At 44.4% G+C, this 144179-nt stretch overlaps 1 protein-coding gene across 1 annotated transcript; it reads right to left on the reverse strand.

Moving 5' to 3' along the window:
* Positions 1-7657: 7657 nt before the first annotated feature.
* On the reverse strand, positions 7658-106864 carry PXYLP1 (2-phosphoxylose phosphatase 1). Its single transcript, XM_068279227.1, is given in 9 exon segments — positions 7658-11696; positions 16032-16171; positions 23261-23307; positions 23309-23388; positions 39479-39649; positions 43041-43097; positions 58500-58632; positions 72234-72381; positions 106631-106864. Coding segments are annotated over 7 exon segments (1506 nt in total). The 5' UTR covers positions 58579-58632; positions 72234-72381; positions 106631-106864; the 3' UTR covers positions 7658-10764.
* Between the last annotated feature and the right edge of the window lie 37315 nt (positions 106865-144179).

Raw genomic sequence — 144179 nt, forward strand, 5'->3', positions numbered from 1 at the left:
ACACCCTCAACAACAGTCTTCTACTAAAAAAAAAAAAAAAAAAAAAACTTTTCAAATTACTATGATTAAAAAAGTTGGAAAGATACATCTTGGTGTGCAAACGACTATTATACACACAGAATGACTTGACGGACGACTTGACGAACAACTACAAATGTACATATTGTTACTCAAATGGTGAACGACTAATATGTTGTAGTTAGTAATGAAAGTCGTTGAAAAGTCGTAGCAGACTTCTGTACACATTGCCATGTTGGACACAACTTCTCTCAGTTGTTCGTCAAGTCACTCCAACAATTGGATTGACTTGAGCAGCGTATTATCAGTCGTTGGACGCCTCTTATCAGTGATAACGCCTTGTCATTTGCATGTCTTTTGCTTGACAAGAATCGTCCAACTTCAAGTTGTTTGATAATCGTGCATTTAAAAAAGACTTGTTGAGCGTGTGTATAAGTCTTTACACACTCCTAGGAGGAGTTCTGGTTCACCATGAGCTTGCTGGGCAATCTGTAACAGCCATTCTCAGAAAGGTGTGGGCTGAGCCGAACAAACGCCGCTATTAAATACCCAAGTGAACTGTCCCTGATGGTTTCATTATAGTATTGGGGATTAGTCCTATGGCACTTGTTTTCTCAGTGGTAAAGTGTTGATTTCCCAATGGGGAAGACTGCCAGGAAAATAAGTCCTGGAACATGCTAGTGAATGTACTAAGTAGTCACCGCTGTAAGAAATCCGACTGATGTCTGTATATATATTCCATTTGGGAGCGATTAGTAGAAAAAAAAAAGGTAATGGAACTTTGTTTTAATTATAAAAGGATCTTTACTCACAGTTGTACTTAATGATTGCTGCTACCTACAGCAGTGCTTGCAGAAATTTGCTGCTGCATGCAAAATCCTTTGACTAAAGATACCACAGATTCCATCACAGCCCCATTTTCAAAAAAGCTTTCTTTATTGGTAGAAAATACAATGTATTTGCCATGGTGTCAGGTCACAATGTTTTTCATTGTCAATTTTATAAAATGGAAAAATGCAAAATGGAGGAACATTTTTAAGAAGACAAAAATACAACACAAAACAGAAATGAACAGTTAGTGACCCTGAGACGAGGGTTGCTAAAAGTTTTATACATATCTGGGGCTTCCTCCAGCCCCTCCACGCAGATTGCTCCCTCGCCGTGGTCTAAAGTTTTTTGGATCATCCAATATCAGTCCCATTCTTCCCGGCCAGTCGGGCGCCCACCTGCTACCGTCGGCATGAGCGTTCTGCATAGTACTACTGCGCAGGTGCAGAACGCTCCCAGCCACGGGAGCGAGATGAAGGAGCGTGCTTGGCCGCACTGCGCCTGTGCTGACTGCCCCGGAAGAATGGAACTGAAACCGGACAATCTAGGGAGCGATCTGCACGGAGGGGACTAGAGGAAGCTCCAGGTATGAATGAATTGTTTAGCAACCCTTGTCTCAAGTCACTTTAAGGTCATAATGGCATGAATTAAAACTCTACATCTGACACTCGAGTAGCAGGAATGACCCTTTTAGCACAAAAACAATTACTAACTGTGGAGCATATATTTAAATACCACAACAATGACCATACATGTACAAGGTATACACATAACACACAGGAAATTTAAAAGGGCTTTTCAGACTAAAAAGCAGAATTTGGTGGAAAACAGAGTTAACCTATATTCCCCTCTACCTTGTAATGTACATGTTAAAATAAACATTTAAAAAAAATAAACATACATCTGCCATCAGAAACCTATGGAGGTTGCCATGCTGATCTACTTAAATTTTTTTTATTTTCCTTGCTTTGATGCTGATCATCTGGCTATAATGCTTTATGTACAGAGATCAGATACCCATCAATAACATATTGATTGTAAAAACCTACCTAAAATATGTCGTAGAAGGGTAACCTGAGTCAATATTTCTTGAGCACATACTTTAAAGAGGAACTGTAGTGAAAATGACAATGAATAAAATGGTTTATTTTTTACAATATTCATTTATAGAATATTTAGTATGTGTTTGCCCATTGTAACATTTTTCCTCTCCCTGATCTACATTCTTAAAATGTATCACTGGTGGTGGGTGACATCTTCAGTTTTGCCAAGTGGTCTGGATGGAATGTTGTTTTACTGAGAGTTCTATGCACAGAGGATAGTGATAGATAGAGATACTGCTTGCTTGGCAGTTGGAAAAAGCCGTTATTTCCCATAATGCAACGAGGTTCACAGACAGCAAACTGTCAGGACCATGGTCATGACATTACACTGTGGGAGCAGTTTTACAACCGTATCAGCATACAGACCGCCCTGATGATCTATTTGAGAAAAGGTAAAGATTTCTCATGGGGAAGGGGGTATCAGCTACTGATTGGGATGACGTTCAAACCTTGGTTAAACTTCCTCTTTAAGTAGTCCCCTATATTACACTGATGTGGTAAAAATCAAGATTTTATTGTCGATGGGTATCGATCTATATGCAGATTAAAAAAAGTCACATGATCTATATGCTTGCTTCAAGTTATTTGTTCAGAAAGTATATATAGCCTGAAGGTCAGCATTAGGGCTGGTTCACACTATGAAGGAAGTCTGTCTATATCTCGTGGAACAGACATTCCGGATCTTTAGAGATTGTCATGTGGCCACTGTACCGACGCTGGTCTGACTGCCTAATTTCTTGACTATGGCATTGCTTGCCATGGTCGAGTTCAGACCAGCGTGGGTATAAGCCTTCAAGTGAACCAGAGACGAAGCACCCTCTTGTATTTTACCATATATATCAGTGGGAACATTAGAGAAAACACCTACCCTGCTCTCTCTTTCATTCTTCAGTGCTCAGGCTGTTTGTTATCAGGCCTGATAAAATCCCAGACTGAGCATTCAGTCTGGCTTTGCTCAGGAATCATTATAACTGAGTCATTATAGCAGAGCCAGAAGGGGCAGGCTTGGGCTTGAAAAGACATCAGAGAAGACAGACTCAGCTATAATGATTCATGAGCAAGGCCAGACTAAATGCTCAGTCAGGGATTTTATCAGGGCTGAGAACAAGCAAGCTGAGCAGTGAAGAATGAAACAGAGCAGGGTAGGTGTTTTCTCTAATGTTCCCACTGATGTATATGGTAAATTACATGAGGGGGTTTCGTCTCTGGTTCACTTTAAGAGCTGTTCAGACAAGTGCCGACATGTCCATTCTGTGGTGTCTATTCCGTGCTTTGCAGTGATGGAACACGAATGCATTGCATGCAGAATAATTGGAGGTGTCAGACAGAAGTCAAGCATAGGAACATATAACGGCAATACTATAAAAGCAATGGCGTGTCCAATGCAACGGATATGTCTTAACAGTTGTTCTGTTGCTGTTCTGGTCCGTGGACAGCATATACGCCATCACCGGCTACAACACTAACCACCATAGTGTGAACCAAGTTTTACAGGCATGGAACCTTTTTTTTTTTTTTAATCTTTATCAAGGCAGTTAATATGGCAGCCTCTGTGTAAGGTGTAGTTTAAATGCCATATTCAGCCATCTCAAGCAGCAGAATATAAAGTCACATAAATAAAAGCGCCTAGACACAGCTCTCCCCACAGCTCTGCAGAGGCTAATGGGCACGGTATCACCCAGTGCCTCTCCTCTTAAGCCAGAAGAGAACAGGACAAACATTGCAGTGGCCATATGATTGCTACTCGAAATCATTCAATATTTTGAACTAACTTGATATTTTCAGAAAAAACAAGCACTAGTAAAGACAACCTATTTTTTTCCATTTCACCCTGTGAGTTCTACTTGAAAGCTTATTGGCTCAGCCAATCAACCATCTAAGTCCAATAGCTGATGAAATGCTTCACAGATACCTTCCAGCATAAATAAAGTACCCAACTTACGCCTCTGTATAGGCTTTCTCTCCACAGATGTACTTGCTCTCACCAACACCCATAGAATTTCAGGAGGTCACATTTTTCCCCTCCTTCTTCCTTGGGTTCTTATTAACTGTACCATAATCTACCTACTACTATTATTTCTAGAAATGAAACAGATTATGGAAATTATTTTAAGGACTGTACATTATAAAAATGGTTGAATCAAGTATGTGGAGCAATAACAGTTTAACAACATTTATACAAGTGAAATCTACGATGTTCTATCAAAAAGTGCACTTACTGTTTAGAATGAAGGTGGTATAGTGGGGAGATGGATTTCCAATCCACTGATGAATCTCCATCCCACATTCTTATAGAAGACCCCCCCCCCCCCCCCCAGTAGAGGGAAGCCTCTGGATAATCTTCCCTTGTCCCCCTCGCTTACACCAATCCAGTGCTGGGACTCCCAAAACCTACTCGACAAGGGCTTTGTCAGGAGGTGCGTGCTCCTGTCCCTATCGAGCACGGCTGCACTGTGGACGCATTGCACCTGCTCAGTGCAGCCATGTTCATTTACAGACAGCAGCACAGCAGTGAACTTCTAGGGGTCCCAGCATCCAGCGGTGGTTGGGAGAAGAATGAGGGAAACCTCTGGAGACTTCCCTCTGCGAAGGTAAGCACCCGTTTTTCTCTCCGCTGGATCTCACAGGATTGTTTTAAGTGCAGATATTTTCTAGTTGTGAATGTTATAAATTGCCCTTTCATACAATGTAACGTCTCATCTTTCTCCATACAATGTAACTTCTCTTCCTGGGTTCAATTTTCCATTTTGTCACATTTTTTTCCTCTAATTTCCTAATAGTTTTGACTTTGGAGAACACAAAGTAACACAAGCCAACTACCCAGTTACTGTATATAAAGATATACGGTAAGCTGCGTTTCTGAAGATGTGCTTTGGAGCTACATCTGCGCTACGGCAAGTTCACCTTGAAAAATGCAGTGAATCTGCTACAAAACAGAACAAAGGATTGTACCAAACACAAAATTCAAAGTACCCTCTTCATATAAAGCTTTGACACTGCAATTAATCATACCTACGCCAACCTCATCACTGTCCATGTGAGCCACTCAGTTCTGTTCCATGATGATACAAGAGAGGTGTGCTCCAGTGTTAGTATCTAGAAGATTTAAAAACACACTTCCTGACAAAATAAAAAACACAACATAGAACTTAATGTATGTTCTGACCCAGTTCAGCTCCATGCCTGAAGAAGAAACTTAGGTACTCAAAACTAACAACAAAAAAGAATCCCCAGTTAGTCAGTACAGGTAAGTCCTATAATAGTATTTCCATACCTGGCTCCATAGCCCACCAACCGTGCTGCATATTTTGTAAGTATCCTCACAAATGTACGGGCGGAAGGGGGGGGGGGGGGGAGATTAATTAATTAGCTATGACACAAACCCAAAACAACCTCTTTTAGGGCTAGTGCACACCATAATCGCTATTGCAATCGCTAGCGCTTAGTGATAGCAATTTTGTGAAGAGATTTTCAGAGCGATTTTTGAATGTATGAGCTTTTTTGCTCATTCAATCATACTGAATCGCTCCAAAAAATGCTACCTGCAGCGTGTTTGCGATTTTAGAAAAATCCCAACACTGTTGTGGGAACATCCTCATAGGGTTCCAGTAGCCAAGCGCTTTTCAAAGCACTGGCGATCTGAAAAGAGCCCAGAAGCGCTCTTGGTGTGCTCCAGCCCTTATTCTGATAAAATATGTTTGTATCGGCTCTGACTTTGCCAGAAAGCATTTATGCAGAAACTGTGCTGGAGAATTTGGGCGCAGTGTAAAGCCGAAAAATGGCTCAACCTACCCTTGCAAATGTCCTGGTGGAGTTATTTATTATTCCCTCTGCAGACCACCATAGGCTCAGGGGTAAGATGTGATTTGGCTGCCAGCTATTGCTGGTGACCGAATTATGCTGTTTTTCAAGTACTTTTGACAGCGCCAAAATGACTGTCTGAGAGACCCTGTAGCCATAATTCACATTACAGCCTGTGGCAGCGCATGGTCTCTGGGTTACTGAAAATTAGTACCACAGCAAACAATAATGGACTATAAGGAGGCAACCACAGGGGAGAGTTACCTTTTCCTTCTGTAGGCTTAATGCTTAAAAGGTATTCAACAATGGCATGAATGTGATCATGAACTTAAGAGTATGCATACCAAAGCTGATAGAAAGTACAATTATACAATAAAAGTCAGGTTCTCCCAGTTATTTTATGTTTTGGATATGCATAACTGTTGTACCATACTAGCTGACAGAAAACTCATAAAATGTGGAGTTAATCATTCCATTTATTTAGCTACCACGTTAAAATACAAGTTTTATATCTTATTTTATATTATATCTCCTTTAGTAACTGGTGATAAAAAAAAACAAAACAAAAAAAACCCCTAATATTTAACCTATTAAGTTGGTATCATTTCAACTCCATTACTGTGAAACAGTACCTAATAGCAGACTTGTACCACTTAGCTAGTACAGTGTGCCTCTGCAGTGCTCTCTAGTGGCAGCATATGGTAATTGCTATTCCCTAAAATAGGCAAAACTTGCATGGAAAATTTAATGCAATAAAATATTTTCAAACAGTACCAACTACTCTGATACTGAGGAGTGTGTTACTTTGCTATCCAACAGGACTTGGGCTTTACAAAAACCACAATACCACCATTTGTACTGGTCCAGCAGCACCATTTTGCTGAAGTATGTACAATTCATTTTAACTTTGCCTTAAAATTAAACAGAAGAGAAATCTAAAAAAAAAAATTAGTGCACACAAATAAAACCCACAAAGATTAAAAAAAAGTGCAGTTAATAAAATGCACCATGAAATGTTACGGAGTACCTGAAAACTTCACTTCAAGCAATGTCCAGAGTACTGTTAGCTACATACATGACTGTGCAGTATTTAGAAACAAAACTATACAAAGGACATAGGGATAGGAATGAGGTTACGTTCGTACCTACAGTATGATAACAATACATATTGCATGAAACCAACACAGCAAACTTCACACTGAAATTATGATAAACTATAAGCTTTAGCTCGCTGCCCCGCCCCCTTGCTTATATAAACTGGACAAAGACCTTTTTGCATATCTTACCAGCTGAACAAAAAATGAACTACAGACCCACCTATATTGCCCAGTAAACACTGATCACCAGGTAAAGAACTGTGCAGTCAGGGCTGATAAAATAACAACAGGACAAGGAATCCAGAGGTATCCATACCCACTCATTATGTGATGTAATTGATTTCCCGCCCCCATCATTAAACATATCAGCCCTACTTAAAGAGTTCAATGTCCAGTGGTGGGACAGAACCTGGGAATAGACAGAGTATGTGTAAATTAGAGACTTAACGTACTCAAGCATCTTTTAATGGAGGAGGGGGATTAGTTTGCCAGATAGTTGGATTAAGGATCCATTGTGAACATCAGCCCAATTTACCATTTTTCCTTTCACATGAAAGGCTGAATTGCATGGTTGCCAGGCAGCTCAGCCTCTAGTCTGCTGGTCAGTATGCACCTTCCGTCTACAATTTAATGCAGTGTTTATAACCCCACACATGTCAATGTTTGACACGCTGTGTGGTCACAAGGCAGTAAAAAACTGCATTGTGTTGCATCCGAGTGTGGCTGTGGCCAAGGCCTGTTCAAGCTCTGATGAGGCTCTGGGGCAAAGGTAACCCTGTCCCCCCCCCCCCCCCCCCGTGTCAAAGGTAGCCCCAGTGTGGTAATGGCGGCCTAGTGTGGTGGTGATGCAGTGGTAGCTTAGCGTGGTGGCCCAGCGTGGTGGTGGTGGGGTGGCCTAGTATTATGGCCCAGTGTGGTTGTAGTGGTGGGGTAGCCTAGTGTTGTGGTCCAGTGCAGTGGTGGTGATGGGGTGACCTAGTATTGTGGTCCAGTGTGGTTGTGGGGTGGCTTAGTGTGGTGGCCCAGTGTGGTTGTGGGGTGATCTAGTGTGGTGGCCCAGTGTGGTTGTGGTGGTGGTGTGATCAATGCTGTGGCTCAGTGTGGTTGTGGTGGTGGGGTGGCCTAGTGTTGTGGTCCAGTGTGACTGTGGTGTTGTTGCCGCTGCAGCCGGCTATGATGCTCAAGGAGGGGAAACATGGCAATGCGTCTGGACCGATTGGCGAATCAGGTAATGTATTGTATGAATGTTCCCCTGCCTTTCTTGCCTGCTGCTGCCTCACTGTCTCACGCATGTGGCGCCTGGCCACACTGAATTTTAAAAAGGGCTGTGGGGATGCCTGGGCGGATCGTATGGACCTTGGGGACATTACCCATTTGCCTTTATTGTAGCGATGGCTCTGGCTGTGGCCACGCTCAGATGTAACTTCATAGGACGGACACCTCCCCATTGCATGTGCAACCCTTTAAGTCTTGAGTTTATGTTCCAGTTATTGCAGGTAATATTTTTAGTTTTTCTAAAAATTCTTCCATTCGTACCAGCAGTGAATAGATCATTTTGATAGTTTATTCTCTCTTAGGATCAACTGATTACGGTAAACCAGCAGAGTATACATACATGGAGGCATGTCTGCCCAACATTTGGTACCGGAACATGCACTGTATGCTTGCCTTAAAGTGTACCCGAGGCAGACCTCAGGTAAAAAAAGAAAAACGATACTTGCGTAAGAAGAGAAAAGCCTCTGGATCCTGTAAAAGCTTTTCATTTTACGCCATCCCTTGGATCACTGTTGCTGCTCATGAACCCCACAAAGAAATCAGACAAGAGCTGGTTGGATTTCAGATCCGGGCCATGCTCCTTTTCATGCACCAGCACCTCTAGGCCAGCACAAGCAGGTCTGCATTTGCAGAGTAGCACGGAGCTCCTTGTACATGAGTGGCTTCGGCTTACTGTGCAGGAACAGGTGTTCTGAAGATGGTTCAGACCTTCCAGAGGGTCCCAGTGAGTCGGGGCAGAGTGAGGATGACACAGGAAGCCTCTACAGAATCCAGAGGATTCCCTCTTCTTAGGTATGCGTTTTTTGACCTGCGGCTTGCCTTGGGTTTACTTCAATTCATAGAAACTGACAGTCTATATGGTCATCTAACTGCTGCCATTATATGGGAGATCACTTGATCCAATAGCCTGGTTAGGCTTCTCATCCCATTTTATAGAGTGAAATTCTTTGGAAATTTTGTCTAAACTGACACGAACTTTATTCTGTACTGAATTCTGTACACTGAAATTCCCTTTCTTATTTTTATAGTTCGTACTCTTTCTTGTGAATCGTGTTGAGGCCAGTGAACTTATCTTTTCAGATACCTTGCTGCAGAGCAGTCTATGTAGAATTCTCAGCAAGACCTAAAGTTATCTTCTAAGGCATTATCAGCACAACAAGCAATGGAATAATTTAGATTACAAGAAAAAAAAAAATAACCATGGCTTTAAACAGCTGATATTATAGGGTGCTGGTTGCTACATACAATCATCACCCCTACTCTTGCTGGACATTGCTGTAACCAACAGACTTTGCATGCCACCCTGGACACATCCTGTGGGTTGGCTTCTTCACCCTACTTTGATGCTCAACCAACGGCTAGACTTCAACGAGCTCCCATGGGTAACCATGAGGTTTTTGAAATTTGCATCCGACAGTCAGCTGATGCAGTGGTGGCCAGTAGGAGTAAAGTATAAAAAAATTATACTATTAAAACACGACTTTTGGTCAACTACAATTCCAATGATGGTTAATCGAGTGGAATTATCCTAGCCGATTTCTTTAGGTAAGTAACTTGGGCTTTGCATTACCTGGATATTTGTGAAATGTTACAAATATGGACCAAGGAAGCACACAACAAAGAACACAATTCAGGCACAGATGTGCTAATTACATTCTTCCGCCAAAAATGGCCTCGGATAATTTTACATTGCAACTCACCTCATTCAGCATGAGGTTGACACTGCATGCATTCTGATCGGCATTTTAGACCACATGCCATTGGGGAGTCCCAAAGACAAGGGCTCTCAAAGAAAGTTCATACTGCTCTTCCCACTAATGCTATGAGTTGCGATCGTCAAATTAATTAAATGCTGCATTTTTTTGTGCGACTGCCTTTCCATACCATTCAGCATGAGGCTGCTTTTACACTTGGTGCAGTGTGATTTTGAATGACTGCACCTAGCGATGCCACAATATACGTGAGGCATACTTTCCATTGAAAGTAAGCCTCAATTCCAGAATAAATGTGTATGTCATCTGGTAACGCCACTGTGTGTTACCGCGCTGGGACCTAGCCCCATAGGGCTAGCACTACTTCTGCAATGGACCACCCCAAGTGTAATGGGCCTAACTGAATGGGATATTGAAAGTGCATTGAAAAACTCACAGTGCGTAAGAAAAAAAGAAAACATTTTTCTTGTGCACTTTGCGATTTGCAGAATGAATCAGGTCTAAAACCATTGTCTTTGGAGTACTATACACGGCTCATGCTCTCTCAGCATTTCATTAACTACTTTAACAGACTTCTATCTGTTGGAAAGAAATCACTCTACAAATACAAAATACGGACTCCCACTTAGCATCCAGCCAGGTCACATGTCGACTGCGCAATAATCCATTGTTTGTGGCCTTCTACTTAAGGCTGATGTTGTTCATTTATCACTGAAGCAGCAATGTGTTTGTGTACTGGAATGAAACTGCACAGCAGTTGAATTGGTCGTTTGGCAGCTCCGATGCTCTTTGTACTGTCAACATAGACCAGTTAAACACAATGCAGAGACACAAAATTAACTTTAGCTATCCGGTTAATAAACCATGAAGAACGTTCATGTACTCTGTTATTAGACTCAAATGGTTTGACATGTATCCATTATTTCCAGCCTAGAAAAGCCTTTGATGGCAAGCATCATAGTAGCTGGTGCTGTTGAGAGCAGAAAACATTTCTTTGTTTATAAAATTGATAAACTTTCCAAGAGGACACATTGGAGGACTTGAGCGCCTGTCTTGGGTTCTGCAAAAGGACGTTTGAGATGTGACATCCTCCCCATTGTAGAGAACCCTGACAAAATGTTCTTTTGCTTTCTCTGAGTTTTGCCAAAGCTCAAAGACCAAGCGAGCTGCAAAACGCGGGAACCTGGCTTCTGTGAGCCCAAGGGCACTGAGGACCGGGGAAAGAGTCACATCATGGGCGGAATACAAAGCAAACACTTCCTCCTTTTTGCCTTCGGCTATGCGCTGCATGCGCTTTACAGTTTGGTTTAGGAGAGGGTAGGTGGCCAGTAGTGCATACTTGTAATAAAGTTGCTTTTCATGCCTCTCCTTCTCGTCGTCTATCTGATGGGCCTTAATGACCTTAAAGTGCTCAATGTCAATGCATCCATTTTTGGTGCAAGGGAAAGTTACATTGTGACAGAAATGACATAGTAATGAGTCAATGGGATTTGAGGCTCTTAATTGACGAGTGGGGACCCCGACGACTTTGGCCATGTTAATATAAGTCTTCTCCAGCTGGATATTCTTCACTCGGTAGCTGTACTGACGGCGTTGTTCTTCCTCTAGATAGTGGTTCCTCATAGGGCAGTCACAGTGACTGGAGCAGAATATACTGCTCCATTGGTGTCTAACGCTTATCTTCTTCCAGTCGAAGTCTGGCAGGAAGCTGTAGAGCAAAGCCAGACCACTCTGAAGTGTCCGACTCTTTCCAGTGGATTCAAGATAAAGGTGCTTTGTGGTCCAGTCATTTGGTAGCAGCTTATGCTTTTCCAAGTAGTTTTCTTTTAGAATCTGTCCATTCTGTAGATGCTGCACCACACCTGCATAGTGTATACAATACAGTTTGAATACATTTGTTACTAAATATTACATTATTATAATTTTTTTTTCAATCTGGAATACTTGTAAACATTTCGTTTCAACTTGTAAACATGTAATTTCCTTCATTTTGCTGCTTTCATCTAAAGAATATGACTTCCACTTTCAGAGGTGACAGTTATTTTTCTATGTGGCAAATGCCTCACATTATTATAATAACATAAGTAAAACTCAAACAAATACAATATCGTGCAAAAGTCCATTTATTTCAGTAATTTAACTTTAAAAAAAAATAAATCACCTTTTAGGTTGAATTACTAAAATAAATGGACTTTTGCATGATATTCTAATTTTTCGAGTTTCACCTGTATGTCAGTATTCCAGCGCCTACCCCAGTGCTTGTGGAAAAACCTGATGCCTTTAAGAGTACCAAGTTTATAATTGTAATAAACTTTAAAACTCTTTGTTAGAGCTACAAGGATCAGCGGGTTTCAGTGGCAATAACTCAGCCTCTTGTCTGTAAATCATAAGCGGTCTGAAACTCTGCCCTCTCAACCGCCTAAACTACCATGGATTTTTTTTCCTAAAGTGTTCTGATGTGGCAGACAAACCCCCTCCCCCCCCCCCCCCCCCCCTACCTTGTCACCTTGATCAATTTCCAGCTCGGCAGCTGCAGGCTAAAGGTGGCCACTAATCCACTAATAGTCCAATTTCTAGCGAAAAATCGTTCGAGCAATCAGAAATTCTGTTCAGAAGAAAAATCGTTCACTACACCATCAACTAACCAATCTTTGCTTTCTATCTATCACAACCAACAAGAAAATCCAAATTTTGGTTTGACAAAAATCCAAATCGTCCGACTATATTGATATTATTATTTTTTTATTGTTTAGTATTTATATAGCGCCGACATATTACGCAGCGCTGTACAGTGTGTATATATATATATATTGTCTTGTCACTAACTGTCCCTCAAAGGAGCTCACAATCTAATCCCTACCATTGCCATAGGTCTATATTATGTAGTGTAAGTACTGTAGTCTAGGGCCAATTTTTAGGGGGAGCCAATTAACTTATCTGTATGTTTTTGGAATGTGGGAGGAAACCGGAGTGCCCGGAGGAAACCCACGCAGACACGGAGAGAACATACAAACTCTTTGCAGATAGTGCCCTGGCTGGGATTCGAACCAGGGACCCAGCGCTGCAAGGCGAGAGAGCTAACCACTACGCCACCGTGCTGCCCTAATCGTTAATAATCGTTCATAATCGATTGTGCCCATCAACTGAGATTATTTTCAACCAATTCGATCAGAATTTCTGATTGCTTGAACGATTTTTCGCTAGAAATTGGACCGTTAGTGGCCACCTTAATAAACCACTGCCATGCTGGGGACAGGCCACAGCAATACAGGAGGGGTGGCTACAGACATTCAAGATACTTCAGTTAAAAATGGCTGTGGCAGCCTTGCTGATGGAAGGGGGTGGAGTTTCAGGCACCTAATGACTTATGGGCAAGTAGGTGAGTTATTGCCAGAGTTTTACATAAAGGGCTCTTTCGCCCTTATTAATGTAAAGGTTTCTTCCTCTTTATTTGTATGACTGCCAGTGATCTTCACGCACTATTGCCCTTTTCTTCCCTTTCTCATTTCAGCAACAGTCTATACAAATCCACTGAAATTTTAGATGGACATAATTTGAAGTCCAACTACATTCACAATTGATTGAGGTAAATACTAAATGCAATCAGGGTAAAGAAATACAAACAGTGTAAAGTAGTGGACAGCATGCCTTTCTTTCTCATATGTCAGGTGTGCTTGAAATGGAACACAGCCTGTTTATTTTCTCCTTCCCATGCTACAGCCACTGGGCAGGTCAGTCAGGTGTGACCAGGTGACACACAAAGCAGGAAGATCGATAGATTCCAGACTACCTTTTCCATAATTTAGCATTACAGCAGAAAATGTGTCTGCAATAGAATGTGGGTCCAGCAGTCACAGCAAGTAGATCCCAACTGGTACACGCACACGCACACACAACTTATGCTGGGTACACACTATGAGATTTTCTGGGTGATTTACTGTCTGATCGATTATTTCCAACACGTCCGATTTGCTTTCCGATCGATTTCCGAGCATGTTCGATCGATTTCCTATTAAAATTAACGGAAAACGATCATAAAATGCTCGGGAATCGATCAGAAAGCAAATCGGATATGTTAGAAATCATCGGCCAGTAAATTGGCCAGAAAATCTCATAGTGTGTACCCAGCATTACAGGCACTAGGTAGTCTTGAGCCTGCAATGGATAGCTGCTCAGCTGCAAGATGCACAACTACGCAAAGTATTTTTTTCAATCTGAAATGTATATTTCCAAAGGTAATGCTACAATTATCAACATGATTGCTTTAAAGGGAACCCGATGTGAGAAAGATATGTAGACTGCGATATTTATGTCCTTTTAAACAATGCCAGTTAGTTGGCTTTCCTGCAGATCCTCTGCCTCTAATGTTGGGCATACACAACAAGTTTTTTGGGCAGATTCAGCAAAATGAAAAAATACACGATTTCTCCAATTTCATCCCCTATAGTTTTATTATAAACACTGCTACTGTACATAAAACCCACACATTTTATATGCCCTGGTTATTACAATATTTGAATTATGTCCCTAGTACAAAGTATGGTGACAATATATTATTTGGAAATAAAGGTGTATTTTGTCTGTGTTGTGTTTTTTGTCTTACTGTTCTCACGCGCACAGCTTAACTTATAAAAATGTCCTGGAGCCGTTAAGAGGCTCCAGCAGGACGTTTTAATACGCCTGCTTGTCTTTAACTGGTTAAAAGACAACCGAGGTGACGTGACATGATGAGATAGACATATGAATGTACAGTGTCAAGTATACACATAACTAGGCTGTGTTCCTTTTTTTCTTTCCCTGCCTTAAAAGAGTTAAACATCAGGTATGCAAGTATACGTTTCTATCTGGATCGGAATCGAATCGGACTGTGTCAGATTATAGCATAACCCTTTCCTGTCAGTAAATGGCTTCCTGGAGCAGGAAAGAGAGAAAAAAGGTTAATAATTCATAGATTTGAGCTCTAGCATACTTCAATGAAGGTGTCATTAAAGTGAACCAGAGACAAAGCACCCTCATGTATTTTACCATATATATCAGTGGGAACATTAGAGAAAACACCTACCCTGCTCTCTCTTTCATTCTTCAGTGCTCAGGCTGTTTGTTATCAGGCCTGATAAAATCCCAGACTGAGCATTCAGTCTGGCTTTGCTCAGGAATCATTATAGCTGAGTCATTATAGCAGAGCCAGAAGGGGCAGGCTTGGGCTTGAAAAGACATCAGAGAAGACAGACTCAGCTATAATGATTCATGAGCAAGGCCAGACTGAATGCTCAGTCAGGGATTTTATCAGGGCTGAGAACAAGCAAGCTGAGCAGTGAAGAATGAAACAGAGCAGGGTAGGTGTTTTCTCTAATGTTCCCACTGATATATATGGTAAAATACATGAGGGAGCATTGTCTCTGGTTCACTTTAAGCAGAGACAATGAAACAGTAAAAACTTAAAAACTAGATTTAAATCTCAAATAAAACTGTGGGATATCTTTTTTAAAAAAAAGTCATTTTTAGGAGAAGGAGGATAGATATAATTGTTTTTCTAATTAGTCTATTTTCACCTCGGGTGTCCTTTAAGCCATAGACTGAACCAGCATGCAGATCAAGTACTCTGGCTCAGCTGACTCAGGTTTTACTGTATTAGCCATATGCTTGTTCCAGGATTTTGACTCCGGCACTACATATGCCAGAAGATCAACAGGACTGGCAGGCAACTGCATTGCTTGCACAGAAATAAGTATGGCAGCCTGTCACATCGGGTTCTTTTTAAGAACCTGCCCTATTCAGTTTTGGGCTTAGGTGGACTCTATGTTGCAATAAGTCATAGAAATGGTCAATGAGACGCAAAAAAAAATTCTGACTTTTATTCAAATTCCATGTAAATTGTATGCAGCTTGATATTTGCTCAATCTAAGTTACTTCCTGTCGATTTTGAATGGTCTAATTTACATCAAATTTGAATGCAATTCAAATTATTTGCATCTAATTGACATCTCTAAGAAAAAGGCATCACAACAACTTACAGTAACATCACAAATCTGATTTAACAATTTTGGGTAAGCTCAGCAATGACCAGGAAGTTTGAGGACCAAGCAGACTGATCTGCAGTGGTGCCAGCATTGTTATAGGGCTGATATTGGCATGATCCAGAGAGTGTTATTTTTAGTACACCCTTTTAACCCCTTAATAAAAAGAAGCAAGTGTACCTGTCTGAGTCAGCTCTCCTAACTCACAAAGTGAATGGCTAGGAAATCGAGGCAGGCTATTCAATGTTCCATCCATTTGTGCTTCTGATCCTTTCTTCATATGACTGATAAAATCTGCCATGGTGGAATGAGATGGACCTCTAAGGAAATCAAGAGACACAACAAGTAACCAACACAGCCGAAGCCAGAAATCTGGAGTTTAGGAAAAGTTACAGTCTATGGTATAGGGTAGTGAAAAGCAACTTGGGGCATAGATAGACATTTTCAGCTTCAATAGTAACGTTGCTTATTTTACTGATTTATTTATGAATTATTTACTCAGTGGTTGCACATTGTAAAATCTTTCCTCACCCTTATTTACATTCTGAAATTTTTCACAGGTATTGACATCTATCGTCTTATCGGGTGATCTCTTTGGAAAGTTTAGTTACTGAAAGTTCCGCAACCAGTACAAAATATACCTCGTCTCCCAGAATTCTCTGAGAAGGGAAGAATTCCACAGTGCTAATCAGCCTAGCCTAAACATTACTGGGAAGGCAGGGCAACATTCAATATACAGGAGTATATAAATATAGGAAGTGTTTGGGCCCATTCACACTAGAAATCGATAAACGCTAACGCAAAACGCTGAGCGTTTTCTGGTGTTTCTTCCTAGCAATTTTTCACTGTATAGAGAGCGTTTTTCCAGCAATTAGCGTTTTGCGATTTCTAGTTCAATTAAAATAGTTTTTGAATCGCCAATCGCTCCAGAATCGCTGAGAAAACGCTGCATGCAACGCGTTTGTGTTTCAGCAAATCGCTAAACGCTTAGATGAGAACACTTCCATACACTTTCATTGTGCACACGTTTTTCAAATCGCTAGCGATTTTCAGCAAAGCTGAAATCGCTCTGAAAACGCACAAGTGTGAATGGGCCCTTTCTGATGCTGAAACCAGGTTAATTACTGTAAAAGTGTATATCCTGAATAATGTACTGTATTCTTCTATATGACACTACAGTGCCTCTTCAACATTCACCATGTGACAGATTCCTAAATCATTGAAACTCTTATAGGCCAGGCTTTAGGAATTAGAAATACATTGGATAAAACTCGTCTGGGGCACCCGTTAAAGTCCGCCTAAGGTAAGAAACTAGCGTGTGTGTGGGAGCCTTCCGACAATGCCTAAAGATCCAGCCTGCCAGATGTTTAGCACATTGTTCTTCAGGTTACCCTGCCTGCGTTGCTAGCCTCTAGGGTAGTGCTGTGTCCGACGTGTCTGTACAGAGCTCCTACCCCAACTGTAGCCCAAGGGGATCTAGTCCCAATCTCTGTGGGCGACAGTCCTCATATTTTTATAAAGCTTTATACCCAGACAGCAAGTAAACAGGCAGTGCATATTTAGTATCCGTGTAAGGTTTGAATTGCTGTCAGCATATCCTTTATTGGCACTCCTGCCCACTAGCTTAGCTAGCCAGAATATAAACCTGAAAGATTCACAGAGAGTATTCTAGATGCAATATTAGGTTATTCATGTTTACATTGGGATGTACTGTATTTGTATGACAAAGTTGGGCAAAGATCTCCTGGATATCCGAGATAAAATTTTACTCATTGCATAATTGTGTTCCTTTCATATAGTTTATAGGGCATTCCTCAAGCCAAATGCTTTTTTGTTTTTGTTTTAATACTCGAATTTCCTATAACCTAAACAAGCCCCCCCCCCCCAGCTTTCCAGAGTGCCTTGGCATTTTCAGACAGTAGCAAGAGCCCATGGGAGTTCAGTCAGGGCAGGAGGAGGGGGAGGTGTTACTAGCCAGAGATTTCAGAGGCAGAGGGGAGGATGGAGGAGGAGAGGGGAATTAGGTTTTCACAGGCTGGGGGCTGGAGATGCAGATCAGCTTGCCTCTGTGTAATGTTTACAAACAGAACATGGCTGCTGTCATTGTATCACAGGAAGAAATAATCATATTCTGTTGAAGCGGTTTGCAGCTAGATTTGCTGTGTAAACTATCTGAACTTTAGATAAGATATATAGACAAGTTACTTGTTATAGTTCGTTTTTCATCTCAGATCCGCTGACGAGATACTCCTAATCTGAGTAATTGTTTTCTTTTTCAAAATGGGAAACATTTAAAGGCCCTTCCACACCGAGTCCATTGCGTGGCAACGGACAATATCACTGCATTGCAAAGCAATTATATTCCAATGGAATATTTCAAATCAAATGCAGTGCAGTGTGCTCAGACACAGTAATGCAAGGAAACTGCGTAGCGTACATATAATTAAAGCGTTAATTACTTTTCCCCCTCCGGGTTGCCGTGGACAGTGGGGGAAGTAGTAATTTGGCCGTCAGCAGTAGCAGTTTTTATAGTAATTTGGGCTCCGTCTTTTGACGGCATCCGAATTAATGTGTGAGCACCACTTTAGCCGTAATTTTTATTAAGGCCTATGGCGGCACTGGCTGCGTCGAAATCTCCAGCACTGTTTTTAGTTGCTTAAACTGTGTACCGCCTATGTTTACAGTGGCAGTGAGGTATACTGACAATGTACTTTATACCTCACTGTATGGCCCCACCCCAGTGGTAAATGGCAGTGTGTGTTTTCAGCTACGTGCAACTGACTCAGTGTTAACAATGAAGATAAAATTGCACAGTATTGCAGCCAGGGCCGGATTTACCATAAGGCACTGTAGGCACGTGCCTACAGGCGCCTTATAGGGCAGGGGCAGGCTTTCAGAAGGTCCTCTTCGCAATTGTAAAGCCGGGAGTATGATGCCATTATCACTCCCGCTCGCCCCGCCCACTTACGTGCGATCGCGCCTTGTAGTCTGCAGCCGCACAAGTGAGGCTAGTGTGTGTCCTGTTTCTAGCAGCTGCCCGATGCCGCTGTGTTCAGATTGACGCAGCTCTGCAACTTCAGCTGCGTGCAAAGGCACCCGGAGGGCGGCACACTGGCTCAGTCTCTGGCTGCTTCTGTGAACCGTATGCCATTCTCCTGCAAAAAAAGGTGTCGGGAAGAGAAAGAGCAGAGGTAGGATGATGTGAAAAGCTGCGCGCACTACTTTTCACATGGTCCGGGGACACTGCAGTCAGCGTGACAGGCAGGAGGGAAGAGGAGGAGGGAAACGTGGGGCAGCTCATTGACCACCAGTATCCCTGCACAGGTTACAGCTCTTCACATGGTGCAGGGATATAGCAGCCTATTGTGTAGTGACAGGCAGGGAGCAGGGAGGAGGGGGGCAGCGTGGAGCAGGCTATAGCTCCGTTTTTAACATGGTGCAGGGATATAGCAGCCTAGTGCAAAGTGACAGGCAGGAGGGGGCTTCGTGGGGAAGTTTATTGACAGCTGACCAGTATCCCTGTACAGACTATAGCTTCGTTTTTAACATGGTACAGGCAGGATACGGCAGACTGGTCTGGTGTATAAGTGACAGGCAGGAGGGGAGGGGGTCGGCGTGGAGCAGCTCAGAAACAATTATCTCTGTACAGGCTATAGCTCTGCCCTGCCCCCATCTCCCTCCATAAAGGCTACAGCTCTTACCCTTTCCCCCCTTCCCCAGCACAGGCTACAGCTCTGACCCTTTCTCCCCTTCCCATGTACAGGCTACAGCTCTGCCTCTGACCCTTTCTCCCCTTCCCATGTACAGGCTACAGCTCTGCCTCTGACCCTTTCTCCCCTTCCCATGTACAGGCTACAGCTCTGCCTCTGACCCTTTCTCCCCTTCCCATGTACAGGCTAAAGCTCTGCCTCTGACCCTTTCTCCCCTTCCCATGTACAGGCTACAGCTCTGCCTCTGACCCTTTCTCCCCTTCCCATGTACAGGCTACAGCTCTGCCTCTGACCCTTTCTCCCCTTCCCATGTACAGGCTACAGATCTGACCCTTTCTCCCCTTCCCCTGTACAGGCTACAGCTCTGACCCTTTTTCCCCTTCCCATGTACAGGCTACAGCTCTGACCCTTTCCCCCCTTTCCCTGTACAGGCTACAGCTCTGACCCTTTCTCCCCTTTCCCTGTACAGGCTACAGCTCTGACCCTTTCTCCCCTTCCCATGTACAGGCTACAGCTCTGACCCTTTCTCCCCTTCCCATGTACAGGCTACAGCTCTGACCCTTTCTCCCCTTCCCATGTACAGGCTACAGCTCTGACCCTTTCTCCCCTTCCCCTGTACAGGCTACAGCTCTGCCTCTGACCCTTTCTCCCCTTCCCATGTACAGGCTACAGATCTGACCCTTTCTCCCCTTCCCCTGTACAGGCTACAGCTCTGACCCTTTTTCCCCTTCCCATGTACAGGCTACAGCTCTGACCCTTTCCCCCCTTTCCCTGTACAGGCTACAGCTCTGCCCCTTCCCCTGTACAGGCTACAGCTCTGACCCTTTCTCCCCTTCCCCTGTGCAGGCTACAGCTCTGCCCCTTTCTCCCCTTCCCCTGTACAGGCTACAGCTCTGCCTCTGACCCTTTCTCCCCTTCCCATGTACAGGCTACAGCTCTGACCCTTTCTCCCCTTCCCATGTACAGGCTGCAGCTCTGACCCTTCCTCCCCTTCCCCTGTACAGGCTACAGCTCTGACCCTTCCTCCCCTTCCCCTGTACAGGCTGCAGCTCTGACCCTTCCTCCCCTTCCCCTGTACAGGCTGCAGCTCTGACCCTTTCCCCCCTTCCCCTGTACAGGCTACAGCTCTGACCCTTTCTCCCCTTCCCCTGTACAGGCTACAGCTCTGACCCTTTCTCCCCTTCCCCTGTACAGGCTACAGCTCTGACCCTTTCTCCCCTTTCCCTGTACAGGCTACAGCTCTGACCCTTTCTCCCCTTCCCTGTACAGGCTACAGCTCTGACCCTTTCCCCCCTTCCCCTGTACAGGCTACAGCTCTGACCCTTTCCCCCCTTCCCCTGTACAGGCTACAGCTCTGACCCTTTCTCCCCTTCCCCTGTGCAGGCTACAGCTCTGACCCTCTCCCCCCTTCCCCTGTACAGGCTACAGCTCTGACCCTTTCTCCCCTTCCCCTGTGCAGGCTACAGCTCTGACCCTCTCCCCCCTTCCCCTGTACAGGCTACAGCTCTGACCCTTCCCCTGTACAGGCTACAGCTCTGACCCTCTCCCCCTTCCCCTGTACAGGCTACAGCTCTGACCCTTTCTCCCCTTCCCCTGTACAGGCTACAGCTCTGACCCTTTCACCCCTTCCCCTATGCAGGCTACAGCTCTGACCCTTTCTCCCCTTCCCCTATGCAGGCTACAGCTCTGCCCCTTTCTCCCCTTCCCCTGTACAGGCTACAGCTCTGACCCTTTCCCCCCTTCCCCTGTACAGGCTACAGCTCCTCAACCCCCCTCTGTGAATGCTATTGATGCTGCCTGCACATGGGACACACTGTTGTGGAGATAGAGCCAGCAATCTGCAAGTGACACCTAGATAGAATGTTGTAGGGTTTTAGTGACCCTAGGTACATAGTTCATCATGACTGTACACTGTAGCATACCATTTGATGGCCTGCCGCCTGCATCATGCAGGCCCGAATTGTGGGACATAATTCTGGCCTGTATGCAGGCCATTAAATGCATGCTGTTGCCCACAGACAGTACAGCCATGATGAGCCATCAAATCTAGGGGCACTACCAGTACAAGATGGTCAGCAAGATGCCTGACACAATTCTGGCCTGCATGCAGGTCATCATCAAATTGTATGCTACAGACAGTGTACAGCCAGAGGAGCCATCAAATCTGGGGACACTACCAGATATTTAGCAAAAATGTTGCTGACCATCTGGTAGTGTCCCCAGATGTGATTGTTAATGGTTGCTGCTGTACTGTCTGTAGGCATGCAATTTGATGGCTTGCATGCAGGCCAGAATTGTGGGTATCTCGCTGTCTATCCTACAGAGACTGAGTGGGGTGGACAAGGGAGTGTGGGGGCACATCGGAAGGCCATAAGTGTGTCAAAAAGGATGCCCAGATATTTGGGAGACCAGTAATCCCAGTAGTAGAATATCAGTAAATTTACAGATATTTTACTTTTAAAATGTAAAAATGATAGTAAGATATTGGTATTAAATAATGATATTTTACTATAGCTAAACCTTTTTTTTGGCTTGATTGTGACGGTTAGTGACATTTTGATTCCAAAACCAGGTTGAGTGCTTTGTGTCATAAGGTTAGAAGGGGGTGTGGCCTCCGAGGGGGTGGAGCTTAGGGTGCCAGAACCCGTGCCTACAGGCTCCTGAATTGTAAATCCGGGCCTGATTGCAGCGCTAAAATAGATCCAATGAGAGGTGGTGTGCTCTATTTATAGTTACCAGCCACAGTCCAAGAGATGCACAGATAGAAGCGCTTAGTTCATGCAAATGCTGGTTCGCTGTATTCCATAGAATTCTCTTAGCATGGTTGTACCTCGAATGAAACACAAATGGAGACTGATAATGGTGCAGACTGTTTCATATAGGTTAATCCACCGCAAGTGTAAACACAACCACAAGCTTACTGACAGTGTTTAGGTGTAAGGGGGCGGGGACCACCACCACAACTTCTCAAACACTCCCCTCCGTTTTTTGTACTCCACCCCGTTTACCGTCGTTTAACAGATGTGCGAGAGTGGCAGGGCTCTGCTTCCCCACGTTGTCTGCTATCTGCCAGACTCTGCAGGTATCAGCACAGGTCACTTGTCCTAAGTTTGTTTGCGGTGTATACCTCGAAACCAAGCACAAATGCCTCCAATGTGTAAAACTACAAATTTAAGTAAACATATTTTAAATATTGTGCGTAAATGTTAAAAATCATTAAGAGCATGTCACAAGTAAACTACCAATCCCCCGGTCTAACAATGACAATAAAGATGTTGTCTGTGAACATGATTACTGATCACAATGTCAGCTGCACAGAATGAGCCCAGAAAAATGAATTAATAATCAGCCAATATAAACATTTTTCTTAAGAAAGATTCAGTTTGAAGCTGTAGAATCACACTTCTAAAAACTGTTCCACTTGAGTTAATGTGCCTTTAGAAAAGGATAAATGATGTTCGACTTAAACCAGTAAAATGAGAAACGACATTCAGTGTGTAATTGGTTTACTTAGATATGGCAGGATATAATTACAGGATTTGTGCAGCAAATAATATGTCACATGGATATGTCACAAGGGAGGATCAGGTTCCTTTTCAAAGTCACTTTACAATTCACAGAGACGTGAAAGAAAAAAACATAAGTAAATATGAGTATAACATTTCTTTTCAAATAGGAGTATAACATTAGTGAACGTACCTGCCGGGCTCCAATAAACAGTCAATGTTCGGTCTCTGAGTTTTAGGGAATGGCATACAATGGATATCTGTCTCCATGGCGAATCATCACTTGGACGGACACTAGTTTCAGGTTGTGCAGTGCGTGGCCTGGATAAAGAAAGAACATATGAACTGCTTGATAGAATAGCTTGGAAATAAAAAAACAAGTAAAGCATTATACCATAAATTTATGATCCATTTTTCCAACATATTCGATCAGATCAGCAAGCTCCTGTCTCCTCCTCACACAGCCAGTCTGTGATGGTCTGGAAGGGAGAGGGGGGCAGCACACTGCTCCAAGTGCTGTGAGTAAGCCCCAGACATGAGGAGAACCGCTGGAAGTGAGGACAGCGCCATGCGTCCTTCGGGGGTGGTGGTGTTTGGAGGAGGGGTTGTTGGGGGGGCGTTTTAATTTATGCTTATTATTAAAGATAGTCCGGTAAAGATCAGAAAAAGCCATTCTTCTATCCACTCTAAAAAAAAAATCATCAGTATCATAAGTTTAAAGAAATGCTTCAGTTTCTGACATGTCCTGCGCAGCAGAGCAGGCCTAATTGGGCTCAGCTATTGCCGCCAGAGCCCGAGCAGGAAGCCGCTAGTGCATCTGTGTGCAGCAGCGACAAGTGGACTTTCGAGAGTGCTAGCACTGGATCCCCATCTGCTCAGGACGATTGGGGGAAGCCACTTAAAGAGAATCTGTATTGTTAAAATCACACAAAAGTAAACATACCAGTGCGTTAAGGGACATCTCCTATTACCCTCTGTCACAATTTCCGCCGCTCCCCGCCGCATTAAAAGTGGTTAAAAACAGTTTTAAAAAGTTTGTTTATAAACAAACAAAATGGCCACCAAAACAGCAAGTAGGTTGATGTACAGTATGTCCACACATAGAAAATACATCCATACACAAGCAGGCTGTATACAGCCTTCCCTTTTGAATCTCAAGAGATCATTTGTGTGTTTCTTTCCCCCCTGCATCTCTCATGCACTGAAGTTTCAGGCTGCTCTTTTCTTCCTGCAAACAGCTTTGCCCTTGTCTGTATTTCCTCACTATGTGAAAGCCCAGCCAGCTCAGAGGACGATTTATCCAGCTTGTAAAAGATAAGAGAGAAGAGAGAAGCTGCTCTAATCTAAATAACACACAGGCAGTGTGCATAGAGGGGCCTATAAGGGGGAAGTTCATAGGCAGAACCACAACACTGAAGAACTTGGCAGCCTTCCAGACACAGGCTGACAAGTCTGACAAGAGAGAGATAAGTTGATTTTATTACAGAGACTGTGATAGTACAAAGTGCTGCAGTAAGCCAGAACACATTAGAATAGCTTTTGGAACTTGTAGGATGATAAAAAACAGGATGCAATTTTTGTTACGGAGTCTCTTTAAGGTAAGTACCCACCAGGGACCCTTTTTTCGCCTTCAGGATCACTTTTTAAAGAATAACTGTTAGCCATACAATGCATTAATCAAAATACACATAAGCAAGTAGATAATTACTTGCTCTACTTACTTAACAGATGTATTGTGCTGTCCACTGTTTAATTCAGATTTTACAACGTTTGTAAAATCCAGTGACTTCTGGTTCTGGTGGTGGCCATCTTGGATCCCATATGCTTAAGTATTCCTCCTGGCATCCCCTCTCCTCTCCGCACTATTACAGAGCAGAGCAGGGAGGGGTAAAGGCAGCGCAGACCGACTCACCTATAGTTCCAAGCACTGAAGTTCCTGTGCATAATCTCTGCACTACCACCGGAAGCAGTGCAGAGAGTATAAACGGGAACTCCAGCGCGTGGAACCATAAGGAGGCGAGTCTGTGTGTGCTGGCTTTATCCCTCCCCAAGGGGGCATGCAGGGGGAGAAAGATGCGGCAGGAGTGCGGAAATGGCACACTGCAGGAGGGGGGCCTGGGACAGTGTCATGGGACAGCTTCTGGCCCCCCTTCCTGCATCCTAGCAGCTGGCAGTGACGAGAGTGACAGAGACTTCAGCCAATCCAGGCTGAATTTGCATGTGACGTCACTTCTCTTTTGTGGCTGCTACTCTGCGTACCACATTAGAGCCAGGGGGCATGAGGAATAATAAAAATCAATCAGCAAAAAGGTGAGATTGATTTTAGACTTTTATATTGTCTCTTTGGCATCCATTTTACTTATAGAACAGCTACTTATTGAGAATTGATTTTAGATTTTATGCCTAACAGTTACTCTTTAAGTGATTTCATTCATGTACTTTTTTTTGGGAGCACATTTTTATTTCTTAATTTTTTTTTTCACAGCTAGAAACATGTCTCTATCCCTACTTACATTAAACCTGAAAAGAGTCTAAATTTAAAGAGAACATAAACCAAAAGAGTCTAAATTTAAAGAGAACATAAGCCAAAGCTAGAGTTTAGAAAAAGATACTTACCTAAAGAGAGGGAACTCTCTGGATCCTAATGAGGACTCCTTTAGGCTTAGTTCACAGTAGGATGTTGCGTTGTGATGAGACATTAAGGTCGCAACGCAGATTGTAAAGTAACGCAAAGGCGCACATAGCAGATTACGCTCATCCACGTTCAGTCACATTGCGTTATGCAGACTTTAAAGGTGCATGTGCAATGACTATGTAAACGACAGCAATGTGATTTTGGGCTGTGCTTACGACACATGCGTCGGTTTAAAAACAAAAGTGAGGTCATGTTACTCAGCACCTGTGAAAGTAATTACTGAGCATGTGCAAACAAACTAACACAGATAATACCATGTTTAACTCACTGCATGCTCTACTTTCACTTAATGTAGCGCGTTATACACCAACGCAACATGTGCACTGTGAACGGCGCATTGATTTTTTATTGCAGTGCGCTATTCTGCGTTATTTTTGTTTTTAACGTGCTACTATAACGTCCCACTGTGAACCTAGCCTCACTGTCTTCCGCCACTTGCTGGGACCCTCCTGGCTGACCGGGGCCACGCTCCTATGTTAGGCCCTGCTGCTGCCGTGCAAACATGGCTGCTCCTGTGCAGTAGCTTGAAGCCGGCCACATGCATACTTAAAGAGGAGCGCAGCCCCGATCAGATTACTGACAACCCCTTGTCGATTATTTTTGGAAGGCCCGACGGGCGACCAGAGGACGCCAAGGGAAGCCTCATTAGGACCAGAGGCTTCCCTCTTTTTAGGTAAGTATGTGCTTTATCTCAGGTACACTAAGGTCAGTCTAAGGTCTTGTACTTATATACGAGGACTGTCACTTGTAGGGGGTCAGGCGTCAATCCCATGGGGACTGAGTTCTGTACAGATGTGTCACTAATCTGCAGGCTAACAACGCATTTGGTTTCTGAGGAAGGGTTGGAGGGGTGACCATGTACACTCTAGATCACATAGAGAGAGCATGCAATGCAGGACTTACAATTATAAAAAAAAATACTTTTTCAATTTCTTGATTTCAGATATTGTTCCCCATTGTTCCTTCTAAGGGATTTCTGATCTGTCAAGCATTAGTGTACTTAAAGAGACACTGAAGTGAAAAAAAAATTATGATATAAAGATTTGTATGTGTAGTACAGCTAAGAAATAAAACAGAGACATAAAGTCTAATGTTGTTTCCAGTACAGGAAGAGTTGAGAAACTCCAGTTATCTATGCAAAAAAAAAAAAACATTGAGCTCCACGACTTTCAAAGTAGCAGAGAGTTCTGTCTTCTGAAGCTTGTTATCTCAAGTGTTTGATACTGTATTGTTTTTTTTTCCTGCAGAGAACAGTTCAAAACTTCACTGGCCTGCTCTGTAAAAACACTTAGAATGCTGAGTAGTGTGTAAACTGCAAATATTAGAGAATGATGCAATGTTATAAAAAAAAAAAAATATAACTGAAAATAAAAATATGATAATATTTTTCTTTGCTGCTAATGTTCTAGTAATTATCCGTACTACGCAACCAATTCATTATATCATCATTTTTTTCACTTCAGTGTCTCTTTAAACTTAAGGGGCCTTAGAAACAAACTACATTTCTGATCACAAATGCAATTTACACGCAGAGATATAATAATGACTGTAGTTGTGTCTCCTATAGGAGAACTAGGCCAACATTCTAGTTATTGTGCCATTAGAAACTTACTTAGAAATTATTGCTTTATTCATACATAGAGAATGATAAGCAGAGCAATATCCAGGAAAGGCTGGCATTCCAGGATGCTTGGGTCACAGCTGCTACCAGGTCCATTTGCCAAGGGGTCTGAAAAGTCAATCACTATTTACTGTAATTCCTCTATTTCCTCACTTGCATTTAACTACCTTTCATTCTCATTTTATGAGGATTCTTTACATTTCTGTCTTTTCGTCTTTTTAAAACTCTTCTGGGTGCTGTTTGTGTGAAAGCTGTAGAGACAGATGCAAAGTACAGTACTGTACAGATAAAGGATCCTTAAAACATGCAGCCTGTAAAGGAATGTACAGATCTGAGATGATCCAGTGTACAGCTATCCCATGACATTGTTAATGTCATCATAGGTGGTTTGTGCATTGGATGCCTCTGCCCAGCTGCTATTATCTTTCCTTAGTAATCCCTGAAGCAGGGCGACTCCCGCTTGTCTTATCTCCTCCCCCTCCATAGAATAAGCAGCATGTCTATACAGTGATCATTCCTAAACCGTTACCTGAAACGATCACTAACACACACCAATTGTAGATTTCCCATTGGGCACAGTAAGTTTTTGTATAGAGGTGCCACTATTGGAGGAGTGTCTATTGGGTTGGGATATTTTATCATTTAGTGATGTGAATCATTCACAGTTGTCCATATACATGCAGATAAAACACAGTCATTTTACTAAGTCAAAATGTATTTAAATATAGAAATTCACACTACTATGGACAAGTGAGTCCATTTTGCAAGCTGGTTAACAGTGGTGTGGTTTGAAGTGTGACCAGTACTGTACTGATGAATTGTGTTTAAGGTGCTGCTGAACAGTTTTGTACCCATAGGCTCCTAAAATGTAAATGGGAGTCTGCTCCAGTCAATAGTAACTGAGCATCTGTGCAAGGCTTAAAGCAAAATGGAACTTTAAAGAAAATCTGTAATGAAAAAAACTCCCCTGGGGGGTACTCACCTCAGGTCGGGGAAGCCTCCGGATCCTATTGAGGCTTCCCCCATCCTCCTCGGTCCCACGGCGGCAGAGATAATCCTCCCGGAGCGGCGGCGATGTAAATATTTACCTTTTGGCTCCAGCGCAGGTGCAGTATCCGCTCTTCCCGCGGAGATAGGCGCAAATAGCCGATCTCCGTCGGGCCGCTCTACTGCACAGGAGCAAGTCTCTTGCGCCTGCACAGTAGAGCGGACCCGACGGAGATCGGCTATTTTTGCCTGTCTCCGTCAGAAGAGCCGCAACAGCACCCCCGCTGGAGCCAGAAGAGGTAAATATTGCACAGGCTGTCGGATTTGTCGCCTGTGCATTCCAGGAGCTGCAGCGAGACCGCCGTGGGACACAGGAGGACACGGGAAGCCTCGATAGGGTCCAGAGGCTTCCCCCTAGTGAGGTGAGTACCCCCCAGGGGAACTTTTTTTCAGTACAGGGTTTCTTTAAAATACAAAAATGCTGTGTGCTCCTATTACTTAATGTTTACGTAGCTTCCTTTGCTGCCCCCAGTCTCATTCCCGTCTTACCTCCATCCCCCCGTCCATCCAATAGTTATTATCCGGTAACATGACTTTTCATCAATTCTACTACCTGCAAAAAAGCAGACCTCTAAGCCTCTAAAAGTCAAGGAGGGGGCGGATCAGGTCAAATTGATTGGACTGTCCATTGATCAGGAGTTAATTCTTATTCCAAGCGATCAGGAACGACCGATAAATTATTATTTTATTTTGGAAATAACTGAACATGTCAGTAACACATTGCATGGTTGACCAATAGATAATATGACAGAGACAGAAAATCTGGTGAACAACAAAAAATAAGACAGAAGAGCCATTGTACACATGTACCTTTCAACACACGCCAAATAAAAATTAAAGAAAAATCATATGCTGGTGCTATGTATCAGAATCAGAATCAATTTTATTTCGCCAAGCATGACTGGGTCAGGCCCGGAATTGGGTTTGGCACAATGGAGCAGTACATAGAAAGAAAGGCAGGAAAAACATTAGATAGAATGACGGTAATATCTCATACTCAAATATAGGCATAGACGTATATACAATCAGCAATTAGATATGCACACTGCTGAAGACTGCTGCTCCTATGCAGGAGGTATGGCGCCGATAGGGGGTGGTAGAGTGCTAAGGGAGTTCAGGAGGCTAACGGCCATCGGGAAGAAAGAGTTCTTGTGTCTGGTGGTCTTGGTGGGGATGGCCCGAAGTCTCCGACCCAGTGGAAGTGGGATGAAAAAACAGTGGCCTGGGTGAGAGAGGTCACTTGCAATCCTCAGTGCCCTGGTTCGCAGTCTTGTGTTATACAGATGGTCAAGTGGGGGCAGAGGTCTCCCAATGATCCTCTCTGCCGACCTAATGATCCTCTGTAATTTGTGCCTGTCACTGGCGGTGGCTCCCACATACCACACCAAGATGGCGGAGCACAGGATCGATTCAATGGTGGCAGTGTAAAAGCATGTTAGAATCTCCTAAACCATGCCGAACTTCCGCAGTTGGCGGAGGAAGAAGAGTCTCTGCTGGGTTGGGTTGACACGATATTGACTCTCCAACTGAGATCGCTGGGGATGGTGGTGCCCAGCAGGTGAGCGCAGGGCACTCTGGCCACCTCAGTGCCATCTATGTAGATGGGAGGTGAGGTAGGTGCCGACTTCCTAAAGTCAATTATAAGTTCGACGGTTTTGGCCGTGTTGAGCACCAGGCTGTTCATCTATACACCAGTGGCATAGTCTTTCCACCTGCTGCTGGTAATCCCGGATGTTGTCCTTGGTGACGAGGCCAACAATGGTGGTGTCATCCGCAAATTTTATGACTTTGACAGAGTCTGCCGTGGATCTGCAATCATTTGTGTAAAGGGAGAAGAGCAGTGGGGACAGGACGCAGCCCTGGGGTGCCCCTGTGTTTGTTATCTCTACTCGTGAGTAGATGTCCCCCAGCCTGACAACTTGGGATCTGTTAGAAAGAAAGTCAGTGATCCATAGCCGCAGGGTGAAGTGGACTCCCAGTGTGGCCAGGACATTCTGGAGGGTGCATGGGCATATAGTGTTAAATGCCGAGCTGAAGTCTAGTAGCAGTACTATGTATGAACAGATACTGGTGCTGTACTGTATGTGGTACCCAGTGTATAACAGTATACAGGCGATTGACAGGTTGGATTAGTCAGCTCTACCTGTCTCCAAGCAGATTGGTCAGCTCTCCCTGTTTATCAGAGCGGTATGGAAGAATAGATTGTGCTGTGCCCATAAAACACGCCTGTTTTACCCTTCTGGCCCACCCTTGTATCCTATTTACCTCCTTCTCTGCCTCTCAGATCTCAACACATGTGCGTCTGTCGGTAACAGGATAGGGAGTATCACCTGGCATCAATGACACCCGGCGTAAAAGACGACCCTTGACTTTTCACATGATTTTCAAGGGTTAAAAAGTAGTCTTATACGCCAGAATATACTGTACATTGTATTGCAACTCCAGTCTGATCAAAAGCCAGTCAGGTAATAAGAATAAGCAACTGAACAGGCTAGCCCCATACATGAGCCAACTCATACACTGGGACTAAGTGGGCTTTATACCTGAAAGAGAAGCCAGGGACAACACCATCAGAATGCTAAATATTATCCAGTCCACTCGGTCAAACAGCACTCCATGTATGCTCCTTTCTACCGATGCAGAGAAGGCTTTTGATGGAGTGGACAGGACATGGATGAGAGAGGTGTTGTCCTATATTGGATTGGGTAGTCGAATGAGATCGTCCGTGAATACCTTATACTCTTGCCCCTCGGCCCACATTAGAGTCAATGGGACTCTCTTGGAGCCTCTTCATATCACAAACGGAACACGCCAGGGGTGTCCATTCTCCCCTCTCATCTTCGCACTGGCCCTGGAGCCTTTCCTCTGCCATGACAGAACCCTGACATTTCTACATTTCTGGTCCACGAATAGGTAATGACCAACAAAAAGTAGCCGCTTATGCGGATGACCTTCTGTTCTTTCTCATTAATCCGGTTATAACCTTCCCCAACTTAATCCAGGAATTCGCCAGATTTGGCGATCTTTATCTCTTCAAAATTAATTATGATAAATGTGACGCCCTCAATATCAACCTACCACTGGCAACACAAGAAATCATAGCCACACGATTTCCCTTTACATGGAAACCGACGCATATTACCTACCTAGGCACAAAGATTACCCCCGACCTTAAAGACATATTCAAATCCAACTTCCCACCTCTTCTTGAAACTCTTTCTTCAGACCTCAAAAGATGGGACTTACCTCAACTATCCTGGTTGGGACGCATCTCGGTACTCAAAACAAACACCATGCCAAGATTACTTTATCTCTTTCAAACTTTACCAATACATGTTCCAAATGCCTTTCTAAAACAGACTCAAAGGGTCTTTAACAGATACATCTGAAGAGGCAAGCAACCCAGGATAAGAAATCAAATCCTTTTTAGAGCCAGACATGACGGTGGTCTCGCAGCCCCAGATGTACGAAAGTACTATCAAGCAGCGGTCCTAACCAGGATGGTCGATTGGAGCAGAAACATTCTCACAAAACAGTGGACATCCATCGAGCAAGCCATGACACCCTATCCATTACATATCCTCCGATGGCTATCCCGGAATCCCAAACCAATTTGGTCGCAATCATCCTTAGTCTTCAACACGTTACGGGTCTTTACTCCAGTAAATTCTTCGGAATGCATGGCACCCTGGGCTTCTCCTTTGTTCTGAATGATCAATAACCCAGACTTTCCCCCAGGCTATTCCACAGGCTACCTTCAGGAATGGAAATCGATAGGAAACCTCACCCTACCAACATTTGCGAACAATGACAGATGGCTTTTCCTAGCTGAACCGCAAGGTAAATTCTCAAACCCTACATTAGATTGGTGGGGATACTGACAAATAAAACATTTCATACATTCTCAAAAGATAGAATTACCAGTTTGGGCACGTCTATCGGGCCTTTGAAAAGCTCTGCACAACCTCTGGCAAACCTGAAAAAACACGCAAATATATGCACTCATAGCGGAACAGTCACTTACTGATATCCGCTATTTCAGAGCTTGGGAGGAAGAATTCGGCACGTCTTTTTCACACAAAGAGAGGAGAAACATATGCATTGCCGTGCATAAATCTAGCGTAGCCGTACGCATACAAGAAATCAACTGCAAAATCTTAGGCAGGTGGTATTACACCCCTCAACGCTTACAACGAATCTACACTGACAGAAGTGCCAACACTTGGAGGTGCAATCTAGAAGTAGGTTCTTTAACTCATATACTCTGGTCATGCAGCCACCTAAAAACCTTTTGGAAACAAATTGACAAAATTTTACATGAAATGTCAAACAGAGACATCCCTTTTAATGCCCATTCTTTCTTCTACAACTCCATAATTGGAAGCTGAAAGCCTACAAGAATTGGTGATTAGACACCTTCTCAATGCTGCCAGGGTGGTAATTGTGAGAAAATGGGGATCTACCATTGTTCCCTCCCTTCAAGATTTCATCAAGGAGATTTACCTAATACACAGACATGAAAATGATCGATATACGATCTTAGGAAAGACAGACCAATATAAGAAAACATGGGCTCTGTGGGATACATATAGGGAATCTGAAGATCTTAAAGCTAAGCTCTTACAGGTTTAGAAGGAAGTGTTCCCCCTGAGATTGGCATTTCCTGCTATACCACAAACTTCAAGGAAAATTCTGATGCTCTTGCTCCCTCACTCTTTATACTGGTGGTGTCTGGGAATTGCCTATTCTTTTTCTTTTCGTTCTTCTTTTCTTTTTGTTATTTCTGATTAGGTTTGGTTTGTGCTGTCTGTGCATAAGGCCTAGCTCTGACCTTCGGTTGGCAGGCCCTTAGGGGTCACATTCAAAGCAATCTCATCGGCTGTCATTTTATAAGTTAGTCATTCCTATATATATTCAGCACAAAGAAAACCTGATTGCTAAGGTGGTCCATTAGCTTGGTTATTCACTAGTCTGCTTTATATGATTATTGTAAACTGACGATTATGAATGTCTGTAAATCTTGTGGGTAACTAGTTATACGCTTTCATAGATACTTTCTTTTTCTGTATGATGTATTATAAAAAAAATCTTTCAATAAAGAATTTGAAGAAAGAAAAAAAAAATGAATGAGCAACTGCCTGATACTATGCAATTCATGAGCTTGCTATTGAGGAGCTCTAAAATTAGGTGATGGGACCGTAGTCTAATTCAATGTTACATTTAGCACCCGGCAGGGTGGAAAAGAACTCTCTTGCATGTTGTAATTGCCCAGCGGAGGATTCTCATTGGGTGATACTTTGCGCCAATGGGGAGCCCCAGCGGGAGGCTCAATGATTCCTTGCCGGGGCTCCCTGCACTGCATGGGACTAGAGAGCCAGCAGGAAGGGGCGGTGTGGCATGTGCTTCCATCAGGTAGCGTTGGTGCGATAGCTGGCCCCAGTAGTGGGCGGTCGCCAAGGTTGCGGGGCTGGGGGTGCCAAGCAACAAGCAGCAGTAGCAACCAACAGTAGTTTTTATTCGTCGAGTGAGGCTCTTCTCACTTGGACATCACTCAAGTCAAGCTGGCAATTGAATTTGCCGCTAAATCCTGCACGCTGCAAGCTTTTTATCACCTTGAATTGCATGTGGCCCAAACATCTTATCTAATTGAAAAAAAATAATGTTGTGTTTTTAGAGCTTTAGAGACCCCAGTAGAGGTCCCACACTTTCACAGGGATGATCATGGAATACTGTGGTGGATGATCAGACTTCCCATACCAATGCATAGCTAAAAGCAAAAAAAATAAAAAAATATGTTAAATGAAACAACAAAAGCACACTTCTTGCTGCAAAACTGAATTTTATATGAAAATCCAGTTCATTTCATCCATGCAAATTCTTCAGCCCGCTTTTCCATTAAGAACAGTTTCTCAGTATTTGCATGGTTTCAAAAAAGAGCATGTTCTTTCAGGTGCCAGGTATGTGAGGTCATGTAACATGTAAATCTCCAGCCAGTAATGATGCAAGCTCAGCATTCTGGAAGCTGTCCTCCTTCCTCTCCTCAGGTGTCCTTTTACCTCAGGTGAGAAGGGTGGGGATATTTCCTATATGCTCCTGTTATTTCATCACACCCTATTACTACAAATGTCATTACTTACCCATTTTGTGGAAGTTCACACAATCCAAACCAGGGAAACAACACAGATACCATGAAAACACTGCTGGGGACATTTAGTACAGTACAAGTGGTAATTATAATCGCTGTTAACTTACATCACAAAATAGGAAGCAATTTTTCCAAATCTCAAAATGTTAAAAGAACACAGCTAAAAGCAATGGATTCATTCTAAATAAATCCAGTATTTGTGCTTTACATCCGTGAATGCTGGAGCACAGCTGGCTAACACAGCCAGAGAAGAATGGTGTGTTATAACTGAGAAAGGTATAAACTCTATGGTATTCCAATTCAGGAAAGAATATGTGAATAATTTCTGTGCTATAAAGGTTCCACCCAAAACCACTTTCCCAGCTGTGGAGCGAGGCAGCTGTATTAAAAAACACCCACTGCATTTACTGATCCTTGGAGGAAAAAAGTGATAAAATGATAAGTGATAAAACCCCTCAACCTGCACCTCACCATAATTGGCAGAACATATACAGACTACAAAATTAGGATCTGGCATCCCCCTAAACTATTCTAAACTAATGTACTGTATGCATTATTTTTCATACAGCTGTGTGCAGACTCGCATATAAACACAGCACTTACATTTAAGTGGATCTGAAAACCATCAGGGGGAAAAATTATTTGTCTCAATGCACAGAAATTCCCCCCAAAAGCCCTGAACATTTACTGGATGAACTTTCAGGGAGCAAAAGAAGGGTTAAAGCATCTGTCTTTTCTCCTGTAGAGCCATAACTGCAGCACTGTGAGTCATGCCTACTGATTACACAGCTGTTACACTCAACTTAGATAAACAAACAAACACAGCCCAGTGCAGATGATTTCTACAGCATTTTTATGTGCAATGAACACTTTTCAGTCTATTCTTTGCAAGAGCTTGGGTCCGCTTTAAACACACCACTTTCATTCATACAAACATACAAGGAGACGATAATTTGCAACCAATACCTACCCACATCCCGATTTTTCGAAAGATTTTTCTCGCAATGAGCGATTGTTTCTGCGATATCGCAACATTGGGGGTGCGTGTGCGCTTAGGTGAATGACTCTTTGCGACGAGAAGGAATAACTACTGTCTCAGCAGATTGGATCTTTAAGATCCTTGATAAATTCTGCACAAACTGCCGCGATCATCTGAACTCCCGTTTGCGCCCGTTGTGTGACGTTGCGTGTTCCTGCAGGTAGGAAGATGGATCGGGGGAATGCTTGTTCGTCTGGTTGGCACGCTGAGCGTTCCCAGATCCATCTTCGGACCTTTAGACTTGCAACACATTTTATACCAGTCAACATCTAAATCTGAAACTACAGCTGCCGTATGACAGAACGCAGTGCAATTACAGTCCTGCCACAGGAACTACAATGACCACAGCAGTGTCACAGGAGTGACACAGCCATGCCACAGGCTTTTGTGGCTAGAGCTGTAGTCAGTCTGGCTCCTGTGACAATGCTGCAGCCACAAGAGCCGTAGTGACCACAGGTGTGTCACAGGAGCCATAGTGACCACAGGTGTGTCACAGGAGCCATAGTGACCAGAGGTGTGTCACAGGAGCCATAGTGACCACAGGTGTGTCACAGGAGCCAGAGTGACCACAGGTGTGTCACAGGAGCCATAGTGACCACAGGTGTGTCACAGGAGCCATAGTGACCACAGGTGTGTCACAGGAGCCATAGTGACCACAGGTGTGTCACAGGAGCCATAGTGACCACAGGTGTGTCACAAGAGCCATAGTGACCACAGGTGCATGACAGGAGCCAGAGTGACCACAGGTGCGTCACAGGAGCCAGAGTGACCACAGGTGTGTCACAGGAGCCATAGTGACCACAGGTGTGTCACAGGAGCCATAGTGACCAGAGGTGTGTCACAAGAGCCAGAGTGACCACAGGTGCGTCACAGGAGCCAGAGTGACCACAGGTGCGTCACAGGAGCTAGAGTGACCACAGGTGTGTCACAGGAGCCAGAGTGACCACAGGTGTGTCACAGGAGCCAGAGTGACCACAGGTGCGTCACAGGAGCCAGAGTGACCACAGGTGCGTCACAGGAGCCAGAGTGACCACAGGTGTTTCACAGGAGCCAGAGTGACCACAGGTGTGTCACAGGAGCCATAGTGACCACAGGTGTGTCACAGGAGCCATAGTGACCACAGGTGTGTCACAGAAGCCAGATTGACCACAGGTGCTGTGGTCACAGGAGCCAGAATGACCACAGGTGTGTCACAGGAGCCAGAGTGATCACAGGTGCTGTTGTCACAGGAGCCAGAGTGATCACAGGTGTGTCACAGGAGCCAGTGACCACACGTGTGTCACAGGAGCCAGTGACCACACGTGTGTCACAGGAGCCAGTGACCACACGTGTGTCACAGGAGCCAGAGTGACCACAGGTGTGTCACAGGAGCCAGAGTGACCACAGGTGTGTCACAGGAGCCATAGTGACCAGAGGTGTGTCACAGGAGCCATAGTGACCAGAGGTGTGTCACAGGAGCCATAGTGACCAGAGGTGTGTCACAGGAGCCATAGTGACCAGAGGTGTGTCACAGGAGCCATAGTGACCAGAGGTGTGTCACAGGGGCCATAGTGACCAGAGGTGTGTCACAGGGGCCATAGTGACCACAGGTGCATGACAGGAGCCAGAGTGACCACAGGTGCGTCACAGGAGCCAGAGTGACCACAGGTGTGTCACAGGAGCCAGAGTGACCACAGGTGTGTCACAAGAGCCAGAGTGACCACAGGTGCGTCACAGGAGCCAGAGTGACCACAGGTGTGTCACAGGAGCCATAGTGACCACAGGTGTGTCACAGGAGCCATAGTGACCACAGGTGTGTCACAGGAGCCATAGTGACCACAGGTGCATCACAGGAGCCAGAGTGACCACAGGTGTGTCCCAGGAGCCAGAGTGACCACAGGTGCTGTGGTTACAGGAGCCAGAGTGACAACAGGTGTGTCACAGGAGCCAGAGTGACCACAGGTGCGTCACAGGAGCCAGAGTGACCACAGGTGCGTCACAGGAGCTAGAGTGACCACAGGTGTGTCACAGGAGCCAGAGTGACCACAGGTGTGTCACAGGAGCCAGAGTGACCACAGGTGCGTCACAGGAGCCAGAGTGACCACAGGTGCGTCACAGGAGCCAGAGTGACCACAGGTGTTTCACAGGAGCCAGAGTGACCACAGGTGTGTCACAGGAGCCATAGTGACCACAGGTGTGTCACAGGAGCCATAGTGACCACAGGTGTGTCACAGAAGCCAGATTGACCACAGGTGCTGTGGTCACAGGAGCCAGAATGACCACAGGTGTGTCACAGGAGCCAGAGTGATCACAGGTGCTGTTGTCACAGGAGCCAGAGTGATCACAGGTGTGTCACAGGAGCCAGTGACCACACGTGTGTCACAGGAGCCAGTGACCACACGTGTGTCACAGGAGCCAGTGACCACACGTGTGTCACAGGAGCCAGAGTGACCACAGGTGTGTCACAGGAGCCAGAGTGACCACAGGTGTGTCACAGGAGCCATAGTGACCAGAGGTGTGTCACAGGAGCCATAGTGACCAGAGGTGTGTCACAGGAGCCATAGTGACCAGAGGTGTGTCACAGGAGCCATAGTGACCAGAGGTGTGTCACAGGAGCCATAGTGACCAGAGGTGTGTCACAGGGGCCATAGTGACCAGAGGTGTGTCACAGGGGCCATAGTGACCACAGGTGCATGACAGGAGCCAGAGTGACCACAGGTGCGTCACAGGAGCCAGAGTGACCACAGGTGTGTCACAGGAGCCAGAGTGACCACAGGTGTGTCACAAGAGCCAGAGTGACCACAGGTGCGTCACAGGAGCCAGAGTGACCACAGGTGTGTCACAGGAGCCATAGTGACCACAGGTGTGTCACAGGAGCCATAGTGACCACAGGTGTGTCACAGGAGCCATAGTGACCACAGGTGCATCACAGGAGCCAGAGTGACCACAGGTGTGTCCCAGGAGCCAGAGTGACCACAGGTGCTGTGGTTACAGGAGCCAGAGTGACAACAGGTGTGTCACAGGAGCCAGAGTGACCACAGGTGCTGTGGTCACAGGAGCCATAGTGACCACAGGTGTGTCACAGGAGCCAGAGTGACCACAGGTGTGTCACAGGAGCCAGAGTGACCACAGGTGTGTCACAGGAGCCAGAGTGACCACAGGTGTGTCACAGGAGCCAGAGTGACCACAGGTGTGTCACAGGAGCCAGAGTGACCACAGGTGTGTCACAGGAGCCAGAGTGACCACAGGTGTGTCACAGGAGCCAGAGTGACCACAGGTGTGTCACAGGAGCCAGAGTGACCACAGGTGCGTCACAGGAGCCAGAGTGACCACAGGTGCATCGCAGGAGCCAGAGTGACCACAGGCGTGTCACAGGAGCCATAGTGACCACAGGTGCATCACAGGAGCCAGAGTGACCACAGGTGCATGACAGGAGCCATAGTGATCACAGGTGCATGACAGGAGCCAGAGTGACCACAGGTGCATGACAGGAGCCAGAGTGACCACAGGTGCATCACAGGAGCCAGAGTGACCACAGGTGCATGACAGGAGCCAGAGTGACCACAGGTGCATCACAGGAGCCAGAGTGACCACAGGTGCATCACAGGAGCCAGAGAAACCACAACCATGTTACAGGAGCCAGAGGAGAATGGGAAGGCTCGCTGACAGTAAAATATAGGCCAGGTTGTGAACTACTGGTCATTTAATGGTCAAGCCAGCTACAGACAACATCACCTCATACTGTATAATACATAATGTATACTGATCATATCACCATGTAATAATATAGCTGTATCAGGCCTTTGACATCTAGCCCCCTTATCCACCATTTTATATCACACAGCATCAGGTACAAGTGAGATATTTTTCTGGACATAGTAATACCTTCCATACTGCGTTCTGCTATTCCAGGAGTGTTGCAGTACAGGTTGGCTTCATACAGTGGATCAGGTGCAGAAGGCTCTGTCAGAGGATCAGGCATGATTCTTTTCCTATTCTTAGCTCCAAGGCCATCCTCTCTGCCTGGACCAAATGGTATCACCCGTATAGGAAACCCTAAGAAGACAAATCAGACATTTAATCTTTGGAACAGTGGCACTAAGGAGAAACATTTTAACATTTAAAATACATGGTCTCACTCATGTCCCATATTAAACACACTGTATTTTTAATTACTTCCTGTGTAGTTGTCACTTACAGTAGCTATTGTAATCTGACAGCCCATCTCCTCATGAGGGATTCTCAAAGTTTCTTAATAGTGTTTCAAAAGCATGTCTTGGAAAGGATCTAAGCAAATAAGCCAGCCAGCCTGTCTATTCAAGTGCACACTTTACTGGTAGCTGGACTGTGCCACTACCATTCAAGGAGTGCGTTTGAAAATAAAAGAAATGCTAAGAATCCCTCAGGAAGAGATAGACTAGTCCTAAACCTGTTGGTAAGAGTTTCAGAGTTTTTAGATTACAATACCTACTTTAAAGAGCCCGTTGTCACTGGGATGATTACTAACAATATGGCAGTGATCTCACTACCGCAACTGCCGCCAATCCCCAGCGATTAACGGCAATCACAAAACGCGCTACATGCAGCATTGTTGAACCATCGCTAAAAAAGCACTAATCGCGACCACTCAAAGGTTGAGAGAGTGTACAGTGATTTTACTGCGTTCATCGTGGTAAAATCTCCAGCGCTAATGACTAGCATTTGCGATTACAGCACAAGCCCTAAGTGACAGCTACATAGAAAGTAAAGATTTATAGTGCATTTACTATGGGACAAATGCAGCCATATGCACACCATAGTGCCTCATATAAAGCCATCAGGCATTAAAGGGAACCTAAACTGAGAAGGAGATGGATTTTTCCTTTTAAAATAATACAAGTTGCTGGAATCTCCTGCTGATCCTGTGCTTCTAATACTTTCAGCCACAACCCTTGAACTGGCATGCAGATCAGGTTCTCTGACTGAAGTCAACTGGATTAGCTGCATGCTTGTTTCAGGTGTGTGATTCAGCCACTACTGCAGCCAAAGAGATCAGCAGGACTGCCAGGCAACTGGTATTGTTTAAAAGGAAATATCCATATCCCTCTCAGTTTAGGTTCCCTTTAAGAAGAAAATTGCCCAGTCTAAAAATATCATCTGTAAACGTTATTTTTCTTCTGTATCTGAACAACAAAAGAATGTATTGACAGGAGATCAGCAGACACACTAATTAAAATATCGTGTTCTACAAATCCATTCATTCTATTAAGTGTGGGAAAAAGTGTTATCAAATGTAGAGACAATGCAGTGAAATATCAGGACAAAGACAAACATCTACTTCAGGCAGGTGCAATTTTACTTTTAGGTCAGTTTTAAGCCTCATCCACACATATTAGGCATGGCGCCCGGCGGGGATCAGGACCCGAACTCCCAGACAACTTGGCAGGGCAGAAGTTCTACAGACTCGTTGCTAGCCTGTTGGCTAGCGATGTGTTCTGGTGCTATGGTGGGGCAGAAGGCCAACGGAGCGGCCCGATGGGATGCGAGTAGGGAGAACAATGCTTTCGTTAGGGATTCCTATACACACACACTAGATTCTCGGCACAGGAAGTCGTTTGTGTTACAATTGCTAACAAAAACATACACACGTGTGTACTTTTGTAGAGGTTGAGAGGAGACAGAACAATTAAATATGATTTCTGACTGACTGACAAGGATTAATGATTTTTGGTTGCCTGTAAGAACAATATTTAATGCAAGACGATACATTCTACATTTTCCACCATATAAGAAGCTCCAGAATATAAGACGCACCTAGGTTTAGAGGGCAAAACCAGGGAACAAAATATTCAAAAATTCTAAATCTGATGCGGCCATTTTCCAGGAGCGTCTGGTACATGTTCTCCTCCTGGATCCCTCATGTGTCCCCCATGTCTCCTCCTAGATTCCCATATGCCCTCCTGTATCTCCCCCATATTTCCCCATGTGTCCATCTGTGCCGCTTCTATCTCAGATTGTGCCCAGCTACCCCCGCTTACCTATCTGACATAGATTTTTCTTTTTCTCCCCATTTTTTGGGAGAAAAAAAAATATATCTCTTACGGTGGAAAATACAGTATATGTTCTAGATAGGAAATATTTTTCCAGCATGTTGTCCTGTATGTCTGCTTTGTAAAAAGTTAGGGTGTGTAAGGTATGAAATTATTTTACCCTGCACTGCAATTTCTGTGTCCTCAGAGAGCTAGTTTCGGTTCAGTCCTTGCTGAATAAGGGTTGTGGTGTGGAAGAGCTTGGAACCAAAATATATTTAATTACTATCATTACATTATGCATATCATGTACTAAAACACAGCAATGGGATGTCTAGGGTTTTCTGTTTAGGGCTGTCTTGTGAGAATGTACAGAGATCTCAGTTTACCTCATGATTGCCGCAGAGCAATGTTACCCAAACTCTGGGATGTATACCATGAGAGGGAATCTATCAGCGGACGTGGCACACAGCATGGCACAGGACATCTTCCAAGAACTGCATTGTGGGGAATTCTGCTCATTCTAGCATCTGCTATACTAGATATAGAGGCACAGAGATAATAATAATAATTCCTTTTTGGTATAGCGCTTTTCTCCGGTCGGACTCAAAGCGCTTACGAGGCAGCCACTACAGCGCACTCAGTAGGCAGTAGCAGTATTAGGGAGTCTCGCCCAAAGAACTCCTTACTGAATAGGTGCTGGCTTACTGAACAGGCAGAGCTGAGATTCGAACCCAGGTCTCCTGTGTCAGAGGCAGAGCCCTTAACAATTACACTATCCAGAGATCATGGACAGAGTGCATCTGTAGGAGTGTAGGGGTTCCAGCAAACATTTTGGAGTAGATAGCATAGTGCCCTTACAGAATGTTAACAGTGCAGCTGAGTGGGACATAAAATAAAAAAAGCAGTATATAAAAGCTGAGTATAGATTCACCAACAAGGAGGTATATTCACAGAACAGCAGTAAAATTGCCCCTTGCAAGTATCGTACAATTTTACTGGAATTTATACATTTCATTTACGAAGTTTGTCCAGAAACTAAGAACCTTTTACTTTTATTTGCCACACAAGGTATTGCAGCTATCAGGTTAATCTCTTCCCTCCCTGCACTGCTTGTCATGTGACTGCAGTATGCCAGTAACTGTTTGTTCAGCAGCATTAACATGAAACTCCCCCCCCTCCAAAAAAAAAAAAAAACTACAACCCATAGGGGTGGAATGTGATGCTACTGCAGCAAAGGGACATTAAAAATCCTGCAAAAATATACGATACATGCTTATATAGAGGAGGTGTTTGCATTGAGAAATAATCAGAGGATATAGTGTGTCTGAAAATAAGATAAGTAAAATGTTTCCTTAATGGTTTTAAACACAGCTTTATATCTCTCACACAAGAGGTTATAATAAGCAACCATGATTCAGTGATATGCTGTACATTACCTGGGAGCATGTGTGGCTGTGACTTAAGCTGCATACTGACAGGCAACCATCTGGTGACTGCAAAGATAGAAATATACACAATGAATCAGGATTACAGCATGCTTAGTACAGCACTAAGCTAAACAGACTGCTAAATAACAAAAAGCAAACACATTGAATACTTTCTGTAGGTTCGGAGCCTAGGTGGAATCACATTTGTGGTTTCCCAGGTTATTGGTTACAAGCATCACTTTGCCATGGGTGTTTTAGGGTTGCCAAACTCAAATACAACGTGGGCTGAAATTGAGCTCTGGGACCAAGTTGAAGGCCAACCCCAATGTCTAGTGGTCACCTCTCTGCCTTATAAAGTTAAGTGGTGTCTAATGTCTCCTCCCTCCCCTATACAGTTTTCTGATGTTTAGATGTCCTCCCTCACTCATCTATACAATTCCCTGATGTTTAGTGGTCCTCCCTCCACTATACAGTTTCCTGGTGTCTAGTGGCCCCCTTCCCTACCCTATATAGTTCCCTAGTATCCCCATATGGCGTCCCTGGTGATCTAGAGCTTACTCTCCAATATAGCTTCTCTGGTAGTCTAGAGTGGGCCAAACATAATACAAAGTGGGGAAACCACCTGAGGGCGAAATCTGATGGCTTTGGGGGCCAGATTTGGCCCACAGGCTGGAGTTTGACATGTATGATCTAACTTAAAACATATATTTTTGAGGACCAATAAAAGACATGTAGGGTAGGGGATAAAGGACTGCTGTAGGGGGGTAGGGGTAAAAAGAGTTGAACTTTCCTGGGGCTTCTAATGTTCTCCCGCAGACGTCCAGTGCCCACGCAGCCACTCACCGATGCTCCTGTCCCCAAGTCCGGTTCACTTCTGGAATTTCCGACTTTACAGTGGGAAAACCACTGCTCCTGCGCAGCCGCGCCCTCGCTCCTGCTGCCGTCCCCATGAGTGTATTGCGCAAGCACAGTACAGTCTATGCCTGCACAGTCCGATCCTGGTAACGTCAACAGGAGCGAGGGCACGGCCGCGCAGGCGCAGTGGTTTTCCGACTTTAAAGTCAGAAATTCCAGACGTGAACCGGAGGCGGGGCCGGAACATCGGTGAGTGGGTGCGTGGGCACAGGATGTCTGCGGGGGGCCGTTAAAAGCCCCAGGTAAGTTCAACTCTTTTTCCCCCGACCCCCCTACAGTAGTCCTTTAACAGAGTGTCGACACTCCGGCCCTGCTGTCCACCCATGTGGAGGCATTGGATATTTTAGACATGAGGGGACAGTCATTTGTCCCAATATCGCAAACCATTACTGCCATACACCCAGTTGACTATGTCTACTGAGAATTTCCAGCATGTTCTATCGATGCAATTATCAATCAGGCTAACATGTTGCCGCACCGATTTTCATCCGATTGAATAAAATTATCAGATCACTGGTCGATCAGGACGCAAAATCGCTAGATGTATGGGCACATTTAGTGTTTGCTGCAGTGCAGATAAGAACTCCACAGAGGTGTTGAGGAGTGTAGAGACAAAAAGAAACATGTAAGAAGTCATGGTGTTATTTTAGAAAAAAATTTTAGAACACGTATTGTGGCTAGTTTACTATTGGTATAAGCACATATTGTGCATACTGGATGTCCTTTATCAGTATCTTAGTATGGGGGTAAAAAAAAAAAAAAATTAATAATACAGGTATATAGAATTATTGATGCAGGCCCCATATTAAAACACTTGAGTAAAAAAAAAAAAAAAAAAAAGAAAAAACACTAACGCTTCTTTAAACATAAAAGTGTCAGAAAAATAGTTATCCTCCAAGAAACGAGCGCAGCGTTCTCCCTGTGCAGACATTATACTGTAAAAAAATATCTCTATAATATTACTCAAGCTGTCAGGGAAAAATGAAAAGCCACTGGAAATGCTCAGCGATCATTAGAGAATGGGCAATTACCTGATTTTATATCAACTATTAACCACACACTGCCTGCGGAGACATTAGTGGTTTTGTACGGCTGTTTCACTGTGAAAGTCACCTACAGGCACGGACATAACACAGCGAAACAAAGCAGGATTATTTCTTACGGAGATCTCAGCGGCGACGCTGACCCATCTCGCTGCAAGTAGGAACGCCGTCTACCACAATACCAACAAATTACAGCAAAGCATTAACCAGCAGCAATCACTGGTTAAATAATACAGATGTGCTTATAGCAAGATCATACTACAATATGAAAGGATGATAATAACATAGTTTACCTAGTAAGAGAAGAAGGGGAAGCATGTTGCCCTGGTGCTGTAGCCGTCCAGATGCCGTTCAGTATGGAAATGGGATGGTTTGTTTAAACACACTGTATATTTTTACTCTTTGGCAGAGCACCTCCTAAAGAGGGACAGGCCTGCCTTTCACAGCGCTGCATACCTTACAGCTGATTCAGTTCCTTGTACATGGAAACAGACCGCGCTGGACCACAGGAAGAAAGCCCGTCTTGTTCTCTGTGGGGCTAACATTAACTTACATATTTAAGCAGGATTCTAGTGGTGTGTCTGCTGAGACTCCCATTAACACGTTGAACCCTCTGATCCCGACATTATACGACGCAGACTTCTATCCGATGTGACATAAAGCCTATTCGTGTTTCTAGATGCTGGCCTATAGCATCCAATTCTTTTTTCCATTCTCTAGTTACCAAATTCCATATTTTGGCCAATCACAGACTAGTGCCCTTTTATTTTATTTCTATAGTCGTGGAGTTTGATATACATGCCAAGCAGAACATAAGTTTGCCTTCTTAAAACAGAAGGTATTTGCTATTATGCAGACTGGGGTGAGTATAGGATGTCTCCCACAATGCATCACTGCTAAATATGCAAATTATCCATGTTTGTCACTGAAAGTTAAAACATATCCCCAAAACCACTGGAGTGCAATGGTGTGAAGGCCTTCACACCTGTTGATTGTACAGAGCCACACTAAACCAACATGCATACAGGCTGTTTCAGACTGGTTGATCCTCATCAGTGTATTGCATGTATTAAAGGGAACCTTAAAGAGACACTGAAGCGAAAAAAAAATTATGATATTATGATTTGTATGTGTAGTACAGCTAAGAAATAAAACATTAAGATCAGATACATCAGTCTAATTGTTTCCAGTACAGGAAGAGTTGAGAAACTCCAGTTGTTATCTCTATGCAAACAAGCCATTAAGCTCTCTGACTAAGTTAGTCGTGGAGAGGGCTGTTATCTGACTTTTATTATCTCAACTGTTCCTGGACTATTTACTTTTCCTCTGCCAGAGGAGAGGTCATTACTTCACAGACTGCTCTGAAAGACTCATTTTGAATGCTGAGTGTTGTGTAATCTGCACATATTATAGAATGATGCAATGTTAGAAAAAAACACTATATACCTGAAAATAAAAGTATGAGAATATTTTCTTTGCTGCTAATCTTCTAGTAATTATTCATAGTACACAACCAATTCACTATATCATTTTTTTTTTCGCTTCAGTGTCTCTAAGGATATAGATTTTTCCTTTTAAAATAATACCAGTTACCTGACTCTCCTGCTGATCCTGTGTCTCTAATACTTTCAGCCACAGCCCCTGAACAAGCATACATATCAGGTGCTCTGACTGACGTCAGACTGGATTAGCTGCATGCTTGTTTCAGATCTGTGATTCAGCCACTACTACGGTACAGCCAAAGATCAGCAGGACTGCCAGGCAGCTTGTATTGTTTAAAAGGAAACATCTATATCCCTCTCAGTTTAGGTTACCTTTAAAGCGGTATCGTCACCATAAAAATCAAATTTCAACAGCAACTGGTCTGAGTGTATTAAGTGATAAAGGTGCTAATCCTGCATTCAAAACTTTTTTCTGCTGTTATGATTTGGAGTTATCACATACTTATTGAGCACTGGCCCTTTAGTAGTAGTTGCCAAAGAATTGCATGCTGGGGGTTCTTATCTATAATCTATTCCTCCTCTTCACTTTATTTCCCTGCCAGCTGCTAATCTGAAACCTAATCCCCTACTCACTTGTGTTTACAAGCAAGGCTAAGGTGACTCAGCGATTGGAGGAGACAAGAAAAAAAGTAAAGGGCAGAAATGACATCATGAGTCAGTCTTAACTGTGGGCAAAAGACATGGCCCCCACCAGGAACAGAATTCTCGTCATTTACTTACTAACATATACTGAAATCAAAACGTGGACAGTAGAATACATGTGTTATGTAAGTAGATCAAGTATATATATGTTTTTTTCCCTGGCATAGTATGGCTGATCCTACTGCTTTAATGTGGCTCAATGGGGTAGGGCTTGAACCACTCAGACTGACAGATTGCCCAGCAAGCTAGTGGTGAACCAGAACTCCTAGAAGTGTGTAAGTGGCTAAGAGCACTAGCAGGTAACCTATACCAATACAACCCAGGAGGCTGTGTAAGCACTGTACAATCATAATTTAATGACAGGGTGCCTAAAAGAAAACCAATCCCCCATGTCAATTATGTCAACTTACTCTAGAACATGTATTTTGCCCTCATTATAATCTGCTTAAAAGCCTAACTGTGGAACATAAGTATATAATGGCCTGATTATAATAATGGTTTACACCTGCTGTTGTCTTAACAATTCTATTATTCTTTACAGCGCCACAGAAGACATGGATGCTTTATAACTGTAATAAATAAATAATGATTTTTTTTTATTTTATTTTTTTTTTTGAGGGAGAACACTGCCATTGTATTAACAGAAAATCCTAGCTCAGGTACATGTTTTATGAATGCAGGAAATGTACTTGGTATGTTTTACTTCTTGCAATAAAAAAATGTGAGACACCTGCTACAGCAGTTTATTGGGTGTACCCAATGCCAACATTCAGGTATGGAGCCATCTTTGGTCAACTGGCCATTGTACTGGGTCACATGAAGCCCAGTGAAGTGTAAATGAGTGAACTCCCTCTGACCCTGTCCACTAATCTGAGAGCTGAAGTGTAGCAATGGGTGAATGATAGGCTACTGGGCCATATTAGAAGGTATGAAATGCTGGCAGGCTATATACTGTGGTGTTTGAAAGTTTGTGGACTCTTTAGCGTTTGTTTGAATGTGTCCTAAAACACAATCTGATTTCCAGTCCTTGTGCAGCCATAACGGCACTGTTATCCAGTCCTGCACACTGACTCAGATAGGAATTTATTATTATATAACTTGTTTTTTTGGGATCTTTTTGTTTTGCAATAAATATATGGTCCAGTATCATTTCATTTGTTTAAAAGGGAACCCGAGATGAGAGGGATATGGGAGCTGCCATATTTATTTCCTTTTAAACAATACCAGTTGCCTGGCAGTCCTCCTGATCCTCTGTCTCTAATACTTTTAGCCACAGATCCTGAACAAGTATGCAGCAGATCAGGAACTCAGCTGACTCAGGTTTTACTGGATTAGCCATATGCTTATTCCAGGGTTTTGACTCAGACACTACTTATGACAGAAGATCAATAGGGCTGCCAGGCACCTGGCATTGTTTACAAGGTAATAAATATGGCAGCCTCCATATCCCTCTAGCCTCAGGTTCCCTTTAACTAGGTTTCCTTTAACTACAAATGATATGTAGACCTTGTTTAAAAATCAGACTTATTGAAGTCACATTCATATAAAATATAGACAATTGTAATGGGTTCACAAACTTTAAGCGAATCAGTTCATTTGAGCACCATAGGCCCCCGGTAATACAGGCACTGTCATAGGCACTTATGTTAATAGCTGTGATCAGCGGCTACAACAGGATATTTGGGGGCTGGAGCTGCCCGCTATAAACACTAAGGCCTCAAACAGCCGGCATGGCATAAACATAGGCGCCTATGTGGGGTGGTCTTTAGGGTTTAGACATCAGCAGGGGGTCTTAAAGTGAACCCAAAAATCGGATACTTGCCATGAAGAGAGGAAAGCCTCAGGTTCCTATTGAGGCTTCCCTCGGTGGCCGGAAGCCCCCCGTTGCCGAGTGTGCCCCCCCCCTTCCACATCGGGGCCGCGCAGCTTCTCTACCACTGTTAGGGCCACACAGTAGCACGGAGCCCGCAGCTCCGGCCTATTGTGTATGAGCGGGCGGGCTCGGTCAGCTATACCGCTCCCCTGTCAATTCGATGCCTACACTTAGCTGAAGCTCGGGTACAAAATCAGAAAATCAGATACTTACCTAAAGAGAGAGAAGCCTCAAGATTCTATTGAGTCTTCCCTCTCTATTCAGTTGTCCCCTGTTGCTGAGCGTGCTCCCATCCCCTCCCCCCTCCCCCCCCCGCTCCCGGGACGATTAGCGACACAGCATTGTCGCTTGTTGCTAATCGCATCAGCTTCTCTTCCTACAGAGTGGCTCGCTCAGCAACAGGGGACAACTGAATAGAGAGGGAAGACTCAATAGGATCTTGAGGCTTCTCTCGCTTTAGGTAAGTGTCTGATTTTGTACCCGAGCTTCAGCTCGGATACACTTTAAGTGTAGGCATCGAATTGACAGGGGAGTTGGTTATGGTTGGGCATTGAGAGGGAGGGCTCTGTTCAGTTATTACAAGACGTTGACACGACCTGTACGTCCACACGTCCAAACCTACTAAACGACTAACTCATTTAGCATGCAAGCGGAATGATGGACTGCATTATTCAAAATTATTCAAAATAAGCACAAGTCGCTCAACTTGTAGCTGACTGTTCCACACCAATTGGCGTAAGCAGTGCAGCAGCCCCAGGACCGCTCCACGGCCGTCTATGGGGCTAGCAGGAGATCGCACACACGCCTCGGGAGACTGTTATACTTTGTACAGCGCTGCAATCTGCAGCAGCGCTGTACTGAGACAGTCGTGTGACACAGCTGTCCCCCTGGCAGACTAAACAGTGATTGGCTGTCATAGGCTGAAGCCTATGACAGCTGATCACACTGATTGGCTGGCGGGGGGAGGGAGGTATATAGAATAAATAAAAAATAGTGTATTTTATTGAAAATTTAATAAAATAAATATTTACTCCCCCCCCAAAAAAAACAACCATCTGGGGGGCGATCAGACCCCACCAACAGAGACCTCTGTTGGTGGGGAGAAAAGGGGGGGGGGGGGAAATCACTCGTGTACTGAGTTGTTCGGCCCTGCAGCTTGGCCTTAAAGCTGCAGTGGCCATTTAAGCAATAAATGTCCTGGCCACTAGAGGGGGGGGGGGGGGGGTAACATGGCTGTCCTCAAGTGGTTAACATACACACCCAGCCAACTGCAGGGTATCAGCCCAACCGTCATATGAGTATATCCGACTGTTATAAGTTTGTCGTTTGTACTTGTACACATGTCTGATTGTCTTTCAACAGACTAAAGTCAGACGATAATCAGGCAGTTTGGTTGAGCGTGTGTATGGCGTACGAGAGAAATCGCAGCAGGAAGACTTGGGCACAGGATATGGACGATATACGGCTTGCCCTGCTCCTGCACAAGTCCCGGCAGAGTTAATTACTATTCCCCCTCCTGGTCCACGTGGATGGTGGGGAATGATGTAATTCGGCTTCCAGCTATTACAGGCGGACAAATTACAGTGTTTTAAAAGTGACTTCAGCTCCGTCTTCTGACGGCGCTGAAGTTACTCATTGTGCGCCGCTATAGCCGTAATTCCTATTACGGTCTATGGTGGCGCCGGCTGCTCCCAAATCTCCTGCACTGGATTCCTTGTGTTCGTGTGTATGAGCCTTTACATGCACCACTATAGTAAAAATTCTACACAAGTTCAATGTCAGTCGCCTGACCATCTGTTAAAGCTGCATTATTCTTCACACCACAATACCATCACATGTGCCAGCCAGTGAAGTGTATACTGTTGGCAGCTGTCCAGTGTACAGCTGTGATAATTGGTCACGTGCTCTCAGTCTGCACTCAGCATCATAAGCCTTGAGTCAGGGTTGCTGTACTCATAGTGGAGATCTGAGAGATAAACAATGGATCTGGCCATTTCATTTTCCCAGGCTCCCCCCCCCAACACAGTAACATCACAAACGTTTAGCAAATCCTATGAGATAATCCAACATGTGGCTTCAGTGCAAAAAGTCCTTCAGCCAGCAATCTGTGCCAGAACTGCTGTGTTTTGACTTGGCTGCCTAACAGTACAACTCTTTGTGCTTTTGCTTATTAATGATTAACTAGCTTTCCTACTGCATATTATAGGATATGTTCAGAGCTGTCCCCACAGTGAAGCAGGGTGATTATTGTGCTGATAAATCGCTCCCCTGCTGCTTCCTCCTTTTACTCAAGGATCTCCTCTGAGTGTGTTGAGCAGTAAATACTGGTATGTGCAGCTCCAGCCACAGGACATTACAGGGTTACCGCACCTGCTCCTGAAACCAGTAAAGATAGCCACACATGCACCAGTAACAGCCCAACTATCCATATTCACATACAAAATGACTGGGAAGAATCAGTCTGTGCTCCATCCAAACCCTCCCATTTATAATTAAATTTAATTAAATTTAAGCCCAAAATCAATCTAAAGTGAAATGAACCGCCGCTTCCTCTATCCCCGTCATGCTCCGGTAACTAATTCACAGCAGCGCGCCCCTCGGCGGCTGCTGTGATGACGGAGGAAACCATAGAGAGCGGCTTCCTGTAGCGGCGATATGTATCGCTGTTACTATGGGAACCGCTCTCTATGGTTTCCACCATCATCACAGCAGCCGCCGAGGGGCGCGCTGCTGTGAATAAGTTACCGGAGCAGGACGGGGATAGAGGAAGCGGTGCCGCCTAAGGTAATAGCAGCGGCGGCCGCGGGGGGAGCGGGGAGGGGCACTACCTATACCCATACTGGCACATGACTCGCAAGCAAGCCGACCCCCCAACTTTTGGGCCACTTTTGGGGGGTGAAAAATTTGGCTTGCTTGCGAGTATGTACGGTATACTGAAAAGAAACAGGTTGTACTGTATATTGCCTTATGTTTGCATTACAAGTTTTTATTATTACACAGTGAACGCAGCCTTCAGATGTTATGTGCAAGTTTAGAAAAAAAGTTTTACCTTCTGTCTCTGCGGCTCTGTGCCACTAAAGCGCAACAAGAATCCTCAGACTCCTTTATAAACCGCTGTTTCTTCTGAGCCAGGAGTCTGGGCTCTGCACTTGTGTCTGGGTAACAAATTGTCAGCATGTGACAGGCAGCTCCCTTCTCCCACAGCCTCACAGACACAGCTAAGACTGAGAGCAGGGACCTGTCTGTGAGTGAGAAATAAACAAAGCACACAGGAGTGAGCCTGGAGGGGGCGTGCATAATTTGTCCCTATCACAGCAGAGGCAGCACGTTCCTCTCTGGGTTGACAAAGCTTGACAAAGAAAGGAAGATAAGATATATTTCAGAGACAGTGCAACTAGAAAGTGCTGCAGTAAGCCAGAGCACATTAGAACAGGTATAAGAACTTGTAGGATAGGAGAAATAAGGCTGAAAATTTTGTTACAGTCTATTTAATGTATTCACCACTAACTTTCTTGTGTTCCTCCACCCCCTGACTTTGTTTCAGTGACCATGAACTATGTGCAGTGTTGATTGCATGAGAATGTAAATTGCCCAATTAAGTAATTTCCATAGGGTAGGAGCAGGTAGCATTGCTTAAGAGTGCCTACATCTGAGAGGCCCATGAAAGTTTTGCTATGGGGCCCCATGATCTCGCTCTACACCATTGGTCAGGCGACTTGGCGGCCGAGCGACCATCCGATGTGATTATTATAATCATAATTGGATGAAAATCGGTGCAACCAAGTGCATGGTCAATTGACAGTGCGATCAAATTGGTTGGACATGCTGCAAGAGGTCGGGTCGACTCGCTCGCTTGAGTGTGCGGCGGTAACAGTGAGCAATATCGGGATGAGTGACGATCGTGACAAAATCCCTGATGCTGTCCTTCCTAATGTGCCCCCCTCCCAGTGCACTATACATTACCTGTTAGTGGCCGCCGCTTGCCCTACGTCCTTCCATGTGCCCCATGTGGTTGCTGGAGTAACGGGGCATGTGTGTGGTTGAAGTACCCAGCCCGAAGGCATCGTAGAACAAGTGGCAGCCAAGGACAGGTGATGTATAGTTCTCTGGGGGGGCACATTAGGGGGACAGTGTCGGGCAGGCGAGGAGGTGGATGTGGCATCACAAGGCCAATTCCGGATTGACTTCAGCATGAAACTGATCAGGAATCGGCCTGCAGTGAGCAGCCGACAGATCTCTCTCTAATCAAATCCGATTAGAGAGAGATTTGTCTCTTGGTCGAATCTTCCCATCATCGCTAGATGTATGACTTTACAGTGATAAAAGCAACCAGAGTGTCAGAATAGTTTTCAAGATGGACTGCACCATATTGTGATGAGGTTCCCTAAGGGAAATTCATTGTGGTGAATTGGTCAAGTACAAAATATACTGCAGTCTGTTTTGGGAATGAAGCTACTTCATTTTGTCAACCTGATTGCTTTTATTACTGTCAGTGTTCAACCCTGTTGTAAACATGTGTTTTGAGTTCAGAAGCAGTGCTGGGCCGAAATTACGCATGAGCGTAATTACGCATCGTAATGCAATGTAAATTTACGCGTAAGCGCTACGCGTAAATTACGGTCTTACGCGTAATTATTTACGCGTAAGCAGTAGAGTGGTATCGTAATTACACTGTCTACCGTAATTGCTAGGTATGCGTAATTTTACGAACACTTACGCGTAATTTTACGCGTAATTACTAACGTAAAAACTCCCCTTTTCTAAGAGTAGCCAATCAGTCAACATCCTAAGCAACCAATAGTATCTTCTCCCGCCCTTCAGTATAAGCGTACGTTTTGACGCATACGAATGATATGTACGCAATAACTGTCACATTGACGGCTATTGCGTACATATCGTCCGTATGCGTAAAAAAATACGCATTAATGGGTATTACAGCACTACGCGTAACATCGTAGTGTAAGCGCCTACATTACAGTATCCTTACGCGTAACTGCGTAAGTTTACGCGTAATTACAGTGATGTACCGTAGATAATTTCCTACGCCGTAACCGTAATTGTGTAATGCGTAATAGCGTAAAATTACGCGTAATGATCCGTAAGTGTAGATTTTTCCATTACGAACAGCACTGTTCAGAAGGTTAATGATTGTTTGGACAATCCTTGCTTGTCTGCTTGATTTGATATATTACAGCTCAGTAATCTATAAAACCACTGGTCCTAAAGGTTTGTACACGTTAAATGTCTGTCAACCGCAGGGATCGGGACTTGATCACTTGGGCGACAGTTCAGGCCCTATGCTGTATAGACACGTCGCTAGCCTGTAGACTAGTGACACGTTTTGTTATAATTAATCAGCAACCAGCTAACTGGCAGTGGCTTCCATTGGCTAGCATGGATTCTACTTACTGGATTAGTGGAATCTTCTATGCTAGGTGAACTTTCTACTTATTACTCATATGAAGCAGCAAAGCTATTTATTTATCTGCACTTGCTTTGCTATAAAGGAAAAGTAATGGACTTTGCCAGGTTCAGTTCAGGATCATTAGTCACATGTCAGGGCCATTTTATTTGTGTCAGAGCAGCTGTGCAGTGGAAGAGGTGACAAAGACAAATGGTGACAACAGCACTGAAGACTACAGGATTGGGGACAACACACAGGGGGCATTATAAATTAGTTCTAACTTTGTAGTTGTCTGTAAGTGAAAGCAGGCAGAGTGACATTTTCTCACAATACTCAGTAGTAATGAGGACTGGTGAGAGAGAGGATGGGGACATGATGGCAGCTCAGCAACGGCACCATCATCCCTCTTCCTACCAACAGAACACATTTATTTTGCTTGTAAAAGTGCTGACATGTTATTTTTACCAATTAGTTGATAAATAAGTCATTTAATAGAAGTTTTGAGAATAGAGGTGTGTGTGTGTGTGTGTGTGTGTGTGTGTGTGTGTGTGTGTGTGTGTGTGTGTGTGTGTGTGTGTGTGTGTGTGTGTGTGTGTGTGTGTGTGTGTGTGTGTGTGTGTGTGTGTGTGTGTGTGTGTGTGTGTGTGTGTGTGAGAGTGTGTGAGAGTGTGTGAGAGAGTGTGTGAGAGAGTGTGTGAGAGAGTGTGTGAGAGAGTGTGTGAGAGAGAGAGAGAGTGAGAGTGAGAGTGAGAGAGAGAGAGAGACACAGGTCATGTGTCATCATCGTGTCGCATTGTGTTAAGTGTACTAGTCTCCATAGACTTGCATTGCCCTTGCGGCGGGGAAGCGTAACGTGGATGGATGCAGAAGGTAAGAATGCAAGGAGTTTAAAAGGATTTTCGGTTGACCTCTGTTCCCTTTGTGTTTCTTGGTCTGCATTGGGGTTGGCGGTGACCTTGTATCTGATAGCATCTGCCTAAGTTGTTTTGGTGGCCTGCAGTACCTGTCTTTATTGAATGCTATATAATCGGGACAGTCACAAGAATGGTAAGAGCCAATAGTTGACAGGCAATGAACACTTATGTGGATGAAAGCCATTGCATGTAATGTCTGGTGGGCAGTTACCACCTGCTCAGAAGTTACTGAACTGGGCACAGAGCTGAGGCGACCCTAAACCACCTGAAAATGCTGCACACACATTTAAAGGGTCTGACTGAGGCAAGGAAACCGGTCTGTCATTCAGAACTGTGCATCACAATGTCTGGTAATACTAATAATCAGTGTCCAATAATAGCCTACTGACTTTCAGCCTGGCCATACAGAAAGCAATATTGCCCTCTTTCTGTTTGTGGAGATACACTTTAACTAGGATTGCTTCACGGCACCGTGGTGAAAGGGCCAGACTTCACCTTCCAGAAGTGTTTTCAGGTTGGATCAGTAATGTTGCCTCTTAATATGTGGTTGCTGCAGTGAAAACGTTTGCCAAGTCTCTAATTATTCAGATTCCTAAGTGCTGTGTGATGTGTGATTTTATGGTGCAGGCCTCTGAGGCCAAATGAGACTTTTGCTGCATGCATTTAGTATCATATTTTTCTCAGCAACACTTACAACCCTACAGGGTACTACTAACAGGGTCAGGCAGTACTTTGTCTTGTTTTATTAGTTATAAGAGAACGCATTAAGTTTTAGTATATGATATATTGTATATGTCAAATCTGAATAAGTGCAGTTACTTTACACAGGCTTTAAAAAAATATTTATGCACACAGAGGGTGGTGGAGAAAGTGCACACACTTTTAGGATGTAGATGGCACACAGGCACATGCCAGGATACAGGTGGTCAACCAATTTTTGGAAGGGTATATCTGAGCAGTATATATACACACCCAAACACTACCCACCACTGTTCCCTTATATTTCATCCTCAATTGCAGGCAGAGATCTAAAATTACCAACTAATAGCTTAGTAATCAAAGAGCTGATTATGGAGTAACTGACTGGTTCACTATTGGTCAAGGAGTGCGAAAAGGTTGCATATGGTCTCCCTATTTATTTAACTTCTATGCTGGATATCTAATGCGGAAAGCTAGTTTGGATGAGTCACATGCTGGAATTAAAATAACTGGCAGGAATACTAACAATGTGAGATATGCTGATGATTCCACACTGATGGCTGAAACTGAGGAAGTACTGAAGAGTCTAGTCATGAATGTTGAGCAAGAAAGTGCCAAAGCTGGAACTTAAAGGGAAGGTCCAAGCAAAATAAAAAAATGAGTTTCACTTACCTGGGGCTTCTACCAGCCCCATGCAGCCATCCTGTGCCCTCGTAGTCACTCACTGCTGCTCCAGTCCCCCGCTGGCAGCTTTCCGACCTCGGAGGTTGGCGGGCCGCATTGCGTACGTTTTTACGCATTCCCACTAGTGCAGGAACATTAACACATACGTTTTTACGCATTACTGGTTCAATGCGTAAAAATTTACGCATTGAACCAGTAACGCGTAAAAACGTATGTGTTAATGTTCTTAACTAGCGGGAATGCGTAAAAACGTACGCAATGCGACCCGCCGACCTCCGAGGTCGGAAAGCTGCCAGCGGGGGACTGGAGCAGCAGTGAGTGACTACGAGGGCACAGGATGGCTGCATGGGGCTGGTAGAAGCCCCAGGTAAGTGAAACTCATTTTTTATTTTGCTTGAACCTTCCCTTTAAAGAAATGATGCCAGAGTGTTCACTAGAATGATGAGAAGAATGGAAATCATTCATGCTTGGCAAAAGAAAAAGAAGATGCCAGAAGATGCTCAGAGATATAGACAGCATGCCTATGCAACAGCTGAAAGAAGCAGTAAAAGCAGGTAAATGATCAATATCAGATAGATATCAGTTATTCACCATACCTAATCTAGTAATGTATGCCCAGCTTTAGCGCCCCCCCATTATAAATGGTACAGAGTGGCTGTTGCTTACAAAATTATTATGGTACATTAAACTTAGCTAACATTAAAGATATATTAGCATGAATGTGGTTTTATGCTATCAAATAAAGTAAAGCAGTAAACCTTTTATGCAGGCGTCAGAGCTGCTCCTGCGCTTTTTTGTGTGTTTTCAGAGTTTCCAGCACTCTGCGATCACGCCTGCGATCGCGTTTCTGTCCATGATTTTCCAGGTTCGATTGCAGTTTTCCGTATTATTGCAAAATACATTGTAATTTGGGACCTGCACATTGTGCAGAAGAACGCGGAAAGCTGTCCAATTTTACACTGCAGAAAAAACATGCAAACGGAACACATTTCTTGAGCAGGCCATTGGCTTCAATGATGATCGGATTGGTGCGCATTTTGCTGCATGCTGCAACACACCTGCAAATATAGCAAGTGTGACAACCACCTTAGTGCAAGCCAGTTTATAACGAATTTCTCTGAACTATTCATATTCAGCAAAATCCTGTGAAACGTTCTCCCTACAGGAGACAGTGGCAAGATGGTTACCTGAAAGAACATTCCTGTCAGCTTAGACCTGCGTGACCAATGGGACGCCACTGAACATTTTCAATCAGTCTGGCTTTCTTCAAAGCAAGAGAACGCTGACACAGCATATTACAGCAAGAAGAATATGTCAAATGTCGTAACAGTCTGCCTCACACATAATGGGATTGGTTTACTCAGGTTACCAAACACAAGTCATCCAGAACACCAGCACACCTGCACTAGTACTGTATTTCCTTGCTTGCTGATGGCTTAAAGGGCTTTTTTTTAATTTGTGAAATTATCTGAGGAGAAAAATTAGGAGAAAATGTGAATTGAATAAGGGCCATAATGAGAAGGCAGGAATGATTGGAGAAGACCCTGCTGCTGGGAAAGATCGAGGGCAAGAGAAGGAGGAGGGGAGGGCAGAGAATGAGATGTCTAGATAGTATCATGGAAGCAGCAAACATGAGCTTGGACAAGCTTTGAGAGGCAGTAGAGTATAGAGGGTCCATGAGCAAAGACTCAGACTTGACTCACTAGTGACTGAACAACAGCATTACTGGGATATAATAAGACCATTGGCTAGGCAACTGTGACCTTTATCAATAAAGTGGTAACATACTTACAGAATTGGAGACTTAGGCTTAGAAAGGCCAGAAGAGCAGCCAGAGCCAGCAGTAAAAGAAATCGGTTTCGGAGAAGCATTCTTCAGTATCTTCTACTTTGTCTTCATGGTGTCATGTCTGCCGCTAAACATCCCTGACAAATAAAGACATCGATGTAAACTGAGCTTCAGCCATTAGCAAAAAGCAATAGGAGGCCTCTTTTACAACATGCAATGTGCTGGGTATAAATGCTTTACAATTAAATGGGAATGCATTCTATTAAATAATATATCATGTATCTCTTCTGTTTTCATGAAACAGAATAGAAGAAAATCATACATACACTCCCAATCAAATACACTGTATACCAGAGACAACATACACATGTAGATACACAATATTATATAACCTGTACGTTACACATGAAGAAGTAGATATTTCCCATGTGCAGCCAGCAGGCAGTGTTCTAGACTAGAGCAAAGAGAATGAGGGCAGATTACTGACGACCGAGCGACACACATAAGACCATCATAAAATAAATACACTGTGCTGGCATGCAAAAGAGTACAGAATACCAGGTATGTGCACAGGTGGTGTGATTTCTAAAAAATCTAAAGTTCCAATACAATACAATACCGTCCGCACTACACCTCTAGAATAGACCTAGCAGCAGATAAAGATGACCAAATGTCCTGAGATCAACATTCATATGAACAGTTCTTATTTCAGTCTTCAGGCTTCAGAGTGGACAACATTAGCTGTATCAGCTTCAGTGCATAAACACCTTCACCACACCCGCAAGACTGGGCACTCATACTTTCCAAATGACCTCCTGTAAGATTGGTCAAATGTGCTTCTGGGATACTCTCAGGCGATCCCCAGTCTCTACCAATCCACTGCCTGCTTTTGGCTGAAAAGTCTTCATAGAGGATTCACCTCAAAATAAAAGCACATAGCTCTCCTTAGGGTAAAACGGTTTAACAGTATATTAAAAAGTAAAAAATGCACAATCATATGCTCCCAGATACATTATCAGGCACAGAGTTTTATTGCGCTCGCCCCCATGCAGTGGACACCCAGCTGGGCTACTCAGCGACCTGTTGTCTCAGGTCCCCAATTGCCTCAGCGTCAGACCGCTCCATGCTGGATCATCACTTCCTCGTTTGCAACTCTGTCCACTGTTAGACAGTTTTACCCTAAGGAGAGCTATGTGCTTTTATTTCGAGGTGAATCCTCTATGAAGATCAGTCAGAAAAATTCATTGCTATTCTTGAATTGAACAGATATTTAAAAAATGGTATGGAGTGTAGCCACCTTAAGAAGTCGCTCTCCATAGATAGGAAGAAAAAAGGGCAGAAACACCCAACCACCGGGTGGATAGTCAATGATTTGTGTATACAGAGGCACCATAAAGTATAATATACTTATACTTTCTGTCACCTCTGTATATACAAATCTGATCGAACGATCGCATTTGATGAACACATTGTACTGTTAGGCACCTTAACATTATCCCTAATTTTAATTGAAAAAGAAACCCTGCCTACTTTAATAGTTGTTTTTGTGAGCATGTGTATATTAACTGTATGACTATTTGTTCTTTATAAAGATGGTGGGGTCTTATTAGACCTTTGATGTCTCCAATGCATGCAGCAAAAGCCAGAGCACAAGATAATGCCCAGTGTCTGCTGCCTAGCAACCATGGACACTGCTGAAACCTTGAGCCTGAATTGACAAGGAATGGCCACTTCTTGTTCAGTGGTAATGAATGAGTGCATTGCACTATGAGGGGGGCTTCAGTGTGAAGGAGATCAGCACCACAGGATGGACGATGGATTTTAGCAGATGATGATGGGACTTGCAGAAGTGATCAGACTGCTATTCAGCTTCACTAACCACTTCTACAGTCAGTAACGTTCCAGTATAATCAAGTCATTGAACCCGTGATGAAGGGGAAATCTAGGCTGACATGTTTTTTATTTTTAAATAATGCACATTGCCTGGTTGTCCTGCTGATCCTCTGCTTTGAACCACAGACCCTGAACAAGCATGCAGATCAGAGGTCTATGTCAAATATGACACGATTAGCTGCATGCTTGATTCAGGTGTGCGATTTAGACCCTACTGACTAGAAAGATCAGCAAAACTGCCAGGCAACTGGTAATTTTTAAAAGAAAATAAATACGGCAACTTCCATAGGTCTCACAACTTGCATTCCTTTTAAACTACCTTGACCATAGTAATTGTCATGAACAGCAAAGGGTTAAACCAATTGCAATATTAGACAAAGAAAGAAAACCTGAGTAGACAAGTTTTGAGGAGATGTCTGCCAGGGAACAGTGGGCCTAATTCACAAAGCTTTTCTGTGAAATTATTTCACCTTATTTATTAACTCACAATTTATCTCTCCTTACCTAACATAACTTATGGTTCAGTTCTCCTTATTTGACATAACTAATGATTTAGCTCTCCTTATTTGACATAACTCATGGTTTAGCGCTCCTTATTTGACATAACTCATGATTTTGCTCTCCTTTGTAATGGATTGCGGAGACACCACCGCGCGGTCTGGCAGCGGGGCGGCTGTCTTCGCGTTCAGACCGGCGGTTTCCGCACAGCAGCATGCGCCTGGTGTGTCTGAGCCTAGTAGTGCACACAGATGGAGAGCTGCGCGCGCGCGCTAGAAGGCAGGACCTTTATGCCAATAGGAGAGGGATCAGCTGATCAGGACGATCAGCTGATCCCAGCGTAGTAGGTGATTGGCTAAGTGGGGCTGGGTGGCGCTGAGGAGCGCTGCTCTATATATACTTCTTGCCTGTCAGTTGCTGGTTGTCTGCCGTTGCGAATACTTATGTGTGAGCACTCAGACCAGTCAGATCCCACAGTGTGTTAGAACCAGGAGGACCTGGAAATTCACACTTAGCCAGAATACGTTTGTGTTATATGTTAGACCAGTTCCAGGGTGTTGAGACCACGGACCTCACACCCAAGCTTAGGGATACTGTGTCATTGCTGTTATACTTTAGACCAGTTCCAGGGTGTTGTAACCAAGGACCTCACACCCAAGCTTAGGGACTGTGTCATTACTGTGTTATACTCTAGACTAGTTCCCGGGTGTCGAGATCAAGGAGCTCACACCTCAGTCTAGGACTCGGTTATATTTATATGTTATGACTATTTGCTCTGTCGACCTTTCTCTTGCTTTCTGATTCGGTACCTCTGCATACCTGTCTACCTGTTGCCAGACCCTGCCTGTACCGGTTACCGAATCAGTCTTCCGTCTCTGTACCTCATCTGCTCGTGTGTTGCCGACCTGGCCTGCCCGACTATCCTAGCTGTCACTCTCCCTGAGTTCCCAGTCTATCAGTATTAGCAGTGACACCATTCCATCAGGTGTCAGCTGCAACCAGGACTCCCGCTCCTCAGAGAGTCCGGCCTGTTAGCAGCCAGTGGTCCCTTCCTCTGGCTGCAGTACAGTTCACCATCTAATACTGTTATCCCTGGTTACCAGGTCCTCACTATCAAGAGATAGTTTCTGCACTGCCCAGGGTCACCTGCCCCTCAGGTGGCTCTTGGCCGAGTCTCTTATATCTCCCGCTCCTCGGGTTCATCAAATACATTCACTCATTAGGTGTCCAGAGGTTAGTCATACTTGTATTATTGATGATTCTGCAGATCATCCATAATCGAGTATACATCTGTATTGTTGATGATTCTGCAGATCATCAACAATCAGATTCTCTCTGTGTGCTGACACCGATCGTTACATCCTTATTTGACATAACTCATGGTTTAGCTCTCCTTATTTGACATAACTCATGATTTAGCTCTCCTTATTTGACATAACTCATGGTTTAGGTCTCCTTATCTCATGTATTATCTCTCCTTATTTGTTTATCTCATGCATTAGCACTCCTTACAGTTAAGGTGGAAAATAAGTAACCTTTGTGAATCAACCTCAACGGTATTTAACATTTTAAATATGCAGGGCCGTTTGTGACCTATTTGGTGCCCCAGGCAAGAAACACTGTGCATTTATGAGCACGCATCAGTTGGACTCGAAAGGAACCACTACTGCAGGTGATCTTACTGATCATCAGCAGTGAAGTGCACTAATGCTGTGGCCACCCTGAGAACAAAAGGTGCTTTAGTCCAGTCCTGTAATGTCTTTGGCAAAAATGGACCTGCAAATATAGCTATAAATCGGTGTTCTAAAAATAAGAATTTTAATTAACCCTGAGATTACTGCAGTTTTGTAAAACAAAAAAGTCATGTTGGGACTGTACGTTTTATTTGGGTTTTTAAGTGATTCAAGTCAAGTCTCATTCTGCCCCTTATAAGGTTATGGAGCTACGTTGAGCACAGTACTACATATTCAGGTGACTAAACCCCCCTCTTACTCACCTTCTGAAAAGGTGCTCTGGTTCTGATGCATGACCTCATGAGAGGAACATTTCACAGCACTACTGAAGCAATGGATGTGATTAGAATGTTATCAGGATACGGAACAGCACTCGGCTAGAATGATGAGAAACAGGGAAAGGAAAGACTTTACAATGGGAGAACACTGACTTAATCATTTATAGATAATTATTGTAAACATGAAACACTTTTTTATTACATTATTTTCACTGAAGTTCCTCTCTAACCGGGACAGACAAGGATGGCTGTACAGACGTTGGTTATTATGGTCACAAATGATTGTTGATGCAGTTAAAAGTCAAGAGGGGGAGGGGGGGGGTGTCTTGAAAGTGTACCTGTAGGGGGAAAATGCCTCTACAGGTTAATCACCTTGGGAGGGGGAAGCCTCTGAATCCTCAAGAGGCTTCCCCCTCCTCCCCCACCAGCCTGTTACAGCACTGAGAGCCTTGAAAAATCACTATATGACAGAAAACGCCGAGCCTAGGCCCATGCCAATGCGCAAGCTGTCTGTAAGGATAGGGCGCAGTGTGGCTGCACTTCCAGAGTCTAAGCACTGGATTGGCCTGGCTGTGGAGGACATCGCTGGATCCTAAAGAGCAGGGGCGCTTTTAAGCATAGGCAGTACAAGCCATGTTGCTGGATTAAGCCCCGCCCTCAAATGAAGACCCATCCCCAGACTAAGCCCCGCCCCTGCTGCATCTGCTCAGTGTAAGTTGCAGGCAGCTGCCGCTGTGTTCCTCTGTGCCTTCTCTGCCCACATTACGTGTATTTTCTGGTGAAACGCTGCCGCATAGCATATTTTCTAGCGATACGCTGCCACAATAAGTGTAATTTCTGGTGAAACGCTGCTGCATTATGATTATTTTCTGGTGAAACACTGCTGCATTACAGTTATCTTCATGGGGGTGGGGGCACTACGTGTTTTCTTGCCTGGAGTGACAAAGTGGATAGAGGCACCCCTGCTAAAGAGGCTTCCTCCTCTCGGGGGTAGGTATTCCAAATTGGCAGTAGGTTTGCTTTAAAAATAATAGACCTGTAGATAGAACTGACTGCTGAGATAAACATCAGGCATCTGAGGTCCAGTGCCACATCAAACATGCGTTATTCTGCTATTTTCATATTTATTGTTCATTTAGATTCAGGCATCTCCACGCTACATAGAGTTTGCACTAGATTTGTATGCCAGCCACAATGATTAGAGTCCCATTGGCCATGGCCCATTTCCAGGGTGTCCTAGGCAGCCCTCTTGGTGTCTGTAAGTACTCTTGTGGCTTTAACTTTGTATCAGTATGTTTCACTTTGGAATGTCAGCCAGAATGTTTTCTCATCTATTCCGTCCTGACAGCACCTTCAGTTACATTTGTCTCTTTTCTTAAAAGTATTCTCTATAAAAGAAAAAGGATTAGGGCATAGAAAACAACTGGCTCCAACAATAATCAATAGCAGCCCTCTGTGTCTGTCTCCAGGAGAGAAGAGTTCTAATTCTATCAGATGGCTCCAGACATTCACCATTAAATCAGAGGCAGCATTTGCTGAACACTCATGTGTGTTATTAGGAAGGTTTTCAGTCAAGGATGGAGGCATCCATTATGAAACTCTCTAATACAGTACGGCACAACACTGACGAGATGAATTAGGTGGAAAAAGCTTATGTACTCATACCTCCTGCCTAATGGATGTATTTAACGTAGCCAGGAAAAATATACACTAGGTTTGTGGCAAGCCCTGTTTAGTTCACATATATGCACTTTGTGAACATACGTATGTGTTCAATGCAATGCATACATGCTTCTGGTGCAGGCTCCATTGTGGTCTGTTGCAGAAGTATGCTGTTCATTCAGCCAATGGTCACATATTTGGCTGTGTGGAAGAATGTGTCCATCTTTAGATTATAAGCCTGACAACGCATGGTCCACTTCTCCTGTGTCATGTTTTGTGACGGTTTATCTCAAGTTTCTAATATACACTGCTTACTAATTTACTGTATAGAGCAGTGCAGTATGCTGTGTTTTCTAAATAAAGGCTAATAATCCATTAATCTGTGTGTGAGTGTGTATTTCTGTGTGTGTGTCCATCACTCAAAATGCCTTGACCAATTTCAACGAAACTTGGTATACACATCCCTTACTACCTGAGATGATATGTTCTGGGGTCTCGCGACCCCACTGCACATCTGGGTGGAACCACAACCAGCCCATCAGATTTTACTCATTCACATAAAATTTAGAAGGCTGCCATTCTCAAAGTAATAAAGCCAGAGTCCTCAATCATGGCACAGTTGGTCACTTAGTGTCTGAGGTTAAAAATTCAGGGAAAGTTGGCGGAGCATGAAACAGCCAATAAAATTTCAGCCATTCATTTTAAATGGGAAAATGTAAACTGCAGCCATTCTTTGACTGTTAATGGCAGGGTTCTCAAACTTGGCACAGTTGGTTCACTGGGTGACTGGAATTAACATTCAGAAAAGTGGGTGGAACATACAAAAGCCAATCAAAATTCACCAACTGATTTTCAAGGGAAATATTTAACTGATGCTAAGGACCCCAACGCTCACAAACTTCATCATTGAGTGACTGTGTCAAGATTAGAAAAAATGGGCAGCGTCAACAAAAACAAATTCTTAAATGGGAAAACTTAAACTTGAGGGATTCTTACACGATTAAAGGCAGGGTTCTCAAATTCAGCATAGTTGATCACTGGGCGATTGGGATTAATATTCAGGAAAGTGGGTGGAGCCTGCAACAGACAATCAAAATTCACCCATTTTCAAAGGGAATATTTAAATTGTTGCCATTTGTAGGGTGCATACACTTATTCAATTTTGTTTGGCCATTCACTGACCAATTTTACCATCTCCATGTAGCATGAGGGCCAAAACATTTTGAATACTAAGAACAGAATGTGTAGGTAAGCTCCATTACTGCATAAATTGGATGTGTGTATGCAACCCAACACTGTTACTGGCAAAGGCCTCAAACCTGCTACAGTCGGTCATTGGGTGACTGGGGTTAAAATTCAGAAAAGAGGGTGGAGCCACAACCGGATTGGCTTGGTTTATTCCAGTGGGAAAATGTAAACTGCTTCTATTCTAACATTGACGCAAAGGACCCTAAAGCTTACAAACTTGATCACTGACTGACTGTGTGTCAAGGTTAGAAAAAGTGGGCAGATCAAACAACTGAATACATACCCAAGCAATACCCGGTCTTCAGCTAGTCTTCCATATAATAAGACTCATCATACTGTATTCCCTAACAAACCTGTGCTGCACAGCAGTGTGTGGGGTACCTCTCCTGTGATAAATAAAGATATTTTGCAGATAGATGCAGTTTCTTTCATGTGAATCAGACCGACTGGTATATTCTACACTTTATGGAATTACACTGGCTATCCTGGCCATCTTACTGTTTAACAGCCCTGTGTGAGTCATAAATCTTCATCTACTCAGCAAGAGAAACTGCTCCTGGCTTAGTAGATAATAACTCTGAAACTGAATTAGAGAAGGAATCAACACAGTGCACTGAACATGTCTTCCCTGCTTCAGTTTATACACATGATGTATAGCACAGATGTCCCTCACTCCAGGAAGCTGCGACCTTCAGTTAGGTGTCCTTCAGAAGGACTGATAAATGGCCCTGCAGCAGTCCTGTTACTAGGTACAGCATATTATATGCTATACGTGTCTTTGCCTGTGCTTTGTATAGGTTCTGTGTTTGCGGAAATTCCATTCTTGTGAGATACTTACAGACTGAGCCAGAACAGCTTGTATAGCTCCATTCTCCATACTGTCAGTACAGAACGTAATGATGGCGCATCAAACAACAGGTTATCAAAAATGAGTTAATGGAAGGTAAAGAGAGGTCATAAGAGCGTCCACCAGAAAATGTACTTTCCATAAATGGCTTTTAATAAAAAAGATAAGAGACAAGGTTGCGACTTTCCTTCACACCACATGTTGGTACCCGGCCAGATTCTGATATCTGTATTTCCATACTCCTGTGAGCTAAATATAATCTCTGGGAATGTGCCTTGAGATCTGGCAGCTGAGTAACATCATCGTGTTTTATATAAATAACACAACAAGCAAAGCTGTTATTTTAGAAAGATCCGGTTTGATAATGCTGAAAGGGATTTACATGAAGGCCTCCAAGTCAAAAAATATTTCACTCACAGCCGCTACTGAGCACACGTGTGAAACAGCAGGAAAGTGAGAGGAATACACAGGCGGCCATCTTCATTCTCTCGCAATGCCAGTAGGCAGACTTCTGTGCTGATGCCTCGCCTTATATTTTGCGAGCACGGCCACACTGTGCAGATGCAGGTCAGCTTGCACCTGCAAAGTAGCACTGAGGCAGAGAAAGCTCTGCCAGTTCGGCTCCATGCTACTGCGCAGGTGCAAGCCATCTGTGACTGTACAGTGCGGCAGAGCGCTGTCAATACACTTTGGGGGATTCCAGCGCTGGAACGGCGAAGTGGAGAGGGCTTCCATCTACTGAGTTAAGTACCCAAATTGGGCACTTTTTTCCCTTCAGGTACACTTTAAAATTGCCCTAGGGAGTACTTACCTCACCATAGAGGATCCAGCACTGGGACCCCAAAAGATCCGCTAAGCGTGCAAGCAGAGTATCTGCTTCCCGCTCTGGCCTCGGCAGAAATAGCTAAGCCTGATCGCCTCCGCTCTCCTGCATAGGTGTGAGCTGTCTGCACCTGCGCAGTAGACTGCACCTGATTGGGTTTAGCCATTTCCGCTGGAGCCCGAGCAGTAACCTGCTACTGCCCCTGCGTGAGGCTCGCAGGTGTGAATATTATGGTGGCTGTTCCTCTGAGGGAGCAAGGGTTGGATCAGAGCTGCAGAGGAGGACGGGGGAAGCCTCATTAGGATCCAGTGGCTTCCCCCTCCCGAAGTAATTATCAGATTTTTTTATTTATTCAAGTTAAAGGTGTCCTTTAAAGAGAACCTGAGGTAGGTTTTAAGAATGCCATTAGGACACAGAGGTTGGTTGTGCATACTATCACCAGCCTCTGTTACTATACCGTGCACCCCAGGGCCCCCCCCCCCCTGCGCTCTGCTGTTCCCTCAACCCCCCCCAAAAAACGCTGTGCTAGCGACATGCAGCGTGTCACTAGTAGGCTGTTTACATCCAGGATGTCTCTCTCCACCACTCCCCCGCCTCCTCTATAGCGCCGCTCCCCACCTTGCGTCCATTCCCTCCCCACCTCTGTAAGCTGATTGGATGGAAGGGATGCAGGCGGGGAGCGGCGCTATAGAGGAGGCGGGGAGCGGTGGAGAGTGACATCCTGGATGCAAACAGCCTGCTAGCGACACGCTGCATGTCGCTAGCACAGCGGGTTTTGTTTTGGGGGGAGGGGCAGCAGAGCGCAGGGAGGCCTGAGGGGGCATGGTATAGTGACAGAGGCTGGTGATAGTATGCACAACCAGCCTTTGTGTCCTAACAGCATTCTTAAAACCCACCTCGGGTTCTCTTCAAAAGGGAATCTGATGTAAAAATAAACTTATGAGATAATGGATTGTATGTGTAGTACAACTAAGAATTAGAACATTAATAGCAAAGAAAGAAGTTATATATTGTTTCCAGTACAGGAAGTGTTAAGAAACTTCAATTGTAATCTATGCAAAAGAGCTTCTCTGAGCTCCAGGACCCAAATTTGGGTCATTGTTTTCTGGATCACTTATACATCAAAAAACAGTGACAGACAGCTTCAGATAAGGTTCAAAGGGTCATTAGTTCTGCAAACCACACTCTGTATTTTAAACTATAGAACAGAGGAAACTGCAAATATGACAATATGATGCAATGCTAAAAAAAAAAAAAATTGAAGATAAAAATATTAGACTTTTCATTGCTACTAATGTTCTATTCCTTACCTGTACTACACATACAATTCATGATACCATAAGTTTTTTTTTTTCACTTCAGTGTCATTTTTAAGAGACTCTGAAGTCTCATAAAAATCATGTTTTTGTACTAAAAATCTCTTTAACATAATAGTCCTAACTAAAATGCTGCATCTCCGCGGCTGAACTCTTAACTAAATCCCCCCTAACTCCGCCCCGCAAAATCCGCGACTTTCTTGGTCGTGGATTTTGCTGCCCCGGGAGGCAGAGCTTTCAGCTGCAGCTCTGCCTCCATGCGCGTCAATCTGCGCGTATCTCCGCCTCTCCCCCGCCCCTCTCATTGAAGGAAGACTGAGAGGGGTGGGCGGAAGGCGGTGATACACGCTAATAGACACGTGTAGAGGCAGAGCTGCAGGCGAAAGCTCTGCCTCTTCACGGAAGCGCTACCCGCAGTGTGCCCCGGGAAGTTTGGGGGGATTTAGTTCGAGTTCAGCCTCGATGATGTGGCGTTTTAGTTAGGGCTATCATGTTAAAGAGATTTTTAATATAAAAACATGATTTTTACGAGACTTCAGAGTGTCTTTAAGTCTTTATTGGCCCACAAAGAGTATGCAGATCGGATGCTTTGACTCTACTACCTATATGGTTGTTATAGGCTTGTGACTTTAAAAAAACAAAAGACAAAGACTCAACAAGACAGGCAGACACAGGCATTGTTTATAGGGGCATGAAGATGTCAGCCCCTGTATTCCTCTCACTTCAGATTCCTTTTAAAGCTAGTTTCACACTGGGATGTTGTGTTGCACATCCTGTAAAACAGGATTAACGCAATAAAGGAGATAAGTTGCATTGAGGGTTATGCATGTGATGTGATGCATACAGTATATGAAAAACATGCTTCTCTGTAACTTGTAAACACTGATGTTGCTCTGAACAGCACGCCTCCTGTTATTTCCACGGATTCCACCGCAATGCTAACCTGCTAAAGTTAATGTCACATTACATTATAATCGTGATTGCTATATGTGATTATATTGTCTACAAGCTGATGGCCCGGAGTTGCCAGGGTATCTGATTGGTTGCGGCTCCACCCCCTTTTCTGAATTTGAACCCCAGTCATCCAATGACCAACTGTACCAGGTTTGAGGATTGTGCCATTAACAGTGCAAGAATGGCAGCAATAAAATTTTCCCCTTGAAAATCAATAGGTGAATTTTGATTGGCTTTTGTAGGCTCCACCCACTTTTTCTGAATATTAAAAGGGAACCTAAACTGAGATGGATATGGATTTTCCCCTTTAAAATAATACCAGTTGCCTGACTCTTCTGCTGATCCTGTGTCTCTAATACTGAGCCACAGCCCCTGAACAAGCATGCAGATCAGGTGCCCTGACAGGAGTCAGACTGGATTAGCTGCTTGTTTGTTTCAAGTGTGTGATTCAGCCACTACTGCATCCAAAAAGATCAGCAGGACTGCCAAGCAACTGGTATTGTTTAAAAGGAAACATCCATATCCTTCTCAGTTAAGGTTCCCTCTAAGTGTAAGAGATTAATCTTCAAAAGCAATGCTTCCCGCTATGTGCAGGTCATTATACATGTAAGAAAGGAGAGTAACTGGGACATTAATGGCCAGTTTGTACTTTTTCAAGTTTGGAAACATTGCTGTTTGAATGTCTAGGCCATGTAAGACCCATGCATAGCGAGCTAAATTGAAAATATTTTAATACAAATTACAAAATGGATTTGTGTAGCACGCTCACAACAAGAAAAATAATACTCTTCAAAAAACCTGATTTGGGCAGCCCACTGTATACTCAGGCCAGAAGTTGTCTGAGCTGCTTGTTACTAGAGTCTTAACATCAAATGGAAAGGGGTTTTAAGTACACCTGAACTTAGAGAGATATGGTGACTGTTTATTTCCTTTTAAACAACACTAGTTGCCTGGTATCTTGGTGATCGCTGTGGCTGCAGTAGTGTCTGAATCACATATTTGAAAGAAATGTGTCAAATCTAGTCATACGTCAGTAAAACATCTGATCTGCATGCTTGTTCAGGGTTTATGGCTAAAATTATTAGAGACAGAGGTTCAGCAGGACAGCCAGGAAACCTGCATTGTTTAAAAGGGAACTCAAGGTGAGAGTGACATGGAGGCTGCCATATTTATTTCCTTTTAAACAATGTCGATCACCTGGCAATCCTCCTGATCCTATGTCTCTAAAACTTTTAGCCATAGACCGTGAATAAGCATGCAGCAGATCAGGCACTCAGCTGACCCAGATTTACTGGATTAACCCTATGCTTGTTCCAGGGTATGGACCCAGACACTACCTATGCCAGAAGGTCAGCAGGACAGCCAGACAACTGGCATTGTTTACAAGGAAATATATATGGCAGCTTTCATATCACTCTCACCTCGAGTGTCCTTTAATGGACCACTATAGCAAAAAAGTAAGCAGTTAAAATTTGACAGAACCAACGTGTTTTAGACTAGTCCATCTCCTCATGGATGATTCTTTGGGTTTTCTTTGTTTTCAAAAGCATTTCCTGAACTGCAGTTGCTAAGTCTAAATGCCAAAATAGTGTGCAAGTGAGTAGGGAGTCTGGCTGGTATCTTACTGTTTTGGCAGTTAGACTGCCATTCAGGGAATACTTTTGAAAACAAAGAAAGCCCTCAGACTCCCCTCTGAGAAAATGGACTAGTCCAAAACCTGCTGGTTATGTCAGATTTTAACTGCTTACTTTTTTCACTGTAATGGTCCTTTAACTACTAGCCGACCACGTCAGGCCGATGGGCGTGGCCGCGGCGGCAGCCCCGGGTCCGCCTAACACCGTTCGGTGTAAAGTCCTGGGGCTCTATTTTGCAGGAGATCGTGCGCAGGCTGCGCGCACATCTCCTGCTTGGTGGGCGGAGCTCCGCTCTGCCTTCAGTCTCCCAGCAGCAGGCTGTTACACAGCGAAACCGACGTCTATTTACTCGTACAGCGCTGTGATCTACAGCAGCGCTGTACTGGGGACAGCCGCGTGACGCGTGGGACACAGGAGTGATCCGCTATGATAGGCTGAAGCCTATCCAGGCCGATAGGCTGGCTGGGGGAGGGAGTGAGGTAGGGAAAGTGAATAAAAAAAAAAAATACTGTTTTTAATAAAAAAAAAAAAGCACACATAAATGTTTATAATAAAATAAACAAACATACTGGGGGCGATCAGACCCCACCAACAGAGAGCTCTGTTGGTGGGGAGAAAAGGGCAGGGGGGGGGGGGGGGGAGAAATCACTTGTGTGCTGTGTTTTGCGGCCCTGCAGCTTGGCCTTAAAGCTGCAGTGGCCTATTTTACAAAAAAAAGGCCTGGTCTTTAGGGGGGTTTAACACTGTGGTCCTCAAGTGGTTAAAAGGAAATAAATATGTTTTCAGCCTCCGTATCTCTCGCTTCAGGTGTGTTTTAAACATTTGTCACCAAAACATGCTGCTGTCACTTACCTAATACAATGTCCCTGGCCACTGTCACCAAATCTGGTTCGCAAAACCAGAAATTGATTATCAGTAAATCAAGTGTGCCTGTCCATGCCTCTGATGATAATGTTAGGTCCTTGCAGGAACCCTCTTCTCAGTTGAGCAGGTAAGTGGCCTACAAAAGGAAGGTAGATCCTCATTATCAACAATAATTGATGGTAAACCAGGCAGTCTTCATTTACATGCTTCTCTGCTTTATATAGATAGACTTATTCCTGTGGTAAATGTAAGCAGCAGCTAAAGTGTGTCCTTGTTAAATTTCTGTATCTTCAGTAATTGTATCTGAAATTGCCCACTATTCAGACTTGAGCATAATGAGATGAAATTACAAGGTATGAGACACACAGCCATAACGTATTAATAATTGCAGGCATATTTGAAATTCATCCAACTATTCAGCAGTCTCTGTCCTAAAATGATCTTTTGCAAAGTTATTTGAAAATGAAAAAAGTCAAGGAAGTTACAAAAAATAAAACTCAGTGGTCTATCCAAAGCAATATACGATTTATACTCGCAAAGAAAACTTTATTTCATGAATTATTAAAGAAAAAGGTTCTCTCTGCAAGTACAACTGCATTCACACACAGCTGTTCATTCATTAACCATTCAGTAGACCTTTCTATGATCTTATATGACTCAGGTAAAAGGTTGCAAACACAGGAGACAGTTTTTCATAAAGCCAGGCTTGCGGGTTGTGGTTGGTTTCCAGACCATGAAGTCTATTACCAGTAAGCCCTTTTTATTGAATCACAATAACCTTAGTTCTGCTACAGATCTAAGATAGAAATGCTCAGAATAAATAACTATAAACAGGGTGCCATATGCAATTCACTTTTTCCCGAGTTTTCTCCTGGGAGATTATTTATCTTCGAGTTAAAATAGCTTTTTAGCTGTTTGTAATGGAAAAATACCAAAAAGTAGTTGAAAAGTACAATTAAAATTATTTTGAATATTTGTTTGCTTGTTGGGGGTTTCAAAGGCATTTGTGAAAATATCACTTAGGAGAAAACTCAGGTGAAAAAGTGAATTGCATATGGGCCATAGGGGCATATGCAATTCGGGGAGATAAGAAGCTTAAAACATGCAAGCTTCTTATCTCCTCACAATGCTCAGGATTTACCGGCAAATTCAATTGCCAGTTTCCCCTGAGCGATATCCTTGCGTGAAGGAGCATAACTCAGGCAAATACTAGGTATTCGCTGAGTGAATGTTGTGGAGCAATGCATTTGTGCCGTGGAGCTGTCCTTCAGCACCACAACACCGCAGCCTCACTCCCCCGGGAAATGCGCGGACATCTGTTGCAAGAGCCGACCTTTGCTCTTACCAGCCGTCCGTCGCCTCCTGCCGCTCGTCGCTACAGCGGGACCTTCGACAAACAACATACCTCCATCGTTCCCGTCTAGCCACAGGTCCCATGCCGCTCCTCCGCTCATTCTTCCGCGATCTCTGTCAGTGTTCTCGGAGCTCAGCAAACCATCTTTGAGTCTCCTGCTGGCGATTCCCATTTATCCACTATGTGGCCCAATGAGAATCATCCTGATTCTCATTGGGCCATCTAGTGGACGAATGGGGAGCCCTGGCGGGAGACTGAAAGATGCTCTGCTGGGCTCGGAGAACACTGACAGAGACCGCGGAAGAATGAGCGGAGGAGCGGCATGGGATATGCAGAGAGAAGGGAAAGATGGAGGTATGTTTTTATTTAAATCCCTGGCACCTGGGTTGTCCTTACTAAAGGAGGCTCCCAGATGCCAAATGCTCAGAGCAGGTGAAAAGTTTACACCTGCAGCGGGTGAAAAATTAAATTGCATAGGGGCAAGGAACTCGTCGAAGCGCGTTCTTTACCGCCCTGGGGGGTGTTAAATCCAATTGCATTAGGCGAAGTTACTGACGACTAATTTAAGAACTCGCCAGTGCTTATCGCTGGCCAGTTTGGTAATTGCATAGGGCCCATGATGTCTTTCCCTGTGAAGTATATTGTACAGAGTATATTGTCTTGTCACTAACTGTCCCTCAGAAGGGCTCACATTCGAATCCCTACCATAGTCATATATCTATGTATGTATCATGTAGCATATTTATCATAAACAAGGGCTAATTTAGGGGAAGCCAATTAACTTATCTGTATGTGTTTGGGATTGGGAGGAAACTGGAGTGCCCGGAGGAAACCCACAGAGACACCGGGAGAACATGCACACGCTGTGCGGATAGTGCCCTGGCTGGGATTCAAACCAGGGACCCAGCACTGCAAGGCGAGAGTGCTACGACAATGCAGTCGCCAGAAAGAAGCACTAATAGTGAACAAGTTATACAATGGATGACTTCTGTGTGCTGCACTCATGTTACTGCTATCAATTAGTTTCTATCAATAATTAAAAAGCTGAATGAATACTGCTGCTGATCAAGCCTGAAGCCTGGAACACACTCTCTTACCTGTATACAGTCACATATATAGGTGACCCACATATAAGCCAAGGTACCCACTTTTCCCTCAGGAACCAGGATAAAAAAAAAGTGATTGACTTGTGTATAAGTCCCCTTCCCAGTATAGCCCCCTCCACAGTTGCCAGATGTACGAGTCATTCCTTCTCCCCATAGCCTGGTGTGCCCCAAGGATGATACAGCTGTGTTTCAAGACGCCACTAGATGACATCATAGATATGAGACAGAGATTGCCAGACAGGAAGAATCCTCAATCATTGCACCACCGCTGACACATTGCTTGCATGCTCTGCTCCACAAGCCAGGAGACACAGGTAGTCTTGAGCAGCACACTCTGCACACCTTGCTGCGGGGGATGCGGGGCATGGACAAAGCAAGGAGCCAGCTGGCAAGAGCAGGTTCACTAGTGCAAGATCCTTACGCTCCTCTGCCTGTAACTAAACCTGCTCCACCATCGGTAACTCTTCAGTACATTTTTTGTGCTGAAAAATTTGGCTTATGCGCGAGTATATAAGGTATGATTGGCCAATCACTGACCAACTTTAACACCTCCATGTAGTATGAGGACCAACAGATATTGAATATTATAAGCAATAAAGCCCATAACAGATACTGAATACTATAAAACGAGTGTTTAGGTAAGCACTCATGCTACATGGAGGTGGTAAAATTGGTCAGTGATTGGCCAATCATAACTGAAAGTGTGTACCAGGCTTTAGGCCCCGTTCACATTGCACGCGTTCCCGTCCGCATTTCGGGAACGCGTGCGGGAGGCCGTCACGCACGACATCAGACAGTGCATAGACTACACTGTCTGATGTTCACACTGCATGCGTTCCCGACCTGTGCGGTCCGGGAACGCATGCTGCACGCGTTCCTGTGCGTTGTGTTCTGAGCGGAACGTGCCTGCGTTCTGTGATGTGAACGGGGCCTTAGACTATGTTTGGTTCTGGGCATGTTTGCCACGTGCAGTTTTCCAGACACCACACATTAACACTCATGTTCCCCATATCCACACAATGTTTGTCAAGGCACAAACACACATGGTGTCCGGGAAGAAGCAACCTGCTGTGTCATGCACAAAAAAATACATTGGATGGAAACAGCTCATTGATATTAAATGGGCTGTTAGTTCTAATGTGTTTTTCTGTGAGTGGAAAAACATTGTTTGCTGGAAACTTAGCTTTACACCCAACTCCGATGCTTATCTTGTATATTTGAATTTAAACGGGTGAGGTGGAAACTTAGCGTAAGACCTAACTCAGATGTTTTCCAAGTAGCAAGTGAAGGTGACACTTTTTTCAGCAAGAAAAACTGCCTGCTAGAAAAACAAGCTACTCATGCATATTAGGCCTTAGTTAGAAACGTCTGATAAATGAGGTGATAACACTGGGCTTGTCGTATGTCACATGCAACCAGTTATGTGAACTCTGAAAATTATATTTGCTTATCTAGCTGTAAAAAAATCTAAACTATTTATGGATTACTGAAGCACTTTGCACACTATACGGTTGATGCACTAAACTGCAGTATACTGTATTACCGTTACTACCGGCAGCAGTGTAGTGTGATTTGCGCTATTAGCATGACCTGCAATGCTCAAACAGCACACGAGTTGCTGAGGTAACATGTTACTAGCAGTAATGCTTGTTCATAATGCAGGTTAACGATGCAACACTTGGGCTACTCGAGTACTGCAGGTCCTGCTAATAGTACAACTTGAGATACACTGCTGCCAGTAATATTGCCATGTGAGGAGTGCACACAGCATTACCATAGCAGTTTTAGTGCATTAACCCATATTATTATTATTATTGATTTATAAAGCACCAACATATTCCGTGGCGCTGTACAAAGTAAGAAACAAACATGGGGTACATAGTAATACAGACAATGGTGTACACCAATATACAAGACACATCATTAGTGACAAAATACAAAGAATGATACAAAATACAAATTATCGAATTGGTAATGACAGTGATAAAATTAACATGATGAATAAAGTGTATAATGGTTACCAAGACACAAAAGGGGGAGAGAGCCCTGCCCTTGCGAGCTTACAATATAAAGGGAATGGGGGGGGGGGCGGGGCAGGAGGAGGGGTAGTATGCAGCAAATATATGAAGGCAGTGTGTTTTAGGCTACCTAGTAGGAGTGCAATTTGGTCTTAGTACAAAGGGAAGTGGCCTAAGGTAGAGCATATGCTTGTCGGAACAAAACCCATATGTAAATTGTGATACAATAGCAATGTAATGCCACAGAAAAATTGCATTGCATTTTAGACATGTGATGCGACAAGTTACAACGCATGCAATGAAGCATCCAGTACTAATGAAAGTATGTCTCACTGCCACAAGTTACACATTTCATGCAGCACATTAATGGAACCTGCCGCTACGCAATACATGTGCTAACCTCCATATTCCATACGTTACGATGCGCTGATAGTGTGCTTTTCGATGGATCACATGGCATATAGAGTGCAATCGGGTGTATGAAATTCCACAGTATGAGAACCATCAAGAAAAAAAATAGCCAAGTTTGACGGTATTACACAATTATTTGGATCCGTCCCTACCTCCCGTAGCCAGTAGTAGGTGGCCACAGCATAGGTAGCCAGGGATAGGTGTAGCCAAGATAGGTGGCCGCAGTATAGACAGCCGGGGGGGAACGCAGCGGCGGGGGTCCAAATACTCACTTGCCGGCAGCCAGGTCCTACGCGCTGTTCTGGCTTCATTCTACCTGCTATTCTTGTTCCATTTCCTAGTAATAGCGCCCAGGGGACGCTGTTTCCAGGAAATGGGACGCAAGAACAGGAAGAAGATTGAAGCCAGTACAGTGTGTAGGAACTGGCTGCCGGCAAGTGAGTATTTGTACCCCCCGCTGCTGTTCGTGCGCTTGCTGCTGCGTCACATGCCCGCCGCTACGTCACCCCCACTCCCAAAAACCGGTAAGACGAGAGATTGTGCATGGTATGATTACCATGCAAAATCAAACCACAGTATACCGTCATAACGGTATAGCGCGGCAACCCTAGTGTGCAAGGAGCCTAATGTGCTGCAACCGTGAACAATCGTTTCTTATGGTATTATGTGACCGCTTAGTAATGATCATTGTAAAGACAACTTACTACGCTCATGGACGACTAGCAGATCTTTGCTATGTTGGAAGGGAAAAAAACAACAAGCTGCAGTGGAAACTACCATGGGAAATGGTTCAGGATCTGGCAGCACGTCAGATTGGTGGAGGGGAATGGGACACCAGTACACATAGGTGTCAATTCATCAAGCATTACCACATTCAATAATGCTAAAAACAGCTGACTTTATGGAGCATTTAGTAAAATGTCAATTCATCAAGGCTGTTAGGGCAGGGCAAGCTGAAATTACTGACTCGTGCGGTAAACACCTCCTCCAACACACGTCAGCAAATGTCAATTCATGAAGATCAGAACATGCAGTAAAGCCTAGGACCATGGCCGGCAGCTCCATTCTTGCGAAAACCAGCTTCAAATGCCTTCAGTGTGGATATCCCCAAGACTGACAGGAGCAGAGAGCCAATAGGAACAGCCTCTGTCTCCTGCAAGTCCGTGATTGAATCCGAAGCCTTCTCCGGGAGGGTCCAGCTTTTCTACCCCAGGCAGTGAGCAAAGAGATTGTAACAAAAGAGGCTTCCCTTGCCACCCTTTGGCCGTTTAACCCCTTAGGTTCCAGTTTGAAGATGCGAAGGAGCTAGTGGGGAAATCACCTAAACATGGCATGTGTAATGTCTCCTGTAAGTTCTTATAAACTGTGTCAATTAAATAAAATTAAGAAAGACTAATAGATTCAGAGCGAGCGAGCAAAGGCAGTAAAACAAACGTACCATCCAATTTTCCAAAGCACTTATACATCAAAGAGACAGTGAGAGGCAGGCTGGCAGCTGCAGATAAGTTTTTACTGCGGGGGAGTTCAAAGGGTCATTAGCTCTGCTCTGTTTCACAGTTTAAAATAAAGTATGGTTTGTAATTGCAAATATGACTGAATGATGCAATGTTATAAAAGAAAAAAAGCTATAAAACTGACAATAAAAATAGACTTTTTTTTAACTTATGTTCTATTCATTATCTGTACTTCACATACAATTCATTATATCATAAGTCTGTTTTTGCTTCAGTGTCACTTTAACATGCATGATTTTCACACTCCTACTGACTCCACTGGCATTCATACCAGACAGACATTACATGAATTAAAAGTCCAGCGCATGATCTATCATGAAATGCCCATACACTAAGAGATAACCCTTTGGATGGTACAAAGTTCAGGATAAAACCTTATCTCAGCTTCATTTTAAAACTAGAAGTTCCATCCAACTCACTTTTCCTTCTAAGTTTTCTCCTGGAGATAGATTTTAATCTTCTGTTTAGTTACTTTTTCAGTTGCAGAGTGCTGAAAAGTTATTTTAACCCCCCGGGACAGCCTAGCGCCAATGGGCGTGGCCACGGCGGCAGCCCCAGGATCGCCTAACGCCAATCGGCGTCAAGTCCTGGGGCTGCATTTTGCAGGAGATCGCGTGCAGACTGTGCGCACATCTCCTGCTCGGAGGGCTCTGCCTCGCCTTTAGTCTCCGAGTGGCTATTGCCGCTCGGGAGACTGTCAGACGGCGAAACCGCCATCTTTACAGTTACTACAGCGCTGCGATCAGCAGCAGCGCTGCACTGGGGACAGCCGTGTGACACGGCTGTCCCCATGGGGGATAAGAGAGGGATCGGCTCTCATAGGCAGAAGCCTATGACAGCCGATCGCCAGGAGTGGCTGGCTGGGGGGGAGGGAGGGGATTGAAAAATAAAAATAGTAAAATACAGTAAAAAATAGTAAAATATAGTAGAAAAAAAACACGAACATAAATATTTATAAAAAAAAATAATAAATTGGGGGCGATCAGACCCCACCGACAGAGAGCTCTGTTGGTGGGGGAAAAGGGGGGGGGGGAATCACTCATGTGCAGTGTTGTGTGGCCCTGCAGCTTGGCCTTAAAGCTGCAGTGGCTATTTTAGTAAAAATGTGCCTGGTCTTCAGGGGGTTTACCACTATGGTCCTCAAGTGGTTAAAGTAGGTGAAAATGTATGACTAATAACATTTCCTGCTTGCTGGTGGCTAAAAAAAAGCATTTTATTGATGAGATGTGAAAATTAGAGATGGTCCGAACCTCCGATTTTCGGTTCGCAAACTTTGAAAACTAGAAACACTTATGCTGGCCACAAAAGTGATGGAAAAAATGTTTCAAGGGGTCTAACATCTGAGTTTTTGCATGGATGAGTGGGATAGATGCCAAAAGTCCCGGGGAAAAATCTGGATTTGACGCAAAGCAGCGTTTTATGGGCAGAAAGCACATTGAATGCTAAATTGCAGGCCTAAAGTGCTTTAAAACATCTTGCATGTGTATACATTAATCAAGGAGTGTAATTAGAGTACTGCTTCACACTGACACACCAAACTCAATGTGTAACACACTGCAAACAGCTGTTTGTGTTGCGACAGCCGTGCTGGACCTGTGCGCACCATGGCCAGAGTGCAGGCCGTGGTGGTTTTCAAGCCCATATGGTCGCCGGGCTGAGGTAGCTCAATGATAGAACAACATTGACTGTCCAGCTGATCAAATTTGGTCTGTCCACAATGAAGCAACGACCTTATTATCTTGTGTGTTTTTGTTTTTGCTTGTCAGTGGCTTAAAAGGCAATTTATTGATAAGGTGTGAAAATATCACCAAGGAGAAAAAGTGAATTGAATAAGGGCCAAAGTGTGAACTAGCCCTCAGGAACCGGCAACTGCTGACAGTAGTAACTATCCATGTAAAAAAAGGTGCCAGATATTGGCACTAGTAGAATATTGGTAAAATTACCTATATTCTACTACCTAATTTCGATAGTAAAATATTGTTAATCTTTATTGATATTTTACTATGACCTAAGCTTACCCTCACACAGAGCCCTCCCTCCACCAATGTCTAACCTTACACCCCCTTCCAGTGGTGCCTAAATCGTAATGCCCCTGGTAGTGCCTAGCCCCTAACCCCTACCCCCCCTTTGGGCGCCTTATCTTAAACCCCGAGGACCATCCCCATCCCCACTAAAAAACCCTGCCACAAAATTGTGATTAGCAGCAATAGGTGGGAATTTGGGCACCTGCTAAAAGGTGTACCAGGGCTACCCGCTATGCGAATAGCGGCTATAAATAGTGGGCACAAAAAACTTTTTGCGCTACTTAAAACAAAACCTTTTACCAGTATAATTTGAAATCCACTTTTTCTTAATTTCAATAAAAAGCAAGCATAAAAGTTAAGCAAAACTAGGATTTTAAGGGAATACTGCCCTGTATTTTGTCTGTACTTTGCTAAGGAAAAGCATGGGGGAGAGTTCGAACAGGGGACCTCAACTGGCACTTCTCTTTAAATGAAACCACTTTAGGGACTGGACAGTGAAAATCTAGCATAGCTAAATCCATTAGCACCCCCCCCCCCTTCCCCTCAAGATAGATCTGGAAAAGGATGGGTGCAGCTATAGAAGAGATCTGGAGGAGGTTAGGTGCAACTAGAGAAGAGATCTGGAGGAGATCAGGTGCAACTAGAGAAGAGATCTGGAGGAGGTTAGGTGCAACTAGGGAAGAGATCTGGAAGAGGTAAGGTGCAACTAGAGAAGAGATCTGGAGGAGGTTAGGTGCAACTAGAGAAGAGATCTGGAGGAGGTTAGGTGCAACTAGAGAAGAGATCTGGAGGAGGTTAGGTGCAACTAGAGAAGAGATCTGGAGGAGGTTAGGTGCAACTAGAGAAGAGATCTGGAGGAGGTTAGGTGCAACTAGAGAAGAGATCTGGAGGAGGTTAGGTGCAACTAGAGAAGCGATCTGAAGGAGGTTAGGTGCAACTAGAGAAGCGATCTGGAGGAGGTTAGGTGCAACTAGAGAAGAGATCTGGAGGAGGTTAGGTGCAACTAGAGAAGAGATCTGGAGGAGGTTAGGTGCAACTAGAGAAGAGATTTGGAGGAGGTTAGGTGCAACTAGAGAAGAGATCTGGAGGAGGTTAGGTGCAACTAGAGAAGAGATCTGGCGGAGGGTGGGTGCAACTAGAGAAGAGATCTGGAGGAGTTTAGGTGGAACTAGAGAAGAGATCTGGAGGAGGGTGGGTGCAATTAGAGAAGAGATCTGGAAGAAGGTGGGTGCAATTAGAGAAGAGATCTGTAGGAGGTTAGGTGCAACTAGAGAAGAGATCTGGAGGAGTTTAGGTGCTACTAGAGAAGAGATCTGGAGGAGTTTAGGTGGAACTAGAGAAGAGATCTGGAGGAGGGTGGGTTCAATTAGAGAAGAGATCTCGAGGAGGGTGGGTTCAATTAGAGAAGAGATCTCGAGGAGGGTGGGTGCAATTAGAGAAGAGACCTGGAGGAGGTTGAGAGAGTTCTCTCTCTCAATTCTATAAAATGATTGAATCGACTACTCGATCGTACAGCCAAATCGCTAGATGTATGGCCACCTTTATTCTCTGTACTTTAATAAACATGAACTGTTCTTCTGAAAAAGCCATTTGAATGGTATATAGATTAGACAATAGTGATTAAAAATTCAGTACTTGTAAAACAAAGCAACAATCTTTCTTGCGTGTACAAAAGCAGGCAGCGAGCAGCTTGGATGACAACGTGACTACAGTCTCTCTTCCGTACAGTTACATAAAACATTCCCCTGGGCCTAATATTCTCCAAGCTGCCAATCCACAACCTCTTGACATAAAAGTGAAAGGCAGCTAAGTGGAAAGTCATAAAACTATGCATTTTTAAAAAGACAAAGAGAAAGCTTCAGTTAAATTGAATTTCACAGAGCGTAAGCACAAAACTCATCTGGGACACAAGTTTTCATCTCGAAGCCCTTGTTTGTGAGTTTTCATGCCAGGCTTTTATCTACACGGCTCAGTTTTGTAAATGATATATTGTTTAAAAATAAATGCACTTTTAATAGGTATACTTCAGGAGACAATGAAGGATGTAACATTAAATAATGTTTTCTCAAGGCAATAATGATTATTTTCCACTTGAAAGGAGATTTGCTTCTGAACACCGGGAGAACAAAGCCACTTGCTCTCATTATTTTAGACTTTGAAAGATACCAAGGGAAGGTGTCAGGGATCATATTTTTCATCAAAATACAGTAATAAAAGAGATTGTAATACCTTTAATGGCTTACTGCTGTCAAAAAGTTTTTCTTATAAGTGTTCAATAAAACTTAGGGGCCTCTTTGTCAAGTGGTGATCTCTCTCGCATCCTAATGACAGTGCATAGATAACATTGGCTTCAATTCATCAAGCATTACCGCAATTGGTAATGCTGAAAACAGCGGACTTTACGGAGCACCTAAGAAAATTTCGATACATCAAAGCAGTTACCACATGAAAAGCTGAAATTACCGAGCAGCTAGATAAATTACCGACTTGTGCTCAACACATGTCAGCAAATGTCAGTAAATGTCAATTCATCAAGGTTACAGCATTCGCTAACACATTCGGTGATCATCTCCAGCTCTCCTCTGTCGGTAACTAGCTTCAAATGCCTTCCTGTGGATGTCCCCATGATTGACAAAAGCAGGTAGCCAATAGAAACAGCCCCTGTTCTCCTGCAAGTGCCGCTGATAGGTCATACAGGCTTCTCCAGCGGAACAAGCATTTAGGACCCCCCCTCAGGCAGTGAGCAGAGAGTACGGGACAAAATATATTTTCCAGGCACCCTTCGGTGGTGTACCCCTTTGAGTCCCTGTTTGAAAATGCAAAGTTGCTAGTGGTGAAATAACCAAGCATGGCATTTGTAATGTCTCCAGGAAGTTCATGGCAATTAAATAAAATGTTAAGAAAGACTGATGGACAGATTCAGAGCAGCAGAGGCAGTATAACAAACAGTAAATATAACAAATGTTTACATCTAAAGGGATGTCGGGATGCCTTCTATCGTAAATGTCTCATGGCAGCTTGTAACAACACAGAGACACTCCAAGCTGCTCTGCTGTTATCGAACAGCCTTTGATGAATTGAAGCCGTAGTAGTTCGGTAACGTAACGAACATGTACCGCACATGTGAAAATATTGATTAATTAGCACACACAAGTGTAAAATACCGAATGCGATATTTTAACGACTTGGATTTTGTTATCGAACAGCCTTTGATGAATTGAAGCCATTGTCCGGGCTTCAGACAAGTGGGGATTTTTTATGTGTCAGTCAGGGGGCCATATGCAATTCACTTTTTCATGTGACCAACTAAAAGTAACTCTTTTGCCTTTATTCAATTAAATTTTTCTTCAAAGTTTTCTCCTAGGTGATATTTTAACACCTGGGCCCATATGCAATTAACTTTTCTCCTTCGTTTTCTCCTGAGTGATATTTTCAAAATTGTCAAAGACGTTGTAAACGCCCAGCAAGCAAGAAAATAGTCAAAATAATTTTGATAGTACCTTTTCACCTACTGCAAGCCGTGGGGAAGACCTCATTAATGTTTGTATATAATATGTATGTTGCACCAAAATTTCTTAGTATAATCTGTTGTCTCTGAAGAAGCAGGGTTACCCTGTGAAACAGCTGTAAGGCTAGGATTTTTACATTTTTGTTGTGAAGGTGTTGGGAGCATAACAATAAAAGGTGACAAGCAAGCTCAGCTGGTGTCCGGAATCTCTTCTCTTTGATGTATGTTGGACCTTTTCACCTACCTTTTAGTACTTTTTAACCTCCTTAGCGGTATGCCGGGCACTGAGTCCCCCCCCCCCCCCCCCCCCTGGTTCCAGCGATCGGCGCAGCCTATCCGCACAGCTCCGGTCTCTCTAAAGGGAGGATCGGGTCTGTGCATGATGTGTGATCCTCCCCATAGTGATGACCAGAGCTGTGCGAGGAGGCTGCGTCGATCACTGGATCCAGGCTGGGTAAAGTATGATCGGGGGAGTGGCGGCTGCTTATGCTAGCTAGCCTAGTGCTAGCTACAGCTTGTGGGGACAATAAATCTTTTACAATCTTCACGGGGACTCTAACTGGAAAACCTCCTGAGCGGCGTAACACTCAGGAGGTTAAGTTGTAAAGTGCTGAAAAGTTATTTTAAAGCGGAACTGAAGTAAAAAAAAAAATAAATAAAAAAAAAATAAAGTTTCACTTACCTGGGGTTTCTGCCAGCCCCCTGCAGCCGACCTGTGCCTGCGCAGCCACTCAAAGATGCTCCAGTCTCCCGCCGCGGTTCACTTTCTAGTGCACTGCACCTGCGCGGCCCTGACCGTGGGCATCCTCATTTACGCTCCTGGCTAGATATTTTCTCGTACTGTGCCTGAGCAGGACGCTCCTGGCTACGGGAATGCGTAGGATATGCGTGGCCATGGCGCGGGGGGGGGGGGGGGGGCTAAATTGGAAGTCGGCTTCCATTGCGTGAAGAAAAGTGAGTTGTGGCGGGTGAACGGAGAATTGGTCCAGGACGGCATGGGCACAGGTCGGCTGCAGGGGGCTGGCAGAAGCCCCAAGTAAGTGAAACTTTTTTTTTCTTTTTTTAACTTCACTTCAGTTCCGCTTTAAATAGAAGATGAAAAATCATCTCTTAGAAGAAAACTCAGGAGAAAAAGTTATTTGCACACGGGCCCATATGCAATTCCCCTTTTCACTAAAGTTTTCTCCTAGGAGATAATTTTTCATCTTCTATTTGAAATAACTTTCCTGCACTTTTCAACTGAAAAAGTACCGAAAAGTGGATGAAAAAGTACTATCAAACTTATTTTTGAGTATTTTCTTGTTTTCTGGTGGCTTAAAAGGAATTCTATTGACAAATGTAAAATTGTCACCTAGAAGAAAATTCAAGAAAAAAAAAATGTAATTGCATATGGCCCATGGACCCTTATCAATAAAATGCCTTTCCAGCAAAAAGTGAGCAAGAAAATACTCTGAATCATTTTGACAACAACAACAAACAACATTTATAAGGTGCTTTTCTCCTTCAGGACTCAAAGTGCATAAGCATGGCTCAGACCAGTGATTGGTTGAATGGTAAATTGTGACACTGAAGAAAAATTCGAGCCTGAAAAAGTGGCTTTTCGGTCTGGATCGGATTACCTCCAAGGGTGTGGTCGGGAGTTCCAAAGAATAGGGGCAGCATGCCAGAAAGCTCTGGCACCAAAGGTTGTGAGGTTCACTCTGGGAGGGACAAAGCCTGAGGTTGTAGGAGGTGTGGTGCAGTTTCAGCAAGTCCTTCATGTATCCAGGACACAAATTGTGTAGGATTTGAATGTCAGCAGTCCAATCTTGAAGAGTATTCTCTATATGGCAGAACTTTTTCATTTTTATTTTTTTATTGTAGCGGGCTGAAAAGTTATTTTAAAGAGAATATGAAAAATTACCTATAAATATGGTTTAACACTCCACAAATGTGTTTGCAATAAAGTAAAATTAAAATTATCTATACATTACAGTTTTTAGCCACAAATTTCCAAAACCAACCATAAGCACAAACTGCATTTATTTTCTAGCTTTAAATTTGTACTCTACGGTTCAATACATTATTCCAGGTATTTCCTTTTCCAGCAAGAGTAGTCAGCTACACAAAGTAGGAGTGCATGTTAGTTATTTTTCACACATACACTATTTAAGTGACTGGCAGCAGCATGGACACCTCCTCACTGACAGGCTGTGTACACATTATGGTGGAGGAGTGGCTGACAGCTGGAAGACAATCTAGTGAGTGTATGGCGGCCCCAATACATCAGGAAGAAACCTGTGATGCAGCTTTACCCCCAGGCTATGACCCGCCTTGCCTGCCCATAATTCGGGCCTGAATGGGGCTCAACTGCTATGCTGGGAACATCCCATTCAGAGAGAACAATCAGTGTCATGTCAGTTGATCAGGCAAATATTTCACACAACAGCCCTTCCTTACAAGACAATTGAAGTGAGAGATTTCCAGATTGAGGGTCTAAAAGCCATGCAATTTTTTTCAAAAGCTTTTAGACCCTAAAAACAAGAAAAAAAATACATACCACAGAGAGATCTGCAGCAGCTCCTGCATATAACTCACTCAGGCATGGGATTACTGCTCTGAGCTGCAGATTTCCGTCCCAAGTCTGACTCGGGATTATGGAGGTTAAAAGGAAATAAATATTGCAGCCTCCACATCCCTCTCCCTTCTGTCTCCCCCTACAGGAGGAAACCATAACAAGGAACAGTAATGAGAGAAGTGTAAAGGACCATTCACACGTGCATTTCACATTTTCCAGCGGCTTTCTGTGGCTCCTGGCAGCTTTTTTTTTTACCACCGCAGGGCGGCACAGAGACGAGCCTGTGGGCGACCCTGTAAGCAGCATGTTGCTTCCAGGGTCAGATGTAACGTTATTTCATTTTATCTAGCGTTCTCATGGACTTTTTCTTAAGCACCTCAAGCACAAGCACTTTATTCACGCAAGAATTGGAAGAAATTCCTCATATCAATTATTTGTGACATATGAAATATTTTTCTTATATAATTATTATTTTTATAGTTATACGTAGATTTGTATTTTTATATATATATATATGTGTGCACAGTATATTGTCACGATATTCAGTTTGTCCCAAGATGTTTTATCCATTTCAAATCACTCACATCAGATGCACTGTGTATTATAATGCAGCATTATTGTATTTTTTATATTAACCACTAGATGGAGTGGTTATGTCTAATTGTGGTTTGCTATTCAATAAAACTTCAATCTATATTTAAGATATATCCCTTCTGTACTGCATTCAATTATTTATTATCAATTGTATGGAATTATACGTTTTAATATGGTTATTGGTCAATACCATCAGTGCTTCTATGCTGCACTACCTCTACCTTCCTTTTTTATTTAGCTATATATGCGCAGGCGCGCCGCTCGCTCTGACAGAGACGAGCGACGTCACGGCACACATGCGTGGCCACGCATGAGGGACAGGAAGTGATTACAGAGGGTGACGTACGGCGGCACTACTTAATTGCGCACTTTGCACCTCACATGCACCTCTTGAAAAAGCGGCAGGGGCCGCGATACACGTGGAGGGGACCCTAGGGATTGCGGTTATCCACCACATCACGGGCAGTTAATGATTTTCTTTGCTTCCACTCACTGTCTTACTGGAAGCGCTGACTGGCTGCTGCTGCGTATATCATGCCTTATCATCCATGTTGTGCGAGGGGTCAGATTTTCTGGGCATAGTGCCAGTCACCATTGGTGTGCTGACCAGTGAGTTTTTCAGCTATTTATGCTGTTGAGTCTGTTTATGGATACAGACCCAGGTACAGTGATATGGAGTAAACGTGATTAGTTTTATTTACAGTACTGCCTTATATCATAATTTTTGTGATGTATATTAACTTCCATTGTAATCCATTACAGTACATTGGTGTATCTAATGTGCTGATTCCCCAGGGTCCATGACCCATATTTTAAGTGTTTTTATTGTTAAGTGTTTGGTCTCAGTGTTTAAATAAAGTTATTGTTCTAAAGTTATAATTGGTATTGTGGACATTCATTTGTTCTTCATGCACATGATCTTTTCTTTTTGGTTGTGGTAACGTCAGGAAAAATCAGATATGGGAACGCGGAGTTTGTGCAAAGGACGGTAAACGATGGTACGGGCACTCCAGTTCACTTGAATGGCTAGTGCTTTAATGACAAACGTCACATCAACATAAACGTCCCACAACCGCCTGTGTGAACCACCCCTAAAGGAGACAGTAAAATGTATTTATTATCAATCTTCAGATCCTGTTCGAGTGAAGCAATTTTCCTGGTTTCTCAGGTAAAATGAAATTGGGGCGTTCTGTCCATTGGGCGCCAGGGGGTGTGGCACTCAGGGTGACAGACAGGGATGGGGATGTACAAAAGGCCTCGCACAGAGACCATGAGCAGGAGGGGAAGCAGGGCAAGAAGGAGGGGGAGTGGGGACAGTGGCGGGGAGGGGGGGCTAGACACGCACATTCCTCCCTCACCTGGGTCCCCTCCTTCCATGCTCTCCCCCTCCAGATATTAAATCGGCGGCAGGCGGGGAATTACTTATCTCACTCCTGAGTTCCAGGCACTGGAGCACTGTGTCACTGTCACGTGCCACAGGTCTCAGCTTTCAATGCCGCTCACTGTGCTTCTGCTAATCAGGAAGAACAGCGAGGGCATTAAAGGAGGGGACCTGTGGCAGTGATGCAGCGCTCCAGTGCCTGGAACACAGGGCTGAGATAATTCATTCCCCGCCCACCGCGCCTGCCTGCTGCGGATTTAATATCTGGAGGGGGAGAGCATGGAAGTAGGGGACCAAAGTGAGGGAGGGTCTGCCTCCCCCCGTCCCCACTGCTCCTCCTTCCAAGCTTCCCATACTGGGGCCAATTATGCTACCTAAACTGGGGGCAAGTATACTATCTACACTGGGGGCAACTATACTAGCAATACTGGGGCAACTATACTACCTATACTGGGGGCAACTATACTAGCTATACTGCGGGCAACTATACTACTTATACTGGCTGGGGCAACTATACTACTTATACTGGGGCAACAATGCTACCTATACTGGGGGCAACGATACTAGCTATACTGGGACAACTATACTACCTATACTGGGGGCAACTGTACTACCTACCTATACTGAGGCAACTATACTACCTATACTGGGAGCAACTATAATAGCTATCTATACTGGGGCAACTATACTACCTATTCTGGAGGCAACTATAATAGCTACCTATACTGGGGGCAACTATACTACTTATACTGGGGGCAATTACTGTATACTAGCTACCTATACTGGGGAAACTATACTACCTATACTGGGGGCAACTATACTATCTACCTATACTGATGGCAATTTTATTACATATACTGGGTAAACTAAAATTACCTATACTGGGGGCACCTATACCTGGCATTACCAGCCATGGAGCAGTTAGCCACACTCGCTCCTTTCCTTTTTTGGGGGGGGGGCGGGGGTGTCTTAACCTCTTAAAGACAGCTTCACGCCAATTGGCATGAATGCGGCGGCAGCCCCAGGACCGCCTAACGCCAATTGGCGTGAAGTCCTGGAGTGGAGTTTTGCAGGAGATCGCCCATGCATCTCCGCTCCGTCATCAGTCTCCCAGCGGCGATACCACTAGGAGACTGTTAAACGGCGAAATCGCTGTCTATTTACACTGTACAGCGCTGCGATCTATGGCAGCGCTGTACTGGGGAAAGCCCTGTCACTCAGCTGTCCCCTGGGGAGGCACAGTAGCAATTGGCTCTCATAGGCTGATGCCTATGACAGCTGATCGCGGTGATTGGCTGGCGGGGGGAGGGAGAAGAAAAACAAAAGTTTAATAAAAAAAATAAATAAAAAAAAACACAACAAATAAATATATATATAAAAAACAAACATGCCAGCAGGGATCAGAGACTTGTGCGCTGACTTGAACGGCTCTACAGCGAGCACTTAAAGCTGAGGAGCCCTAATTAGTGAAAAGTAGCTTGGTCACTAGGGGGTGTAAGCCTACGGTCCTGAAGTGGTTAAAACCCAGCACTAGGTGTCAAATGCCCTAGGTGCGCCACTGAATTAAATGCTTTTTTTTTTATATTCAGGTAAGTTTATATCCGGCTATAAGAAGTATTCATTATTACAAATCACTTTACAAGTTGAGGTAATGTATTGCTATGACGATAACAGTGCAGTTAATCACTTTGTTATTCGTGTTTTTGAACTTTGGAATTATTTGTTTAGAAATTGTAATTCCGAAGCATGTAAAAGCTTAAATATAATACTCAACATCGCAAGGTACACATACTAAAGTTGGTCCTAGCTAAATATATCAGCGTAGTCATAGTGCCCAAGTCAAGCATGAACATCTTATCCTTTATACCAACACTGATGGAAACTAATATTTACATGGATTCAGTGAATGTTTTATTACCAAGCACATTCCTCTGCAAAGCAGCAACTACAACTAAAGAACAACTCTACCTTTACATCATTCCTCATAGAATCTGTAACAACTACAGCCTAATAAAGTGTGTGTGTGTGCGCGCACTACAGAAGATGTGTCCATACTACAAAACTGAACATTAATAACTTTAATATTATAATTATTTTGTAATATTTTCCCTTTCCACAAATATTTCTGCATAGAGCATACTACTTAAAGCTACTGAAAGGGGACCCGAGGTGAGAGTTATATGGATGCTGCCATATTTATTTCATTTTAAACAATACTGTTACGTGGAAGTTCTACTAATCCTGTGTCTCCAATACTTTTAGCCACAGATCCTGAACAATCGTGCAGCAGATCAGGTGCTCTTACTCAGCCGACTCAAATTTTACTGGATTAGCCATATTCTTGTTCCAGGGTCTCGACTCAGACACTACTTATGCCAAACAATCAACAGGACTGGCAGGCAACTGGCATGCATTACAAGGAAATAAATATGGCAGCTTCCATGGACTTGATTCAGAAATCGGTGCTAACTGTTAGCACGCCTGTGAAAACCCCCTTAGCACGCCTAAAAGAGCTTTTCGCGCGCTAATTTGCGCGCGAACCGCATCGCGCGCAAAGTTATGCGTGCACAACTTTACGCGCGGACTGCACAGAGCGCTCCGCGCGAAGTGCCCATTAAAGCCTATGGGACTTAGCGCACGCATAGGACTTTGCGCACGGTACTTAGCGTGCGATCTGATTGAGAAAACCGGTCTTAACCTACTTAGCACCCTGGTTAGTGCGCCTAAAGACTTTAGACATGCTAAGTAGGTTAGCACCGCTGAGTGACTCAAGCCCCATGTCTTCCTCACCTCGGGTTCCATTGAACCTTTGTACAGTCACACACAGAACTACACACAGAGCTACACACACCTCTCTCTATGCTATTCTTGGATATCTTTCCTCCTTTTTCTCTTTTTTGTTTGTATTTTTTACAAGGAGGCTTTCTTTGATTTAGCATTAAGCTTTTCAGTTTGCTAAGCAGCAGGAATATCTCAATATAGTTGTATGACACATCAGACTCTACTTTTGAAGCATCCTGTGAAGATGCTTTGCAGGTACAGATGTTAAAGTATGAATGTACTTTTATTTAAATATGGTTAAAATGAAGTACTGTTCATTCATTTAATATACAGTACTAATATTATTGATTTTCACTACATTTAAATTCCTATCTACACTTATTTTTGTCCATGCCCCCTCCAGCTCTCCCACCCCAGCCTAAGGAGGACCCCCTCCCCCGAGTACATTCAGCCATGATTTCAGATGATTGGCTCTAGAAGGAGAGCTTTTATAGCATCCTGGCATCCAGATTGCACTTTTTTGTTTGTGCCAATCACTTTCACCACTTGTTCTGCCATCTGTAGAGGGACCTGGCTGTGACATTCACGTCACTCACAGTCTATCAAATGGCATAACTGAAGCATGTGACACATTAACCTGGCAGGGGGAGAAGCAACAATGCTGGATTGGTATCTGCAAAAATGTTAGTATGTTCCCCGTGTCTGCGTGAGTTTCCTCTGGGCACTCAGTTTTCCTCCCACACCCCAAAAATATACAGATAAGTTAATGGCTTCCCACTAAATTGGCCCTAGACTATGATACATACAGACATATGACTGTGGTAGGGATTAGATTGTGAGCTCCTCTGATCGACAATACAATATACTCTGTACAGCTCTGTGGAAGATGTCAGAGCTATATAAATACTAAATAATAATAATAGGCTTGGTAGTGTCTGGAATGCAATGTAGGGGCATACATCTTAAAAATGCGACTGATGAAAATGGTGCAGGTTAGCAGTAGTAAGTTATCAGTAAATTTACTGATATTCTACTACTTCATTCAAAGAGTAAAATAATGGTAATATTTACCGATATTTTACTATGACCTAACTTCTTCCTACTCATAGGCCCAGTGCACACCAAAAACCTCTAGCAGATCTGCAAAATGCTACAGGTTTTTGAAGCAGATTTCAGAACAATTCTAGGCCTGTATAGAGACGTTTTCTAAACATGCCTAATGGTTTTTTGTAGCAGATTACAAATATTGTTACAGTAAAAGCTGTTACTGAACAGCTTCTGTAACAAAAACGCATGGAAAACCGCTCTGATCTAGCGTTTTTCAGAGCCGTTTTCCACTTTCCTATACTTTAACATTGAGGCAGAAATGCCTCAAAAATCTAAAAAATGCTGCAGTTTGCGTTTGTGGAAAAAAACGAGCCGCTCTGGTGCGCACCATCCCATTCACTTTCATTAGCCAAGCGATTTTCCCCCTGCAAGCATTTTAAAAAACGCTTCAGAACCGCTCTGGTGTGCACCAGCCCTCACACAGAACCCTCCCCTGGTGTTGCCTAACACTTAAAACACTTAACCCCTCCCTAGAAGGCAACTAACCTCAACTCCCCCAGTAGGCAGCTAACCTTAACCCCTCCCAGTGGGCAGCAAACCTTGATCTCCCCCCCCCCCCATGGACAGCTAGCCTTAATCCCCCCCCCCCCCACAGTGGGCAGCTAGCCTTAATCTCCTCCCCCCCCCCAGTGGGCAGATAGCCTTGATCTCACACCCCCTTAAAACACATCCTGTTTAGACGGGCGCCTAATCTGATAGGTGCTGATAGTCATAAATTTACATGCCTGATTTAAGTCAACTGAGGCGGCCGATACAACTGCCTTATGCTGGGAATACACGGGTAGATTATGGCGCTCGATTCTACGCCCGATCGTGTTGCCCGCTCGATTCTCTTATCTTCCCCTCGTTTTTCTTATCTTTTTCCAATTCTCTTCAATGACAAATCGAGCGGCAAAATGGTTGAACGGTGATTGGACACGTCAGAAATGATCTAAGAATCTAATCAGCTCAGAATCGTGCCATGTATTCCCAGCATATGGCAACAATGAGGCAACAACCCCTACCCGTGAGCGATCCACCACGCTTCCTCCCTCACAACACAGTGCGCTGTCAGCTACACAGCTGACACGGGTGCATGCAGCCCGGCCCAGTGATGTCACCCATGGCTGTGTACGCAACTTTAGTCACAGAGTTGTAGCTAGATAAACGGATAGTAAATCCATTAGCCAGTGCAGTTCCATAGAATTTGTTTAATAGTTGGAGTTCTACATGTATGGCTGAAATTAAAAAGGGCGCAAGAGCAACAGAGTTATCAGTAAGAATGATACAGTTAAGTGTCTAAATTATACCCCCTACAAGATATAGCCGGTCACAGGACATACAGAATTTAGCTGAAATTATTGCATAAAGAAGGCTGTAGCCTGCAATACCTCACAGCCAGTGACAGTCCTCTGTGGCTGTTATCAGAACAGGCTGCATTATAGAGGCAGAACAGAATAGAGAACAACATCTATCTGCTGACACTTTCTTTCAGTCACAGGGAGGCCCAGAGAGGAAGCTCTAGAGTGGGATTAACTATATAGCCTACAAAATATAAACAGAAGCCTTTGTAAAAAAATAAAATAAACCACTCATGACCACTACGTGTTATTTCTCAGCTGCTAAGAAACATTTAAAGTACTAGCGTCCTTTTACTGTGTCGTTAAAACAGGGCCCTATTATTACCACTACATGCGGATTGGATGCAGAAAAACTGACTCCAATGAATGTATATGGGAAAATCTGCATCAGAAAAATCGTGTTTGCTGAAAACAGGCCCATAGGCATTCATTGGAGTCAGTTTTTCTGCATCCAATATGCGTGTAGTGGAAACAGGCCCTTACTCTGAGTTTATACTTACAGTAAACTAGCTACTGTGTGCCAAAATGGGTTTGAAAACAAACAAGATCTGTTTCCATTGCTTATAACTTTGTATTCTTTCCCCTTGTTGATTTTTTTTTTCATGGACTCCTTATCTACGGCAACAAATACTAGGCACAGAAGAATAGGACTATTGATGAGGCATTTCTTGAAAGGAAAACAATGGCAGGTACATGCCAGTATTTTAAAACTGAACTAAAATAAGTAACGTAAACATACTGTATTTTGCTCCTAGTCTAGCGAAATTCATTGACAAGTGAAAAGAATACGGGGGCTGTCATATTTATTTCCTTTCAAACAATACCAGTTGCCTGGCTATGTCGCTGATCTACTTGGCTGCAGTAGTGTCTGAATCAAACACCTGTAACAAGCACATAGCTAATCTAGGTCATTTTTTTTTTTGAGAGAACCATCAGATTGGCTAAAAGTATTAGAGGCAGAGGATCAGGCAGGTCAGACAGGCAACTGGTATTGCTGAAAAGGAACAAAATATGGCAGCCTCCTCAGTTCAGGTGTGTTTTAAGCTATGTACACACTTTAGACTTGGCTCAAACAATGGTTTGTGGTTATCCTGGCTGTGTACAGGTATCTCACAACATCACTGGAAATAAATACAGTATGTCAGCCTCCATATCGCTCTTACTTCAGGTTCTGTATAGGCTCTTTCCTACACCCAATCTATTCTGCAGTCTTGTTCTGTATAGAGAGTACAGGACTGTTTCAGCCTACAGACCATCCAATCGATGCATGGAAACCGCCGGAATTGGGCAAACAGACAGGTCAGGAGGGAATGTGCAAAAAACACTGAGGAGAAGACCCTCGAGGACAAGAATCACTTCCTGCTGCACTGCCCCAGATATACCTCAACCAGGGAAACCTTCTTTAAGATATTGATGGAACTATTTCCAGATTTTCACACTTTAGAGAATGAGAGAAAACTCTACATTCTACTAGGAGAAGAAGAATCCGCAGTGACAATCGCTGCACACTATGTCACAGCATGCCACAGACTGAGAGGAGCATAAATGAACTGTCAACCTAAAAATGTCCACGAACTGCTAACCCACTGTGCCCCTATCCCACCCCCTTCCATGTCCCCTATTTCCCCTTGTTTGGGCAATGTCTGTATGAATCTTGGTCATGCCAATAAAGCTATCTTTGATTTGATTTAGTACCCAGCTACACCAACCAGGGAGTGATATAGACACCTACCTTACTGCCACCAGATTGTATTGACACATCTCAGATGCTCCTGCTACCGCTGTGTCTTCAGCCATGCGAACAAGAATGGCACTATTGCAGAAGAAATAAAGCCCATGTACTCACAATGGCAGACTGTATTCTCTGCAAAGGACGAGCATGTCCTGCAGCCTTCTAGGCTGAACACAGCAACGTCATCTGCAGTATTATAAAAGCTCTTCAGTGCTGCTTCTTTCAACATGTGTCTCTGTCTATGGGGAAGATTCCCTGGGAAGCAAATCAGTTTTCCATTTCCCACAACTGGAGGAGTGCTGCACAATGTGGTTACATCCAGACATAATTGGCCTGATACACAGCAAATGCTGTAACATGAGCTGATGTATTGGAAAACTGTAAACTAAATAAATAATCAATAGACGTATTGAGGCTTGAAAACAAAGTGGGCAGAATGAATTATTAAACTCCCTGTGTTTTCAGTAATAACTATTAAAAGCCTTTTGGTAGTAATCGTTCTATATGCACACAGGGATTCGGAAGAGACAAGCAATTGATTTTGAATTGTGCCAAGTCTCTGTGAGTTATTTGTACTGATTTGTGGTTTAAGGAATGATCACTAGATAAAAAAAAATTACAATGGAGAGTCCACAGCGGACTTGATTTGCTAGACGTGAACTGAGGTAAAGTAAAGTTAAATGATTCGGTGTTCAATTCAAACCCCCTTATCATCACAAAGGGGACGCTTTTTATTCAACATGAAATGTAACCTTTGTTAAGAAATGCTATGACATCTAAAGGTCCAAGTTCACTTGCAACTTATTGCAAGTTTTGCAAGTATTATCAAAATTATCTTTCCATGTCAATTTGCAGACTTTGGCCAGATTTACACTTGAGTTTAGCAGTGCAATGTCTTTATGTGACCCTGCACCAAAGTGGGGGGACAGGGTCATATGCATAGCACCGCCCCCGGCTCACAGACTTACTCCCTGATGGGCAGGAAGTACATCACTGGGATTCCCCCTGGTCCACGCATTCGTGCCATGTTGCACCGCGATCCCATTGTTTACACTTACTGCGTCGCCCATAGACTTCCATTACTCCAAGCACTGTGTGGTAAGCACCTTTCAGGCCCCCTTTTGCACTTGCACTGAGAGTATGCATTTTGTTACCCTGTTTTACCGCAGGGTAACCCAACAGCAATGAAAGTCAATGGGTCATTTTACACTTATCGCGTTGCACCGATAGTGTTAATTTTGCCGCATTCCCGACACACAGACCTGCAGCACTTTACCGCAGGCACCATGCTTAACGCACAGTGTTTGGGGTAATGGAAGTCAATGGGTGACGCAGTAAGTGTGAACGGTGGGGCGTTGTGGCTACACAGACTGACAGGAATCCCGGTGATGTACTTCCTGTCTCGCAGGGAGTACATTACTGCGTGGGAGGCAGTGCTATGCATATAACCCTGTCGGCACACTCTGCTGCAGGGTCATGCTTGTCATTTATTGCGGTGGGATGCGGCCTCAAATGAGCATGCCTGAATGGGTCCTAATGTTCAAAATTGGATCCATTCACATGTCGGTTTGTCCGCTGGCCTCCTGTTCGGAAAACAGAAACTTTTTTTCTACGTTAGAACCTAGCCTAAGGCAGGGGTCACACTTGCTAAAATGCTCAGGAGTTTTTCCACATCAGGAAAATGCACATAACGCTTCCCAATGTGGAACATTCCATGCGATTCCCTATTGCCGAGAGACAGCTGCTGTCAACTGGCTGTCAGCCACAACTGAGCAGACACTTGAGGCTGGCTTCACACTGCAAACCAGCATTGGCGATGCAATGTTTCACGCCCGACGCACCGCTAAAAACAGGCCTTCAGGCCAAGCAGGAAGTGATGCGCGCATGCCGTCACTTTCTGCTGTGGGTATACGGAAGTGTATTATTAAAATATGCTTCCGCCGTGATGTTGCGCCGGTATCTTTTTATATCCACGCATCGCCATAGACTAACATGACTTCCGGAACTAACAGGACATGGTTCACACCACTTGAATCTGCGATTGGGATCTATTGTAGACAAACCTTGGGCTTTTGTGCATTCAATTTGCCTCACAATTGGATGGTTTGCTGTTTCAGTGACCTACATTTGCTTGCTCTGTGTTGGAACTGGTTTTTCACCATGTTATAGCAGCTGAAGAATTTTTTTGGAACGCTTTTGTAATCTGGAGCAATTTACTCTAGGCATTGTTTTGGATTATCTCTTCTGGGATCCTCGCAGAGACTTTATACAAGCTAAGGGGTCAATTCAAATGGGCATAAGTGTTGGGGACTGCAGCCCCATTATACTTGCTTCAAGAGTCAGTTTGGTGTAATGACAGATAGGGCAGCTTCGCAGATTATGCAGCTCTGTTGCTAGTGCGCATGTGCATATAACTTGCGTGCCACATCATACAAATTGCGTGCCACGTCATCCCCATCGCTGCAGCGTCTATGAACTACAGGACGCTTGTGCTGCTCCAGTGCCTATACACCGCCCCTCGCCGCCGCCTTTCTGCTTCACAGCCCAGCGTGAACTCCGCCTCTCGCCGCCACCCTTCACTGCGATATTTCAGTAAAAAGTGTTTAAATAAATTGTATATTTCTATTTGATATGGGGATGTGGAGGATATCGGGGAAGGCAGTGGGAGGATATTCTCTAATGACACTGGCAGGGGGCGGAGGCGGGCAGAGACATTGATAAACACTGTGCAGCAGCAGAGATTCAGCCATGCGTAGTAATTTGTCAAGTTCTGATGACGTGATGACTCGCACTCAAGCACGTGATGACGTTTTCCGTCAGCGCGCTGAGCTGCATTCGGGCTGCACTATCTGCCATTTTATTGTATTTGTGGATGTAATTGTATGTGGTTTAATAAGATATTTTAGCACTCTTTGTATATTTCAGATATTTGTATTAAATGTTTCTACCTTTTCACATGCACCCAAGAGTCAATTCCTTTTGGTATTTTTACAAGAAAAATAATATTGCCAGAAGCTCAGAATGTACACAAAAAAATCCATGACCTAGATGACGATCAAAACAGAATTTGGAAGAATAAAGTACAGTGGGAGGTTATGTCTGCTCTAAGTAAATTCCTCTGTCATACACAATGGTACTGTGTGGTTCTGTTTACACTGAGTGCAAATCTAGAGTGCAATGATGAGCAATTGAGCTACATGCTGAACAATGCTGCAAAAGGAGACACGTGGAGCAACTAGTTTACATATTGCACCAGGTGGCTTTTTGTTCACACTTGACTGGAGGGATGACCCTGCTGCATTCCTTCCCCTGAAACATGTATCTTGTATGCAAAGCATGTCTCTTTGTCTACCAGCTTTAACGCTTACTAGAAAAGAGGCGGCTGATAAATTCGCCCATACACTTGTGCTGTTTAGAATTCCCCTTACTGATTATTTTCTTCTTGGCTCCTCCACTTCACAGTACTGAATATTGCATTTAAATTGTTTAACTTGAGCCAAATGTTTTGGGTAGCTGCCTGCCACAAGCTTCTTCGCAGGCCTTCTCGCTCACACATACGTTTTTAGTTCTGCTCCTAAATCTCCAGGCAGTCTGAGATCAGGGCTTTTTGAAGACTACTACAATACATTGACCATAAGCCATTTTGCCACAACTTTGAAGGTGGCCATTGTCCTTTTAGGAGACCTGTTTGTGACTGAGCTTCAAGTTCCTTGCTGAGCTGTTGAGATACTTCTGCTGTATGAATACATGCAAAATGGGCACCATGGAAATTTGGGTGCCAGAAATCGCTACTAGTAGAATATTAGTAAAATTATCAGTATAGTACTACTGGGCAGTGTTAATTACAAGAGTATAATATTGGTAAATTTTACCAATATTTTACTAATCGCTAAACCTAATCCTACTCTAACAGGATCCCTTAAGCCTCATACACACGCTCAACAAGTCTTTTAAATGCACAAATTATCAAACAACTTTTGTTGTTGAAACAAAACCAAAAAGTTGTTTGCTATTGTTCAAACAACTGATAAGACGCAGATCAAGTCAATCCAACAGTTAGATTTACTTGAGCTGCGGCTTATCAGTTGTTTGAACAATAGCAAAAAAAACTTTTTGGGTTTGTTTCAACAACAAAAGTTGTTTGAGAACTGTGCATTTAAAAGACTTTTGTTGAGTGTGTATCTGCCTTTACGCTACCTATGCCTAACCAACTTTCTTCTTTCCACTGATGCCCAACTACACCCTCACACCAAAACCTAACCGATCCCCCCACCAATGTTTAACCCTAACCGACCTCCCCACCTATGCCTAACCATACCCTTCATCCCAAATCTGCTAATATCCACGTTGCCTATTTGCTATTTATGCTAAATATTTGGCGACTGAGAATTTTGAGCATCCCACAGGCGCACATCCGAAGTGAAAAATAAATGATGAGATAATCGTATCTATCCTCCTTCTCCTAAAAATAACTTTTTTAGATATCCCACAGTTTTATTTCATATTTAAATCTAATTTTCACGATTTTACTGTTTCATGGCCCTTTCTCAAGAACACATTCATTGAAGTATGCCAGAGCTAAAATCTATGAACTATTACCCTTTTTATCTCTTCTCTGCTCTCAGAAGCCGTTTTCTGCCAAGAAAGTGTTTTATGGTTGTAATTCTTTATCAGTGAGGGTTACGCTTTAGCCTGACCCGGACAGAAATTGTCACTTGCATACCTGATTTTCAACTCTTTCAGGCAGAGAAAGTAAAAACATAGCCTAGCTATTTGTGTGCTTGGCAGTGTACATACACATGTCTAGCTCATCATGTGACATGTCACCTCGGGTGTCCTTTAACAGTGGATAAAAATGAAAATTTGGGTGCCATAAGTGCCCAACAAAATAAAAATATACAAACTGAGGCTACAATTAGTGGGCGCCTTTATTAGTATCTGCGGTCTGTATAACAGACGGCCCTGGCACCCAATTTCCATTTATAGCCACTATTAACATGGAGGCTAAAACTTCCTCCAGTGCCCAAATTTCCTGTCACCCTACAGTATATCAACATACACAATGTTTCCTCCTCATGACACTATATTTTGTAAAGTGCACTAGTCCCTCCTGCAGAAAAGCTCCCTCACAATATATAGTGTATATGCGTGTGCATTTATGACACTTTTATTAATAAGTACAAGTATACAGGTTAAAATGTTTGCGCTTATAGTTATTCTAGGTTTGAGAACACTAGTTCCTCATGATATAGATCACATGGCATTGGAATCTGATGTTAGCCTATTGAGGTCACAGACAACGATGGAGAGTACCGCTTTTAAGCTCAGTTTTGTACATATTTTTATACTGTACTCCGTAGATTTTTTTTGCTTAGTTAGCTCCTTAGCTAAAGCGAAACAGACTTATCATTGTGTCAAGAAAAATGAGTATCCCATGACCTTGTGAGTTAGAAACTCAGAGAAAGGAAGCTTTTGACAAATTTATGATGAGTGGGGCTGCCAGACTCTCAGTAAGCTGAATGTGAGCCAGCTACAGAGGTCAATGTTAGAAGGTAGATATAAGAGATATTAGATGGGCTATATACACTGCCATTTGCTGTCTTTTTGTGATCCTGCATGCGGTTACAGCATCTCAGAACTGAAGGTGGCCACACATCTGGCGATTTTGCGGACGATCATCTACCTTGTAATGATTATCGAATCAGCCGCAACAAGTATACATGATCCACGATTCAACTTATTTTGGTCCTAAATCTATCAAATGTATTGAACAAGCATGCTGGAAAATATCAGGCTGACCGAGTGTGCAGCGGTAACCAGGGCTGTGGAGTTGGAGAGTCGGAGTAATTTTTGGGTACCTGTTTTTTGTAAAAACTGCGTCAAGCCTTTAAATTTGCTTTGACAAATGTGAAGTGCGTGAAGGTTTATTGCCTTATAATAACTAATAAAAATATTAAAAACGTAAATTTTTTTAAGCTTTAGGCTACTTGCACACCAAGACGTTGCATTAGGTGGCACGTTAAGGTCGCATAACGTGCACCTAACACAACGTATGGTGCTGCAAGAGCCGACGGTAGAGTGAGCCGCGTTAGGCGTCTCGATTCCTATAATGTCTCCCAGAGTGGCGCTGATTCGCCAGCGGGTCCACGTGATGCGGAGCGAGACACTCCGCATCACGTGGTCCCGCCGGCCAATCAGCGCCCGCCAGTGCAGTGAATATTAAGTAGCCATGTGCGCGGCTACTGTAGCTGGCTCTCCCCGCCTCCTCTCCGCCCCCCACTGCGCATGTGCAAACAGTCTAACGCGGCTATAGCCGCTCCAACGCCGTAGCATGCTGCACTTTGCGGAGAACGTGCAGTGTTACATGTAACGCAACGTGGGCTGTGTGAACAGCCCACTTGTGTTACATTGCTGTGCGTTGGGGGAGCGTTACAGGCGCACTAACGTGCGCCTGTAACGTCTTGGTGTGTAAGCAGCCTTAACACACAAAACAAGACTATGGGATTCTAGGGAATAGGACTATAGATTTTATAGATTCAATTATTTATCTCATCAGTTTATTTTCAACCACACCTAAAGTGATAGGGATGTGGAGGCTGACCTATTTATTTCCTTTTAAATAATGCACATTGCTTGGCTGTCCTGTTGATCCTCTGCCCATAATACTTTCAACAATAGACCCTGAACAAGCCTGCACATGTTTCTGACAAAAGTCTGACTGGATTTGGTGCACGCTTGTTTCAGGCGTGTGATTCAGAGCTAGTGCACACCAAGAGTGCTTGAGCGTATTTCAATGCGCCAGCGTTTTGAAAAGCACCTGGCCACTGTAACCCTATGAGGGTGTTCCCACAACAATGTTGCATGTAGCATTTTATTTGAGTAATTCAGCATAAATGAATGTGCAAAAATGCTCATTCATTCAAAAATCAATCTGAAAATCACTTTGCAAAATCGAGAATCGCTAGCGATAGCAATTTTGGTGCGCACTAGGTCTCAAACACTACTGATGCCTAAAAGATCAGCAGGATGCGAGGCAACTGGTACTGTTTTAAAGGAAATAAACATGGCAGCTTCCATATCTCTCTCACCTCAGGGGCCCTTTCAGTTCAGGTTTGCTTTAAGGTGTACCTGAAACAGGGGGATATCACAAAATATATACATACCTGGGCTTCCTTTAGCCCCCTCCGGCCGGATCGCTCCCACGACGCCGTCCTCCCATGCCTGAAGCCTCCACAACTGGCCTTGGTAAGTCGTCCAGTTGGCGCAGTCGGGCTGTGCATGCACCTGCGCAGGTGGCTCCTGTCCATGGGAGCATGCACAGCCAGCCCGCGCAGTATGCCTTGGACCAGAGGACTTTCCAGGGCAATTTGCGGAGGCTGCAGGCGGCGGGGGATGGCGGGGCGGGTGCGATCTGACCGGAGGGGGCTGGAAGAATCCCCAGGTATGTATACATTTTTGATATCCCCATCTCAGGTTTACTTTAAGCAGAAATTGAAACAAAATGTCAGATTTACTCCTGATATGAAGACATTTGGAGAGAAGAAAAAAAATTAAAAGAAGATTATTATTTGATCTTTCAAACTTAGAAGTCTCAAGACAAATGAATAATTTTCATTTTATGGAAATGTGCTGATCATCTATTACAACAAATGACATCTGCGTTAGTTTAAATTGAAGATAAAAATGAAGCTTCTCTCAGACCATAACTGTGTAAGTGGTCCATCAATAACACGAGTTATATATTAGCAACACACTGCTGGCTTGTACATCGTAGTTACACATGAGAAATGGTCCTGCTGATTCTTCAACAAATACGGCTAATTAAATCATATATTTAACTGTCAGCCCTGCTCTACAGCAAATCTGTGATGGGCTCACTTACCGGACTTTTATTTTTTATTTTTGGTTTTCCGAAAGCTGAAAAGTTGCTGACAGTGGCTGATGGAATCAGGCAGCTCATAGTAAATTTAGTCAAATAAACAGAACAGTAATTAAAGCATTCAGCGCAGCCAAGTTTAAATCCAATAAACGATTATTACATGTTCTTGTTTGTTTTCTAAAACCTGCTGTACACAGGATCCTAGAATGATGTCTAAATGTAAAATTAATTAATACAAAGTCTACATGCAGCAAGTTAGCATAACACGACTGGTTACAACGTAATACTGTGAACAGGCTTATAGACTTGTATGGGCAGTAAGTTGACATACAGAATTATTCTGCAACGCCACTGATCACTGTGAACTAGCGCTCAAAGATGCTTTGCTGGGGCTCACAATACTACAAAGCAACAGATTCGCGGCAAGGAGCGATATAAACTTGTCGGCACGACAAGTGACAAAGCTGGGGGTGTGTGGCTGAGCTGAATGGGGTCTGGTGCTGCGGGGGCGGATACTGACGGTGCTGTGGGTAGTGACAATCATCAAAGAAGGTTCTTCTATCAAGATTTAAAGTAGAATACAGAAAAAAAGTCTCTTATAACAGCTTTCCGCACTGCAATGAAAAGTGTATGCCATGTTAGCGTCGCATTGTAACGTGTAGCGTTTTGGTAACGCACTGCTACAGTGCGTTACCTGTAAACGCCCACGTTACCAGGTACAGGAAAGCATACTTTTCATTGCCTGCATGCTTTACTGTACCTACTTTATGCAACGGCGTTGCAGCGATAATGTTACCATTTTTGTTGCGTTATAATGCTGCGTTGCGACTAATGTCGCATAACGCAACATCCTGCTGTGAACCTAGCCTCACTTTAAAGTATAAGTGTGCGCACATTTCGCGCAGGAGCGAGGCAGCACCACTGCACAAAAACTCACTCCATATCAGTCGCCACACAGGAGCATCCCATAAAGCATGAGATAAAACAGATAAAGAGAAGCAATTCCCAAGATGAGACAGATAAGGAGTGCTACATTTTTAAAGGGAAGGTTCGTGGCCCATAAAAAAAAAAAAAAGCTAATCCACTTACCTGGGACTTCCTTCAGCCCGTGGCAGGCAGGACGTGCCCTCGGCACCGCTCCGCAGGCTCCCGGTCTTCTTCGGTGGCGCACCCGACCTGGCCAGGCCAGCTCGGGCTCTTCTGCGTTCCAAAATGCGCCTCACGCGGGCGCGCTGATGTCATCGGATGTCCTCTGGGCTGTACTGCGCAGGCCCGCGTGAGGCACATTTTGGAGCGCAGAAGAGCCCGACCTGGCAGCCGGCCTGGCCAGGTCCGCCACCGGAGGAGACTGGGAGCCTGCGGAGCGGCGCCAAGGGCACGTCCTGCCTGCCACGAGCTGGAGGAAGCCCCAGGTAAGTGGATTAGCATTTTTTTTAATGGACCGTGAACCTTCCCTTTAAACAAGTTTTGTTAAAGTGGATCCGAGATGAACTTTTACATATTGCATAATTGGGTTCCTTTCCTATTTTTTCCTGTTTATAGGGCATTCCTCAAGCCAAATACTTTCAGACAGTAGCAAGGGCTCATGGGAGTTCAGTCTGGGCAGGAGGAGGGGGGAGGTATTACTAGCCAGAGATTTCAGAAGCAGAGGGGAGCAGAGGGAAGCAGAGGGGATTAGTTTTTTTTGCTCAAGATGCAGATAAGCCTGCCTCTGTGTAATGTTTACAAACAACATGGCTGCTGTCATTGTATCACAAGAAGAAAGAATCATTCTATTAAAGAGAATCTGTACTCTGAAATTCTTACAATAAAAAGCATACCATTCTATTCATTATGTGCTCCTGGTCCCCTCTGTGCTGTTTCTGCCATTCTCTGCTGCAAACCTGGCTTGTAATTGCCAGTTTTAGGCAGTGTTTACAAACAAACTAACCAGCTTCTAATAGGCTCAGCTAAGCAGAGTGTGTTAGTCACACAGAGCCTGCAGGGGGTGTGTACAGCTTCTAGCTAATCACAAGCAGCCCTGCACATTCCAGTCTGACTGCCTCAGCCTGACTGTGCCGACTATAGAGAGAAGATTAGATCATATAACAGAGATAACACAGCTACTGTGCAATTAGGAAAAGCTGCAGTAAGCCAGACCACATTAGAAAAGGCATAGGAACTTATAGCATAGAAGAAATAAAGATAAACAATTTGTTACAGAGTCTCTTTAAAGCTGTTTGCAGCTAGATTTGTTGTGTAAACTATCTAAACTTTAGTTAAGATATATAGACAAGTTACTTATTATAGTTAGTTTTTCATCTAGGATCCACTTTAAGACAAGCTACTTCTAATCTGAGTACACACCTGTTTGTTGCCCATGTTTGCCTAGTTATTGTGTTTGAGAAATATTTACTTGTACAATGCCACAGAAGAGTGAGTGAATATCAATAATTGCCCAGTAACAATAACTGTACATTCCACTAACCTCTGTGCACCACTGTACTGATACACTCATCCAATGCTAGATTATTCAATCTTTATCACCTCCAACTATATTTAAAAACAAACACACAGTATTCATCACTGGTCCTTGTAGAAAACACAAGCCTAGTAAAAATATTGATAAAGTTTCAGAGAAAATGTAGAATAAAAGCTGAAGAGAAATATGCAATACACCCCTTTCATTCTGCCCTCATCTGGCAGAGAACAACCACACAAGTATTGCCAAAGTCCTTGCCAGCTGCTTAAACAAATGGCACAGACCACACAAAGGCTTCCAATTACATCACTGAGATACTGGAGTGTCAGGCTGAAAAACAATCACAATAAAATCCAGATAAGCATGACTTCCAGCACTGATGCACTGATTTCAGAAGAACTGCAGATTTTACCCAGCAAGACCCCGGCAGCAGGTCTGTCATCTCTTGGGGTGCCTCCACCAGCAGCAGCACGTCCACCAGACAGGGACCCCCAGTGTCTGAAGTGCCCCCCTGCTGCTGGCATTGCCTGCATGGGGATGGAAGAGGTGCTGCAGCAGATGATCAGCAGGGGGGGGGGGGGGGGGGAGAAGGGGAACAACACGAGTAATGTTGCCTACCTGGCAGCCTGTGACAGAGCTGATCCCACCAGGCAGCAGAGGAGACGGAGAAGAGCAGGGAGGGCGGGGAGTGGGAGGAGACAGGGAATGAATGAGGGTGAGAAGAGTGGAGGAAGAGGAGGAGACGCGCTGAAGTGAGAGTGAGAGAGAACCAGGCTGGGGGGAGACTGGGGCACAGCTGTGCTAGAGTGATGTGCTCTCCATCATCTCTGTGCTGCCGTGCCGTCATCTGACCGCCTTCATGGGGCAGCTAAGCAACTGTTGCTACAAGAACGTCATTCGCCCTAATGGATGAATGTCAGCAGCAGCCACCAGGTGTGAATGAGACAGGCAGAGCTGCCGCCATGTCAGTTCTGGGCAGAGCAAGGGTGTGCTCAGGTGACGCCAGTGCTGTGGAGAAAGACCTGTGTGATGTCACTACAGGAGCGGGGGGGTGGTGTAAATAAATGCAACTTTGTCACAATTTGTAACCTCCACCATTCTTCTCCTATAGCCTACAAATTCTGACAGGTTGCTGGTTGCATAAAATGCTACCTGTAATGAAAATATTTGTAACTTCAGAATGTGCAACCTCTACCATTCCTCCGCCTCACATGAACCCTCCAACCTTTCTGCCTAATGCTATCATTGAAACGGAAAAGTTAAGTGGACTATTTGGGCACCATCATAGGCACCAGTGTTAAATATCGGGATTTGGGCAGCAGAGCAGAAATTTGGGCAGCTAGCCAATATTTTTAGGCGCCCGATGATTACATTTTTTTTCCCCACGGTGGTGTGATGTGATGAGTGCATCACAGCACACTATTATTATTATTATTTAGTATTTATATAGCGCCGACATATTACGCAGCGCTGTACAGTGTATGTATATATATATTGTCTTGTCACTAACTGTCCCTCAAAGGAGCTCACAATCTAATCCCTACCATTGCCGTATGTCTATATTATGTAGCGTAAGTACTGTAGTCTAGGGCCAATTTTTTAGGGGGAGCCAATGAACTTATCCGTATGTTTTTGGAATGTGGGAGGAAACCGGAGTGCCTGGGGGAAACCCACGCAGACACGGAGAGAACATACAAACTCTTTGCAGATAGTGCCCTGGCTGGGATTCGAACCAGGGACCCAGCGCTGCAAGGCGAGAGAGCTAACCACTATGCCACCGTGCTGCACTATACCGCCAATATTGAAAACAGGCCCTTAAAGGGAAACTTAACTGTAAAAAAAATGAGTTTTACTTACCTGGGGTATCTACCAGCCCCCTGCAGCCATCCTGTGCCCTCGCAGTCACTCATGGCACCTCTGGTCCCCCGCTGCCAGCTAGTTTCGTTTTTGCTGACTGGGAGTCGGCCAGCCACCATGCGTACATTTTTACGCATCCCTGCTGGTGCAGGAAGCTATTGCAGACATCAACAAGTACATTTGTACGCGTTACGGGTGTAATGTGTAAACTTTTACGCATTACACCCGTAACGCGTAAAATGTACTTGTTGATGTCTGCAATAGCTTCCTGCACCAGCAGGAATGCGTAAAAATGTATGCATGGCAGCCGGCCGACTCCCAGTCGGCAAAAACGAAACTAGCTGGCAGCGGGGGACCAGAGGAGCCATGAGTGACTGCGAGGGCACTCCCTTCAGTCGGGGCACCACTAGCTGGCTACCTAATGCTAAGGGGCTCCTGTATGTACCTATGACTGGTAAGGGAGAAGTCACAGCTGGGTCAGCCAGCACACATGCAGTGTGGTTCAGCTGGGGTTTCTGGAGGGAAAAGTTTAGGATGCCATGACATCTGTGCCTATAGGCTCCTGTGAAGTGAATACGGGACTGCTTATGGTGGTCACTAATGATACAATATTTTTCTTCCAACGTTACCATTTCTATGTAATATAAAGGAATTGCCTAAATGATCCATTCCATATATTCACTCAATGTTTCCTTATACTGCATAGATTTGGTAAAACAGGATGAACAAGATTGGATGATTAGTAGCCACCTTAATGGTGGCATTTGTGCATGCGTAGAAGAGCCCAACTGACATGGCTAAAGGTGGCCATACGCTCGTCAGATTAGCAACAGATAGATCATCAGATAGATTTCTTATCTATCTGATGTGTTTAGGAACATTTTTCACTAGGAATAGATTTCAGTTTGAAATCTATTGAAAATCGATCTGATGGCATTTTTTTTTTGCCATCAGATTTCCATTAGGGACAATGCAAAATGATAAGCAATCTCAACAGATCTACCTGGATTTTCCACCCTGCCAGATCGATTGAAATCAATCGAAATCGGCCGCCAATCGGTCAACCGATTCGCAATCGATCGATTTTGATCGATCGGCCAGAAAATCGGCTGAGTGTATGGGCCCCTTGAGCCAGATTACTAGGACCGATAGCAGGAGAACGGAGGCATTCAGGAGGATTACACCATACAATTTTCTGTTAGATTTTTCTGTTATGTAGATTTTCTGTTAGAATGCATAATTAGATTATTTTCTGTTGAGAATGGTCATTATCTCTGGTGCATTATTGTTAGAATGCATAATTAGATTGTTTTCTGCAGAGAATGGTCATGATCTCTGGTTCATTGTCTTCCTGTCATCTCCTGCTGAGTAGAACAATGCCTAATTGCTCGGCAAATAGATGATAAGATAGATAAATTTCCAACATGTTGAATTTAAGGTAGCCATACACTGGTCGATTTGCCATCAGATTCGACCAACAGATAGATCCCTCTCTGATCGAATCTGATCAGAGAGGGATCGTATGGCTGCCTTTAATCCAAACAGATTGTGAATCGATTTCAGCCTGAAACCAATCACAATCTGCTGAGCTGCCGCTGTCGCCGTCGGGCCCCCGCATACATTACCTGAAGCCTGGTCCCGGGCATCTTCTCCGCATCGGCTCCCAGCCGGCATCTTCTCCGCATCAGCTTCCGCATCCCGGCATAACTTTCTGTCACTCCAGTGACAGCGGAAGTTCAAATTGAGCGCCCTCTATTTGTACTTCCGATGTCACTGCAGTGACACAGGAAGTTATGCTGGATGCCGGGATGCGGAAGCTGATGCGGAGAAGATGCCGGGAGCCAGCTTCAGGTAATGTATACCTGCGTCGGTCGTACGCCGCTAGCGATGCGCTCCTTACCCGCGGCGATCGACGGTAATTTTCCGCACGGTGCGATCGACGGGACCGATCTATTTCAAGCCGAAATAGATCGAAATTTAGCGTGTTGCATGAACAATTTGACAGCAGATTCGATCCCAGTGATCGAATCTGCTGTCGATCGGCGGGAAATCGGGCCAGTGTATGGCCAGCTTTAGAGAATCTAATGCTGGGGATACACGGTACGTTTCTGTACCGTGTATCGAGCAGCTGATCCGGCCAGCTGATAATATTCAGCTGGTCCGATCACTCTGCTCGACCCCCGCCCGCTCGATCCCCGCCGGCAGACAATGGCAGGGAATCGAGCAGCTGATAAGGAGCGCCGGCGGGGATGAGCGGTAATCGATCTGCGTGCACGCGCGGACGAGCAGGGATGCGGTGGGAGTAGATCCGGCGGCTGATCAGCTGCCGTATCGACCCGTGTATTCCCAGCATAATGCTGGGCATACGCGGCCCAGATTCTTCTTATCAACAGCGGCTCGATTGATAATTCCCGACATGTCCGATCACCGCGTGGATCGATTCCCGGCTCAATCCCGCGGGGACGAGCGGGAATCGATCCACGCGCACGCGCGGACGAGCGGTGACGCGCCGGCATCGAGCAGCTGGCTCGATTCCGGAGCATAAATGTGCCGTGTATGCCCAGCATTACAGAAAAGTCTAACAGAAAATTGTATGGTGTAATCCCAGCATAATGCATAAAGTGTACCTGAGACGGGGAAAAAAATATATACATACCTGGGGCTTTCTCCAGCCCCCTCAGTGGCGTAGCTAAGGAGCTATGGGCCCCAGTGTCAGTTTTACATTTGTGCCACCCAAGCACTCTATACATAACAATTGATACAGCGCACCAAATCCTGCCAAGGATGACCACAGTGTCAGAGGTACAACACAGGGGATGGAAACAGTTTATTAATGTTTACTGTCATTTAAAACATCTATAGAAGTGATTATAACCAGCACAGGACCAATAGAAAGCTAATACTGCAGTTGAGGGAGGGCTCCTCAGGGCCGCCCTGGGCCAAGTGCCCCAGTGCGGTCGCAATCTCTGCACCACCTATTACTACGCCACTGAGCCCCCTCCAGGCTGATCATTCCCTCGCCATCCTCCGCCACCTGGATCATCTGCAATTTGCCCCAGACAGTCCTACAGTCGAGGCGAGTTGGCGCGGGTTGCGTGCGCTCCCCTGTCATGTTTCCATCGTAGGCGCAGAACGCTCCTGGCGATGGGAGTGCGTTGGAGGCACTTGCGCGGCTAGGCCATGCATGCGGAGGACTTTCAGGGTCATATTGCGGGCGATCCAGGCAGCGGCGGAGGAGGGCGGTGAGGGAGCAGTCAGCCTGGTAGGGGCTGAAGAAAGCCCCATGTACTGTATGTATATATTTTTTTAAATCCACCCTGTCTCAGATGTACTTTAAGCTTTCCTCTTTGAAGGCACCTTGTTAATGTGTAGGGATAGCAGATTTTAGGTGCCTAAAGGTGGCCATACAATTGTTACATTAGCAGCAGATAGATCATCAGATAGATTTTCTGATCTATCTGATCAGAAATCTATCTATTGAAAATCAATCCGATGGCATTTTTTTGCCATCAGATTTCCATTAGGTCCAATGCAAATTGATAAGCAATCTCATCAGATCGACCTAGATTTTCCAGCATGTCAGATCGATTGAAATCGATCAAAATCGGCAGCAAATCGATCGATCAGCCAATCGATTTGTGATCAATTGATTTCGATCGTTCAATTGGCCACTAATCGGCTGAGTGTATGGGACCCTTTACTCATTTTTCTATATTGATTAATATAATACCCTTTGCTCTTAATCTTCTTGGTGGTATCCCCAAGTGTAGCTCACGGTTACCTTTTAGAGAAATTAACGATAACCCGAGCTACACTTGTGGATACCGCTAGGAGGGCCAGGTGCAGGGATCGCAGTGGAGCTCTACCGTTACTCACCTGTCCGAGATCCAGAGGCTGCAGCTCATCTTCTCTTTGTCCTGTCCTGGCTGCATCACCATGTCGAGATGGCGGTTTGACACATGATGACAGAGGGCGATCCCCATAGAGATGCATCTCCTCAAGCAAGGCAGGAGGAAGAGTGCAGCATGTGGCTGGATCCTGGAAAGTGAGTAATGTACAGGGCTCCATGGGGGATGGAGGGGGGTCACTCAGGGGTCCAATACTGAATGGGCTACCTGTACTGAAGTGGGGGGGGAGGAGCACACTCTGGCTACCTGCACAAGTGGAGTCTCTCTGGCTACCTGTAAAAGTGGGGGCACTCTTTGGCTACCTATTTTTTGTGACCCTTTCTGGCCATCTGCACTGGAGAGGAAGGGGCACTATCTGGCTACCGATAACAGGGTGGCACACAGGGGCGTAGCAATAGGGGGTGCAGAGGTAGCGACCGCATCGGGGCCCTTGGGCCAGAGGGGCCCCGAAGAGACCTCCCTCAACTACAGTATTAGCTCTCTATTGGTCCTGTGCTCATAATAATCACTTCTACAGATACATTGAATAGTGGAAATCATTAACAAACTGCTCCCCATCCCCTTCTTGCACCTCTGACACTGTATTTGCCATTGGCAGGTTTTGGTGCGCCGTATCAATTGTTATGTAGAGAGTGCTTGGGAGGTGCCCCAATGTAAAACTTGCATCGGGGCCCACAGCTCCATAGCTACGCCACTGGTGGCACACATAGGCCACCTGTAGGGAGTCACTCCCTGGCTACCTAAACTAGGGACTGCTCTGTCTATATACACTCGAGGATGACGGGTGGGTGGGGGGTGCTCTCTGGCTGCCTATACTTAGCAATTTGATTCTTTCCAGAGGAAGAATTGTACCACTTTTAGAAACAACATGGGAAGAATCATACCGCTAAGGAGGTTAACAGTCTAATCATATCACAGATATGGATAATGAGGAGTAGAAGGATGCATTTGACTTAGGGTCAGTTCAGATGGGCAGCTTCCATCTAGTCTACTCTTGAGGCGTCTCGTTCAGGGGCTTTCTGCGGTGATCGTTGGTGTTCCGTCGTGATCAGCGGTTTTCGTCCCCGCAAGGGGACATGAAGACGTGGCGGTGAATCCACCCTAGATGCCACATGAGGCTTCTAGGGTCGGCTGAAACGACGCAGTAAAATCGGAACGCTGCGTTTGCATAATCGATGGTCATCTGTAAATGCTCACTTGAATGGAAGCATTTACAGACGAGTCACGTACATTTGGCGTTAAAAACCGGCAAGCGTCCGTGTGAACCGGAACTTACATGCCTCTGCTTCAGTGTCACCAAATGGTGAGATCATACAATTCTTTATCCTGAGACAGGCTTATCTTGCCCCAGTTAGGGTGGCCAGAATTATGGGGCTTCAACATTCAGCCCAGATGCTGATTTCTGCCACATGATATGGGAGCGTTATTATTATTTAGTACTCATATAGCGTCGACATCTTCCGCAGCGCTGTACAGAGTATATAGTCATGTCACTTAGGCTGCTTTCAGAGTTGGACGTTACAGCAGCCTGTAACGCAGCCCAACTCACAGCAATAGTAAATCAATGGGCTGTTCACAGTGCCCACGTTGCGTTGGAGTATAACGCAGCATGTTAAATGAAAGTGCAGTGTGCTGTGCGTTATACCCCTATTCGGCTGAGTTAGACTGTGTGCACATGCACAGTAATGTCTATTGTGAGTAGGCACATGGCTAATTATTATTCACTGCACTGTGCTGACGTCACTAGCGGGACCACGTGGTGCGGAGTGTTCCGATCACGTGGTCTCCACAGTCTAACGGCTCGCCAAAAGCCGTGTAACGTGACTCTATTTAGCGTCCACCATTAGCACCACCATGCATTGCGTTAGGGGAACAATATGCAACCTTAACATCCCCTCTCACGCAACGTCTGTGTGTGAAAGAGCCCTTACTGTCCCTCAGAGGAGCTCAGGCATTTCAATCATTTTTTAATTCGGTCGTTGTTTTCTTCTGTCTGGAAATATTAAAAGCTAGTTGACCCCCACCCTAAGCTGTGTTTATTAAGAGTTGTAGGCGAGGGCCAGCTCTCTAAATATGAAAACATCCTAATAATGCATAACCTTTTTTATGGCTTGAAAAGCTATTATGTCCATCTGGTACTTGCCACAACCCCCAAGGATAGCTTCCTGGGTTAGGATAATTTATCACACTCACACAGCACGAGTTAATGCTAGCGCATGCTCGCTACACGTTGGGCCAGGCAACATAGCTTGCTCTCTTAAATTATGTGCAATTGTTCCTACTGCTGCGCTATGTACATGTAGCGCAACTGCGATAATTCACTACCGCAGCCACGACTAGCCACGTGTAGCATGTAGCGTGCACGCGCTAGAATGAACTTGCACTGTGTGAGCGCAATATGTTTACTAAATCAACCTGATTGTGAGGTTACAATACTGATTTTAAGTTTCTGTTAATTGTAAAGCAGCCTGTTGCTATTGGTTATACTGCTGAATAACCAATATGTATGTTTCAAAATCAAGCACTAAAGGTCCGATTGGACCAGCCCTATAGGTACAATATAAAGAGCGGTATCTTTTAATAAGGTAAATACTTAGGGCTCTATCACATTACGGCAGACTTTGTGCGTTAACGCAAACGGAAGCCGTTTGCGTTAACCAAGGTAAGATGAAAGTCCATAGACTTTCATTTTACCTTGCACACTCGACGCTGCGTTTCGATGCGTTGCGGTTCCGATGCACCCGGGCGCAGTTTTTCCTCCAACGCACCCACGAGCCGGCGTTTTCCGTCGGGTTTAATCACCAGCTACCGCTGCTGATTGCGTCGCACCGCAGATACCCGACGACACGTCGCAGGCAGACAACGCGTGCAGGAGAACGGCTCTTGCACGCGTTGTCTGATGTGAAAGAGCCCTTATAAAAATGTAAAAGATACTTAATTCTGAATCAGAGTGACCCCTAAATGCACATAAATGTTACAAGTCTGTGCTGGTTCACAGTACTGCTACATATATAATACAGGGTGTCATTGCTGATTCCCCACCACTCCCTATTGTGAGTGGGAGTGAGGTGTAGCTAGCCCTGACAAATGTTTGCAGACATACAATGAACCACTTATCTACAGTTAGTATCGCTGTATGTATTTGCAGCGTCCTAATAGATGCTACTGCCTGGATCGGCAGCACACTCCCACTCACAATAGGGAGTGGTGGGGGATCAGCAATGACACCCTGTATTATATATTTAGCAGTACTGTGAACCAGCATAGACTTGTAACATTTATGTGCATTTAGGGGTCACTCAGACCGGAGTAAGGCCCAGTGCACACCAAAACCGCTAGCAGATCCTCAAAACGCTAGAGGTTTTTGAAGCAGATTTTCAGAGCGATTCTAGGCATGTTTAGAGAGGTTTCCTAAACATGCCTAGTGTTTTCTGGAGCGTTTTTGTGTAGCAGATTTCATATATTGTTACAGTAAAAGCTGTTACTGAACAGCTTCTGTAATAAAAACACCTGGAAAACCGCTCTGATCTAGTGTTTTTCAGGACGGTTTACGCTTTTCCTATACTTTACATTGAGGCAGAACGCTTCTGCAAACCGCAAAAGTGCTGCAGGACCCACGTTTGCGGATTGCTAAAAACCTCAAACCGCTGGTGTGCACCAGCCCATTGAGATACATCAGCCAAGCGTTTTCACATGCGGAAGCGGTTTGCGAAACGCTTCAAAAACCACTCTGTGTGCACCAGGCCTTACTCCTACATTTTTATAAGTATTTACCTTTTTAATAATAAAGATACCGATCTTTATATTGTGCGTATATGGCTGGTCCAATCTTTAGTGCTTGATTTTGTCTTTCCCCTGGTACCTGTTCGGTCAGTGGGTTAACTTGTCAATATGTATGTTTACTATATTACCATCCTTAATATTATTCACTAGTTTAAAATGTTACCATGTGGCCAGACACTAAGCTGATTTTACTCGTTTACTCACTCTCTCCACATCCAAAACACCACTAGGGCCTGCACTGTCCATTTACGCAACCTGTACGTGTTGTCTGTCATCACATTATCATTGGCTGTAACCTTATTTATTGTCAAGAACTGCATAATATGTTGGCTCTATATTCATCCTCTCAGACAGCACACCAAAGCTGCCCCGTGGGCTGTGCAAGGTCTAGTCAGTGCGGCTGACACCGACTTGATACAGTCCAACAAGAAATGACCAGCACCGGCTGTTTCTTAAAGAGACTCTGTAACAACAAAAACCTCCCCTGGGGGGTACTCACCTCGGGTGGGGGAAGCCTCCGGATCCTAATGAGGCTTCCCACGCCGTCCTCTGTCCCACGGGGGTCTCGCCGCAGCCCTCCGAACAGCCGGCGACTGTGCCGACTGTCAGTTCAATATTTACCTTTGCTGGCTCCAGCGGGGGCGCTGTGGCGACTTTCGGCACGGAAATAGACGGAAATACCCGATCTCCGTCGGGTCCGCTCTACTGCGCAGGCGCCGGAAACTTGCGCCTGCGCAGTAGAGCAGACCCGACGGCGATCGGGTATTTCCGCCTACTTCGGCGCCGAGAGGCATCAGAGCGCCTGCGCAGGAGCCAGGAAGGTAAATATTGCGTCACGGCTGTACGGAGGGCTACAGCGAGACCCCCGAGGGACGCAGGACGGCGTGGGAAGCCTCATTAGGATCCTGAGGCTTCCCCCACCCGAGGTGAGTACCCCCCAGGGGCCGTTTTGTCGTTACAGTTCCTCTTTAAGAAAGCAGAATTTTTTCACTTCAGACATCCGTGAATAAACATAGCTCCAAACATCCAGTAGTATTCAAGATGTAATTATAGCTCTAGTATAGTAAGCTCTTAGATGCATGCAGAGGGGCAGGGACCTACAAGACAGTAGAAGAGGGCCCCACTGCAGCCAGGTCCGCCCACACAACGGACGCCGTTTCGAACGGATACACCGTTCTTTGTCAAGTGAATAGCATGTTTATTCACGGATGTCTGAAGTGAATAAAATTCTGCTTTCTTAAGAAACAGCCGGTGCTGGTCATTTCTTGTTGGTATGTTGGCTCTATATAAATCCAAAAAATAATAATACTCATGCTCTTGTCGTTTGTTTTCATCTGTATATTATTGATACTTAATGAATGTATCATGGAATTGATTCTTATTGTAAAATGAACAGACTCGCCAAAAGAATAAGATCAATGTTTAAAATATTTAAAAGTGCAGACACAACAAGCTGTGTATTCAACAAAGGTATATTTATTGGTACACTCCAAGGGTTTATCACAACGCGTTTCGCAGGCCTACACCCGCTTCATCAGTCAGTAAGGGTAGGAGTACACAACAGCAGTATGTCAGGGTCACACCTGGCGCCAGCTGGTTGTGTCTGCTTAAAGGAGGTAAGTCCACCACTGCCTCCTAAGCACTTTTAAATATTTTAAACATTGATCTTATTCTTTTGGCGCCTCTGTTCATTTTACAATAGGTTATACAACCACCCTTGGTGGAGGGGGATACCCCTTTTTTCTTCACATCTACAGAGAGCGACTTTTTAATCCTGAGTGGGGGCAGGTTAATCTCCTCACCTGCCTATACAGTGGTTGCCTGGAGGTAACCCTGGTTTGTGAGTATATATTTTACTCTTTCTCATTATATCAATTGCCTTGACTTACTACACTATATTGGGCTCTCGGTTCTCTTTTCACATATGGAATTGATTCTTGTTTTCAATAAAAATGTTTAATAAAGGATCTGTATTTGCCTGTTTAATACTGAATATAATGGAAGAATAAAATTATTAACATAGGTTCTCTTGACGGCATGGTGTGAGTTGTGTTACTCCGAAGCACAGGAAAATGTTCTGTAGTTGTTAATTATTGTATCAGTTGTATCTTGGAGAATGAGCTGTGCAATTTCACTGATGCCTTTGGTAATTGGCTCTAGTAATGAGACAGGTATATAGCACACCCAATCCATTAATAGAGCGAGACTAGACCACTTTCAGCTAATTAACTTGCTGATGTTTAGCTGTATTAACCAAGCGCTAATTGCATTTTTATGGCATTTTCTGAACTCCAAGAGGTAAAAGTGCAATCCCAAGATAAATAAATCTATTGCAATTTGCTTAAACTGGAACACCAAATTGGGCATTCTTTATGTAGGTGCCTGTGATATAGACAAGAAATGAGTAATGGGTATACATAGGTAAAAGGTATGGTAAAGCCACCTACAGTCTTTATATGGTGAAGCTGTGGTGTTTTTAGGCATAGGCATTACAGGCCACTGCCTGGAGTGCCATTGGTCCTGGAGGGGCGCTATACCCCTAATTAAGCCCCGCCCCCACCCCCTGAATGAAGCCCTGCCTGCAAACAAAGTCACACCTCCTGAATGAAGGCACGCCCCCACAGGTGTTTGTACCTCCTTTTGTTCTCTTGTGCCTCCTTCTATCTCCTTGTGCCACCTCTGCTCCCCTGTGTGTCTCTCTGTCTCCCTTTGTGCCTCCTTCTGTCTCCTTCTGCCACCTTTAGTTCCCCTGTGCCACACCTCTGCCCCCCTGTGCATTCAAAGATGTGTAATGGTGCCCTAGACAAGCAACGAGTTTTGACCCCCACTTGATAACCACCTAGCTTTTTTGGCAAGATTTGTTGGAGGTTAGCACAAACTGGGCCCCTACACACTCTCCAGGCCCTAGGCACCTACCTAAGTTGCCCTGTGGATGATACGGCTCTGTGTGTGTCCCTCTGTGCCTCTCTTTGTCCCACTGTGCCTCTTTCTGTCCTCCTTTGTGCCTCCCTCTGTCCCCTTATCCCACTATCTGTTCCGGTCCCCCTCCTGCGCTCCCCCATTCCAGTGTGTAAAGGCAGAATATAGTGCAGCAGAAGCCGTGCTCTAACCTCCCTTGCCTGTGCAACCATCCTGTCTGTTTTTTGCTCCTTCTAGTGCTGTCAATCATCATGTTTCATGTAATCACGCTACATGCGGTAGGAGATGCTGGGCACCAGGCCAAGCAAAAGCATAGCACTGGACTACAGTGGAAAGGTGAGAGCACAGCTTCTGCTGTGTTATACTCTGCATTTACACACTGAGCTGCAGTAGTGCAGGAAGGGGTTGTGCAAGAAAATGTGACACCGTATAGGGTGGATGCATAATACAGGGAGTCCCTGAGATACATACTACCGTATGTATCTCAGGGACTCCCTGTATTATGCATCCACCCCCCTATACGGCACTTGGTTTATATTCTCTAGTGTGTGGTGTGGGTTTTTTTTTTTTTTTTGGGGGGGGGGGGGGGGGGGTTGATGCAGAACTTCTTGCATGAAGTGACAAAAAGGCTAGAAACACCCCTGGTAGTAAACTATGCAAAGCACAGACTGGCTATAGTGTTTGCTTGTAATTAATAACTGCTCCATAGCTGGGATCAGTGAATAATGGCGCCCAGCGCCTATGCATAAAAATGGCGCCGCATTAAAAAGATACGCTTATCGCTATTTATCGTTAGTACTGCATAATAATGGCGCACAGGGAAAAAAGAAGAAAAACGGCACACACTAACGTTATTTATCAACAGTGGCACACACTAACGTTATTTATCAATAGTGACACACACTAACGTTATTTATCAATAGTGGCACACACTAACGTTATTTATCAATAGTGACACACACTAACGTTATTTATCAATAGTGGCACACACTAACGTTATTTATCAATAGCGCCCTACATAAGCCAAACTGCAGACGTTATTTAACTGCAAAGCGGTGAATGGATTTAATGTAACACTGTCAAGGTTAGGGTTGGGCACCACTGGGGGGTCTTAGGGTTAGGCACCACCAGGGGGTCTTAGGGTTAGGCACCACCAGGGGGGTGGTTAGGGTTAGGCACCATCGGGGGAGTTTAGGGGTTAGGGATAGGTACAGAGAGGGTTCTGTGTGTTAACGCTAAATAACGATAAGGCTTTAACGCTAAATAGCAATAAGGCTTTAACGTTAAATAGCGATAAGCGGCAAACGGATTAGCGGCAACAATGTGCGCCATTATTCACAGGCGCCATTTTCAGATGGATGCCTATAGCTATGCATGCACTGCATTTCTTTTAATGTGTTGGGGGAGGAAATACACGGTTCATTTTTTAGCTATTTAGATGGCTCGATAGATAATTTACGACATGTCCGATTTCCCGCTCGATCGTTTTGCCACTCGATTTATGATAGCAGTGAATGGAAAAAGATAAGAAAAACGAGAGGAAGATAAGACAATCGACTGCAGGATCAAGCGGCGAAACAATCGAACGGAGAATCGAGTGGCAAAAACGAGCCGTGTGGAGGCTTGCACCGCACAGCACCACTCCATGTCAGCATGCTTTGCGATATACCTGAATGTGTTCACAGTATATGAAATAAGGTCTTTTGAAGAATCACAAGTAAAGAGGTGTCTTTTTATCCATCTTGTGCCTGCCTTGTCTTTGGTACTTCAGCAAACAGAATGTGCGCTCGCTGCTCCAACATGTGAGACATGGATCCAAAACCAGCTCTCCAGGATGTGCTCACAGCTACAAGGAGATCCAGGCTGGACAGTGAAGCATACATGAACAACTTTCGCCAAGCACAGTCCAAATGCAGGTTATTTTTTTGAAAAGTCCTATGCAATTCCCTTGTCATGCATACGCATTAATACTGGATTGGTGCGTGGTGCAGAGATGTGGGTGCTCAGGCACAAAGGATCAGCAGAGTACACCCAGATGTCTCCCCAGATCCTCCACGGCAGAGTAACGCAGCAGGCAGAATTACTCACCATCTCCAGCGTCCACTCTCCAAGTCCGGAAACATCTTCTCTTCCAGGCTTCTCCCCCTAGCATCTGAGAATTATAGGATTTCTAGTGTCTGATTCATTCTCAGACACTAGAGGGAGAGGCCTGCAAGAAAAGATGTCTACAGACTCCGGGGACCAAGTGGCCGAAACAGCTGAGTACTGCAGCCTGCTGTACAACTCTGCGGGAAAGGGGGGGGGGGGACATCCAGGGCACCCCAAAATAGATCAATGGCACATGCATTCACTGGCGTAGTTAAGGAGCTGTGGGCCTCGATGCAAGTTTTACATTGGGGCCCGCCAAGCACTCTATACATAACAGTTGGTACGGCACACCAAAACCTGCCAATGGCATTTACAGTGTCAGAGCGGTTCAAAAAAGGAATGGGGAACAGTTTGCTAATGATTACCACTATAAAAAGTATCTATAGAAGTGATTGTTATGAGCACAGGACCATTAGAAAGCAAATACTGCAGTTGAGGGAGGGCCCCTCGGGGGCCCCTCTGGCCCAAGGGCCCCGATGCGGTTGCAACCTCTGCACCCCCTATTGCTACGCCCCTGCGATGCTATACAGACAGATCTATTGCACTATCGATTTGCTTGGTGCTTTTAGTAAACTTCCTAGTCTGCTTACCGATTGCAATTTTGCATTTCAGTATTCTGCAATTTTTTGGTAAATACATTTTGTGATTCTCATTTTAGTGAATGAGAATCACAACACAATCACTAGGAAAATGCTACATGCAGCACGTTTGCGATCGTCAGAAATCACAAGCATGCCATAATCAGAGCAGTGTGAGTAATCCCATAGGATTATTCATACAGCAGCACTTTGCTGATCACCTGCAGTCACCAAAGCGCAAATCGCAGGCCAAAAGTGCCCGAGGGTGAAGTCAGCCTTCAGATGTTTTGTCTGTCTACAACTACACAACTATACACTTTCAAAATAAAAGTTGGCTGTTGATTTTAAGACTGAGTCCCTTCTATAACAATGGTCAGGGCCGCCATCAGAAATTTTGGGCCCACCCACTGGTTGCTGTGTCCGCTCACTAGCCACCCCATCCCCGTGTCCGTGCGCGAAGTGCGCTGCGGCAAAAAATGTGCATGGCTCCGACACTGAAGAATGCAGTATGCACAGCGTGATGTGGCAAAAAGTGGGCGTGACCATGGCATGCTGTGGGTGGAGCCAAATACTAGCAAAATACAGGTAGTCCCCGGTTAACAAATGAGATAGGGACTTGTAGGTCCGTTCTTATCCTTTATCCATTCTCTTTTGTCCCCCTCTTTTCTTCCTGTGCCTCTTTTGTCCACCTCTGTCTCACCTCAGTTTGTGCCTCTTTTGTGTCCTTCTGTGTGACCTCATGTTCCCATCTCATCTCTTTTCTCCCTGTGCCTCTTTTGTCTGCCTCTGTTCCCCCTGTGCCTCTTTTATCCCCCTGTGTTACCTAAGATGCCCTGGGCCCCTCACTGTAGTGTCAGTTGTCCTCCCCCTGATGGCTGCCCTGACACTGATACTTCATTCCTCTTTGGACAAAGAGATGTAGGACCACAAACGTGTCTGCTACTCCTTATTGGTGGGAGCTGCCCTTCCATTTGTTGTTGCTAAATTTTATCTTGTATACATTAAAGTACAATCTCAGAATTTAATAGAAAAAGACAAGTCAAAATATTTTTTATTATTTTATTATAACTATGTAAATATTACAATGCTAGTGTTGCTGTTGCCCAAGTGAGTAGATGGCTGGTGAAAGCTGGTATGTCTCCCAAACAACTCACCAACCCTCACTGGCAAATTATATATGACTTAAAGCGCTTTTGGTGCTCAGCTTCTATCTGGCGGGATTTCTGCGCCTCAGAATTTTTGATATCAAGCACAGTTATGGTCTCGCTCGTTTTTTCCTGTGGTGGTTCCACATGGAATGGGGGCCGCGCCTCTCCAAACTCCACAGCTTTCCAGTCTATGGGGATGAAGAACGGCTCTTCCCTCAAGTTTTTCACCAGATCTTTACGCTCGTCCTGGTCTTTGCACAGGAGCTTCTCTAGGAAGTCTTTCAGCGTGGGGTCCATCTGCCCTGGGTAATCTGGTGAATTGTAACAAATGGAGTATTGAATTTCAACTTCTTCCTCATCATAATCCTCGATGAATGGGTGTTTGTTGCATGCCATCTCAAAAAGCATGACTCCCATAGAGAAGTAATCTACGGTGTGGTCGTAGTCCATCTCTAGGAACACCTCCGGGGCCATATAGAACAAGGTCCCGCAACATCCTTCAATCGTGTCGTCCTCAAACACATTTTGTGCTGCCAGGCCGAAGTCAGCGATCTTTATATTCCCGACTCCGTCCAGAAGGATGTTCTCTGGCTTGATGTCTCGGTGGATTATAACCTTGGAGTGGACGTACTCCAGGCCGATGACCATCTGTGCAGCAAATATTCTGATGGAAGAGAAATAAAATAATTATTAGCATCACATGTTCAATACACAAATAAAGCAGAAAGATCTATCCATGTGGCTAGGTGCACACATAGCAAAAACGCTAGCGTTGCGCAAACCGCTGCGTTATGCACCAATGTTACTCCATGGGCCGCATAAAAAAATGCATGGGTGTGCGTTTGTACTTTAGCGTTTTTAAAATCGCTAGTTTTGTTGCATGTTATGCATGAACACATCAAAAACGCACATAATGAAAGTGAATGGAAACACAATGTATTACGTTTTGTATTCGTTTTTGATGCTTTTTTGATTTTTTTTTAAATAAAGATATCTGATGTATTTCCGCTTACTGTTGTCTCCTTAGTAATTTGCATAAATGGAAATATTAAAACGCATAAAAAATGCATACAAATCTCATATGTGTTTTGTATATGCAAACCGCAAACGCATTAAAACGCACGCAAAACGCTTGAAAAATGCATTTGGGGTAAAAAACGCAAACGCTCCAAAAACGCACAAAAAATGCACACAACTTAAAATGAAAACATGACATAAAATGCAGCCTTTTAACGTTATTTTATGTGTGCACCCAGCCTGACTCATAAAAAGATCTAATACAAATTTCAGTGTGTGTAAAATGACTTCCCTACGGTGACGTGATGTAAATAAAGCATTTTACCACAACCTTGTCTAATAAGGGTAATACACGCACGCACGCACGCACACACACACACACACACACGTATGCTACCTGCTTGCAGCACCATGTTGCTCTGATATCCTCTCCACAGTGGGTGGGCTCTGTGCTGCATACCTCCACATGGCTGCTGGCTCCTCTTACATGTCATGTGACAGGTATACAGCATAATGCACAGCTGATATGAGGAGGGGAGCTGAGTGGCACAAGAACAGGTAACATACTCTGCTCCCTGCGCTGCTCTGCATATTGGGGATAGGGAGGTGGGCCCCCATGGGCTACAAGGGCTTTTATTAATCCCCCAGAGGGGCAGTTGTTAGCTTTATAAAATAGCAGAGTAATCTTACCTCAGGGTTGTTATGTCAAAGAGCTTGTCACCAGCAACTTCTAGCAGTGTCATCAGGTCTCTCCCGCTCAGGTACTCCATGGCAAAGTAGAGGTAATCCTGTGAAAAAATGGCAGAACAGAAGACAGGTTAAGCATATTATACAGCTATTTTCTCTTTCTGAGGGGTTATAACAAAGGCAGCACCAGCACATAAAGGAATGGAGCAGAGGTGATTTCCTTAAAATTTTTTGAAAAACAGCTTAAAGGGATACTTAAGTAAAAAAAAATGATTTTTACTCACCTGGGGCATCCCTCTGCCCCCTGAAGCTGATGTAGCGAACGGTTCGCCGGCGAACAGTTCCAGGCGAACTTTGGGGGTTCGCGTTCGCCTGCACCAGGCGAACTTTTGCGGAAGTTCGATTCGCCCCATAGACTTTAATGGCCGCCGACTTTAACGGTTAATAGCAAAGTCCCCTTACATAGTAGAAACACCAAAATTGTAGGGAATGTTAAGTGGAATAGTAGGAACAAGAGGAAACTTTTTTTTTTCAAAAAGACCTTATACTTTTTGAGAAAATCAGTTTTAAAGTTTCAAAGTAAAATGAGCCGATTCATAAAAAAAGAACCGATTCATTAAAAAGAACCGGATGATTCAAGAACTGTTAGTATAGCAGAGAATGCGTCCTGAGCAGGACGTGAAGCTGCCGGCTCGCTGCTGTCTCTCCCCACCTGCCTGCACCTGTCACCCTCACCTAGCCTGGCACCCAGCGCACCCATGGGTGCCAGGCTAGGTGAGAGTGACAGGTGAGGAGGTGGGGAGAGACAGCAGGAGCCGGCAGCTATGCGTCCAAAAGGAGGCATTCTCTGCTATGTGGGAGGCGTCGGAGATCTTCAATCAACTTAATTGAAGATCGCAACATAAGAGGATACAGTTCGTTGGATCGTTTACCGTGGATATTGGCGTGGGAAAACTTTTTTAAAGGTACAGGTAAGTATTTATGGTTAATTTAGAATAATAAAATACTTTTCTCGTGGTTGTGTTTTTATTTCATTTAACCCTTTGTGGAAATGGGTAAAGGGTACTATACTCATTTCTCCTGGGAGGGGGGTGGGCATCTGGGGTCCCCTTCTTAAAGGGGACTCCCAGATGCCACCATGAACCCCCCCCCCCCAGGGAGTCGTCGCCCCACCTCCTCCTGGGGCACCGGAGGTGGGGAAGAGCCCCTTGTCCATGGATTGAAGGGCTCCGGGGGGGGGGGGGGGGAGGGGAAGGCTTGGCTGCCCCTCCCCCCCGGAGCCCCCCATACCATGGACCATGCGGGCTGGTATAGCTCAGGGTGCGAAGCCCCAGTCGGCCGGGGCTCCGCATTCTGGCTATCCCAGCCTGCATGGGGACAAGGGGTTACAGAGGCTCGGGAGGGGGGACCCCACGTCATTTTTTTTTTCATTTATTTCCCACACTCAACACATAAAAATAATATATATATATATATATATATATATATATACATATATATATATATAAATACATATATATATTTATATTTTATTTTATTTTAAAGGACTTACGAGGCCACAAGTATGAAAAAAATTAAATACCATTTCATAATCCAGATCCATGGAGGACGCCATCTGCGCCCCCCCGTTCATTCCGCCATGGCACCCGCAGTAATACTGGCCCCGGTCGGGTCCCGACCCCTCCAAACGGGTCGGGTTCTTATTCCCCCCTCAATATGGCCGCCACAGATTGCCGCTGCTGCACAGTCCTCAAAGATGCGATTGCGGCTGCGCGCAGCTCTAGGTCCTCCTCCCGATGCGTCCGATGTATGCACGCATATTGATGACGCGGCAGGAGGAGGCCTTAGAGCTGCGCAGGTGCAATCGCGTCTGTACGGACTGCGCAGCCACGGCAATCTGTGGCGGCCATATTGAGTGGGGAATGAGAACCCGACCTGTTCGGAGGGGTCGGGAGTCGGAACCCGACCGGGGCCGGTATTACTGCGGGAGCCATGGGGGAATGAACGGGAGGGCGTGGATGGCCTCCTCCATGGATCTGGATTATAAAGAGGTGTTTAACTTTTTTCACATTTGTGGCCTCGGAAGTCCTTTAAATATTGTTTCCTGCTATCTTTTTAACATATCCTGCAAATTTGGTGTTGCTAGGATGTAAGGGGCCTTTGCTATTAACTGCTAAAGTCGGCGGGTGATGATAACCAACCAAAATTATAAGGGTGCAAAAGTGCTGAATTCTGCCATAGGCTTCCATTAGGCTCCCTATTTCACTTTCAAAAATCTCAAATCTTTTCAAAGGGCAATTGCTCAGCAGTGGCAAATTTTCTAGCATTGTAGGAACTGTTAGGGGGCTGCTGAGCAATTGCCCTTTGAAAAGGTGTGAGATTTTGGAAAGTGAAATAGGGAGCCAATGAAAGCCTATGGGGGATTTTACCAATTTTGGACCCCTGTAACTCTGGTTTGCAGAGATGTATGGAACCTATCTTTGGAGCCCAAGTTTAACAATATGTCTTCTACCTGCATGAGACATTTCGTGAGATTCAGACGTTGCTAACGGCCATGGCTGCGATTTATATACCTCAGAATTGAAATTGCCCAAATAAACAGGTTTTTGTGACCCTAGGCTATGACCTCTTCGGCCTAGGGGCCCGAAACTCACCAGTTATGATCCCCCTAACAGTTCCTACAATGCTAGAAAATTTGCCACTGCTGAGCAATTGCCCTTTGAAAAGATGTGAGATTTTGGAACTGTAAATAGGAGGCCCAATGAAAGCCTATGGGGGATTTTACCAATTTTAGACCCCTGTAACTCTGGTTTACAGAGATGTATGGAACCCATCTTTGGAGCCCAAGTCTAACAATATGTCTTCTACCTGCATGAGACATTTCGTGAGATTCAGACGTTGCTAACGGCCATGGCTGCGATTTATGTACCTCAGAATTGCCACCATTGAAATTGCCCAAATAAACAGGTTTTTGTGACCCTAGGCTATGACCTCTTCGGCCTAGGGGCCCGAAACTCACCAGTTATGATCCCCCTAACGGTTCCTACAATGCTAGAAAATTTGCCACTGCTGAGCAATTGCCCTTTAAAAAGATGGGAGATTTTGGAACTGTAAATAGGAGGCCCAATGAAAGCCTATGTAGGATTTTACCAATTTTAGACCCCTGTAACTCTGGTTTGCAGAGATGTATGGAACCCATCTTTGGAGCCCAAGTATAACAATATGTCTTCTACCTGCATAAGACATTTCGTGAGATTCAGACGTTGCTAACGGCCATGGCTGCGATTTATGTACCTCAGAATTGCCACCATTGAAATTGCCCAAATAAACAGGTTTTTGTGACCCTAGGCTATGACCTCTTCGGCCTAGGGGCCCGAAACTCACCAGTTATGATCCCCCTAACGGTTCCTACAATGCTAGAAAATTTGCCACTGCTGAGCAATTGCCCTTTGAAAAGATGTGAGATTTTGGAACTGTAAATAGGAGGCCCAATGAAAGCCTATGGGGGATTTTACCAATTTTAGACCCCTGTAACTCTGGTTTACAGAGATGAATGGAACCCATCTTTGGAGCCCAAGTCTAACAATATGTCTTCTACCTGCATGAGACATTTCGTGAGATTCAGACGTTGCTAACGGCCATGGCTGCGATTTATGTACCTCAGAATTGCCACCATTGAAATTGCCCAAATAAACAGGTTTTTGTGACCCTAGGCTATGACCTCTTCGGCCTAGGGGCCCGAAACTCACCAGTTATGATCCCCCTAACGGTTCCTACAATGCTAGAAAATTTGCCACTGCTGAGCAATTGCCCTTTGAAAAGATGTGAGATTTTGGAACTGTAAATAGGAGGCCCAATGAAAGCCTATGAAGGATTTTACCAACTTTAGACCCCTGTAACTCTGGTTTGCAGAGATGTATGGAACCCATCTTTGGAGCCCAAGTATAACAATATGTCTTCTACCTGCATGAGACATTTCGTGAGATTCAGACGTTGCTAACGGCCATGGCTGCGATTTATGTACCTCAGAATTGCCACCATTGAAATTGCCCAAATAAACAGGTTTTTGTGACCCTAGGCTATGACCTCTTCGGCCTAGGGGCCCGAAACTCACCAGTTATGATCCCCCTAACAGTTCCAACAATGCTAGAAAATTTGCCACTGCTGAGCAATTGCCCTTTGAAAAGATATGAGATTTTGGAACTGTAAATAGGAGGCCCAATGAAAGCCTATGGGGGATTTTACCAATTTTAGACCCCTGTAACTCTGGTTTGCAGAGATGTATGGAACCCATCTTTGGAGCCCAAGTCTAACAATATGTCTTCTACCTGCATGAGACATTTCGTGAGATTCAGACGTTGCTAACAGCCATGGCTGCGATTTATGTACCTCAGAATTGCCACCATTGAAATTGCCCAAATAAACAGGTTTTTGTGACCCTAGGCTATGACCTCTTCGGCCTAGGGGCCCGAAACTCACCAGTCATATTCCCCCTAAGGGTCCCTACAATGCTAGAAAATTTGCCACTGCTGAGCAATTGCCCTTTGAAAAGATGTGAGATTTTGGAAAGTGAAATAGGGAGCCTAATGGAAGCCTTAGCAGAATTCAGCACTTTTGCACCCCTATAATTCTGGTTGGTTATCATCACCCGCCGACTTTAGCAGTTAATAGCAAAGGCCCCTTACATCGTAGCAACACTAAATTTGCAGGATATGTTAAAAACATAGCAGGAAACAATATTTAACGGACTTCCTAGGCCACAAATGTGAAAAAAGTTTAATACCTTTTCATAATCCAGATCCATGGAGGACGCCATCCGCGCCCTCCCGTTCATTCCCCCATGGCTCCCACAGTAATACCGGCCCCGGTCGGGTCCCCACTCCCGACCCCTCCGATCAGGTCGGGTTCTCATTCCCTCTTCAATATGGCTGCCACAGATTGCCGTGGCTGCGCAGTCCGCACAGACGCGATTGCACCTGCGCAGCTCTAGGGCCTCCTGCCGCGTCATCAATATGCGTGCATACATCGGACGCATCGGGAGGAGGACCTAGAGCTGTGCAGCCGCAATCGCATCTATGCGGACTGCGCAGCAGCAGCAATCTGTGGCGGCCATATTGAGGGGGGATTGAGAACCCGACCCGTTTGGAGGGGTCAGGACCCAACCGGGGCTGGTATTACTGCGGGTGCCATGGCGGAATGAACGGGGGGCGCAGATGGCGTCCTCCATGGATCTGGATTATGAAATGGTATTTAACTTTTTTCATACTTGTGGCCTCGTAAGTCCTTTAACCACCCTGGCGTTCTGATTAAATCGCCAGGGTGGCTGCGGGAGGGTTTTTTTTAAATAAAAAAAAAACTATTTCATGCAGCCAACTGAAAGTTGGCTGCATGAAAGCCCACTAGAGGGCGCTCCGGAGGCGATCTTCCGATCGCCTCCGGCGCCCAGAATAAACAAGGAAGGCCGCAATGAGCGGCCTTCCTTGTTTTGCTTATATCGTCGCCATAGCGACGAGCGGAGTGACGTCATCGACGTCAGCCGACGTCCTGACGTCAGCCGCCTCCGATCCAGCCCTTAGCGCTGGCCGGAACTTTTTGTTCCGGCTACGCTGGGCTCAGGCGGCTGGGGGGACCCTCTTTCGCCGCTGCTCGCGGCGGATCGCCGCAGAGCGGCGGCGATCAGGCAGCACACACGGCTGGCAAAGTGCCGGCTGCGTGTGCTGCTTTTTATTTGATGAAAATCAGCCCAGCAGGGCCTGAGCGGCGACCTCCGGCGGTGTTGGACGAGCTGAGCTCGTCCAGACCGCTCAGGTGGTTAAAAAAAAAAAAAAAAAAATATATATATATATATATATATATATATATATATATAATTTTTTTTATTTTATTATTTTTATGTGCTGAGTGTAGGAAATCTGAAAAAAAAATGACGTGGGGTCCCCCCTCCCGAGCCTCTGTAACCTCCTGTCCCCCATGCAGGCTGGGAAAGCCAGAATGCGGAGCCCTGGCCGACTGGGGCTTCACACCCTGAGCTATACCAGCCCGCATGGTCCATGGTATGGGGGGCTCCGGGGGGGGGGGGGGGCGGCCAAGCCTTCCCCTCCCCCCCTGGAGCCCTTGTCCAATCTATGGACAAGGGGCTCTTCCCCACCTCCGGTGCCCCAGGAGGAGGTGGGGGCGACGGCTCCCTGGGGGGGGTTCATGGTGGCATCTGGTAGTCCCCTTTAAGAAGGGGACCCCAGATGCCCACCCCCTCCCAGGAGAAATGAGTATAGAGGTACAATGTACCCCTTACCCATTTCCACAAAGGGTTAAATGAAATAAAAACACAACCTCGAAAAAAGTCCTTTAATTTTCTTAATTAACTATAAATACTTATCTGTACCTTTAAAAAAATGTTCCCATGCCAATATCCACGGTAATTGATCCAACGAACTGTATCCTCTTATGTTGCGATCTTCTATTAAGTTGATTGAAGATCTCCAAAGCCCCCCATCCACATAGCAGAGAATGCGTCCTTACGGATGCATAGCTGCTAGCTCCCGCTGTCTCTCCCCACCTTCCTGCCTGCACCTGTGAACCCCCACCTAGGCTGGCACCCAGTGCACCCATGGGTGCACTGGGTGCCAGCCTAGGTGGGGGTTGACAGGTGCAGGCAGGTGGGGAGAGACAGCAGCGGGAGCCAGCAGCTTCACGTCCTTCCGAGGACGCATTCTCTGCTATACTAACGGCTCATGAATGAGCCGGATCTTTTTAATGAATCGGTTCTTTTTTTATGAATTGACTCTTTTTTTTTTTACTTTAAAATCGATTTTCTCAAAAACTATAAGGTCTTTTTGAAAAAAATTTTTTCCTCTTATTCCCACTGTTCTTCTTAACATTTTCTGCAAGTTTGGGGTTTCTAGCTTTTAAAGCGGCTTTGCTATTAACTGCCAAAGTCGGCGGGCGCTTAATTTTCCCACGGTCAGAAGGAGTTACTTTAAAATTGATTTTCTCAAAAACTATAAGGTATTTTTGAATTTTTTTTTCTCCCCTCTTGTAGTCACTGAAAGATCTCAGGTGTTAGACACCTTGAAACATCTTTTCCATCACTTTTCTGGCCAGCATAAATGTTTCTAGTTTTCAAAGTTCGCCTCCCCATTGAAGTCTATTGCGGTTCGCAAACTTTTATGCGAACCGAACCTTCCGTGAAAATCGAAAAAAACGAAAATCGGAGGTTCGTGACATCTCTATATGGTGCCCTCGCATCATCGCTCCGATCCTCCTGTCCCCGCCGGCGGCTACTTCCGGGTTCGGCGACAGCCGCCGACAGGCTGGGAAGGCGAGTGATTCTCCGCATTCCCAGCCGCTATATCACCCTCTATGCTGCTATAGCGTATAGCAGCATAGAGGGTGATATAGCCGCAGGGAACGCGGAGAATCACTTGCGTTCCCAGCCTGTCGGCGGCTGTCGTCGAACCTGGAAGTAGACGCCGGCGGGCACAGGAGGATCGGAGCGAGGCTGCGAGGGCACCATACAGCTTCAGGGGGCTGAAGGATGCCCCAGGTGAGTAAAAATCTTTTTTTTTTTTTTTACTTAAGTATTACCTTAATAGTTGTAATTTTACACTGTGTTCAACAATTCATACAAACATTGACAACGTTGTCTGTCAGCTAATCTTGTTGAAGACTTCTCCCTCTAGTGATGAGATGCAGCACTGCCCCGAATAATATGTCTGAGCAGGTGTCACATGTGCAATTATTATAACCAAGTCCAGATTTCTGTAAAGCAAATACATACAAGGAGACGCAAACCATGCGGGATTGTGAGGTGTAAGACCGTAGCCAAAGTCCAAGAAATGTCAAAAGGTCTGCACACTCAGTCAGCACAAATAAAGCTGTTTATTAACCATCAGGTACCAAATGAACTGACAGGAGGTTTTCGGGGCCACAGCGGGTCCCCTTTATCAAGGCATGCACAGAATGGTAACCGTTTGGTTGTAGTGCTGTACATGCCTTCATAAAGGGGACCTGCTGTGGCCCCGAAACATCACGTTGGTTTATTGAATTGACATTTGGCACCTGAATGGTTTAATAAACAGCTTTGTTTGAGCTGATGGAGTGTGCAGACCTTTTGGAATTTCTCAGATTTCTGTAAAGGCCACAGAGGCCCGGGCCCTGGGTGGCTCCTGCCCAAGGTGGCATGGCTGGACATGGAAGAGAGTTTTCTGCATATGGTAGAGGAGGCTGCAAATAGAATAGGGAGGCTGCATGTGGGCAGCAACAAGTGGAAGAGGGAAGATGCCGCCTTAGGTGGCCGTACAAGAAAGAGAGGGGCTGCTGATCATAGAGGGGCTATAAGAAAGCTGGTCTAGCGCTGGAAAAAGTATAAATCTGGCTTTGGTTATACCATTGCAGCACCAGGGTAAAGGGGTCTCCTACTACACAAGGAGGGCATGTGCAGAGCTGGCACACCTCATGACAGGTATGTAAGTGCCAGCTGAGCATTTATGCTGGATAATCATCTGTTTTACATAGTGCTGTCTTTATACATCTTTCTCTATGAGCTCTTGGGGAATGCAAGGGGTGCATGGGTACAGGATCTGGTGAGAGAGCTGATAGCAGAACGGAATAATACTTACCTCTGACTGGAATGTACCGAATAGCTGGTGATGAAGGGACCCTTCCTAAGGGTCTTCAAGACCTGACATTCCCTGAAGATGAGCTTGGGGTCTTTCTTCTTGACCATTTTGATGGCCAGTTGTTGGGCACTGGCTGGATGGGAAGCAAGGTAAACCTGGAAGAGACAGAGGATAAAAATTAGTAACAGATAGATAATATGGACCGTCACAATACAACAATGCTGCAGGCCAGGGGCTGCCTGTCTATATCTAGTCCCACTGAGACCAATAAAGATGGCTTTTTAAAGCCATGTCTGGTCTGACCCCCCCCCCCCCCCCCCCCCCACACACACACACACACACACGCACACACACACACACACACACCAGGGAAATCTGTCAAATTACTTACCTTGCCAAATGATCCCTCTCCAAGAAGTTTGATTGATGGAACTTGAAGCTTTCCACTGTCAGTGGCAGGACGGTGGTCTGGATTCCACTCGGGCCTTGGAAAAGAAAGAGAAATCACATTAATATCATCATCTACTGAGATTTTCTATAAGCCAAAGCGTATACATGATCAAAGCAAATACATGGTTGTAAAAGTAGCCCTACACTGGCAGATGTCTCGCTGAGATTAATAGGTAGTGAGAGATCTGCTTGTGCTCATCCACATCTTTCTTGCCGGGACCTTATCACACTTATCTCTACTCCTCTATATGACAGCCAGCATTCTCCCGCATGTGGCCTCTGTGAAATAGTGATGATCTTTTACCCTAGAATTTCCCCTAAAGGAGTGATCATGGAGAAATGTGATGGGCTGGTCATGTGATCACAGTGCAGGAACCTTTTGATCCACTGATCAGGATCCTATTGATCCTGTATTACTTTTTATTATGCAAAAGAAGCAGAAGTGAGATGTGATTAATGTGACCGTGACTTGTCAATCAAACGTCCTACAAATCTATCATATCATCAGAGCATTCACATATTTTCCATAACGACTTCCACATCTTAATCACTCTTACTGTAAAGAACCCTTTCCTAAATAAATGGCTAAAACGTTTTTCCTCCATGCGCAGATCATGTCCTCTAGTCCTTTGAGAAGGCCTAGGGACAAAAAGCTCATCCGCCAAGCTATTATATTGCCCTCTGATGTATTTATACATGTTAATTAGATCTCCTCTAAGGCGTCTTTTCTCTAGACTAAATAAACCCAGTTTATCTAACCTTTCTTGGTAAGTGAGACCTTCCATCCCACGTATCAATTTTGTTGCTCGTCTCTGCACCTGCTCTAAAACTGCAATATCTTTTTTGTAATGTGGTGCCCAGAACTGAATTCCATATTCCAGATGTGGCCTTACTAGAGAGTTAAACAGGGGCAATATTATGCTCGCATCTCGAGTTTTTATTTCCCTTTTAATGCATCCCAAAATTTTGTTAGCTTTAGCTGCCACGGTTTGGCATTGAGTATGATTATTTAACTTGTTGTCGATGAGTACTCCTAAGTCCTTCTCCAAGTTTGATGTCCCCAACTGTCTCCTATTTATTTTGTATGGTGCTAGACCATTGGTACGACCAAAATGCATGACTTTACATTTTTCAACATTGAATTTCATCTGCCATTTATGTGCCCATATAGCCATCCTATCCAGAGCCTGTTGCAATATGACACTATCTTCCTGAGAGTTGATGATTCTGCACAATTTTGTATCATCTGCAAAAATGGCAACATTGCTCACTACTGCATCCACTAGGTCATTAATAAATAAATTGAAGAGCACTGGACCCAGTACAGACCCCTGTGGTACCCCACTGCTAACAGTCTCCCATTTTGAGTATGATCCATTGACCACAACTCTTTGTTTTCTGTCCATTAGCCAGTTCTCTATCCAAGCACACAGACTCTTCCCCAGTCCTTGCATCCCCAACTTTTGCACCAGACTTTTGTGGGGAACAGTGCCGAAGGCCTTAGCAAAGTCCAAGTATATCACATCTACAGCATTCCCAATATCCATATTAGCATTCACTACCTCATAAAAGCTGAGCATGTTAGTCAAACAGGACCTGTCTTTAGTAAACCCATGTTGATGCTGAGAAATAAGATTATTTTCTACTATGAAGTCATGTATAGTATCTCTTAGTAACCCCTCAAATAGTTTGCATACAACTGATGTTAAGCTTACAGGTCTATAATTTCCTGGATCTGATTTTTTGCCCTTCTTAAATAATGGGAAAACGTGGGCTGTACGCCTATCCACTGGGACTCTGCCAGTTGAAAGAGAGTCACAAAAGATAAGATAAAGAGGTTTATCTATAACTGAACTTAATTCCCTTAGGACCCGAGGATGCATGCCATCCGGGCCAGGTGCCTTGTCTATTTTAAATTTATTTAGTCTTGCAGGCTGTGTTACCCAGGGTTAACTTACCTAGGCCGCCACCTCCATTCTAAAGCTCACCATGCCGCTCTTCATCTTCCGGCACTTCCACCTTCTAAACTGGAAGTCCTTCTGTAAAGGAAGTGTCAGAGGATGGAGAGAGACGTGGAGAACATCAGAAGGGAGGGGGCAGGATAGGTGAGTTAGCCCTTGCTTACACTGCCCCACTCACTACGGGACGATTATTTTATTGTGTGAAATCAATTGGACCAATCATACTGCCTGATTGGGCCCATCACATTGCGCAATTTGACCAGTCTTATAGCACCAGGCTTGCTCAACTCCGAATTCGGGAGATACCTGGATAGTTGCTATCTGGATATCTCCCAGTACACCTGTCCGGGCTGGGCAGGGGAGGGGGGGTTAAGCTTGCCTGTCTGACATCTTCTTTGTCCGTCCCTGGCGCCTCCCACGATGCGTTCCACGCGGCGGTCACGTGACTACAAACACTTCCTCCTTCTGGGTTGAAGGAGGAAGTGTTTGTAATCACATGATGCGAGTGGAATGCATCGTGGGAGGCGCCAGGGACGGACGAAGAAGACGTCAGACAGGTAAGCTTGACCCCCATTCCCCCCCGCCCAGCCCGCACAGGTGTACTGGGAGATATCCGGATAGCAACTATCCGGGTATCTCCCGAATTCAGATTTGAGCAAGCCTGCATAGCACAATTAGACCAATCAGCTAGAACCAATCAAATTGCAAAATTGGATCAATCAGTTTGGACCAATCAAATTGCATTATAGGACCAATTAGATTGGACTAATAACATTGCACAATTGGACCAATCAGATTGGACCAGGCACATTGCATTATTGGACCAATCAGATCTGTATTGATGCAGTACTTACAGTGGAGCACACTTACCTTTCCAGCCGACACGCCCCCTTCCTATGTTCTGCCATCTCTATCCCCACACATCGGCGCCTGTCCTATGTGACCCGGCAGCATGTACATACTCACATAGCATGCTGCCGGGTCAGAGAGAACTGCTCCAGTGTTAGGGGATGGTGACAGAAGGACACAGGAGTGTGCCTGCTGGCTGGACATGTGTGTGCACTGCTGCCATTCTGCATAAATACAGGGCCCTGGAGAACCACTATTAGCTTGGAGGTGATACCTTGGGAGGGGCAATAAGCTGGCTCAGGGGCCTGGGGGACAACACTATCTGGGGTGTGGGGAATAAAGGGAACAACTATTGCTGCATTGGGTAGTGTAGAAACATTATGTAATGCGCCTTGATAATGGCAATGAATCAGCACTCGTTATTGGTGTGCCTGCTGTACACTTATTGCTATAGATTCCTCAGTATTAACCTATATAGTTGAGATATGTAATAACCAATAATGATGTAGTGCTTACCAGCTTCTTCCTTCTCCTCCACATCCACAGGAGGAGAAGCATCAGACAGCTGATTTCCTGGCGCTGGAACCCCAGCTACTTCCTCCACCACATAACCAGAAACATCAGCTACTTCCTGCTCCTCCACATCCACAGGAGGCGAAGCATCCGACAACTGGTATCCTGGCGCTGGATCCCCAGCTACTACCTCCACCACATGACCAGAATCACCTGTGAACACAAAGATAAAAAACAATGATTAGACTAGGATCATGACTTTGTACATGTAGAACACATCAAAACCACTTCCCCACCACAGGTTATTACCCCTTAACAACAAGGCTAACCTGTTAGCGGGGGTTAATGGACAACTGTAGGGAGCAGGATATGGAGGCTGCCAAAGTTATTTCCTTTTAAACAATACCAGTTGCCTGGCAGCCCTGCTGGTCTATTTGGCTGCAGTAGTGTCTAAATCACACACCAGAAGCAAGCATGCAGGTAATCTTGTCAGATCTGACAATAATGTCAGAAACAATTGATCTGCTGCATGCTTGTTCAGGGTCTATGGCTAAAAGTATTAGAGGCAGAGGATCAGCAAGATAGCCAGAAAGCTGGTATGGCTTAAAAGGAAATAAATATGGCAGCCTCCACATACCTCTCCCTGCAGTTGTCCTTTAACTCACCTAGGCCGCCGCCTCACTCTCGGTGCACTCCATGCCACTCTTCATCTTCTGACACTTTCATCTTCTAAACTGTAAGTCCTGCTGTATAGGCGGAAGTGTCAGAAGATGGAGAGTGATGTGGAGCGCATCAGAAGTGAGGTGCTGGACTAGGTGGATTAGCTGTTGCTTACATCCCCACACACTCTAGGATAATTAATTTTTTGTGTGTGAAATTGATTGGACTAATCACATTGCACGATTGGACCAATCATATTGCATGATTAAACCAATCAGATAGGACCAATCACATTGGACAATTAGACCAATCAGAGTGGACCAATCAAATTGCAAGTGTCTCAAGGTAATACCACACTATACTGAGCACAGGGCCGGTGCTTCTAGAGGGGCGAACTAGGCAATTGTCCTAGAGCAGGCTGATGTCCCCCTCAGGTCTATCCCCAAGATAATAATGCCCGCTCCCTCGGGGTCCTGTATTGATGCAGTACTTATAGTGGAGCACAGTCACCTTTCCAGCTGACACACCCCCTTCCTATGCTCTGCCATCTGCATCCCTGAACACTGGCGCCTGTCCTATGTGACCCGGCAGCATGTACATACTCACATAGCATGCTGCCGGGTCAGAGAGAACAGGCTCCAGTGTTAGGGGATGGTGACAGAAGGACACAGGAGTGTGCCTGCCGGCTGGAAAGGTGAGTGCACTGCTGCCATTCTGCATCAATACAGGGCCCTGGAGAACCACTATTAGCTTGGAGGGGATACCTTGGGAGGGGCAATCAGCTGGCTCAGGGGCCGGGGGGACAACACTATCTGGGGTGTGGGTAATAAAGGGAACAACTATTGCTGCATTGGAAAGTGTAGAAACATTATGTAATGTGCTTTGATAATAGCAACGAGTCAGCACTCATTATGGGTGTGCCTGCTGTACACTCATTGCTATAGATTCCTCAGTATTAACCTATATAGTTGAGATGTGTAATAACCAATAATGATGTAGTACTTACCAGCTTCTTCCTTCTCCACATCCACATGAGGAGAAGCATCAGACAGCTGATTTCCTGGCGCTGGAACCCCAGCTACTTCCTCCACCACATGACCAGAAACATCAGCTTCTTCCTGCTCCTCCACATGCACAGGAGGTGAAGCATCCGACAACTGGTATCCTGGCGCTGGATCCCCAGCTACTACCTCCACCACATGAACAGAATCACCTGTGAACACAAAGATAAAAAAATGATTAGCCTAGAATCATGACTTTGTACATGCAGCAAAATGAAACCATTATTGTTATTATTTATTGTATTCATAAAGCGCCAACATATTACGCAGCGCTGGACAATATATATATGTATATATATATTGTACATATGTATATATATATATATATATATATATATATATATATATATATATATAATCGTATATATGTGTGTATGTATTATGTATGTGCCGTGATCACTCGAAGAAGCCTTGTGCGATTTCAACAAAACTTGGTATACAGATCCCTTGCTACCGGGAATGATATGTTCTGGGGGTCTCACGTCCCCCCTGCACACCTGGGCGGAGCTACAAACAGCAAATCAGATTTCACCCATTAATGTAAATGGAAAAAATGTACAAGGCTGCTCACAGAAATCATGATCCCACACTTGCCACAGTTGGTCATTTGGTGACCGAGGTTAAACATTGAGAAAAAGTGGGTGGAGCATAAAACAGCCAATCACATTTCAGCCATCCATTTTAAACTGGAAAATGTAAAGAGCAGCCATTGTTACACTGTTAATCACAGGTTTTTCATACTTGGTACACACAGCCAATCAGATTTCCTTGGTGGATAAACTGCTTACTTTCGCACATTTTTGATGCCAGGAACCTGAAAGCTCACAGACTTGGTAATTGAGTGACTGTGTGTCACGGTTACAAGTGGGCGGAGCCAAAACTAATTTCACTAGGAAAATATAAACTGCAGCCGTTCTTACACTGTAATGGCAGGGTATTAATATTCAGCAAAATGGATGCAGCCTACAACAGCCAATCAAAATTCAACGGGAATATGTAAACTGCTGCCTTTCTTACACTGTTAATAGCAGATGCCTCAAATCTGGTACAGTCACTGTAAGTGGCAGCACCAGTGGAGAAAAGTAATTTATTGCTCATTTTACTCTGGAAAAAAACATACTTCTTATTTTTATATCTTTGCACATATTTTAAATTTTACAATTTTTCGCCATAGTACCCCTTTAAGTGACTGGGGTTCAAATTCACTGAAGGGGCGGAGCCACAAACAGACAATCAGATTGCTTTGCTGGATAAACTGCTTCCATTCACACAATTTTGATGCCAGGAACCCGAAAGCTCACAAACTTGGTCATTGAGTAACTGTGTGTCAAGATTACAAAAAGTAGGTGGAGTCAAAACAGATTTCCTTGGCAAAATGTAAACTGTAGCCCTTCTTCACTGTTAATGGCAGGGCTCTCAAACTTTGTACAGTTGGTTACTGGGTGACTGGGAGTAATATTCAGAAAAGTGGGTGGAGCCTAAAAAAGCCAATGAAAATTCACCTATTGAGGGGACTATTAAAATTGCTGCCATTCTTGCACTGTTAATGGCACAAGCCTCAAACCTGGTATAGCTAGCCATTGGGTGACTGGGTTTTAAATTCATAAAAGGGTGCGGAGCCACAGACAGCCAATCAGATTTGTTTCATTTTACTGGGAAAATAAAAATTATTGATACAAAGGACCTCAAAGATCGCAAACTTGGTCATTCAGTGTTTGCAACGGTACAATTTTTTCATCAGATGCAATCTTTTGATAGTTACATAGTTATTTAGGTTGAAGAAAGACATACGTCCATCGAGTTCAACCAGAGAACAAAGTACAACACCAGCCTGCTCCCTCACATATCCCTGTTGATCCAGATTCCAGAGGAAGCAAAAAAAAAAAACCCTTACAAGGCATGGTCCAATTAGCCTCAAAAGGGAAAAAATTCCTTACCGACTGCAGATGGCAATCAGATAAAATCCCTGGATCAACATTATTGGGCATTCCTAGTAATTGTAGCCGTGGATGTCTTTCAAATAGTTACATAGTTATTTGAATAGTTACATACTTATTTGAATAGTTACATAGTTATATTACCACAAGTATTTGGAAGTTAATAATCGATTGTTCAATAAGCACATTTTCTCTCTTCAGATACAATCGTAAAATCCATTTTTCAGATGGATTACATATTCTGTTCCAATCAACCAAACAATCGTTACACATCAATTTTCACCACAGACTGCACAGATTTCTTTACAATTTGATAATACAAAGTGTTTCAAAATCATCAGATTTTTTTTTACCAGTAATGGGCACCTTAAGATTAGACAAATCTGATTGGACCAATTGGATTGCATGATTTGAGAAGTCAGATTGGACCAATCACATTGCAAGGTTAGACCAATCAATTTAAACAAATCACATTGCATGATTGCACCAATCAGATCAAGCCAATCAGATTGCACTGTTGGAAGAATCAGATTGCATAATTGGTCCAATTAGATCAGACCAATCACATTGTACAATTGGACCAATCAGACCAGTCACCTTAATGGTGGCCACTAATGATCCAATCTTTTTTGTACACTCTCACCAAATCTATGTAGTAGCAGGGTAAACTGAGTGTGAATATATTGAATGGATACTTTAGGCAGTCCCTTACATTACATATAAGTGGTAAGATTGGATGAAAAAGACTAGATCATTCATCGCCACCATCTGACCAATTGGGCAAGCGTTTTATGCAATGCTAGCGTTTCTTCCTAGTGTGTTCCTACCCAGAGAGCAGCATAACGGGAGGTGGCAGCCTCATCAGAATGGAGGCGGTAACCTAAGTGATTTAACCCTTGTTTACACTCCATGATAAGGTTCTTTTTGACCTCTACATTGCTTCCAATTCACTAAAGCCCAGTACACACTTTCAATTATGATTGGCCAATCACTGACTAATTTTACCCAAAAAAAACTCTAAGCCAGTCCCCATACTCACCTGTACGCTATTTTGGCAGTCAGACTTAGCAACTGCCATTAAGGAAATGCTTTTGGAAAATAAATAATACCCTGTGAATCCCACATGAGGACTAGTTCAAAAGCTGTCAATTCTGACAGATTTTACCTGCTTTATTTTTTTTGCTGTAGTGGTCCTCAAATGTGTTCTACATGTACAAAATCTTGGTTCTACATTCTAGGCCAATTCATTTTTTATCTATTTGTTCACATATAACAAAAAATCTGATGGAAAGTGTCGGAAGGTCCCATCTGCTTCCACCAGGCCCCTCTGGTGATGTCATAATAGCAGCCTGTGCATGTAAGCAGGCGCTGAGCTTCCCTGATATCACCAGAGGTATACAGGCTGCTATTATGACATAACTTTCCTGACATCACCAGAGGAGCCTGGTGGAAGCAGATGGGACCTTCCGGCACTTTCTATACTGGCCAAATTCCAAAAAATTGCATAAAATGCATATCAAAACGCAAACAAAATGCACAAAAATGCACTTGTGACTCACATGTGGGAAACACAAATGCAGTAAAGCGCAACCAAATGCAAGTGTGAAACACATCTGCAAACCGCAAATGCACTCAAAATGCACTTCATTATGACAAAAAATGCAGAAACACATATGCAGCAAAACGCAACCTTTCACGCAACGCCTAGTGCGTTCCCAGCCTGCATCTTCTGACACTTCCACCTTTACAGCCAGAGTTTGCCCCTGCTAACTCTGGGATGAGTTCATTTTTTATGAAATAGATTGAACAAATCAAATTGGACCAATCGCATAGCATGATTAAATTAATCTGATTGAACCAATCATATTGGTCTAAAGGTGCCCATTAACGGAACTTTTTTTCATCAGATGCGATCTTTTAACGCATTTTATGACCACAAGTAATTGGAAGTTAATTATCGATTGTTCAGTAAGGGTTTTTTCTCTCTTCAGATGTGATCATAAAATCCAACTTTTAGATCGATTACATTTTCTGGTCCAACCAACCAAAGAATGGTTTCACATCAATGTTTGCCGCACACTGTGCAGTTTTCTGTACATTGTGATGATAAAAAAAGTGTGTTGAAAAAGCGCATCTGTTGATAAAATAGAGACCTTAAGATTATACTAATCACACTGCATGATTGTGCTAATCAGATAGGACCAATCAGACTGCATGATATGACCAGTCAAATTGGACCAATCACATTGCAAGGTTAGACCAATCAATTTAAACCAACCACATTGCATGACTGCTCCAATCAGATTGAACCAATCAAATTGCACTGTTGGACCAATCAGATTGCACAATTAGTCCAATCAGATCAGACCAGTCACATTGCACAATTGGTCCAATCAGACTGGACTAGTCACCCCTAATGGTGGCCACTAATGATCCAATCTTTTTGTCCAATCTTACCAAATCTCCAAATCTATGTAGTAGAAGGGTAAACTGAGTGTGAATATATTGAATGGATACTTTAGGCAGTCCCTTACATTACATATAAGTGGTAAGATTGAGTGAAAAAGATTGGATCATTCGTCGCCACCATTAGACCAATTGGGCAATTTGATTGGTCCAATCTGATTTTGTCCCATTGTGAGCTTAATTTTAACCCCAGTCACCCAATGACCGGCCGTGTCAAGTTTGGAGAGTCTGGCTTCAATACTGTGAGAAAGACAGCTTATTACATTTTCTTATTAAAGTCAATGAGAACATTTAAAATCAGCTTTCATTATTGTTCTGCCTGCTGTACACTCTGCCTGCGTAATAACATATAATGATGTAGTACTTACCAGCTTCTTCCGCTTCCACCACATAAGGTGAAATAACCGATATCTGATATTCCGGCACTGGGTCCCCAGCTACTCTCTCCTCCACATGACCGAAATCATCCGATACCAGATATTTCAGTGCTCCTTCAGAACGCCCGGTAGAAGGGGCAGGTCTACAGCAGCGGAAAAGTCTGCCCAAGAAAGCCCTGATGGAACGCACAGCTGCCTGGGCTCTGCTCCTAGCCAGTGGTGTGGGCTCTGGGGCAGCATTTGCAGTCTGTGCTGTGGGCTGTTGAACCTCAAGCCTGAGGGTCAGTTTGCGTCGCCTTTTACAGCAGCGCAACATAATTCAGTAATGAGAATCTCACTAACGAGTAAATTGCTCGAGAGCAAAAGCAATTGTCTTCACTTGAACAAATGGAGACAAAAGTGAGCCTCTGGGTGCTAAACGCCTGCTTATATACACGGGCTGCTATTATTAAATCACTTCCCTGACATTACCAGAGGTATACAGGCTGCTATTATGACATCACCAGAGGGGCCTGGTGGAAGCAGATGTGACCTTCCGGCACTTTCTATACTGGCCACATTCCAAAAAATTGCATAAAATGCATATCAAAACGCAAACAAAATGCACAAAAATGCACTTGTGACTTACATGTGGGAAACACAAATGCAGTAAAGCGCAACCAAATGCAAGTGTGAAACACATCTGCAAACCGCAAATGCACTCAAAATGCACTTCATTATGACAAAAAATGCAGAAACACATATGCAGCAAAACGCAACCTTTCACGCAACGCCTAGTGCGTTCCCAGCCTGCATCTTCTGACACTTCCACCTTTACAGCCAGAGTTTGCCCCTGCTAACTCTGGGATGAGTTCATTTTTTGTGAAATAGATTGAACAAATCAAATTGGACCAATCGCATAGCATGATTAAATTAATCTGATTGAACCAATCATATTGGTCTAAAGGTGCCCATTAACGTAACTTTTTTTCATCAGATGCGATCTTTTAACGCATTTTATGACCACAAGTAATTGGAAGTTAATTATCGATTGTTCAGTAAGGGTTTTTTCTCTCTTCAGATGTGATCATAAAATCCAACTTTTAGATCGATTACATTTTCTGGTCCAACCAACCAAAGAATGGTTTCACATCAATGTTTGCCGCACACTGTGCAGTTTTCTGTACATTGTGATGATAAAAAAAAGTGTGTTGAAAAAGCGCATCTGTTGATAAAATAGAGACCTTAAGA

This window comes from Hyperolius riggenbachi, chromosome 4 (assembly GCF_040937935.1).
Source record: "Hyperolius riggenbachi isolate aHypRig1 chromosome 4, aHypRig1.pri, whole genome shotgun sequence".
NCBI classification, from domain to species: domain Eukaryota; kingdom Metazoa; phylum Chordata; class Amphibia; order Anura; family Hyperoliidae; genus Hyperolius; species Hyperolius riggenbachi.